Genomic DNA, 114,345 nt, shown 5'->3' with positions numbered 1-114,345 from the left:
TCAGCCATGCCAGTGGAAGAGCAGACGCACCTCATCTTGCTCTCACCGCCCTGCGAGGATGGAGGGCCTACACAGCACTGCTGGGAGACCAGTTCACAGGAGCCTTCCCAAATCCAAGCCATGGAAAAAACAGATTAGCTGAAGCCATCAGAATGGTTGATGTGAGCTAAGCTTGAGAATTTTGCACAACTCGGATGAGGGAACAAAACTCGCACAGCTTCCCCAGCAGATTGGGCAGGGCTGGGAACTTCCAACAAGGCAGCAGCGCCAGCGAGCTGGGGTAGCCATTTTTTCCATCAGTACAGCTACCTCTGCTCACCTGTGGAGGCTTGGGGCAAAGGCAACTGGCATCACCCCCAGACCAAAACCTGTTGGATGCCAATGCAGCCCACACCACTTGCAGCAGTGGCCTGCTGTGCCCAGCCCAACAGCAGTGAAGGGAAGGATGAGAGCTTCCATCATGTGCAGTGCCCAGCTCTCGAGCAAAGTAAGCTAAACCAAGTGGCACAAAGTATGGGACAATGACCCCACTGCCTGCCTCACCTAAGCCAAATCAGCTGGCTGCTGTGCTCAAGCAGGCAGAGGACTTGTAGGACATGTAGGACATGGACTTGTAGACATGCAGGACATGAGAAGAGGAATGCTTCCAATGGCAGTTGCTCCCCAGAGTCCTGGCGTAGCCTCAGTCCTTCATCCCCAAAGCAGTCGATCTTGCTGACATGGCTGAGAAGCCCTGAGATAGCGCTGAGTGCATAGAAATGCATTTTTTGAGTGCACTTTTTTACATGAGTAAAAAAGCATAAAGCAGTCGTGCTGCGTGGCCCTTTGTGTGGGCACGTCTCCCCAGGCAGAGCAGCAGAAGGCAGCCCAGGCTCAGGCAGTGGCCTGATGTGTACAGAGAGACACAGGCAGAGGTGGATTCCCACCTCACACGGACTGAACAGCACCACACAAATGCAACCCTCCTTCACACTGGGCTATGAGGCTGCTCCCCGCGCGTAAGCTCCTGAAGCTCTCTTGGTAAGGAAATGGATGTTAGGATCCAGAGACAGCGGACCTGGTTCAGGTCGCTTTCTCTAAATTCATTGGAAATTCATCACCCAGACCACAGGCAGCCCTGCTGTGACCACAGACAGCAAGTGTTTTGTGTAGCCTGATGACATTCAGCCTAGCAGAGCAGCACCTCTGGAAAAGAGTAGAGTGAATGGGTGTGGGATCAGGGAATGGTATCGGAGCCATGTTTCTCATAGCCTCCATACCCCATTCCCTTTGCCCTCTTACACCTTGGATATGTGCAATAAGGTTCAGATCAAGCCCAAAGTGAGAGAGGAGGGCTTGTCCCCACAAACCAGGTCTTCTACAGAACAACAAAGCACTTCTCTTTGCCGTGACCACAACAAAGGGAGAATAAGCAATGCTGTGATCTTTTGAGGAACATGGAGTGGGATGGGGATGAGGGACACAATGCACAAGACCATAGGACTGCTCTCACGGGGTGAGCTGAGCCTTTGGCTGACACACAGAAACCAGGATGCACTGATCGTTGCAGATTAGGGGGGCCATCACTGGCCAGCAATAGCCCAGCTTTCCTCTGCACACATAGGTATAGTGGGCAAGAGACCATGACTGTCCTCCTGCCTCCTATAACCTCCTGCCCTGGGAAATCCTGTGCCTAGACTGACCCCTGAGCAGCCCCAGGGCCTGGAGCTCGCTGGTGCAGTGCAAAGAGGACTGACAGTGCAGAGCAGCTACTGCCATCACGGCTACCAAAGCCAGCACCTCTGCTGCAGACAGGTCTTTGTCCCCTGTGGAGTGGCATGGCCCTCACAGAACCATCCTTTTTCCTCCTTTCCATGCTCCTCTCCGAGTGCCTGGTCTCTCCTCTGCTTCTTGGTGCAACGCAGCTCATGGTCCACTCCCTTGAGGGGTCCCAGAGAAGGATTCCTGCACTGAGCCCAGAGCAGACAGCAGGAGTGAGACCTCCAATGCCTGCAACAGGACGTGCAGTTTGTGGGTTCAAAACAGGAGAAATATATTCCTTCTACACTACTGGAAGCCAAACTTACTTCTGAGCTTGGCAAGCCAGAGATTCTATGCCATGGCAAGGTCTTGTTCTTAATATTTAAATATGAGTAACATCCCTTTGGCAAGTAAGTGCCTGTCTGTGGTAGAACAAAGAGGCTTTTTTGCCAATGCATCAAGCAGAAGCGGAATTTTACTTGCTTGCATCCCCAAGACGCACGGCACAAAATACGCTCCTGAACTTCAGGCAATATTTAAGTGTCAAAGTCAGTTCTCCGTAAGTGCAATTCTATTCCAGGCTTGTGGCATCTGCAGACTTACAAGCTACATGTCCCACAGGAAAGCACAAAGGAGGAGATGTTCATATAGGGGGAAATATATATTTACAATGCATCTGCGTTGTGCAGCTGTACTGTGTATCATTACACCAGTTTCTCATTTTTTTAAATCAGATCACTGCAGAAAGGAAAGAGCTCAGATGCGATGGTCTAATGGAATATCAAAATATGAAGGTTGTTTGCTTTAAGAAAAAAAGCATGAAAGCTGCTGGTAAATCCAACAAAATTGATTGGTGTATGAAATCATTCAAGTCAATAGATACAAAGGTGAAGGAAGTGGTGAGAAACAGCAGCTGAAGGTGCTCATAGATAGAATAAAAGAAGATAAAGAAGCAACTCAGCAGTGCTTCTCTCCTACCCGAGGGGCTGAACTAAGCTCCTTGCAGCCTTACGCTTCAGAGAAGTGGAACCCTAAGCCAAGCTGAATCCCGGGGCTGTCCTGGCTCTCATGAAAGCCCAGCCATGCCAGTTGCTGCTGGCTAGATCTCCTGCTGGGCTTATTTGGGGAACAGTTCCTCGTTATCTCCTTGGTGGATCTCGGTGCAAGGGGAATGGACCAAGACCGGTTGACACAGGTCAGTCTCTTCTGCTCACAGCCGTCCAGTCCCCCACCGCCCCCGTCGGGAAAGCAAATCAAACTTCTCCAAGAAAGTGAGGCACTGTGCAGTCCTGGTTTCCCCGGTTTTCATGCTACCAGCTGGTCTAATTTCTCTTGACATTTCTTCCGTAACAGCAACTGCAACGTGTCAGGATTAATTAAGCCAAACAGTGGGCGAGTCTCAAAGGAGAACACACATCTACCGTGATCTGCCCCCACCTAAAAGCCAAGGAGCCTTTCCTGGCATGAGGAGGGGAAAAGGGAGAAGGAAACAGGAATGGTGAGGCATCTTCCAGTGGAAGGAGCACAGTGAGCAGCATTGAGCTGGCAGGGTTCAGATGAACACCAGCACGGCTATGGCTCTCCAGCCTGACAGCAAGCGCCTTGCGCCTTGTTTATTTGGCCCTTCAGATAGACACCAGTAGTTTTCGCAAGGCATGCATTAGAGGTCTAGCAGGCAATTAAGGCCACTTCTCCCCAGATCTGAACATGGGACAGAGTTTCTTGGAAGATTCCCAGTGAGAGGGTCAGAGATCAATGCATGTCTGTGCTGCGGAGACAGGGTCGACCCTCCATGCAGAGCCCAAGCAATGGCCTAGTGCTGAGCAGCACAGCTATGCTCCCCAGTCTTAGGCTTGGAAGGAAAGCAGATTCCCAATATAATTAAGAACCAACACAGCCGGTGATGACAACATAAGACATTAAGTGTGTAGCAGCTACTTTTTGTGAAGTCACCTTTCCCCTTCCTGCCTGTGGCCAGGAGAGGGGTTTGCACAAGAGCACGTGCAACGGTAAAGGATGCTCATACTTCCTGACAGTTGCGATAGCCAAATGGTGGCACAGTATCCAGCCATTTCCCCGGGGCCCCCTTCCCAGCTAGAAGGTGAGACTTGGATCGGCCCCTCAGCGCAGGGGGTCTTGGTGGCACTCAGTGCAGAGGCACCTGCAGAAACACAGATCGAAACAGCAGAAAGGACATTGAGTGATCTCGCAGTATTTGGCCACGAACACAGGAAAATGACTGTTAGAAATGCCTGGGATGTTCTCACTTCCCCTTCTTTTTTTTAGTCGCTTCTCTCAATTCCAGCCCTGCTGCCAAACCTTTCATCCTTCCAGCAGTCAGACGAGGAGCCGTGGGTAGTCTCCTCTGTGCTTCCAGTTCAGCATTAATTCACACAAGTTGAACCCTGTCGCTTTCACCAAGGCGGCATGTGGCTCAGTAATACGAGAAATTCCCGCAATTGTTTTAACGCAGGAAAGGTATATTTTAGTAATAAAAAGAAGCTGTCTCAGTAACTGGTAATACATGTAGGATAGACATGTCATAACATCCTGTACAGACATAATTACCTAAATACTAGTATTGGTTGATTATCAAAAATCCTGATCCATGAATCAGCCTTCTGCTTGACTCACTCTGTGTGATGTCGATGTATGTCAGTATCTGGATAACCACAGAAATGCTAGGCTGAATGTCTTCTAATTTTAGCAAAGATTCACATTTGCCCAAAAGACTTCACCAACAGTGTATTTATTATCATGCTCTTAAAATTAATCCTCCCATCAGAGATCACAGAGAGAGACCGCTGCATAACCAAAGAGGCCAACTACAGACAGAACGACAAATAATTCACTGCAAAAACCTGTAACTTATTAGTCAAAACTGTTTATTAATAACTTTTGAGAAAATCTACTGGGAGAAAAACAGGATTGAGACACAATTCATGCACAGAAAAAAGAGCATTACTTAAGCACTGAGCGATTGAGCCCACTTTACTAGGTAGTAATACTAGAACAATAATCTCTAAGCTTTGTTGTACAGATGTTACAATACAGAGTGTTAAAGGGTTTGACCTTATCTGTCATACTCTGCGTTCTTCAAGTGCTAAGACAAAGTCTGAGAAGAGAGACCCAGCCATACTTCTGCTCCCTTTCTATCAAAATAAGTGTTGCTATTTGGCAGCAAGTATACCAATCAAGCCAGGCTGGGTACAGAAGAGGATGGAGGATGCTTACAAGTCTGTGGTTTTTTCTATACATGACGTTCTTGCAAACACCCAGAGTTGTGGATTCTCTCCCTGGCACAATCCTGATGTGCTGGTCCACGTATTATGCGTACAGATATTATAATGGTGTATTCAACTGATTACAGTAAATCTCTTGTGCTCAGACATCTCTAGATATACCTGGATCTTAAAATTCAAGCCTGACTCCAAATCCAAGTCCTTCCTTGCCCCACCACTGATGAAGAGCTCCATCTCTGTCAGGGTCCATAATGAAGAGGCACTATGTCTCCAGAGACACAGCATACAATTCTCAAGGACACTGTATGTCCTTAGGCATACTCCATCTGCATCCACACCCCACAGCTTATTGCACTTTAAGCCTGTCCACATGGTAAGTGGTTTTCTAATACCAGCCATAATTTTGCACCCAGTTGGCATGTGGAAGGCTATATTAAGCCCAGACGATTAATGCTGTCTTTGCTGAGAAGCAAGAAAATAGTCTCTGTGCTATTATACTCTGTCAGCTTTCCCAAACACTTCAGGCAACTAATTCTGAGGACTTTTTGACTGAATTGACATAAAATGCATCCTTCCCCTCTTGTTGCTTTTTAAATGCTTTAGGTTATTTTTATACTGCAGTCTCAGAGGTCGTTGGCAAGAGCATGTTCTGCCTCCCACCAGGCACTCGAGGAAATTTATGAAGACAGTCAGGTCCCATTTGTTCTGGTCACCTCGGTGGGTTTACATGTCAGCATAACATGAATGAGCATCAAATTGTTGTTTGTCATCAGAAGCCCCCTGGGTCTGTCCATGGGGAGGTGTTTTGGAACAGATACAGTGGTTACTGCTTTCAATAGATACAGGAGGAAAATGTGGTCATTGGAAGATGTGAAACTGCAGAGAAGCCACCTGGAAAGAATTAAGTTCTACGAGGTCCATCAGAGTAAAACCGGGAGAAGTCATCATTTATAAGATAGGCAAGGTGGGTTGAAAGGTTTGAGAGAAATACATATTTACGTATTTTTGACTTCTGGGACTGAATGTTTTGTTAACACACCATTCAGAATACATTCCAGCTCAGGATTCAGTTTCCAGATACTTTCTACATCCTCGTGGTGTGAAATGAAGTGGAAGGACTGGTCTTAAATACTAAGCTGATATTCCCAGAGAATGAGGGATTATGCTTTGGTAATCACTTTTTGCAGGAGCTTGCCATTGCTATTGACTGAGAAGGTGCACACCGTGGTGAGGTTTGCAGCTCCGGAGTGAGTTAAACTGTGTGCAGATACAGCCAGTGTGAGGTGTAGGTGTCTGGACTGTAGGTACCTACATGTGAACTAGGGGACAAACATCTGTTTACAGTCAACAAAAACCCAGTCAATGCAGGCTGCGGAGTCTGGAGAGCCATTCAGCCAACCAACTGTGTTTAGTTCAGCAAGAACAGCACAGCTCTCCAAACTGCACCACCTGCATTGACTAGATCTGTGCTGACTGCAACCCTATAACTTTCCACACACCCACATTTAAGCAACGGAGTTTGGAGCTAAATCCTGCTGTCAGTAAGAAGCTTGGGAAATTCCCTCACTGCCAGAGGCCAAGGTGAAACATGCTTCCATCGCTGCGTGTCCAGCTGGCCTTGCCTTACCATTGTGTCCTGTTTTTCTTGTAGGTTGCTCTGACTAAGATTAGGTATTTGCCTTCAGAGTGTCAATTGCAAACACAGTGTGCCCTGGTATCAAATACGTAGGTCATTCTTTTGCAGACTCAGGTTGCTTTATAACATCATAATCAGTACGACTTTAATTTCTCTGACTCATGTCATCCAGGTAATGGGGCTTCAGCAATTTTGAACAAAAATCAGTCTGAGGGCAATCAATCAGACCATTGATTTGTATGCACAAAATGAGATGCTGCTCAGCTGCAACATTTTGACATCCACTAAACAGGAGATACAGTGGTACAGAAGTGAGAACTGGATGTTTAAACTCCCCACTGTAGATAAATTGTCTCAGTAGCCTTTCTCCTGTCCACAGAGTTGCCATCCCTTAACCAAGAGGCACTTTCTATATGGATGCTGTATTTTGCTGGCTGCCTTGCCATGAGCTTTGTGAACAGGCAGTTCCAGTAGTGCAAGCTCCTCACTTGGAACAGAGAGGGTGTTGATGAAAGCTGCTTTCAAGTCAGTTCAATCCCTCTTGGATCAAATGATATTTGGGAGACAGAGGACCTTCTGTTGCAGCAGTTAGAACAAAGTTATTTGTCTTACTGTGGTTTACGATGTCAGCGCAGTCACGTGCAGAACACAGCCAACAAAAGGGCCTGTACCACTGCTGTTGTGCACCACCATTTCAGCGGGAATCCTAAAATCTGGGTCAGTTCCTTGGTGCCTGACCTTCAAAAAGGCCAAAGAATAGGGTGCTTAAATTTGATATCTCTGCGTCTGCTCCTAAGATGTTTTTCTTATGGAGAGAGCTAGCAGCATACTTTATACACCATCCAAGTGGCTAAATTTTCCAGTCCTGGGCAATGTAATTTCTGATAAGGCTAGGTTGCCCATGCAGAAAACAAGGACAGAGCAGTAAAGATATTATTCTCTTGCCATCCAAGATGTCCTAACATCAGAAGTAATCATGTACTCAGTCTTTCTCATTCCTGACAAATTCCCCACTTGCTGGATTGCAAGGCCACCCTCTCAGCTCAGGAGCTTTACTGGTGGAAGCTCCTGGGGGATTAGGTATTTTATGTCTGAAGACCATTGCCTTTACCATTCTCATAAATAACACAATAGAAACTTCAATATGATAGATTGCATCTTTTTTTTCAGGCAGAAGATCACACCCAGTTTCATGATTTATACAAATGCAGATTAGCCATTTGCCTTGTAAGACAGATGGACATTATGGAGATCTTTTCTCTCATGTTGTTGGAAAGCTGAAAGGCAGTCTATTACAAAATCGATACTGAGGCTTCAGCAAAGAGGGAGGAAATAATCTGTCCTCCATACCCTGGCTTATAGGACAATATACTGACAGGGTGGATAATGATAATGAAACACTGGAATAGTTGCTCAGTTTGGGGGTGCAGAGCTCTACAGCTTCAATGCTCTGAGCACAGGTTATACAGCTGGCAGGAAGGGCACCAGAGAAGCTGCTCCTGCCTTTTGGAGGGGGATTGATTAGGATAACTGCTCAAAGTCTGTTAAGGTCTACAGTTCAGTAAAAACTACAGGATCGGGTCAAGATCAAAGCCCACAAGCAAGCATCGGTAACCCAGGCCAGACTGGATGGTGGATGCATTAGTGTGAGACCTGCGTCCCGTGCTGCACTGACTTCTGCGTTCCAAAACACCTGCTGGAGACAGCAGTTCGAATTGTGGGAAAGCAGGACTGGTCCTTGATATTCAAACAGTGAGAAGCTCCTAGGATTTGGGCTGAAAAGAGCTCTCTGCCTCATGCAAAAACATTGCAAAACCCTTCACTTGAGTTACTTGATGCAAAATATCTCTGCTCATTGGTGCTGGAGCTGCTAAATTAAGTGTGTTACTTTCTATAAATCCTTCCTGTTGTCAGTGGGTTGCCTCTTACTTATGGTCATTGTCCCTTTTGTTGCTACCAAGGAAAGAAACATATCAGAGAGCTTTTGTTTAATGAGCCATCACATTTAAACATCATTTGTCTCAGTTGTTTTCCTTTTCTCATCTACCTTTGCTCATTAAACTCCACCCTGCTTGGCTGTTAACAGCATAATCATGGGGAGCAATAGCATCACGAGATTCCTTGTACCAGCGTGATGCTGCTACCCCCGCTGCTTTCCCCCTATTCACCAGCTCTTATGGGTCTGTGCTTGCCTAGCGTTAAAGCCAGGGTAGCAGCAGCTTCAGAGCCAGCTTACTCCGAAGGCTGAACAGCTGGAACTCTGCTTCCCCATATGGAGCAGGGTTTCGGATGGATTTTCTTGGTGCTGCCTGTGACGTTCACCTTGTCCTTTTGCACGTCTGTCGCAGCCAGTCATCAGCCTCTTGCCTCTGCAGAGGGTGGGGGGCGAGGGAAAGAGCCATCAGTCTGTTCTGTACAGATGGCATATCAGCTGTGGCAGCACTCAACGGGGACAGGGGACAAAAACAGAAGAAGTGACATAGAGGAGTGGTGTTTGTGCCCCTCTGCAGAGGTGCTGCAGGAGATCCTCCAGCATAAGGGTTCTCCTGTGCTTCCTTCCCTGGCCAGGAACTGCAGCAGTCCTAAGCCAGGCAACCAGGGGAAGCAGCAGCCTCACTAACAGGGCAAGGCTTTGGGATAAGGGAGCCGCTCACTCCGGCCACGCTAAGGCTGCAGATCCTAGCCAGAGCTACAGAGAACAAAGGCAGCTGTGATCTCCACAGTTCTCATCTTCATGTGTGTGCTCCAATCTGAGCCAAAAAATTACCCTTGCATCCCCGAACCTCTTGTTGAGTCAGTTTTGGGGAGGAAGGGTACACCCATTAACTCTTACCATGACTCATTTTTAGCATGAAGAACTATAATGAAAACTCAATCAGTGTCTGTTATCTACCTCTGTGGCTTAGGCTGCCCATCTCTTCTCAGCTGTCCAGCACAGGAACATTCAGGTCCTGATGGCTGGCACTTTTCACCTGTGAGGGCAGTGCTAGGACCAGGAAGCTGCAGCAGTATCCAGCAGTACCTGTTGCTTGCCGTGTTATCTGAGTGAAGGAACACGCGTGATGGATTTAGCCTGCGGTTCACAGCAGCTGAGTAAGTCAAGGCGCCGGTGGTGGGAGATGCTGACTCTGTCACTCTTCTGGCTCATGGGCAAACAGCTGAGTCTGGAATAGCCATGAGTGGGCCAGTAACCCTACAGTGCTAACAGGGGCCTTGTTAACCTTGTTAGAAAGGCAGGTCCTCAAAGGAAGCGGCCATGTCCTCCCAACCGCACCACCATTAGCTGTCTCTGTATGTTTCTCGCCTATACTAGTCAGATTGAGGGTTTGTGGGGGATCTCATCAGAGAATAAATCAAAGACCCTAAGTTCAATAAAACAGGGAAGACTGGCTGTGAGGAAGACAGTTCTGAGAACATACCGTAGCCTCAAATCCCTGTAAAGATGGTCAAATTTGAGGCTTCTTCCCAGACCACTAGGAATACTCAGCAGACACCATGACCTCCCATCAGTGGGGAGGTTCACATCAACCTCAGATAAAGTCCCTCTGGCATTTCTCCAGTTGTTCCACCTTCCTGTGAGCTGAAGGCAGCCAGGTCAGAAGATATGCACACGTTGGGGGTGTGCATATACCCACTTTTGCTAACCCGCTGTGTGGCAACTCTGCCTTGACCCATGGGTAACCCTGAGCATCTTTTCTTGGGATTTATTGGCCATCACAACTACAAGGCTCACAAGCAAAAGTATTCCTCTGGTAGAATGAGGAGCCAAGAAGCAGTACTTTTCTAACGGATGGCAAGTGTGCTGCTTTGTTACCACCCAAACCACCCCCCACACACACATGCACGCACAGCGCTGAGCCCGTTTTTCCCAAGGCAGACAGGCTGTGGCTACTTTCTGCAGACAGCTCAGCCTCAGAAAGTCAGAGCTGAACATCTGCTTCCTCAAGGCTTAACCCAGTGAGCTCTACGTATGGGGCTCAACCTCTTCCATAGTGCAACCCTACTCCTGTCTTACAGAGGGGCAGAAGAGTTGCAGCTCCCCCATACTCACTAGATGTTCCTGATCTTCATCTCCCCTTTTTCCACCCACTCAGGTTGGAAAACGCTCTTCCAGCCTTGTTAATTATTCTGTGTACCTTTCCTTCTGTCCTGGTTCCAGCTGGGAACTTTCTTCCCAGTAGCTTGGGGGGTGTGCTGTGTTTTGGGTTCGGTGTGAAAGGAGCGTTGATGGCCCGTTGATGCTTTGGCTGTTGCTGGGTGATGCTTGCACCGGGAGGGGGGAGCACAGCCGGGGTGGTGGACCCAGCTGCCCAATGGGGTATTCAATACCATGGGACATCATGCTCAGTATAAAAACCAGGTGTGGGGGGGGGCTCGCCCCCCGTTCGTGACACGCGGTCGGCGGTCGGTGAGCGGTTGCGTTGTGCATTGCCTGCTTTGTGTATTGCCTGCTTTGTGTATTCTGTTATTGTTGTTGTTCTCATTGTTATTATTACTGTTCTACTTAGTTTTATTTCAATTATTAAACTGTTTTTATCTCAACCCGGGACTTTCCTACTTGTGCCCTCCTGATTCTCCCATTCCACCGGGGGTGGGGGTGATCGAGCGGCTACGTGGCGTTTATTTTTGCTGGCTGGGGTTAAACCACGACACCTTCACAGGGAAAAAAGGCACTTTCATAACATCATGTCCAACACTGGCACAGCAGAGCTGATTCCTCTTTTATGAAGGGCTTGATCCAAAGCCAGGGAAGTCTCTCTTGCTTCTCTTTGACTCTTCTTGTCCAGATCCAACTTATTCTTTTAAAGCTATGCTCTTTATTCAGCAATACCCTCTAGATTTTGTCAGTGTGGGGACATTTTACCAGTGTAAACTAGGTTATGAGATTGAAAACTAAGTAGTTTTACTGGTGAATATATGGACAGAAATTCCTTTTCCCCTTTGTTTTAGTGATGTTTTGGAAGAGGCTTAAATTAAACCAAAAAGTCATTTATTCTAAAAGAATGCCTGCAGGGGACATAAACCAATAGCGCCTTAATTATGCTTGTATGCTCATTTTGATTGCGTTAATGTTTCTAATTACAGTGGTAACACTCCTCCCGTTTGACAAGCCGGGAAGACAATTTGGCTCAACCAAGGAAGCTGGAGCATGGGTTATGGGAGATGTACATCACCTTCCAAAATGGCTTTCTCCTGCCAGCTTGGAAAGAAAGGATACTCTCATTGGCATTCTGTTATTTCAGCCTGTTCTTCCTTTGGGGCACTGACGGGGTAGCGTTTTCAATGACAATGCAGTGGCAATGAAAATGCTGCTATTGCCACTTCTGGCAAGAAAACTTTGTGGGCATATGCAGAATCATAGCAAATAAAGTTGAAAGAAACCGCAAAGAATGATCTCTGCCTTCCTTCCGGGAGAAGACAAGATCATTCCAGTGTGTTCATCCAAACTTCTCTACAGGCAGAAGGCCCCGAGCCATTTATTCCTGTGCTTTATTACTGTACCATTAGTAAAGGCTTCTTAATGTTTAACCAGATCTTCCTTCTGTTTAAGCCAATTACACATTGTCCTATCCCCCAGGAGACACAGCACCAATTATTACTTCAAAGCAGGTTAAGGCCAATATAGATTTAACAGTAAACACTGGACTGTGAGTGAGGTATCTAAAGACTGCCACTTATGTACACCTGGATGGAAGCCACAGCCTGGACAATTTTTAAGGGGTCTCCATAGACAGTATAAAGCGCTAAAAAACTTCACTGCAGAAAATTTTAATCCAATTTGCTTAGATGGAAGAGAAGGACGGGAGCTTCTTCCTAATGCCTGCAAAAATGCGTTTCTCTCACATCCAGAAGAATGTTAATTCAGATCCCTTAATAACATAGTCTGAATTACAATTTAATTGGTAAGCAATAGATGATATTTATATCTTAGCAAATTTAATCCTAAGTATCTGACTCCATTTGAATGCTAGAAAGCTTTGAGTTCAGTGCTACCTAGCATCCTCTAGCGATATTCTGAGTAGCAGAATGACCTCTATTGGTATTTTTTTCCAGCACATCCTATGAAATGGTACCTCCGGTCTCCAAGGAAAAAGTCAGTGGGAAGAGGTTACTCCCAGAGCTAACAGCACACCAAGCTAAAATCTACTCCTAATTCAAGAGCTGGGCTGGGGCTAACAAACTAGAGTGTACTACTCCATGCCATTCATAGTGAAGCAGATGAGATCTTCCAAACAGTGACCCATTTCCAAAAGTCAGCCTCTGAAAAGCCAGCATCTCCTCCAGCTGACAATCCCATTTCTCCCTCTCTGTCCTCTATGCCACAGATACTGCTCCTCTGTATTTAAATTTGTGTATTTCATATGTCCCCACACACACTCCTCCCCATTACATTAATTCTACAGTGAGGACTGCAGAACTGTTTGTGCCTTTCAGGAACATGTATCTGGTGAAGAGCAGAACATGGCTGTACTTCCCTCCTATGCCCCCCCAGCCTCCACCAATTTGTGAGAAACAGCCTGAAACAGAGCGTGCGTCTTCATATTTAAAAAGACCTCAGTGGATTGTCTTCTAGCAATTGGGTGTGGGAAGAGTTTCTAGTCTCTCAGCTCCAAGAGAGCAGTGCCCAGGATTTAGGCACATCCTCATGGCCGGACAAGGATTTTGTCACTGTTAATCACTGCTAAGCCAAGACAGTCAGACACAACCAAAACCGCAACAAGGGCAAAAAAAGACAGAAGTCAACAGAGTGTATCATGGATAACTGTATCACTCTGTAATCAGCTCAACACCATTTTTAGTCTTAGACCCAGACCCTGTATGGGACCCTGGCTCAGGTCCAAACATAGAAACCTCTTTATTTCCTTCTGAAAACACTGAACCCATGTCTTTAAAGGTCAGTGGGCAAACTCCTCTGAAGTCAGTGCTCTCTTTTCCTGGTTCATTCTCTAATGCTCTCTTTGATCACCTCCCGAGAAACTTGCCAGTGTCCATCCTGCCTCCTTCCACCCACCACCTTAGAAGATCACCCCTCCCTAGCCACCAGCTCCCTCTGCTCCCAGGAAAGCACATCAGGTCTGATTTCTGTAGGCACCAGACGACTCCCGGTTCTGCAAAGAACAGTTAGTTATTCAGAGCCAGGCGGAACACACGCTTGTCCAAGCCGTGCAGGTTAGGACATTCATGAAAGTTAAGGTAAATTAACCAAAGATGTGAAATGAATGCACATGAATTAAAGCATGTTAAGCCCTGCGTGGACATTCGGGGATGAAGTGACCTTGCTTTGCTTTTGTTTAATTGTCACCATAGTGAACTGAGGCCATTTTCCTTCTGTATCAGAGCACCCACACAGAGGTTTAATGCACTTCGACTTCTGCGCATTAACTCACACCTCACACTAATTTGTCTTAACTCCCCATGTAAACACGCCCTGAGAGGACTGTTTTTTTCCTCTCTCATGTGACAGTTCACTTTATCACAAAGTGAAATGTGTTGGAGAAAACTATTTGCAGTGAATTTTCCCTCAGTTGTGCCTGCAGTGACATCTTTGTCGTGAATTGCTGCAGAACTTCTCCCTCCGCCTAAGCTTGTCTGCTTTTTCCCTCTTTAAAACAGCCATATTGGAACAGCTTATAATTAGTAAAGCAGCATCCCTCTGCCAGGCAGACAGGGAACTGTGGGCCTGGTCTACAGGTGGGGTATGGAGGTGATCCAGGGAGATTAACTGCTGGGCTCTGGATATCTGCAGGATATCTGCAGCTGAGCATAGAAATTGTCTAAACCCAGGCCTCTTTTGCCCCTGGAAATGTCTTGTCTCCTCCCCTCAGTGGATTTTTCCTCATTAGAAATAGTCAACGAGCTTCTTCAAACCTCAGTATCATGCCAGTTGTGTAGGAAAGAAAAAGCAAAAAATTACTGCAATCTGCACGACTCCTATGCAGGGACAAACCTTTCCCTCTCCCTCTCCTCCTTTTCCTCCATCCCCCCTTTTTACTTAAGGAGACCTTCACATTAAGATACTGAACCCATCACAGTTGGAACAGACAAAGCCAGAGTGAGGAGGGAGGTGATGGAGGCTGAGACAATATATTTTTAGTCATTTCGATGAATTATGGAGACATGAAGTTGATAATTTATTGAAGAAGGGAAACGGGGGACTCTATGTAAATGTTTTCAGATGAATAATTAATGTGGCTTTCTAGCATCAGGGGGTCTTTAATTAAAGCCTCTGTTAAACAAGGCAAGGCAGACAGGCCCAGCTCCTTGCAGCAGCTAATTGCACCTTTCTCATGTACAGCTACGATTCAGAGACGAAGCATCATCCGCATCAATAAAGAAGGACAGATCCTACCTAGGGTGAGTGGCGGGAGGCTGGGGAGACCAGCTCAGTGACCCCAGGGCTGAGATGGTTTGCATCACATTTTAAATTAGCTTGGCATACAGGCCAAATGAGGGGGGGTGGGGAAGCGAGGACAGAGGGTGCACTCTGGCTGCAAGGCTTTGAAGAATGCAGAAAGCCACTCAAAACTGTCTGCGGATTACAGCCTCTTCAAGAGGGCCCTACTGATAGGGTTATCCAGGGTCTTGCTGCCACTGTGTTATAGATTTGCCTTCCAAAAGCCTGTCCCATACCATGCCTGCCTCCTTGCTCCATGGCGAAATATGGGTTCACAGCAGCGGGGAGCACAGCAATAAAGCAGCATTCGCAGGATGGAGTGAAGAGGCAAGCCTGTGCCTTCCCACTACCCAGCTGCTATCCTTATCCCCATCATCCTCCACAAGCACCACAAGCACCATTCCCTCAGGTGAACGTCACGCCTGGACGACTCCTTCCTTCAGGGATTTCACAGCTGATGTGGAGGATGGGATGAAGGTTCGCTGTGGACATCAGAACAGAGCATCCGCTCCCTCTGGTGCCACGTGATGGTGAGACCAAACTGAAGCCTTCTCCCTCACAAGGACTAGGCCTTCCAGTAGGTCTAGGAATATATCCCAAGAAAATCTATAAAACCATGATAGTTTCAGGAATTAGAATGGGACAATTAAGGAATGACAGAAGATGCCCCAGCTAATACCGCTGAGGAGCTTCCAGTATAATCCCAAATTTGGCTTATTTACACTCCCAGGGAACAGCAGTAAGTTTCCAAACAGGGCAAAGTCTCGTTTTCCTGGAGAATGTTCTCTAAATTAGACACAGATTAATTAGTTTTGATACCTTGGTAAAGAAGCAGTGTCTCACATTTTTCATTAATTTTTATCACCAATAACATTCATGGTAACATTATAATGTGAGGAGAGAACAAGAAAGAGACAGAAAGAGTTTTAATAGAAAGAGTTAAATCTAAAATAGGCTAAACAGGTTCCCAAAGCAAATATTTCCGAATATGGAAGCTAATAACATGTTTCTTTCCTGCATTGCCAAAGATGGGGCTGACGGAGACCTCAAGGGGTTACCTAGTCCATGCCAGTCATCTGTGAAAGAGATTTGCTTAACCTGGTACAGGTATCTCTCCACTTTCTGAAGCCGTACTTGAGGCACTCCCTTTTGGCACTGAGCACAAGGACAACCTGGAGAGCATCCCCTCAAGAAAGGTCTCTGTTCTCCGCAAACACCTTGGTTTTCAGGAAAGCACTGAGTCTTCGGGATTGCAAGCATGCGTTTCCAGTTTGCCCATGCCAACGCTCTCGACAGGTCTGACATGTGCCTGCGAGCTCAGCGAAGGTTTACTGCTGTGTTTTCTGGAGGCAAGCACTGCAAGAAGGTCTTGGAGGATGTACTCGGAGCTCCTGCGAGCAGCCACGAGGCTCTGCTGCTCTCTGCTGGGAAACGTGGGCAGAGCCCAAGCAAGAGGCCGTACCGGGGGAAGAGCTAGGTTTGCCAGCGTGCTCTGGCTTGGTCTCTGCACACAAACACTCAGAGCCGCCTGTACAAAAGCAGACACCTGGGTGCAGTCTCCTCCTCAACGTCGCTGTCGGAAGCGGGCCCACACCAAAGGCTGCTGGTGCAAGTCAGCAGCCCCAGCCTGCCCCTCTTCCCCTCGCATCTCAGCCCTCTCCACCTCATGCAGGAGCCGGCTTTCTCCACATTGCTCTGTTGCACTTACACCTGCTCGCCTCCCAGCCTGTAATGCAGTTACTTTCTCAAAAACCCTCTGGATGGAGAGCAGCGCAGAGCAATTACCCCACCAGGCAGGTAAGCAACCAACAGGCGGGGCAACCGCGCAACCCACCCAGAGTCACAGGTCAGCACGTGGATGAGCAGAAATGTCTCTCCAAGGACCCCAGCCTCTTCCTCACAGACTGTGTGTTTGATCATTGCTCCGTGCCACAAAGCTGCCCTTCGCTCACCAGACCTCAGGAAGGCTTTAACTACGTCTGGCTGCAACTGTGCTAAACCACCGGTCAGAGAGTCTCGGAGCCACAGCATGTAGGGAAGCACGAGGACACAGCCTCGGGTATCGGCTGGGCTGCGGCAGCCTGGTGGATTGCGTAGCAGGTGAGTTTGCCACTCTGGCCAGCAACCTCAGTCTGGGAGAAAGCCCGAGCCCCAACAGCGGCTCCGGCACAAAGGAGGGGGATGAATTCCCCAGCCTGGTGCTGACTGGGGCCCTCTGCCCCTTTAAGCAATGACGTTTAATTTTCATCTCATTCATCCCATTATGATTTTCAAGTATCAGATGAGGTGACAGGAGTTTAAGATGGGCATTTTTAGGATTTGACTATTATATATATATTTACAGCTCAATAAAATAAGAAGAAATATTCAAAGTGAACAGACTGTGGAAAGTGATTTGTTCCAACTCTTCACTGCAGACTTGCAAGAAACCAATCAAAGAGGCTCAGGAGTGGTTTGAGTGTAATTTATTAACCCAAAAGGGGCCGCATTGTTAACCAACATTATTTATAGTGAACAGCTCAACCATCTCTACTGAACAACTGTGCGATACTGCAGGGACAACTGCAATGACTTACTACACAGATAGGACAAAACCAGCAGCAGATCTTTGTTACAGCTGTTAGAAAAAGTGTCCCCAGGAGACAGACACTGAATCTCTAATGGCTATCTTATTTCTCTGACAATTTATTTAAGTTTTAACTTAACAGCAGGAATGATAGCCACAGTTACATAGTGACGCCCAATAAAGGAGCGTATTGCTGATCTGCAGCTGGTGTTTTCTTATTTATTTCAAAGTCTTTAAGTTCCAGATTTAGCATATGGTGCCATATAAATAATGATATAATAATACGGTTTTGCTTTCCATGTGCCTGCATAGAAAAAAGCCATGTGATTTATGGTACATGAGCATTGTATTTAAGGCATTATTTTGCTCAGAATTTTTAATGCATTTAAAATGCATCTTCTACTTTTTGTAATCTGTTCTTTTGAAAGAATAAACAGAGCAGTGATGTTTATTTAATGGAGTCATTCATCTTACTTCCTTGTACAAAATCCTAGCTTTCCAGCCCCAGCAGCCAGATCCCTGCAGTAGGCAGTGCGGTTGGAAATGGAGAGATCTGCTGTTTACCAATGAGGCACAGATGAAAGGAAGACATGGGGCTCAAGATTTACCCACAGCAGGACGCTATTTGAAGCCAGCAGGCAGCTGAGAACTGCTTAGTCCCGTCCAGTAAAGGATGGAGAGGAGAAACCCATGGGAGAAGTTCTGCGGGGAGTCATGCTGTGGAGAAAACAGCACTGGGATGGCTCAGCACGCAACTACCCATACACACACAACTAAAAGCAGGTGCCTACTTCAGCTGAAACTGTAACTGTAGTTACTACAGCAAACACCGCCCCCCTGAAGCATGACAGGGATGTAACAGTTTACAGCTCTCCTTTCAGACCCTCGATAAACTAGCTCTGTGAGCATTACCGCTGTGCAGAAATACCTAGCTGCAGGGCAGGGAAGATCTCCTAACTCACACCTCAACTGTTTCTGGATGTTGCTGTCTTAGTTTCCAGACTGACTAGCAGCAAGACCTCATCAAGCAAAAACTTCTTCACAGCTACAAGGGTTGCAAATGTGAGTTTAAACATGCACAGATCACTGCAGAATAAACAGAGTATTTCTAAGGGATGTACAAGATAAACCAGTGAATATTCTCCTACGAACTTAAGCCCGCTCCATTGGTTCACAGCTCCTGGAGGAAGTCTGTCAGGGTCCACAAATCAAAGACTGACAATCCCAAGCACCAGGCAGTATACTGTACCTTTCCCATCATGTGAGGACAGGATAATCAGTGGAGGTTGAAGAAGTCAGATCCTGAAATCTCCCTGACAGTCCACCCCACCAACTGCCTAAGACCTCTTAACAACTTTACAGATTTTACCCAAGATCTTTCCAAGTGAACAGAGACCAAAAAAAGCCTATGCTCAAAAAGCCAGTAGTCCCATGCTGGCCGGGACCATTGCAGTCACATGGGAAAGTGGGAGAGGCAAGATGAGCTCAAAGGAGTTGAATAATGACCTGGTATCCCATGAGTGCAGACGGCAGTGCTCCAATACAAGATGATCCCAGTGGTCAGCGTGGCCGAGGATACGGACAACGCTGTCACGAGGTTAGTACTGGAACAGTGGGGAGGCTGTTTCTCTTAAAAGGTCAACAGGGTAACCTGAAAAACACACACAAACTGAGCTGCTCTAAATGGAAGTGACATCTGTTAGTTTAGCACAGGTTTTGAAGTCCTGCATCTCCCTCCCTCTCACCCCCCCATCAACCCCCATGGCAGTTTCAGCCACTCATGTTTCAATCCCAGCTCTTGTCACACTGGAGCATGAACCAGAGTATTTCAGAAGCTGGTTACTGTGGTAACCCAGCACAGCTTTTATCTTTATTCCTTTCATCTCCTCCTTGGGGGAAACTGGCAATCTGTTTATTTGCTTTTTCTGACAAAGTTTATCACGCAGCACACCAACTGTCAGGATTTGTGTAAAACTGAGCAGAGGAGAAAGTACCTCTCACATGAATGCGCATATAAATATTTCTCTCAGTGCTCTCCCACCCTACCTTGTTGCCCCATTTCTCTTTACGAGCTACTTGCCATGTCCTTTTCCATCTGACCCTCCGTGTACAGCTTGTCTCTGCCCTTCTCCTCCACGCCTCCTCACTATCATGGCCTCCTCACTAACAGGGCCAACAAGAGCAAATGGCTACGCTGGGCTTCCTTGCATCCTTTATAGGAGCATGGTAAGGCTGAAAGGCCACAGCCAGGCCACGTTTTGCCAAAAGGACACCGGAATTCACAGTGAAGTGACTCAGCTCCCCGCAAAACAAAAGGCCGGTGGCAGGCTGGGCTATGGGCGACCCCTCGCTTCCGGCCACAGGCAGCCGGCAGCCCCCACAGAGGCCTCGCTGGCTACTGACATGCACCAAGAGACCTCTGTAGCTGCTGTGGGGGAAAGAATAACGCAGGGCAGGGGGTCGCCGCCAGGACCAGGACCAGGACCAGGACCAGGCGCCGCCGCAGACCCCCGCAATCTCCTCACCCCCTGCCCGGCGCTTCCGCCCTAACCCATGATGGCCGCCCGGTACTCGCTGCCCACGTGACCCCGCCGGCACCGCCTACCGAGACAGAGGGGTGGCGGTTCCCCCGGCAACCGCTCCGGCGTTTTCCACCTCCTCTCCCGCCTACGGCGAGCGACGAGCGGCAGAAGAGGCCGCGCCGGTGGGAAGCGAAGCGCGCCCCTACCCCACCATGGAGAGTCGGGGGCTGGTGAGGGCGGGCGGCGGCGGCGGCGGCGGCGGCGGCGGCGGCGGCGGCGGCGGCGGCGGCGGCGGCGGCGGCGGCGGCGGCCCCGGGCCCGGAGACCTCTTCCCCCGCGCCCACTCAGCCCCGGGGATCGCCCCCACGCCCCCTCCCGCTGCACCAACCTGTGCTGCCCCCGAGCGCCCCATGCCGGCCTCCTGCATCCCCAGGCCCCCTGACCCCCGCGGTCTACTGCCCCCCCTGCCCAAATGAAGCGTCCTACCCACTTACTCCTACCCTCAGGCGCAGGCACAACACCCCTCTTCCCAGTTGCAGGGATGGGTGTGGGTCCTGCCCCCCCCCGCCGGCCTCCCCCCAGCACCCTGCTTCAGGCAACACAACTGCAACCGGGAACCCCAAAACCAGCGAGCAGCCGTCATGGCTTCCACCTCCTCTGCCCCAGGCGGTTTTGGGATGAGGGGGAGAAACCTGAACTCAGTCACAGGACTAGGAATGGGAGCGTAGGGCATGGATACAGCGTAGTCCACAGCCAGCTGCTCAAGGGGGAGATGGGTGAAGCCTACCCAGATTTCAGCTGCTTGCTATCAGGGAGCAAAACCAGGGCTGTGCCAAGCAGGAAGACAAGCCAGGAGCTGAAGGCAACCACAGCGCAGGCAGGGCAGTGCCCTTAACCATCAGGGCCCAGGCCCACAGCACTTGGGCAGGATGCTGATAAGAGGGCTCACCAACAGTCCCAGACAAGGCAAGGTAATGAGTCGGGTCTGGAATCCATCCAAGGGACTTCCATCCAGAGAAAAAACTACCTACAATATACACTTAGAGTCCCCCTAAGAAAACCAGTCAGTAGGTGAGGATCAGACACAGCTCCAGCTCTGGAGCTCTCAGCACAAGAAAGACATGGACCTGTTAGAGCGGGTCCAGAGGAGGGCCACGAAAATGATCAGGGGGGTGGAACACCTCTCCTATGAAGAAAGGCTGAGAGAGTCGGGGTTATTCAGCCTGGAAAACAGAAGGCTTCGGGGAGACCTTATTGCAGCCTTTCAGTACTTAAAAGGGGCTTATTAGAAAGATGGGGACAAACTTTTTAGCAGGGACTGTTGCGACAGGACGAGGGGTAATGTTTTTAAACTAAAAGAAGGTAGATTTAAACTAGATAAAAGGAAGAAATTTTTTACAATGAGGGTGGTGAAACACTGGAACAGGTTGCCCAGGGAGGTGGTAGATGCCCCATCCCTGGGAACATTCAAGGTCAGGTTGGACAGGGCTCTGAGCAACCTGATCTAGTTGAAGATGTCCCTGCCCATGGCAGGGGGGTTGGACTAGACGACCTGTAATGGTCCCTTCCAATCCAAACTATTCTATGATTCTATGATTCTAGGTACACCTGCTGCATAGCTCAGACCAGGTGTGAAGGCTTGGGCCTGAGCTTAAATGGAGTTCCGGTGCTCATGGGCAGAACTTGTGGGTGGGACGAGTCATAGAAATTACAGCCTTTTAGTGCGTGCTCTAAGAGGGGCTGCAACGTATTTGCAGAAGGATGCAGTAATGTGATGTATCTGGTCTGTGGGGCTACATGTTTAAAATATTCTTTGTTCTTTATTTGTTAAATATTTTAGCAAGAGCCCAATGATCATTCAGAATCTGAAGTGGAGGAATCTAGCATACCACCAGCTGCTGAACCATCTGAGGATCAGGTACCTATAGTTGAATGCCCACCGTCACTGGATGACTTACCTGGGGTTGAAACACCAGCATCTGCAGACCAGCGATCTGTAGTGGAATTGCCAGCATCTGCAGATCAGCTGGTTATTGAGAAAACACCAGGTTCTGAGAACCAGTTACCTGTCGTTGAATTTCCCGCATCCAGGGGAAACTCACATGAGACCAGATCACCTGTGGGTGAACTGCCAGGTTTCAAAGTCAAGATGTACGTGTCTGACCCCCCACAGGCTGGCGGTAAAACACCTGAGGCTGGGTCATTGGCAACTGTAGTAAAGCCAAGAGAGTCTACATGTGAAATATTGGAGCAGCCAATGGTGTATGAAGACCCCTTTGAAGTGTCCATTAAGTACATGGAGAAACATAATATTCTGCAGATATTTCAGGTAAAATATCTCTTTCCCTTTTCCCTCCAGAGGCTTGCTTGAGAAGCTGGGCCTAAAGTTAGCTTGGACCAAATTATCCCTTCCCTGGATCCCTCCTTTCTTAAGCATAACCTTAAGAAAAGCAGTAGAAAAGGATCCTTGATCATCTTTGGGGATTGAAAGAGATGCTTGCTTTTTAAAATGCAGCTAGTGTTGGAGTAGAAAGTGCAGCCACCCATCCACCAAGGATCAATACTTCTTTTCTTCTGTCTGTCTCTGTCTCAGGACATCACAGAAAAACTGGTGTACCAGAAGCCCGATGACCCTTTGCAGTTCATGTTGCTGCAGGTATGGTGTCTCGCTGGGACTCAGTGGGGACTGTCTGTTACGGCCAGAGCAGAAAGCCAGCTTTGCTGAGCACACCGGGAACATGGTCAACCCATGACTTTTTCTCTCGTTGTGTGTCTGGTGACTTGGGAGAAGGAGAAGCACAGGGCAGGAGCAGAGTGCCTGGGGTGCAAGGGACCACGTGTGCTCTAAAAGGAGAGGCAGGAGAGGTATGAGAGGTGGGTGTGTGGAAGAGCAGGGTGGGGGGGGACAACGGGGTGGATGTGCCCTGGAAGGCTGTTATCTGAGAGGTGATGGAAGCTTAGGGACAGAGATAGGGCTGCTCTGTGTCCCTGTGACCCTTCTCAAACTCCCTCTATCCCACACTGGGAGGGAACACTTTTCCTGCTCGCACTTCCCTGTTCAGGAGAGCTATCTCTGCTGATCCTGTAGGGCTTTAAAACAGGAAATTCAAAGTCAGTGGAATGAATGATAGTTTGGGAGTGAGTTAGAAGACGTGTGGGGAGCTCCCTGGGGAAAGGAGGAGGTTAGAGGAAAGAGAGCAGACAGATAAAGAGAGAGGGTCTTTTCCTTCACTGCCTCTAGTCAGTCAGGGGAAGCACCACCTTTGTGATTTGCTGCTGGATTCATGCCATACTGAATGCAGAACTTGCGGAGGAATGCCAAGGTCAGTTCTGGGCACCAGTGGTAAGAAAATAGGCTCCCAAATGGCCCTTTTTCTTTTGCCCAGGTGCAGTCTATGATAAATGCCAGACAGGCAGAAATGGAGGGAATATTGGATGAGAACGAAGATGCGGAGGTGCTTCTGGAAGAGGTCGTGTGCACGCCTTTTGACCCCTGCTGACCTTGCTATTGTGGTATTGCATGGGGCCTTCACAGCACCATGCTTTTGTAGTCAGTGGCAGTAACTTGGAACAGGTCTGCTTGCATCTCCTGATTTTTCTGATTTTTCTGTTTCCTGATTTTTCTGTTCTGTATGCTTGTGCTTCCCCTTGGGTTTAAATCCTGCAACCAAGTATTGGTTTGGACGGACAAACTCAAGCCTTAAAGTGGACCTGCATGCACATATGACATACCTTGAAGAGGCAGGTCTGCTGAACTCCTATGCGGTCTGTGCATACAAATGCATAAATCCCACATTTAGGCCACCCCTAGACTCTGCTTTTCTGTGCAGAGAAAACTCACAGCTCAGACAATGCAAGTACAAAAGCAAGTAGAATTAAAAAGCAACCCTGGACAACCCAGTCGTCTCTTCTTTCATGCTGCATTGGTGGCTTACTGTCTCCAGCTATGCAGCAGCACCAGTGCCCATCTAATACGTGGAGAGGCTGGGTCTGTGGCTTTCCCGCTGACCCCGGAGTTCCTGTGATGCAAGAAGCTGTCTCTCTGCCTCTGCCGCACACTGGGCGCAGCTGTCTCACCCTTAACCATCCCTGCTGAGTTCCAATCACTCTGCTTTTTGGGGTTGCCCTGCTTGTATCATTGCAAGTACGGTGTATATTTTGATAAACAGAACAGTAAAGCAAAAGTTGCATGCACTCTCGTGGTTTCAGAAGACATTTTTACTCAGGAATGTGGGAGGTGAATAAAACTAAACAAACAAAAACCAAGCACTGGTAGCCCAGGAAATTCAGAGTCAAGGTACACTTTGCAAACACATAATTTGAACTGCTTTTGATTCTCAAAACACTTAAAATCCTCATTTTCATACTATGCAAGTGTCTGTTTCCACCCTGTAAAGAAAGATTGTCTTTCTTTTCCTTGTCTCTTGCCTGAAGATTATTGAAAATGTGCAATAGAGCATACTGTTATTTTGGCTTCATTTCATGTGTATGTGCAGTAGGTGCCAGAAAGTTTTTTGTCACTACAGACTTTTCTCTTTTTTAGGCAAGTGCTCTAATTTCATGACGGATGGTAGCCTATTCCCAAATGACTGTCTCTATGGCTATGAAAAGAGCACCATAGAAACTTATCTTCCATCTATCTATTTTCAGCTAAAACTCTGATGATTAGGTTGTGTGATACTCCACAGCAGAGCTTGGGCCCAAAAAGCTTGGGAATAACAGAGGCAAGTATTTGGCATACAAATTCTGTGTCTGAGAAGAGTTGCCTTTCTACCCAAGGTTCTCGAAAAAGATCATGTGTTTCCAGGTTAAAGGCAGGTAAGCACCCCTGTCATTCATAGGGCAGGAAGGTTTTCAAGGTTATTGTGAGCCTAAAGATGGCTCAAGATTCAGATAAAACCTTCATGGGTTTTGTAAGAGGTTTGAATTAGGCATTTAGGTCCCACTAAAGCAGTAATGTGCTTTGAAAGCCCTACTTATCTTCAGCAACTGGAAGAATTGGACACTTAATGAAACAGAGAGAGTGATGGTTTTTCAGCCTGATATATTTTTGATCAAGAATTTATAAGTGACCCTGTGCATACATGCGCTGTGAATGTAAGGGAAGTGCTAATGCACTTCCTGAAACAGGAAATGCAGGGAAGATGAAGATACCAGCTGAAGCCTTTTCATCTCTATGGTCACTTGTCAGCATGTTTTCCCAAGAGATGGAGGGGTTGGCATGTCTTTGAATTTTGTCGTAGAATAGGATTAGGGTGCTTTCGGTTACATCTTTAGCTGTGAATTTCCTGTTTCTATCATTTGTGTATTGTATTTTGTTGTTCTCTTTTACTTATGAAAAACTTTTGAGTTGTAATATGTTCTCCGACTATAGGTGTATGCCCTCAACTTCATGTCAGCATTAAGGGAGTTATGCAAGGAAAGATCCTTAATTTCTCTTTCAGATAAGTTGAAGTGAGCTGGAACATGGTCTTCTTACAGATGACAAAAGTTTTGCAAGAGAGGTCCTACCCAGAGTTCCTCAGCAATAACAAGGCCAAAATTTTCCTTTGGTGGCCTGGCCACATTATCTCATGCTACCAAAGTTGCTGCATGGTAGCAAGAAGTCCTCCCCAGTACATGCAAGAGAGAGCAGCTGTCTTCTGTTTTTCAGGATCAAGGTCCCTCTCCTTTGAGGAGCAGCAGTTGTATAGAGATGAATGTGGCTGCACTCAGGACGGCTGTGTGGGGGCCTGCAATTGGCTTGTGTAGATGGCAAGAGACTGTGGAAGGCAGTAGGCCAAGGACAACCCTTCAGCTTTCACAGATTTAGGGTGGAGTTGATGAGCTCTGAGCAAGGGCTTTGACCGGAAATATTGGGGAACTCATCATGAGCTGTCTGAGGAGAAATGTCACTTCCTTCTCCTCAAGCCTCTCAGATGATTAGATTGTATTTTGAACTGCATTTATTGAAGAAAAAAAAATCCAGGAACTTAGTTTTATGAAAACAAAAAACCATCCTCTAGAAGGTGTGCAGATTATTGTATTTAGACTAATGCAACGTAGCTGTCCTTTTTGATTTGCTTCAGATTTTTGCTGAAAAATACATCTTAGCTGTAGAAAAATTCTACCTTACATTAAGGCACTAATGCACCACCTTTGTTTGTGTGTGTGAAGGCTTTTCTGTGGTGAAGAAAAGAAGAAAAGTTAGATTTAAAATGGAACATTTATTGTAGTCTTAATTCCAGAGTGACTGTCCCTTTTTCATAATTTCTTTCCCATTGGATCCATGTTTCTTCTTCATAAGTGGACATTTATCAACATGACATTAAACTGTTGTTAGATTTCTTGCCTTGGGTGCTCTGAAGGAATTAACATTGTGTGTAACTGAAACTATTCCATATAAGTCCTTATAGCACACTAGGCACAGTATATTTGAATGCGCTCCAGTAGTGTGCTAAGCAACGTGACTAACATCTGTTGTTTGTTCTTTCTCCTCTCCATGAGGGAGATGTCTGCGCACTGAAGTGCATTCTTTTTAAAAGAGTGTTTTGTTTTTTTACCCACACCTGTGTATTGCCGTGTGCTTCTAATGGATAGGGATAGGTCATGGAGTGGAAGGTGGGGAGGTTGGAGATAGTTTGTAATTCTGAGGGGTGTTTCCTCTGTAATTTGAGCTGGGCACTGAGAAAGCACATTTTCACAGATGAGGTTTTTTGGTTGATCCATTGACTGGTACAGAAGCATGACATCCAGTTCAGCTGCCAAATAGCATGGTCTTATGGTGCGCAGACCATTTCTGTTGTGAAACTCGTACTCCCCCAGAAGCAGGATGCAGAGGGGCCAACCAGAAGGAAAGTGTACTCACCGAGAAATAGGTGTCTTGGATCAAAACATGAGTTTCTTTTTCTGCCATCTCTGTACGGAACTTAAAATGACTCATATGCCCCAAGCAATACTAAAGTTGTCTCTGTACTGCCTTTGACCAGTTATAAAAAATAAATAATATTGTAACTGCTGATTACACAGTCTTTGAAAAGTTCACACAGACTCTGCTCTGCTTCTTAGGTGAAGGGCATAAGCAGGATAGCTCTTTAATGGCCAGCTACATATAGCATGAGACATTTCATTGTGACTCACTGGATATGAATCATTGCTACATAACACCAATTTTAAGCTAGTTTAATGCCATTGATTTCAAAGTTTCACAATCATGTGAAACTCAAAGTAGGCAGCAGCAACTATTCAGGGCTTGCATGTCTGAAAATGGAAAAAATTAACCTCTGGGTAAAGCCCGACAAAGAGCTTAGCTCAAGGAAGTGCTCAAGCTGAAGACTGGAGAATGTGGGAGTGCTTAGAAATGGAATATACCAGGGCAAATTGATCAAACCCTGCCTGACATGCCTTCAGGCTGTATTCAAGGGAAGGTTTCTCTTGACCATTCTTTTGGCCGGATGAAATGCAGAAGAAAAAGAAGAAACATTCCCTTAAGGTCAGGCATGAATATCCATGGCTGCATTCCTTTTTTGGGACTGCCTTCATGGACAACATTGTTGTAGCAGCAGCACCAAGAGCTCATGGCCATGCCTCAACATACAAAAATGGAAAGGGGAACTTTGAGTTGTCAAGGTGAACAGTCACTGGTCACCTTCTCCTGGGGAAAGGTCGTGGGCTGGAATGTCACAGCGGAACAGCTGAAGATAGGCAAAGCAATCCCAAGAGATTTCTATACACATAATTCAAGACTGGGAACTGACTGCAGACACTGTGGTACTTGGTCTGTATTAGAAATGCCTGGTATGAATTAATGAAGTGGCTCTCTCCCTCAAGGCTATCATCCCAGTTTGCCATGCAACTCCTCTCCCAGGTGGGAAGAGCTCACCCTCCTTTGCTGGTGTCATTTCATAAACTGCAGTGAAATAATACCAAGGAAGAAACAAACTATGACATGGACTCACTTGCTTTATTTGTTGTTACTTAACCTCTTGTTCATTAAAGTGGCAAGAGATGGAAGAACACAGGGCTGCACAGAGCTGGACTTACGAAGGTGCACAGCTATCTAGTACAGTTTGCAAAGTAAAAAGGTAGGCAGTGTAGCTAATGGAGTGCAACACCCAGCTTACACTGGCTGTGACAACTTCACTGTTAACTTACCGGCCTTTAAGGCAAATGTCTTATTTGGAATCACCTGCTCCAACACTCAGAAAAACTTCTTACAAACTAGGAGCCAGGATGCGTATTAGGATTAGGGAGTTTGTAAGAACAAGAGGTGACCTCTGTCCTTCCTCCTTCCCATCCCTCAGCTTACCTTCTAGTATAAAACAGGAAACCGTGGTGAATAAAACGTGGAATAGCACACCTGTTTGTTAATGGGAAAAATGCATGTCATACCAGCCCTTGAAGGAAAAAAGTTCCCACCTTGAGGAGCTTTTGGTGTTTGGACAGATGAGTAGACCTTAGGGAGGAGGTTATATTAAAATGCAAGCAAGTGGTCAGAGAGCCAAAGATTTTTAACAGTAACTCAAAGTTGCATAAACATCACGAACACCACAGGAGTCCCTTTGAAGAGCAGAGCGATGCCTGCTCTATCCCGCTGTTGTTTAAGCATCCCCTTGGGTCTAGCATAATATCCTGCCTCTTTGCAAGGAGATTCAGGGAAGTGTTGCCAGTTTGCTGAAACCCCACAGTACTGAAAGCAAGTACTGCTCATTGGAGAACCCAGCTTTTGGCCCTGTTGTTTGAATCCTTGGTAGCATAACTGAGCTATCTTGAGAGATTCCTTGACCATGGCATGATGCCATGTTCCTGATATATGCTTGACATGGCAGATAGGAGTGCATATGGGAGAAGCTCAGCCTGTTGTTGGGAGCAACAGCTCCCTACTTTTTGCCTATTAGATGTCTAAATGTTTCCAAATGAAGAGCAAAGCTCTTTAGAAAGGTAAGAGCTGGGCGGAGACCAGCACAACTATAGACAGAATTACTTTTCGTAGTTACCTTTCAGAGACCTCTTAGAAGTTGTTCATAAACCTTCCGGGCTTTTCAGAAATGGTGTGTTAAAAACCGGCGCTTGAGTAGTAGGTTAAAAAGCATCTTGAAAAAAACGAAGGGTGAAGCTTAACCTTCCTCTGTGTGCCCATGAGAGGGCAGCACAGACCGGCTGAGCCTTCGCTAAAGGCTGTTAAGAGGCGGGGAGACTAACTCAAGAGCTACGTCCAGCCGCCAAGTAGCTACAAGTAGAGGAGAAAAGGTCCACATAAAAGGGCTTGATGGCCCAAAGCACAGCTCCATCCATCGTCCACCTGAAACTAAAACCCAGGTAAATCTGGATACAGAGTTGACTTGGTCAAACCCCAGGTGCACGGCAGGGTCTGAACCTCACAGACTTCTCAGGGAAGTTAGTTACTGAAACCTTAATAGAGAGTTTCAGATGAAGAATATTGGACAGTGCCTACAGTTCTGTCAAAGCAATGAGTCAGTGTGAGACATCAACCACACCCTTGCCAAGGCAGAGGCTGTCACCCCAGGAGCGCTATAAACTCGCCAAAGGCATACATGCTGTTTATTTCTATCCCAATGCTCCTAAGCACCGCACCAGCCAACACCCCTCTGCTATTCTCCTTTCCTCCTGCTGCTGAGACTCTGGCCATGCAACTTTAACTTGACTGTCCTCCCTCCTTCTTTTAGGTGCTGCAGCCCTCTGGCAAGGTGGATGGTGGAGATGCTGAGATAAATCAGAGATATGCTTGCAGCACTTGACTTAAAGCCAGTGTGTTGGAAACTAGATAGTGACAGGCAACCGTGTGTAGATGGCAGTGCTCCACTGCTACAGCCTCCCAGATCAGAAGCAGCTAATGCAGAGGAGGCAGGTAGGATGGATTTGGGAGGAATGAAGTATCCCCAAACACCCTGCAATAATGAGCTGGAACAATTAATGTGAACAAATTTCTTTCGCCCCTTGCAAACAAGCAGTAAAGGTCCCCAAACAAGACCTCTTCTTTCTACCATGTTGTGGCTCGTTAACTGACACACGGGACTTTGGAGGAGAAGTTTTTTAACCATCAGCAAGAGCAATGCAGTCACTGGGTCCAGACAGAACAGCTTGTTCCCAGTCTGTTAGATGAAACTCAAATGAACCACCAGCACCAAAGGACCATCACGGTGCCAAGGTAATTTGGGACCTGGGACCACATCCTAATAGATATATCGACACTGGCATCTGCAGACTTTCAGAGGCCAGAAAGTCCTCAAATTCACAGCCAAGAGCAATACGGAGACACTTTCTAGCAGACCTTCCCTGGACATTGTCAGCCTTTTAAAGGAGCTATCTAAAACACAAGCAGAAAATTTCTGTCTTCTCAAAAGCCTTTTCTCCTGCTATGTATTTTGTAAGATCCCAGGCAATCCTTTTCCCAGGCACAGTGAGATTTCTAGCCTCTCTGTGGTCAGGCTGAGCTGGCCTGCCCTCATCTGAAGATGAGATTCAAGAGGAAGCCACGTCCCATTTACTGACCCTTTTACGCCATCAAGGGCGTTGGCTGGGGAGCGCCACTCTTGCAAGGCTTTGCTCCCAGTCCCCACCAGGAGAAACTCCTGCCGGTGGGAGGGGAGCCAGGGCAGAGCTTGACCTCGGGGCTCCCCCAGGCTCCTCCGTGCTTCTTTTATCTTCTGATCTCTGCATGTACAAAAATGTGACCTGTAGATTGCTGAAAGACCTAGGTGAGATCAGCAGCTCTGAGATGCAGATATTTTGGTCTGGGTTTTCCTTTGCAGAAATTAGCCTCAGGCCTGTGATGAGGCTCTCCTACCAGTTTCCTTAGTAGTCAGCAGAGAAAAAGAGGCATCCTTAGGGGGAGATTTAGGGCCCAAATCTCTCTGAAGGTGTACAAGAAGGCACCCCGAGGGTTGTCTTTATTAACAGTAGTAGCAGCCAATAGAGATTAGCCTTTATAAACATCCACTATTTCTCTAAGCTTTTGGGTTGAGACCACTGAGGAAGGGAGCCACAGCAGCTGGCCTAATTGTTAGCAGTGGGGTACCAATATTTAATTTTTTACTGCCTTTACCCACATGTTCAAATTTCACTATGAGCACTAGTCCAAAACTCCCTGGGAAAGCAGTTCCCAGCCTGAACCCATTTCTTTACCAGACAGAGCAGCTTCTTCCAAGTTGTTTGTCCTTTGTGCCTGCTCGCTTGTCGGAAGGAGAAGAAACGGTCTCTTCTGAAAGGCTGAAAGTACAGATTTTCATGCAATCACATGATTACAGTAGCTTGGTCTTTATGCAAACACCCAAAATTGCAAGTCTTAACAACACCAAAATACAGCCATGGTTATAAGCTCATGAATAAAACTACCCTACAAAATTAGAAAAATAAGGTGTGTTCCCCTCCTTCCCCAAAATATTAAGAAACCCCAATCCTTGAGAGTGTGCTTTATAGCACTCTTCTTAGGAATGAATGCAATATGCAATGCCATATTCATGGGTGGATTATGCATTGCCAAATGCAAAATACCAGGATTACCGGTGTCACAAAGATGCCTGTATCTGGGTTTTCTGTAACACTCTTCACCAAGGTATCTGAGGTTTTAGAAAGAAGTTACTTACTGCATTCCACATTATACTAAATATATACATACAGTTCTGCTTTTCAGTCTATATGTTTGCAGGCTTAGCTGGTGTGGCTAGCCCAGCAACCCAGTGGTTTATCCTAACCCACTATAATTAGCCCATGGTTGTTGCTAACGGTATGCCATTTGTCTCCCCACACTCAGCACTGTTTGGTAAACATTTTCAGGGACAAAGTTGCTCTCCCCTGATCTCCCTAGATGGTGTTCACTTATTTATTCTCCGCACCCCGCAGTTATTTCTCTATCTTGAGGTTGAGAGCTACATAAGTGGCAAAAAAAGGGCAAAAACGTTTGCAGAAAGGGGGAGGCAGCTGTAGCAAAAGCCACAACCCGGCTGGGGAGGGAGGAGGCAAGGCTGGCGCGGGGCCAGGCCAGCTGCAAACCCGAGGGGCGCAGTGGACATCTGTCCCCCAGGACCCACACCCTCGCTCCCCGCATGGATGCACCGAGACGCGAGAGGAGGCGGCCGTGAGGAATTCCCTTCTCCTCCAGGCAGGAGCTGGCTCCCGGCCACGGCACGTGGAGGGCTTGGGCGGCAGGCGCGAGCCTCAAACCCAAATCTGGCTGAGGGAAGGAAGGTCGAACTGCGGACCGGGAAGCAGCTGTTCGCAGCCCTCCCGGGAATGCGGGAGCAAAGCCGGATGGCAGGAATTGGGGCTGGGGCTGCTGGCAGCAGTGCTCCCCAGGGGGGAGGTCGCTGACCCGGCCGGTGAGGTGGGGACTCTGCCGGGAAAGGCGGCAGCCCCTCCGCTCACGGGCAGGGCCTTTGCAGCACGCTGCAGCAGGGATGCTCGGCCTCGCCCCCGGCAGTGCTGCTGCGCTCCGCTGCCCTGCGCTGGAGGGGTGCTCATCAAAAAAGTCCCCCTCTCTGGGACAAACACATGGTGCGTGTCAAGCTGAACCTGTGCACGGGGGCACGGGCTCGGCCAGCGCTGCAGCCACACTGCTAGGGATGTGGGATTTCCTGAGCCCTCTCCCTTAACTGTGAGATTTGATCTCCCTGTGCAACGTTGCAAATGCAGTTAGGAGCCTCCTGTTCATGGATGGGAGCAGTTCCTTTGTGATGCTGGCATGAGGTGGTCACAGAAATTATTCCTGGGACCCTGCTGCTTTGGCCATAACCTCCTTTTCCTCCCTGTGTGCTCTCTCCCTCTCTCCCTCCCTAATTCCTCCCTCTCGCATTCTGTCTTAAATCGCTATTTCCATGCTACGAAGAAAGGAAATTCAAAGGATGCAGGGATGTGAAGGCATTCTCAGAGGTTAGGAGCAAGGCCAGCCCATTGGAATTACCTACAGCATCTAATCAGCCCTCTTCAGCATCCTTGTTCTCTCTTTGGGCATCCTCCAGCATCTCTCCCATGCCAATTTTGAAAAGCCACGGCACACTTAGTGACAGATGTGTTCTCACATTGCCATGTCACCCATAGAGCATGTTGCCATAGTCAAGTGATAGATCTCCTGAAAAATTTCATTTTCCACCTCCATCTAAAAATGGGCCAGGCTGTGGCCTCAGCATCTGACTGCGTCTCCAGATGAAACCCCAAATTGCAGTGTGTCTTCACTCCCAAGGCAGCGCTTTGCCTTTAACCCACACACAACAGAGGTATGTGTGTATGTGGACCTATGTCTGGATACATGTGAGGAAAGCACACGCATGTGTGTGTTTGTACATGTGCATATACATGTATGCGTAGGTATGGCTCGTGAGCTTGTGAGTCTGTAGCTTTCGCAAGTGCAAGAGCTTGCACGAATGTATAGGTCTGGCTATAGAGCAGTGTGGGCACATTCTCATCTAAGTATGTCAGCACAGTCGCAGACCTACAGGGGAGGCTAAAGCAGCTGCAGGCCCCCCACTGGAAGTACCCATGGTGGCACCTGGGCTTCCCACCGCACGGTTTGTCAGCCCTACTGCACTCCCTTGCTCAGGCAAGGTCTCCCTCTGACCCTCTGCTCTGCAAACAAATTCATGCACACTCCCTGCCTTAATAACACACACCAAAAAAAGTGCAAACAAGCAAAAGCCCCATTCCAACTCTCTCCTTCGCAATACCAAATTTGTCTCCAGGTATCACCAGAAAATATTCTTACCCACTAAACCAGATCAACAACAAGCTGTTAGCAGCCAAATGGTGACAGCAGCTTGGGACTGAATACCACCCTCCCCGGCCTCACCCACTCGGCCAGCCCAAACGAGGATTCACGCTAATACCCGTTCGCAGCTTCCCAGACAGGGCTACGGAGCAGCAAGAGATCAGCCGCACCAGGGCTCTCTCCCAACAGCCGCTCTCAGTACTGGTGACTGGCAAGACCATGGACTTCGCTAAGAGCTTCCCCTCCCTTCTCTCCTCTTCCCTCATCTTCTTTTCCCAAAACAGCATTTTCACACTTGCTGCCCCTTTTCTCCTCCCAGCTGAGATGTGGTGGAGTGTCTCACCATGGCAGGGCTCGTGTCTAACTGCTGCCCCATGACTTGCCAGGCCATGATGCTCAGGAGATGCGCTGCTTATCCCCCACCGGTCGAAACGCGTGGTCACCCCAGCACTGCCGAAAGATGGGGCAGCGACTGCAGACTTCACATCTTGTAGGGAACACAAATAGTGGGCAAGTGGCTCCGAGTTATTTAGGTCTAGGCAAATCTGCATCCCTACTCTTTAGCACGCACATGACAAATTTCTTGCCCCCGTCTATTCTGTCAGGCGGGCTGCAATGGCTGGGTCTTCTTTTGCTTATCGCGGTCATACCTCAAGGAGCTGGAAATGCCAAAAGCACTCTCCCCTCTTCAGGGTGAAATCTCATGGAGATCTCATAGGACAGCTGGATCTCTCTTCAGTTGTCTCCAAGTACCAGGGGGATCCATAAAACGTTGAGCTATTGCAGTTCTCACTAATTTCCCACAACATATTTGCAAGGATGGCTACCAAGAAGATATATATATATTCTTTTGATGTTTGCTTTTGACTTGTAAAGGGTTCTAAAAACATGAAGCTCCCATTACCCTTATTCCCATTATTCATTTGGCTGGTTTTAGCACCAGCAGATGAAGAACACCAAGCCCAAGCACATGCGCTTTTGCCAGAGACTTGCTCAAGGTTCCAATAACAGGAATCATGACTTTTGGCAGACTTGTACTGAAATGGGTGAGGGAGAGGAAGGTGAGAGACATTCCTTTTCTGCTGCTCCTCAGTCTCAGCCCCTCTCAGTTCATCACAGGCCAATTAATATATATGTCTGTGCTCGACTTTGCTCAGTCTTAATAAGACTGAATGTGTTAAAAATCCAGAGGGCCCAAGGAAATGCAATAGTCTCCCCATTTTTCATGTTATCCACAGTGTCTTGCAGAGTAGCCAACACCTACACTTCTGTTTCCAAAACACATCCCAAGCTAAATAAAATTAAAATGGATCCAACCCAAACCACTGGATTTTCCCCATGCAACGTAATTAAATGAAAACATAAAAATTCATCTACTCTCTTTTTCTAGTCAGTACACTCTTCTTATATGCATGTTCAAACAGCAGTCCAACAATCCTAATATTTATATTTATGTCCTTCCAACTTGCTTATCCTCTTTAAAGTTCAAGTATCTCTTTACGAGTGAGTCATTCATCCACCCTTTCGAGGGTATAATAATAGAAATTCTTTAAAGCTTTGCGTTTTCAGCACAACGGCATTCCGATACGACCTAAGAATCCAGGAGACACCCTCTGGTCACACAGAGGACCGGGGAACAGGTTTGGCTAGAAAAAAAAGTTTTCCTCATGTGATGGGCAACCTACCAATCACACAGCACTTTCCTCAAGCAACCTGGGCTTTTTAAAGCCCAGCGGAGGTGGGAGACAGGGGCTTTTGCGGCTCTGCAGGTGGGTCGGGATTTCTGCTGGGAAGCATCACGAGAAGAGAGGGGTGAGTGCCTTGCTTTGGCCATCATCTTCCTCTTAATGAGGCACATGAGCGATAAATGTCTGTTAGGAGAAAAGGAAGCTTTTATGTTTAATGGTTTTTATTCTAGTCCCTGGACTGTGTTTAGTATGTGGGAGTCTGGTACCTGGATAAGGTTAACTGCAGAAGATTATTAAGTATTTCATTTTTCTTACCTCAGGCTGCATCTTCTCTATGGCTGTTTTAATTTGTTTCATATTTTTTCTCCTAAAGACTGGGGAGGAGGGAACGGGAAAATTAAATCTGTTGCAAATATATCTGAGTGTAAAAAAAAAAAAGAAAAATTGTTGCAGAGAAAGATGAATCCTGTAAGTCCCCCTCACAGGGAAATTAGGAAAGGCAAAAAAAGAAAAAATCCTCTTGTTTTGTCTGTGCTGAACTAATGAGGGAGAGAGGAAAAACCTACCTCCCAGCTCTATTTCCGAGGTAATTATGCCTGATGATGATTTACCAGCCACTCCACTGTTCACACAGGCTTCATTTCATAGCAATCTCTCTCGAAAGGAAACTTAATTAGTCTCTGACCCTGCTTGATGCTGAGCTTTGTTTTTGCTTTATTTTTTCTCCCATGGCAGCACAAAATAACTGGCTGGCTCTTCCTTTTCTGCGTGGGGTTGACTCCTGGCGCACACGCTGTTCTCTGTCAGAGGCGGCTGCATTTCGGGGCAGGTGGAGCGATGGGGAAAGTCCGGCGGGGCAGGAGGAGTGTGTGGTTTTGTGTGCGCTGGAGGTATTTGCTTTAAAATAAGTAAACGAATGATGAATTGACACTTGTAAAGCATTTGGCTTCTTACAGCAGAGTCCAAGCAACTGATCAATAGCATATTTAATTGCATCCTCTTAAAAACTGTGTAACTCTGAAGATGTCCCAAGCACTTGGAAACTACCTTCTTTTTAAGCCCCTTGGGGGCTAAATTTTCCACTAAAGCCAACTGAAAAAAAAAAGTAGGTTTATTGCTGTCTGGACCCTCACGCCTCAATGCGTCAGAGCCTGCAGCAGGTCAGGGTGTGGGCAGGTCTGTGGCCCGCGGAGGCTTCCCACGGCACCGGCACCAGCACCGGCACGGCACCTCCGGCAGCGGTTCCAGCCCGCTGGTTTCTCTCCGTCAGTGCCCCAGCCCCAGCCCAGGCATCTCGCTCCTGCCTGTAGAGACATGCTCTCCCGCCGGGGCCGGGTGAGTGCGAGGGGCAGGAGGTGTGGTGCCCAGGCTTCTGCATCGGAGGCGGTTACCGGCAAGGATGAGGTTTCTGCTGTTGCATGACTGAGTTTGTTTAGTTGTGCTTGAGTGGCTTCGAGCCCTTCGGCCAAGGCGCCTGGAGGCTGTAGAGCCCATGAGTAATAAAACAAATGCGTCCCTTGTCTCTGCCTCCTTACACCAGGGGATGAGAATGCAATGCCCTGTGCAGGGACGCTGAAGCAAAGTTGGGTAGCAAGAGGTGAGGTGAAGCCCCTGTAAGCCCTGCCGCCATGCTGAGAGACCTCTAAGGGCAGGGTGAAGAAACAAATGATGCTCGCAGGGGTATTTTTGGACATCCCTTGGTCACAGTGCCATGACTCCACCATGACAACTGGCACAAAACGCAAGGCAATCAAAACGGGACCCACTTCTGCATGGGGCAATGCCAAACCAATTCTTATCCGTTGGCTTGTTTTGGCTATAGATGGAGTAGGACTAGGCTAAGCAGGAGGCATTCGTCTGTAAGGTTACTGAAATCCTGTCCCAATCTATAGAAAGAGGGTGTGGAGGCTTCAGAAGATCAATCAGCCCAATGTGTGTGAGGGATGCACAACAGAGACTGAATCCTGCCTGTGAATCCAGGCACAGCTGTGAACAGGGCTTCCTTTGGAAGCCTGCATGGGGTTGGTCACCTAAAATACAAGGGCAGAAGCCAGCCTCTGCAGAAAGGAGCTTCCTTTTTGGCTGCCACACTCGTGCTGCAGGTCTTGCAGAGCCCCTGTGAGTAGAGGAAGGGAGGAGAGGTCAAGAAAGCTCTAAGGGTATGGAAATAACAGGTCTTTGGGCAATCTGTGGAGGGACGGGGGAGGCAGGGCTACCACTGCTCCTGTGCTCTGACAGGCTCAGCTGGACCCCCATGAATGGCAGGAGTGTTTTGGGGGTGTGGGGAGAGAGGAGAGGAGAGAAGTTGCAGTCTGGGTTGTGACCAGGGCTGAAGGATGTGCTTCAGGAGGGGTATAGGTTTTTGTGGTAAAATGGGAGCAACAGACACCTTTCCAAAGCTGCTTGGAGCATGGAGCAAAGTCCGTGGTAGTGATAACTGAATACCTGGGAACTCGACAGGTCACGGCTAAATTGCAAGGTGCCCGGGATGTGCTGAGGAACACCAGGTACATGGAAGCTCAAGGCTGAAATCCCAAGACCTGGCCACCTTCTTGTATGGAGGTTTTGGATAACGGTTGCAGCTGAAGCTCAGGTTTCCTCAGGAGTTTCCCTGAAGCCCCAGGAAACTGTATTTGGGTTGTAAAACTAACCTTAACCAGCCCACACAGAAGGCTCCTTTATCTCCAAACCGATTTGTGTCCACAGGCATGAGCTGCTGGCGCCTGTCTCTCTAGGGGCTGGGAAGAGGACTGCCTACCAGTGTCACACCCCATGGGTGGTTGTGAGTCATACTGGCATGCAGCTTGCTTCGGGCAAGCTGGCCAAGGTTTACCTTATACCTCTGTAGTCATGCACCTGCTCCAAGTGCTGTGCAAGTTGCTCTTGCTTAACGCGGCTTACCTCTGAGGCGTGAGGAGCCGGCAGCAGGTGGAAAGCCCCAGATCTCCCACGGCTTCTCCTCTGAGGCACATTGGAGGGTCAGCTCTCCAGCTGCCCAGGTGTTGTCACGGCCTTGGAGCACCTCCCCAGTCTCTCATCCGTGATGCCAATACTAGACCCTCTATGACAGAGAAGGGGCCAGACAAGGGATTGCCACATGTGGCATACGGGAACAAAGTAGACACCGAGAAATGGACTCCCTCAGTGCTAATCACTTGGAGGCAGAGGGAGAATTCAACTAATATGGCAACATCATGACACTTGTTCATTTATAGGTCTACAGTAAAGGTTCTTCCTTCCCTTTTCTTCTTCCCGGTCTCTCCGCTTCCCCCCACCCTGCAATCCCATTGGACTTAGGTAAGGTACTGGAGAGCCTTAAGTTGCCTAGAAGTTTGCCACTCCCCAGTGATATCTGTGTGGTGGTGACCGTGTCCAGCTTTCCTCTCAGCTACGGTATCCTTGGAGATGGGCTTGGCCCAAGAGAAGAGGCTTGCTTTCTCAGGCTGGCATGCCTGCAGTAATACCTGCCCAAGGAGAAGCAAAAGCAAGCTAGGTCCTGCCTACCAGGGAGGAGAAGAAAGCCAGCTTGTGGGGAGGCAAGCGCATGGGCTGGGTGGACAGCCCACATACAAGGTGTGAGTGCTGTCATTACACTGCAGGGGGGTCTGTAGGAGAAAAAGGGAAGGAGAAAGAGGTTCCTGAGATGTTAAGGAAAGGGTTGTGACTTTGTTAATCACGCGTGGTGTCATCTGTCATGCTAGCCACATGGCACACTCAACCCTGCTATCTACACGGCAACTGGAGCAGGCATGCTTTTCCATGTAGTAGTCAGAGTTCACGTGCCTGCATTTGAGCAGTAAAGATTTCCTTGCTTTTTGGACTGCCCCCTGACTTGTGATGTCTTTTAGCCGGCAATAACCAAAGACTTCGAAAATCTCCGGAGTTTGCAGCACGAAGATCCATGAGCCCAGCAGTGGTCTCTACAGCTTTCAGATGAGTAGAGGACCAGTGTTGGTCTCAGGTTTGGCAGACTCTGCAGTGTTGTATTACAGACCACATGTAGCCAAACATTGCCCAGACCCAGATTTGACCTGTGAGGCAGTTTTATGTGGCCCCCAGGCATGCTGGTTGGTCAACAAGTTTGGTAGGGGCAGAGCTTCAGGTTGACCTCATGAGCCTGCCATTTTCAAGTACAGAGCTGTACAGCTTCAGATGTATTGGGCTGGCCTCCAACAGCCTGGCTGGGAATAAAAATGGCTTCTTACCTTGGAAATAATGGCCATTCCCACTCACGCTATCATGCGAAAATACTTATGTGCTCTGCTGCTGGTATAATGGTGAAAGCACTGGAGACCCCTCCATGCCTAACCCTCAAACCACTGCAGAAATGATGGTAGGAAATTCTGGTTTTCTCTCTGTCACTGTTGGAAGTCCTGCCTACCCTAAAAGGGCAGCTGCTGAGGAGGCTGAAGGTGGCATTGTCAGAGAGGTCCCACAACGCTCTATTGCTCAAGAAACTCCCCTTCATTGACAGCTGTGTCTGCCCTTATTTTCCAACAGCTTCTTTGAAGAATCCCAGAGTCAGTAACCCCAGTGAGAGAAGGCACTGGTGCAGGTACTCTAGGAGAAGAGAGGTGTTCAAGCTGCTTTTCCTGTTTTCTGCTCAAGTTGGGCCCTCTTCAGCCTTTCTTTCACAGCTTGTATTTTCTTAACCACCCAGCAAATGCAGCTGTCTCGGGGTTGGGTGTTTTTTTCCCTCCCCCTCCCCATGCACACACGCGCTCCGTCCCTTTGAAAGAAGGGTTTCGTTGGTGCTGGCATCTGGGCTTGTTTCTCCAAGATGTCTCACACCTCTGACTAGTGCCTTTATGCCGCTCTCTCTGGAAGGGGATGAATTCAATGCGGGGCGCCTGGCCCCAGCCTGCAGGATATATCGCTCTCAGGAATTTGGTGGGAACGCTACTTGGCCCGGCTCCCGTGAGCCAGCTGCAGCCGGAGCAGCTCCCTCCCTCCTTCCCTCCCTCGCACCTGACTGGGAACGGGGGGCCCAGCTCCAGTTCCCAGCATGGAGGGGGAGATGGGGCTACTCTTAGCAAGGTGCTGCCAAGCCATGTGTGTGGCATACAGCTAAAGTGCCGTGGTTGCCAGTTCAGTTCCGTGGCAGTGGTGGCCGAGAGGAAAGGTCCAGTGGGGTGGATAGCGTACTCTGGGGTAAAGCTGACTCCTTTGGAAGAGGAGAGAGATGAGGGCACTGAACTTGTCCTCTGTCCATGCTTAAGCATGGTGCCTGTGTGAATGCTATGGACCTCTGGCAATTTACCCCCTTGCATGAGGCTGCTTCCAAGAACCGTGTAGAGGTCTGCTCCCTCCTGCTGAGTCATGGTGCGGATCCTACGTTAGTTAGGGGTAGCTGGTGTTTCTAGCCAGGTGGAAATGCAACACCATGAGCTGAGGTTTGCATGGGTACTGTTGTGATGATGAAAACCCTACCCAAAAGGGAGCTGAAGACACTGGCTGCCCCCAGAGTGGTCCCAATCTTCTGTAGCTCAAGTATTGGGGAGAGTTTGAGTTACCAGGTTCACACCTGGGGAAGTTTCTCCTCCGAAACTACTATGAAGCAAGGGGTGGGAGGTGTACAGACAGGCTGGCAGGTTCTGTCTATCCTTCTCCTCAGGGATAATTTCTACTTTTGAGTGAAGCCTATTATACTGGTCTAACTGAAGACTGTCTGGTTTTTCCCAGGTTACATGAAGAATTAAAGATGGCAAAAAGTGATGGTGGCATACGCATCTTGCAGGGTCTATTAGTCTTTGGGAATGTGGTCATTGGGGTAAGTAAGTGAAGTGGGACAAGTATGGGTGGAGGCTTCCTTCCAGTATGACACTTCTTAAAACAGCAGTTCCCAGCCATGAAATCCCTCTTCATGTGTGAAGTCCACATATAAATAGACCAGTAAAGCATGAGAGGAGGGGTAAAGGAGAGCTGTGCTAGCTGATCAGTTGGGTGGAGAGGGGACAGCAGGGGACAGCAGGGGCTGATCCACAAGACCAACATGAGTTCTAGCAGACGAGCCCTTGCTGCTGACCAACATCTTTCCAGCCACCTCCCTCCATATAGTGATGGGAAAGGTTCTGTTAGTTCTTTCTTAACATCCTCAAGTCCTAGGCCTGACCTCTCAGGTCTAGGCTGGGTGAGTCCTGCCTGCAGTTCTTCTGTGAAGGCACAATACAAGAGATTGTAGAGTTGGGCAGAGGAGGAGTTGAGTGCTCCTGTTTGGCAGCAAGTTGAATGAAAGGAAAGTGGTCTCCGTCTTTTTCTGTCTCTGCTATTTCTTTGGGGAAGCTTGATCTAATGGACTTTCCAAACTTGTGCTTCTCAGATGTGCGGCATTGCCCTCACAGCAGAGTGCATCTTCTTTGTGTCCGATCCCCATGGTCTCTACCCTCTGCTGGAAGCCACAGAAAATGATGACATCTACGCTGCTGCTTGGATCGGCATTTTTGTTGGCTTTGCACTCTTTGCTCTGTCTATCCTTGGCATCGTTGGAGTCATTAAATGCAACAGGACCTTGCTGCTGGTGGTAAGTATAGCAAAGTTTGCCCAGCCATTGCTGGCAAACTGAAAAAAGTGCTGCCTTAGTTTCCCTGCTCACCTTGGTAATCACCCACTGAGCAAAGACAGCTTTTATTAGCGATGAGGAGCCAAAGGTTCTTCTTGACCATGGCTGTGGTCACAAGGAGACCCCTGTGAGGACACATACAGGAGAATCTCCCGAACCAGGTTGAGGGAATTAATGGTGATAGCCACAGTGGAGGTTTAAGCTGACTGGCTTGACTCTGACCTTGCTCTGAAGCAATGCAGAAGCACTTGTACAATCAGATGTAGCTGGGATGTGGTTTAGATCCTTGTTTCTCCCCACCCCTTACTGCCTCTCAGCTGTCATGTACGATTCAGTTTAGGAGCTGATAAGGAATGACTTCTGTACAAGGCATCAGTATGTGTTACTATACCAAATATGGGTGCAGTTGAGAACATTAGACATCAGCAGGCAGGCAGAAATTACAGGGGTGGGGACGGAAAGCTTTGGATAAGCCAAGGACAATGTTAAGATGTGAACAAATCTCTGTACGATTTCTTACTTAGTCCTTCAGGTTGACGGTTGTGAAACTTAATTGGTGCTTGTATTAAAGATGAGTTGAACTGAAAACTCTGGAACTGGCTCTCTCTTGGATTAATATGGGATGGCAGGTGCCTGTTTTAAACAGCAGACACTTAGAGACCTGAACTCTTGTGCCACGGAATTCGCCATCAGACAGCTGATGGAAGAGAATTCCTTTAACTCTGAATTTTGGTGTCTTAGCTGAAACCCAAGGCTGTGGTATAGGAGAAAAGAGAGGGTACAAAGGGGCAGAAGCTGGGGTAAGAAGAAAACAAATGCCTTGAATCTGAGAAGAACATATAAAATGTGGGAGGAGAAATAGAGGCACAAGAACTCAAAGGGAATATGGGAAAGGTTAAAGGGATTGTGCTGAGAAGGAAAGAGAAACAGTGAAATAGACTATGAGAGGTGATCCTCAGGATCTGTTTTCATGAAGGATCTTTGCTCACAAAGTAGGAGTGCTGAGGAAATCTGACGATGCAAAATCAGGAGGATCTGAAAGACACCTTATATTGCACCTTCTGTTTCGCCAAAGTACAAGCTCTCCTGCTAGGAGTGGACAGCTTCTTGCTGAAAAGCTTGTAGCTGGCAAGCGGAAGTGGAAGGAGGAGACATGGAACAAGCATAAGCTGCCAGAGGGATGCAACAATGAAAAGGGCAAATGTTATTCTAGGACATATCACGCAAAGTATTTTACATAGAGGCAGGGTGGTATTAATGCCATGAGGTTCTGATGAAATCTTGTCTGAGAGATGGAGAACAATTGTGGTCATGCACCTTCAAGAAAGCAGACTGCAAACTGAAACAAGCACAGGGAAGGGCTACATGAATATTCAAGGGAATGGAGAGAACTGATGAGTCTAGGACAGCCTGGCCTCCTTTGCCTTGAGCAGGGTTTTGGGCTTCATCTTGAAAAACACAGAAGTGGAAGAAACTGTTTAACTGTTTCTCCAAGAGCTAACTTTGCTGTCTTTCTCCCACAGTATATTATTCTGATGCTGATCACTTATGCATTTGAAATGGCTTCTTGCATCACAGCAGCGACTCACCGAGACTTTGTGAGTATTGCTTTCCTGATGCTTTCTTGAAACTGCGCTGGGAAATGTTGCAGTCCTAGGGCATGTGGCTGTCCTGCTCAGTGTAGTAAATGGCCTGTGTGGTGGTACAGTGTAAGCTCAAAGGATTACTGCTGAGTTAAAGTAGCACCCCACAAGGAAAGTCTCCAACGTCATCATTCCAATCAAGGAAATAACTTTGTTCTTTTTAACACAGTTTTGTTATTTTTAACATTTTAATATGTTTACAACCTTGCAGTTAAGGAAATAATAGTGTGGGTTAGCTGGCTCATCAATACAGTGTTTAGTCTTTCACCTGCAGATTAATCTATCAATCACGTATGCAGAAGCCAAATCTTCAGCATTGCCCCAGGCAGTGTTACTTGTGAGGGAAAGATTACATGGGTTATTGAAGATATCGGCAGGGGGGGAAATGACTTGTGGTGCTTTAGTTCCAAGCAACATATCAAATGTAACCCATAGCTTCTGCACATCTCCTGTGATCTGACATCTGATAGGGCCTGCTTAAGAGTCGTGCTCAAGATCTTCGTCTTTGTTGCTCCTGCTCCTCAAATCCTGCTCTTTAGTCTCCTGTGCGTAAAACTGGGGGAGACGCAGCATTCCTGTTCTCTAGCAGGACACTGAAACAAGCAAACCAACCCACCCCAAATAACTCTATATTTGCTTTACATGGCCACTTATTTACATAGTTCCTGCATTCTTCTCTGTTTTTTTTTCTGTAGCTCACTCCGAATCTCTTCCTGAAGCAAATGCTGGAGAGGTATAACAAGTCAGATACAGTAAATAACAATGACAAATGGATGACTGAAGGGGTTACAAAGACATGGAATAAACTCATGCTTCAGGTAATAACAACACTGAAAACTCTCTCTAATTACTAAATGCTCTGCAGCCCTGGAATTTCAAGTCCTCCTTGGGGCAGCTTGGTAATAAAGAGGATAGCATCTGCCTTGAACCTTAGAGAAAGTCCTGCCACACTCATCATTTTGCTCGTTTATCAGATGGCAGACTGTCAAAGGCAGGCACTTCAAAAATCTCTCCCATAAATCTGTGGTTAATGCCTAACCAGCCATGTGCAGGGCTGTGACCTGGGACCATAAAGACCGTTCCTTTCTCTCACCCCGCAGAACCAGTGCTGTGGGGTGCAGGGCCCCTCCGACTGGCAGCAGTACATGTCCGCCTTCCGCACCACACACAGCGATGCCGACTTCCCTTGGCCGCGCAATTGCTGTGTCATGAATGACAAAGGGTCTCCCCTCAACCTCGATGGCTGCAAGCTTGGAGTCCCCGGCTACTATAACAGCAACGTAAGATCCTCTCTGCTTTTTCCAGTTAATATATGTTGGTCAAAAGCGCCTTGCTGGAAGGGGAGGAATAGCCAGTGAATAGCCTTCCTCCTCCACTGTAAACTACAGGTGTTCAAAAGTTTTCTGGAGGAGAAGCAATACCTGTAGGGTCCTAGCCCTGTTGCTGGACACGGAATAGATTGTAATAAAGGCTTTCCTGTTGGAGAGAGAGCTATTAAGAAAACTCTCCCAATGCCACCAGTAAGAAGTGACATCTCCAACATGTAGACGGACAGTAGCTAAATCAAACTTAGCCCAAAGATCAGTGCGTACAATATGAGTGAGCAAGTCAGCAGTTCTCCTCCTCAAGGTAAAACTTTTCAGTAGACCAGCTTGTCCTATTCAAACAGATTGCTGGGTCACGAGCATCAACTTCTGCACTAGCAAGCATTTCTAGAAGGCGTTCAAGCTTCCAAATTTGCCTGCAGCTTCTTGATTCTGAAGGTCAACTCTGTGTCGGCTGTGTTTGGTTATATATGTGTACTTGGCAAGTGAATGGCACAGGAAGTTGTCCTTGAAGTGTCTGAGATGGGTCTACTTTGTATTTGGTGCTAGAAACAGGTAAGCTATCTGCAAGTTGTCAATAAGCAGTGTAGCTCTGGCTTGTCTTCTTGAGACCCTATAAGCTACCCAAATTGCAATAGGAGAGGAGCATGCCACCTCAGTCTCTCTCAGAGGTGGATAAGCTTGTTGCCTTGCAGTACAAGCTCAAAGCTGGTGTTGATCCATTCACGGTTGTCTTCCAGGGTTGTTATGACGCTATTTCTGGGCCAATGAACACACATGCCTGGGGTGTTGCCTGGTTTGGTTTTGCCATCCTCTGCTGGACTGTGAGTACTTAAGATTTGCCTTTATTTCCGCTTCTCTTTTCTTGCTATTCCACACCCAGCTGGGTGGAGGTCGATGACAGGACTGACGCATTTAAAATGTCTTTAGATTATAGTTATTCATTCGTCACCAATCTGCCTGTAGCCTGTTCCACTAACAGGGCTACATTTACAAGTTCCCCTCCATTCTGGCTTCCACAGGCGAGGAGCTAGATGGTCTTCCAGCCTGCTGTGGCCTGCTGCCATCTCAGCAATACAACACAGCAAGCACAGCTTGCAGATACTTGTTTGTGAAGGGTATTGGATCATCTAAACAGTAATCATGACAGATAATTCAGTTTCTAGTTCGAAGACTTCGTATGAATGTTTTAAATACTCAGGGTTCAGCAGCTTCGTGACAGATAATCCCCAGTGAGCTGAGTGATCCAGTCAAATTGTTACGGCTGCACATACCTTCTTTCTTCACTGTGAAGCTTCTGTGCAGATAAAAAGCTTTAAGCTTCCTCTGCCTGAATGGACTTTGCTTATCAAGAACTTCTGTTGCTCTCTCCTACCAGTAGGACAAAATGGGGCTGGGGGAGAGGTGGGGAGAAGGAAATGGGGAGCAGAGAAACTTAGAAGTCTTGTCGTTTCAGTTCTGCGTCCTCCTTGGTACCATGTTCTACTGGAGCAGAACTGAATACTGAAGGCCCGGTGTCCTCAGCACTGTCCTGAAGCACCGCATGAAACGGCATTTGTTCGTCTTCCGCTCCATTCTCCTTGTGCCATGGACGATTTGAAGTTTTCCTACTACCTCTCCCATTTTTGCCCCTCCAAAAACTTGACACACAGAGCTGACGACTCCAGGAAAGAATCTTCTTGTCCCTTCTTTGCCCCTTGTTCTGCAGCCTTAATGCCTCTTGGCTGATGCACAATCCTTCTTTCACTGTGCAAGAAATCCTTGGAGCATAAGATAAGAAGTGATCTGGTTTGTTCTGTGATGACATCAGAAAGGAAAATGTCCATATACGCTTGCTCCAGAAAAATGTCTCTCTAAAACTAGGTTGAATGTAAATCATAATGCTAAAAGCTCCAGCAAGGGCTACGTGAGCAAAAGTGTAACCTGCTGTGACCAATAAAGACAAATGCAGCAAGGGAGAAGACTGCAGATCTCTCTAATATATTTTAGCATTCAACTTCTATTCCTGGTCTCTGTCACCCCTTGCCTTAGAATAAGGCAGATTCTCTCAGAGTTTAAGTGGGTCAGCATTAAAGGCATGTCACAGATAAAAAGTCTGTTGCTAGTCAAGCCCAATAAAAGGCTAGCTCACTCCTCAGCAATACGCTGCCTATATTCAAGCCTACCTCCTGTCACTGATGAAACTACTGCATGTGCTCCTACCTTCAGAAGTGCTAGTCCAGAAAAACCTCCTCTTGCTAACAAGCGACTCCTTCAAAAAGCTGTTATGTACTTCACACAAGATTTCACACATCTACGGGCTAGAATTTGTGCAGAACACAAAGGGTCCTGTGCTGTAGTTGGCTTTGTGAAAGCGGCTGTCCCACACCCCTAGATTACCATGCTTCTGGCTTCAGCTACCTGCATGTATATGGTCACGTCCCCTGTGTACTCCCCTTCCACATCCCCAGATCACATAGGACAAACGGCAAATAATGGCAACGAGTAGCTCTTGTGAAAAATGCAAGCAAGGAGCTTGCTGAACCAAATCCAGTCCTTGCATCAGCAGTTACGGTTCTCACTCAGTTCAACAGAGGGTGTTTACTTTGGCCCAGACTGATCTGGTGTCTTTCCTAGTGAACACTTCAGCAGTTACATGTGTTGTGTGAAATATGCTCCTGTACAGAGCGTTTTAAGGTGAAGCCTCTTCCAAATATGTACTGGTTCCGGTCCTGACACTTGCCAGCTGCCTTGATTCTTTGGTTTTGTATATTCACCAAAATACTAATTAAAAAGAAGTGGAAGTGAATTTTTTTTCTTGTTGAAGATTGTGTATTTGGGAAGGGGAAGTGATAAAGCTCTGTATCTGGGACATCTGGGGCAGTGCAAAGGCAGGCTTTCAAGTCCTGTAACCCCATCCTGAAGATCTGAGTGCAAAGCACCATGATGCACAGTGCTACAGAAACGCCGCAGCTGAATAGTCCCTTGCTAAGGTACTGGGAGAGAGAAAGAGGCAGCTATGAGGGTGAACAGCTTCAAGGAGAAACAGGTCCCTGCAACACAGAGGGGTTTTGCTGTATGAGTGTGCCTTCTAAAAGGAAAATATCCATGGATCAGCTGCTCCACTGGTTCAGTGGGGTGGTGACTGATTTGGAGAGCCTGAACTCTCAGCAATTTCCAAATTGGAAATTAATCTTCTGCACTTTTTTGTGAGACTCGAGGACATGGATAGACCATAGAGACTGTGTATGGTCTGGGTTTGGTTTTTAATTATTTGTGTGTGTGTGTGTGTCTGTACGTTGCTGAAAGCCACAATAATACCTAAATCTAAAGAAATATAAAGAGCAACAATGTCCGCCTAAGTTAGGCAGCAGTAGCAAATACTGGGTTCTCTGCTACTTGCTGTGAACTGCAAATGCCTGCCAACTGCAACAGGAGCGAGGAGAGAAATGGGGGAGGAGGGACAGTGCAGGCACACAGCCTCTGTCCTTGCTTGGCCAAATCCCTCCAATAACTCCTCAGTCGTGGCAGCCTTTGTGGATAGCTGCACACCTGTGTGAAGGTCTCTTGCTCGAGTTATTCCTGAAACTCAAGTAACCCTGCAAATGGGTGAAGCGACTGGCTACGGGACTTTCTAGAGACTAGCAATGCCTTCTGCACACAGATGTGGCTGGAGATATGGCCTGTAGAAAACTTTAGGACCATAGAAGCAGGTAATTTCAAATATTATTTTCCTCCTTTTTTGCTTCAGACCCAGACGTCTCTTCCTTCCTGCTACATCTAAATGTGGTGTGATTATAGCATTGCGCTCAATATAGAGAAAATGTTGCAGGATTTTGCAGAAGAAGAGGAACTGAGACTACTTTGAATAGACTATTGTAGTATTAACTGCTCCAACCAGTTGCAAATTATACCATAGACCTATTGCATAAATGGCAGCTTAAGCCAATTAAGTTTGGGTTCTTCAAATTTGCCTTCTGCTTCCTGAGCCTTTCCCTCACGTGGCACATTATGATTTATGTTTCACAAAAATAAAAGCTGTGATGAGCAAGTGATCTGGGCAATGGTGGATCTATGCAGAAGTGCCAAGCATGCAACAATGCAACCAGAAAAACCCAGCTTTATCCACCTGAACTAAGGAGGAAGAAGAAGACTGGACTGATGGCAGAATGATGTTGAGCAGGCTTGTGAAAAATCCTGCACAGCTTTTTCTGGTTTTTCAGCTTCTGAAGGGTGATTCCAATCTCTGCAAGTTCCCTACCTGGGATGTTAGGGGAGGGTGAGGAAGGGATGGAGTCCACGCCAGGAATGCTGGTGTTGGCTGAGGCTTGTAAAGATATCCTGTTTGTTCTTAGCTGTTTGGATTGCTGCCTGAAGGTATGGATGTAAGTGGACTTCAGAGCAGGCAATACGCAGAGATGCATAAAAACTGCTGGACTAAGACAGGATGAAGAAAAAAAATCTCCAGGTGGAAGCTGTGTGTTGTGTTTGCAGATTTGCTCTGTGTATTTCTTCTCTGTAGGTGTGAATATTCACAGTTCTTTCCTGGCAAAAAAAGCATGTTTCAATTCTCCGACAGATTTACCAACTGTATTTTCAGATTATTAATTTATTGTCATATTCCCAGCTCTGAGAAATCAGAGTCTCGCTGAGAAACATCCTCTGTTCATACTTGACAGAGCAGCGTGGCCTCCAAGCCAACAAGAATCCCAAATCCTCAGCTGCTCCCCTCCCGTACACACACAAATATAACCTGATGTCTTTCACATTCTTGAATGTTTGTGGCTGGCAGCACCGAAGGTCTCTGTTCCTTCAGGCAATGGGGCAATGTGGGCTGCCGTTGTGTACTCTGTGCCTTGCCCCCATTTTTCCAACAGGCTTTCCTACCCCTTCCTCCTTTCCCCTCACTACTTCTTCTGCATAAGATCTCTTTGCACAGACTCTCTCAGGCCCTATTTCTCCTTACCTTGATGGTTCATATATGACATACAATGCCCACTGTATGCCATGCTTGCATCTGGCTACCCACCTCACGGTGAAAACCAGCACCAGGCTGTCAGTGGCGTTCGCTGTCCCCTGGCTGATTTATTTCCCATCCTGCTCACTGCTTTGGCATCTTAGCTTTTCACATTCCTTACAACAGGGACTTGTGCCAAGCAAATGTTTATTGGGACCAAGTATGACCTAAAACTAGCTCATAAATGAAGCCGCCTTCTCCCACGCCTTGGCAGCCCTGCCCTCTTCAGCAACTGGGGAAAGCCTCTGCAACGTGTGGTATGCTGGGAACCTCCTGCAAGAACTCTCCTTTAATCTCAGGCATCTATCTTTAGGAGATCCTGCTGCGTGAGGAGTTGAGGATGACTGCTGAGGGTTTATCCTCAACAAGAAAAAAAGGTGAGGGTGTTTCTGGCTGTGTTAGCTTGCATGCGAGGTGAAATTCCAGCATAGACAAGGTCATCTGCAGTTCTTGCACAGTCACTAGTTGAGATAAACTCTGCAAGAGAGCTAAGTGATGAGCAGTGACCTGCTCTGACTACCCAGGGCTGTTACTGACTGTGCGTGAAGGCAGGATTGAAAACCTTCCCTCTCTAAGCAGATGTGCTTTGGGAGAAAACAGGTCCAGTTTTAAGACGTATCTGGACCCAAAGTGCATCACGTAATTCCTATGAATTTTCTAGGTTTGCAAAATGAAGTTCATCTTGCACTGCAGTTTGCAAATAAGACATGAGAAAATAGCTACCCTTTTTTATTAAGGACCAAACATTCTTGTTTTAACACTCATACTGTATCAAACTTTTGGGGGCATCAGGACTTGGCCAAGTCTGAGCTTCGCAGCTCCCATTAATTTCTAATCCTTAACTCTGAAACTGTTCATCCTTTACCCTTGTGGTGAGACATGTTCTTTGAAAAGTTTATCCTGCTCACACAGAAAATGAACTCAGAGATCTCACTGCCTTTCTCTATCTTGGCCATGATGATCCTGTTCTTTTTGCTGTTGTTGATGCCTTGTGCCAGCTTGGCCTAAGTCTCCCCCACTGGGCTAAATTTCCTTCCCTGCCCCGCCTGCCTTCCCTTTGCTGCCAGTCAACCTTAAGCTCCATCCAGTGGGATACCAGCTAGACGTGTCCTGTGTCCCACAGCTGCTGGGCTCCTGTGTTGCAAGGAGGATGCACGAGACACCTGTATCAAGTGCTCTGGCGCTGGGTTAGGTTGTTTCCTGGTTAACAGCCAGTTTGGGAACTTGCTTAATCCTGGTTTTGGCTCAGCTGAAACTATCCAAAATGTTATAGCTGGTGCTTCCAACACAACCTACACAGATGTTTGACCTGAGTCAGATTTTCAAACTCGTAGCGATGGGAAAGCAGGCAAAAGGAATTGACTGAAATTGTGTTCAAGCACTTCCACGTGTTTAAGCACCCTGATTTAGCGCACAGTCCTGAGTGGAGCGTGGCCAGGTCTGCAGTGTGCTTTTTGCTTGATTTTCATAACCATGGGAATGCTGGGGGACAGTTTGAGATTCTCCTCTTGTCTTATGGCCAAGTCATTGCTAGACTCTGTGGCACAAAGAATACAAAAATACTGTTTCTCGTACAGCATTAATAATTGGCTACGGCTAACAACAATTCCAGGTTGAACAGACACGGTTTTCTCTCTCACTTTGTGTGCTGGTTGCCATGGTAAGCAGGAAGCACAACCCAGGCATTTTCCTAAAGGGAAATTGAAGTCATGAAGGAGGTAGGAAAGGGAGTCAAGCTCTGAGTTCAGCTGCTGAGTAGGAAAAAAAGTATTTCATTTAACCTAATGATTCATCTGCTTTTTAAGAGGAACAAAGAGCAGGCTGAACTGCAGGTATGCCCACTGAGGCTACAACCACAAGAATCCCTCTCTTTTTTTTTCCAGGGTAGAATAACGGACAGATACTAATAATATTCATTTCCTCGCTACAGCTCAGAGGTTGAATCAGTGATGGCACTGCAAGAATCCAGAGAACCAGGAAACTTAATTTGTAATTTTTTAAAATTCTTGCTTGTCCTTTACAAATCAACAGAAGTGCACACACAATGCACCAGAGGCTTTACAGTTAATTGTCTTGTTCCAGCTTTGCTTCCCCTCTACAAGCACTGGGATCCCAAAGTATTTCCATACTCTATTCTGCGTTGCTCTACATTATCACAGGCAAGGCAGAGTTCTGCGGGAGATGTGCTAAATGGGAGGATGTGGTTGTGCATCACTGAAACTTCAGCCTGGTAGAACTAGAAATGTAAGAAAAAAGATGAATTTTACCCTTGGAAATTTTAAAGCATTTCAGATAATGGTAATTCTACAGAAGTCTCCAAGCCCCCACTTCATTTTCAGAGTTGCAGAGCAGCTGCAGCCCTCATAACCTCTAATCAGACAAGTGTATGATCAGGCCCTAACCTTCATCCCCACAGTCAAAACCCAGACAAACACAGCTTAGCACCCTGGCCACTCACACAACAAAAGAAGGGCTCAAATTCCATGTCAAAGGAAGACAAATGCATTTGCACCACATTCATAAACCAAATCCAGGAAAAAGAAAATGTTTCAAAACATCACAAGGGCACAGGTCTGTTTTTATAAAAACTCCAGTTTAATCTCATGGCTGAGACCTGGCAAAACATCTTTTTTTTTTGTGGCTGTTGTTTTTCTTTCTTTTTTTTAAAGCAATAAGGCACAAAGGCAGGCAAGTCCACACAGAGAACAAAGCTTAACAAAAATACAATCCATCAGAGCTAGCAGGAGAAATAATCACAAACCAGGGCCAGTGGGATGGGGACAGTCCTTTTCACAGTGTCTGACTTCCAGCCCTTCCCTTGACCTGGCAGCAAATAGTATTTCAAAGGGGACCAGTGCCTGCAAGAACAAGATCTAAGGTCTGGGCTGCTGCATGGAGCCCTCAGGAAGCACTTGCCTCCTGCCATCCTTCCTTTCCAGGGCTGTTAAAGTCCTGTTCCATCTCCAGTTGAACTCAGTGGCAAGCTTTCCATTCCTTGCTTGGAGCAGAATTAGTTATCAACAAGCCTTTATATTGATTAGGAGCAAGCAAAAGCTAAACCAAATTGGGATCAGCTACAGCTTTTCCCCCAGTTCTAGAGATTTTTTTTTTTTTTCTAGAGATGGAGAGAAGCAAAAGGGCCAACTGCAAAACCTGGGCATGCCTGAAAGCTAATATATGCTCCAGTAGATTGTTTGCATTTTCAAGGACTGGGAAGAAGCTTGCAGTGGAAAGCTAAATCAGTTCTTGCACTCTGGTCTCCCCTGGTCTCATCCCTCCTCTCCCAGGACATGATCTGGCTCAGGAAGGCAGATTCAGGCCTTCTGCCCACCACAGATTAGCCAGAACTAATTAGCTTCTCCTCTGTGGGCAAAAAGCCAATTCATCTCACACCCTCAGTGCCACAAAAGTTGCAGCAGAAAACAGTTCCATGCATCAGCCCAAGTTTCACAGGTGTGCAGGATTCTATTTAGGCAATTCCTTCATTTTAATTACATTTTCTTTTTAATATATTTATATAGAATGTTCTTTTTATATATATATATGTATAAATTTAACACAATATTCACCACTACAGGCATTTCAGAATTCATAAAGAAAGAAAAAAGACTTTGATTGCACCATTTGGACTCTGGATGAGGGAAAATGTTGCAGGGCTTTATGGATGCTCTCTAATGCAGACCTAAGTTCCTCTGAAGCTCTAAAGGTGAAAAGAAGAAGTGCTTCAGTCTTTCTGAAGTGATAGCATGGGATGGACAGCCCAGAGGAATGTGGTTTATAAGATAAAACACAATCCTCATTTCTGTTTACTCTCTTACCAATAAGGCAGCTCCCACATGAGCTAACATTATCCATGTCCCTCCTTTCCGTCAGGGGATTCCCATCTTTGCCAGCCCAACCATTTCACTCTGATCTACACTTAACAGAAGCTACACAAACCCCCTGACTATATGGGAAGAATAAGTGACATTTAGTCACTTGTCTCCCATCGGTAAAGGTGCACAAGCAATACATGTATCATGACTAAGACTGGGGCCATCTGCAAACTTAGGTAGTGGCCTTTACACTCTTCACACTCTCAAGGGACTCGAATGTATTGCAGGGTACCTGAAATGATCCTTGCAGAGCTGCAAATGATGTGACAGTCTATTTAGGAATGTCCTTTCCATAATGCCAAGAGCAACCGACTTAGCTTTCCCATATACAAAACTTCAAATTCTAGGCCAGACCCATCTCCCATAAATCTGATCTATCCGTCTCCATAACGCTTCACAGGAAAAACCAAAGAAACCCAAAACCAAGCAAAAACCCCAAAATCCTTTCTTAAAGTCTCTAGTGTTGCAGGGTTGTGCTGGAGGGCAGGAGTTTGGTACCCACAATGTACCACTGCAAACCCCTGAACTTCAGAAGAGCTTCCAATCTCAGGTTCAGTGTTCTGCTGCAGGGTGGCAGAGGACAACCTAAGGGCTCTGAAGCAAAGATGACATCGGGCCTGACCCTGAGGGTGACCCCAGGAATGGCTTAGTAAAGTTGGATCTCCGGAAGCTTCAACCACACAGTCAGCACCACTCAAGGGGAGATGGGTTCTGTTTTCTGAATCTACGCAACTATCAAGTCCTGGTCCTTGAAGCTGACTGCAACTATCAGTATCAACATGGATCCATCATCAAGCATTAGAAACTCTGCAGAAGTCTGGGTCTGGATTTGGGAGTGGTGATACCTGTGCAATGGTGCACCTGGCAACTAAGCAAGTACTCTCAGCTCTGCAGGGTCTGGGGCTTTATCTCAGCTCTCTTGACAGAAGCCCACTTGTGACCATAGAGCTATAGTGATGTGCCTGCATTAAGCCCACTGGCTAGGCTGTTGGAAGTTTGATACATCAGCTGAAGGTTGGACATGAAATTGTAGATAGAGATGGGTTTGAGCTACCCAAATAGAGATCTCATTACAGAATCCCTGCTTAATGAAAATCCAGGACCTGGATCTGAGTTCAAATTCTGAAACACCCTTAAAAAGTATGGTCTGTATACAGATTTTAGTTGAGGCTGATCTTTAATACTAAGTAAAGATTTCTAATAATTTTCTCTTGCAGGAGTTTCACCACTTATGCCAAAAGCGCTATTACTTACTGGAATGCTGTTGAGAGCTGAGACAGTGTATTGTGTACAAATTGCCAGACCTCATTTCTTGTTCATAGATCAGCTTATATGAGAACAAGGGGGGGGGGGGGGAGCGGAAGAACGGATTTAAGGTGCCAAGGTTTCATCACATGTTCTTTTTCTTTTGATACATTACTTCGTGAGCTTCGCTGGCTCTGTTCCACATGCCTTGGCAGTCAAAACTCCTAGGAACTGAGAGAATATAAATCCCTGCCCAAAGTAAACTATTTTGTTGATGCCAAAAAAACCTGGGCATCATCTTCACAACTTTTACTTTCTGTAAAGCCTTACCACAATACCTTGTGTCGCACCTTTCCAAGTCATTTGCCATTAACCCAGCCGGGGTGGTTAAAATCTTTCCCATGAGGCAGTAAAAAAGGCATTTGGGTGCCATGTAAATGCAGGACAGAGCTGTGCTAACTATGAGGAGCATGGAGGACTGGCAATCCCCTACTTTTAATGGGAGGCTGCACAGGCATCTTATGGTCTGGGGGGAGGATAATACAATCGTCATGAAGCTGCATATTCTGGACCTGCCGTCCATGGCTTGCCCAGGTAAAGCATAGGCTGACATCTGTGAGACAACATGGACACAAACAAGAACTCCAGGCTCTCATCTGGTTTAATATTCTCCCTCAACAAAACTGACAGCGCAGACTTAGTTCTCTGCTCTGTTCCCTCTTACATTGCGTTATGCACAAGAGTACAGTGGGGAGGATCAAAGACTGCAACTGACAAGGAAAAGCCCTCTTGTTTTTTCACGCTCCCTTTGGATATGGCAGGAGAAAATTCCTTGCGTTTGTGGGCACAGAACTTCTCAAAAGTACTCTGGCACCTTTAGCAATCAAAGAGTGCAGAGAAAGCACTGTACAGACTCTGGGCCCTCCAGCCGCAATGACACTAAATAAGTGACACATTCAGTACAGACCAAGAGCTCATGGGTTGAGTTTGCTAACAATTTGAAAATGCCAGCACTTCAGAAAAAAAGCCCTGAACGTACATCCATTGGGAAATTCTGACTGACACTCATTAACTATAGCACCTCCTACCAGATGCTCAGTTACTGCTTAAACTGTAGTCCATAATACTCATCCGAGGGCCTACAGACTTAGACATCTCCATGAATGATGGCCCCTGCAAGCACCATTACAGGGACAATCTCAGTGCTGGCAGCAACACCTGTGTTCCCATCTCTTCCATAGTCGCTAGTGACATTTAAATTGCAGAGACAACACGAGCTGTACCTGACTTTGCAATTGCCCACAGTCACATACCAGGCAATAGATGAGCCTGTGGTTAACATAGAGTTAGAGGCTTTGTAAAGGAAGCTTTAATTCTATTCCTGCGGCAGCTGTTGCTTATACAAATGTGTATTTGCCTGTAACAGTAACGGCCCTTCAGCAGAGAGTTTGATTCACTTCAAATCCCCCTCTCAGGATATTGTTCATGATCTGTTCTGCAGTCCCACAAATCATCCTCTTTACCATACTTTTAATCAACCTCAAAGCACTGAGGGCCAGGGAGGTGACAACCAGCCATGCTCTCAAAGAAACAATGTAAAATCACAAGGAGAGGAAGTTTAAAGGAGAAAGAAGCACCTGGGGACATGCCACACAGTGGCAATGAAAGACCAAGGGTCAAAGATATGTCAGTCAGGGTGCAAAAGGGCAATAGCCCAAGGACGTGCAGATCAGAAGATCCTCTTGCTTTTCTCAGCTGTTGGCAGTGTGGAGCACAGATGGAGATAGTTGCAGAGGTGTCATCTGGCTTTAAGCAATGATGAAAATATTTGATACTGGCCTTTGTTACAACCGTATCTTTGCCTTCATTGATACTAGCCTGAGAAGTCTCTACCGCTGGATAGTCAGCTACACACTCATTCCCAAGCCACACGGATGTTGTCTGCCCAAGGAAGGTGTGGCTGAGCACAACAAAACTCATGAGCAGGACTTGGAAGATTAAAAGAACATGTTCCCTGTCCAGCTACTTCCATTGCTTGCACATGCTGGAAAGAGCACATCTTTGATGCAAGGATAGAGCTGGAGGCAGCGCCTTCAGGTTGTATGTTTGTCACTGGAACATCCTTGGGTGTCTCACACTCTGTATGACTTGCTCATGCCAGCTTCACCTTCCTCTTCAGCTATTCCCAGTCTCCTTGCACTGTTCATTTACACTGTCTAAATCAGACAACAGAGATGGATAGGCATGGTCATTCACTGGTGGCTGGAAAATAATGGAAGGAGGTCCCAAACATCTGGACTTACCTCCTCAGCAGATGTTGTGCCCCTGCACCCTGGGCTGCAGTGCTTTGGAACAGTGTTTCCTCCCAGCCCTATTTTCTAATTATACCAAGACTTATTTTTCCTTTTTTCCATAGGGAGGATGAGACTTTCACAGGGCTTGTTAGACAATAAGTATGAGGAAATGCAAGTTCCCTGGGACTGGCTTACAAAAAAAAAGCAGACAGTGAGGGACTGGGCAGGGGTGAGAAAGGGAAGGAAAAGCAAGACAAAAAGACTATGACCCTCTGTAGCAAAATGCTTTGCAGGAAATCGTAAAGGATTCGGGTCCATCTTGCACAAAATAGTTATAACAACAGCAAAATGGCAACAGAGTTGGTCTTGGACACTCCCATCCCATCCACCACGGAAAAGGAATAAGAGAAGCAGTTGCTATTCAATCTGCCTCCCACTTCGTCCATCCAGAATCACAGAGCGCCTCTGGGGCTGGTAAAAGCAGCTAGTAGAGGTCTCCAGTCTCTGGCCATTCTTGGGGATGGTCATTTTGTTCCGCAGCGTCACCCCCTCAGGCGTTGTCCGCGAAGTCTCAGACAGATCACCACAAATGGGGCTTGAAGAGGTGGTCTGAGTGGGGCTCCTTATGGGTGATAACAACACCCTGGAGTCTGCTGAAGAGGAGGGATGGTCCATAATGGGGAAAGGGGGACTGAAGAGAATCAGACTCTGGGGCCTCCCAGGCCTAGATCTATAGGAAGGCTTGGAGAACCCTGATGGCCTCTCCATCTTCGAGGACTGAGGGTTATCTCCAGCTGTCTCCCCCTCAGAGGTGCGCTTTCGGCGCAGAACAGGGGCATCCAGAGCTGGGTGATGACTGGACTGAGATGGCTCCAGCGGAGAGCCAAGGCTGCTGTGCCAAGGACAGGCTGAGTCCTTTTGAGCTGGGTCACTGTTTTCTTTCTCTGCTTTGGCTTTCTTCTCTGTCAGTGGGCTCTTGGGGGCCTCCAGGTGGCTCCACGCAACCCGTTGAGTCTGCCTGACGGCCTGCTTAGTTTCTGCTTCCTTCTTCTCGGCCGGCGGAGCAGCGTTCTGAGCTTGCAGGGGCTGGGGGATCTGGGTGTACTGAATCTTTGGCGGTATTACGGGCACCGCTCTAGCCTGGCACATCTTAATCATGAAAGAGGTCCTGACCGCTGACACGCTGACAGGGGCAGAGTTACGACGGCCAGTGGTGGCGTGGGCCACTGCCAGGTAATCCAAGTCTAGATCCACGTGGGCATTGAAATGAGACGCCCAGGGTACGCCTTTACTGGCAGCAGGGCAGGCAGTCGGCAGGGATGGGACAGAATCACTGCTTTTTACTTCCTTCTGCCCACACAAGAAGTTCCCGGGGGCAGAGGGCATGGACAGGCTCTCGAATGTGAAGAAATCTGGGGCTGGAAGGAGTGAATCCAAGTTGAGGGACGATGGCCTAGTCTTCACTTTGCGAGGTGTTTCTTCACCTTTATTACTTAGCTGTGACTCAGTGGCAGAGCACAATGTTTTGGTAACCGTCTCTCCTCCCAGGGCAGTGTCCTGAGACATGGATAACTCCTCCTTTGTGTTCTTCACCTGTGAAGAACTGCCTGGGCTATTTTGGTATGATAAAGGCAGCTCAGGCTTTGAGCTCCAAGGGTGTTCTTTGCTCACATCCACTTTCTTTTCCTCTGGCTCTGAAAGAGGGATTCTGGAGGGTCCTTCTTTCTCAGCTGGTGCTTCCTCCCTGCTGAAGGGGTACCTCAGCTCCTCAGGTTTCGAAGGTTCTTCTGGAGGACTTGTGCTATTCTCATCTTGCTTAGCTTTGCCCAAATTAGAGGGGGAGATGCGTTGTGTTTTGGGAAGCTCACAAGTCACTGGCAGAATGTCACTGCATAGTTGCTGCTGGTCAGTGGCATCTATGGAAGAGAATGGGATAGTCCACAGACTCATCACTGTGTCTTTACTGTCCAGGGAGAGGCTACGACTGAATCGTGGTCTAAGAGAAAGGCCTGTCTCTGCTCTCTGGCTCTGTGGCTGAAACTCCTGTATCATCTTCTCCTGAATGTCCTTAAAGGTGGGGGAATGGAGTGGGCTTGTGACCCACTGGTGATCCTCCCATGGCTCCACAAGTTCTAAGCTCTGCACATTATCTGTCCAGGTATCCTCGTCATCCTGGTCACCAGCATCATGGGTTCTGCTAACAGCATTGCCCTCCTTCAGCTCCTGGATTCCAGCTCCACTCAGCGCCTTGGAGGAGAATGTGTCCCTTTCATCAGCAGTCATTATCTCAGGCTTCTCCTTCTGAGTCTGGACTCTGGTAAGACTTTCCTTTTCCCTCTGCAGCTGGCAAGTGCTATCTTTTTCTCTCCCTGACTCTGGACATGCTCCCTTAGAACAAGAAAATTCACGACTTGGGGCAACCTCATTAAATTCTGATTGACTATGAAGCTTCCAGTCCAGGGAAGGAGTGACACATTCACTCCTGCTGTCCACCACTGGGTGGTGGTTCTTTGGAGCGGCTGTGCCAGTCGGAAGAGTACCCAGTTTGGGTACAGCTGAAGCACAGCTCTGCTGTGCAACCACATCAGACTGGCAGTTGTGGACGTTTTCTTGTTGTTCCATACCGGCACCAAATAAAGGCACCTGAGTTGTTATCTGTGGTGTTCTGCTTGCAGATTTCTGCTCAGACAGTGTTGGACTCTGCCCTGGGCCAGAGGAAGAACTATCTGTTTGTACTGAAGAAGAGGATTCAGAAATTAGGCCCGTCTGGGGGACAACTGCTGGCAAGAGCAAGAGCTCCTCTTCAGGTTCAATAATTTTCAGTTCCTGCTGTATCTCTGGCCACAGCGGTTCTAGAAGGGCATTCGCAGGGTCCTCCTCAGTCTGAAAAACAGAAGAAATGCCGTGACCTGGCAGCTCACAACTTGCCAGTAAATACCCCTCCAATTTTCCTCAAACAGCCCTCTTAGAATAGACAGGCTCCTGGATGAGCACACTCATGGGTACAGAAACACAGACACGCATACTGCTACCAGTTCAAGGAAGGAAATAAGTTTATAAACAAGCGGGTTTATGGAGAAGATCTGAGGTGCAGCCAAAATGAGGCCTGGACAGATGTACTGAAAGAGTGAGGTGAATGAGTAGCTGGAATGTCTCAGCCTGTTTCTCAGCTCTTCCCATTCAGGCTCGCTTGGCCTTGCCAGAAGATCTGCGTTCCCAAATCGCACACGAACAGGCATGAATAATCTATTCAAGGAGCTATGCCAACGGATCTTTAAATAGCTGTCCAGAGATGAGTATCGCTGTAAGAAACTTGGTGAAAAAGCTCTGCTAGAGATACAGAGGAGGAAAAATAATAATAATTTTAAAAATAGTGTGTAGAGAATGGAAGAAAAAAGGACTGTTCCTCCCCAGGACAAATGGGACAGCAAAAATAGAAGGGGATTTCAGAGACCGTGGGTCAAAATGCTCAGATATCCGGATAGTCTCACATCTGAAGAGTCCCAGAGCAGACAGATTAAACTGACTGCAATTGTATAATTACAGGAAAAGAAGACCAAAAGAGGACAGTAGGTAGTTGTGTAAAGGTAAATCACCACATGGTGGTGTGCACAGAAGTTAAATCACTACATGGTCAATTCTTGACCCTGCTTAACCTAGGTCATAGACTGAGTTTTCATGACTACGGACACACAATGAAACTTTAAACAACCTCCCAGTCACCACCATGACATTGTCCCCCATCTTTTTTCTCATGCCTTCTTCCTTACCACATCTCGTAAGCGCGACCCTTCTTCCATCTTAGCCATCTCGATTTCCTGCTGGCCACAGCTGCCTTCTGAGGAGACATCCTTCATCTTGAGCTGTCCTTGCTCTACCTTGTCTGCAGGGAACGGCCGCGTATGAAACTCTGAGGCTGGTGTTTGTTCCAAGGTGGGACTCTGCTCTGAGGACTGCCGGGGGCTGCTGGTGCTGCTTGTGCAGCTGCTTTGCCCACATAACGTCTCCCGATTTTCTGCTGCTGGCTGTGGAGTTTCTAAGGTCTCGGGTTTCCTGGCTGCCACCAGCTCCTCAGGGTGAGAGCCTGGATCAAAACACAAATGAACGATGTAACTGCTTGTGACTGAAAACATGTGCCCTGAGACAAAGCGCTGCTGTTTCAACCCTATGTCAGCTAACAAAGCTAAAGAACTCCCTCTGGGCACAGTAGGACGTTGCTGGGAGGCCACCCACCTCCCCAGTCTCATTACTGCAACAAGCGCCAACCTGACCTGCTACCATCAACACCTTCCCTGCTACAGCTTGGTGTCTTTCCTGCCCGAGAGCAGGCTAGAGCAACCTCCACACCACCAAGCTGCAGGGCACCTCCAGTAGCCTGGCAGAGGCTCCACATCCCCCTACCTAACACACTTTTACCTCTGGATGCTTCCACTGGCAGGGTGGGCCCCGGCTGTTTCTCCTTCGGCTCCAGCACCTGCTCTGTCCTCGTGTGCGTTCCCGCTTCCAGGGCAGAGGGGCTCGTGTTCTCAGCCACCAGGGAAGACAGCTCCTCTAGGCTGGAGAGGGAAAGCTTCTCCTTGGCGGGCACACGGCAGGGGGTGCTGTTAGTGCTGATGACTGCGGATACCCGGAGGGGAACGGAGACAGCGAAGGGCTCTGAGATGTTCAGGGCTTTCCTCTGGTGACGAGGGGAGGCCTCCAAGGGAAAGAGGCTGCTTGGGAAGCCTGACTTGGCAGCTGTTTCGGAGGTGTAGAACATGCGGCCGCCTTTGGAGGAAGTCTGCTCGTTTTCGGCATCCTCTGCTGCCCGGAAGACCTTCAGCTGCTCAGGGGGTGACTTTGCCTGCGGTGTCCGGGGAGGACTTAGCTCTGAGCATCCTTTGGCCCCCATGGCAGATCCTTCCCGCTCCCACTCATTCTCCTTGCTGAGGTCATATGAGCTGCCTGTGCCACCTGTCCGTATCTTCATTACCGGAACAAAAAATCCTCCAGTAGTCACTGTCCGTTTGAATCTGCTCTTTTCATCCTCCCCTAGAGGTGGGAGATAGGAGGGAGTCAGTAGGAAGTAGCAACCTTCCTCTGTGAGGAGCCCTCCTCAGTCCCTCCAGGGATGAGTCCTGCCCTGGTGAATACCCATATTTCCCCAGAGAGATGGGGACAGCACTCACTGAAGACCTTCCAGCCTCCAGGCCTGGGGCCTCCTTCAAACTGGGCAGGCAGGGCTGGGTAGAATGCCGTGCAGTGGAAATCACTCAAGACACTTATTAGGGGCCCCTCTCAATCATATACAGCCAAGTCTAGGGCTAGCATGCATTGCCCACAAAGATCACAGCTCCAGGCTTTGTTGGCTTATTGCAAGCACTTTTCACTGCTTTATACTTTTCCTTATAAATGGGAATTTTGTGCCCAGAATAACCAAGAATGAAAACGAGGCAATCCCACTGCTAATAAAGATGCAGCTAGGCACAGCGGTAAATCTCAGGTGCATGCACCAACATAAAAGACACAGAAAAGGGTTAAAAATGCAGGCACACAAAGGTGGGGGCACATGTCAGCAGCCGTGGCACAAGCATACCAAGATACACGATACGGTGAGATAGGCAAAGAAACAGACCACCACATACATGCAGGCACAGGGGAAAGCTGAGAATGCAGAGGTGCAATCTTTTGCCCTTACGGTATAGGTTATTGATGTCTCACCTTCCACTGGCAGGGAACACAGCGAGTCCATGCTCTTCGCGGGCCGAATAGTTGCTTTTTCTGTGGAAAATGAGTTTTAGAAACAGGCTTCAGATCCTGTGGCTTTGCAGGTTTCAGCCCATAAGGACCAAAGGCTTACATAGACAGGCATGCCAGGCAGACATCAAAGTCATTTTCCATTTCCAAGTGTTACCCCTCTGTATCCACACCACGCGGCTTATTATCCACACCACTTGTCCACACAGCTGGGGATCTGCTAGCGCTAACAACAGCTTTGCACTTGCCGGACACGTGGAGAGCTATACTTAACCCAGCCAGTCAGCACCATCTCCAATGTGAAGCAGTCAAGCATCCCCAAAGCTGTTATGCGCCACTGCCCTCCCTGATCAAGTCAGGCTATTGGCTGTGGGGACTTTTTAACTAAACTGACATAAATGCCTTCTCACCTCTCATTCCTGATAGCAAATGTTGGGTTATTTTTATGGTGCACTCTCTTTCTCTGGCATGAGCATACCCTGCCTCCAGCAAGCACTCCAGGAAATTTATGAGGGCGGTAAGCAACATATTTTCCTGGTCATCCTCGCTGGACTTGCTTGTCCAGAAATAAGCTGCCGTTTGTCACCAGACACTCTACAGGTCTGTTCCTGAGAGGTTCTGGAGGCATGTAGCTGTTACCACTCTGAAAAGGGGAGATGGGGGGAATGTAGCTGGCAAGGAAGACAAGTTAGTCTCTGGCAGCCCAAAAAGAGTTCATGGAGCTCTGGAAAATGTCTGGGAGCAAAGTTTACTATTTACAAAGCTGCACAAAGTAGGTAAGGCAGAAAGTGAGCAAGCTTGTTGGACTTCATTTGTTTATATAATTAAGGCTTCTGGGACTGACTTTCACATGAGCATAGGAGAAAGTCCAGCTACTTTTTGCATTTATATGGAGTCCTGGCTACCTTTTACGTTCATATGGCATGATGTCTTGAGCACTGGCTCCGCTTTCCCAGAGGAACAGAATTTAAGCCATGGAGATGGCATTTTATGTGACTTGCAGACTCATGTGCATGGACACGCACTGTGTTAAAGCACGTGCTGAGTTTCAACAGCAAGTTCATCTGTTTCCTCACATTAGGCTGTAAGCAAAGAGCACCCAAAAATCCTACATGGCAGCGCTAAAGGACTGCTTCTCAAAAGCACTACTTCAGTGCCTAAATCTCTGTGCACGGTTGCGCATTTGTGTGTCCTGCTGGTGAAAATGTACAGCCTCCTGTCACTCAGTACTGCGCTTGGAACAAGGCTCAGCCCCCACGATCACTGGGCTCCAGTCATTGCTGGGCATCCTTGGATTAGCACTATTTTGGGACAGATTATTCCTTATCAAAGTGAGAAGGTGATCCCATGATCAAAATAGGATGGAGAGCTATTTTGAGGTCTGCCATGGGCACCCTATGCGAGGCCATCTGTACATGCAAAACATGGGGGAAGGCAGGGGTCCAAAAAGAGCTGGATCCAGCATTTGGCTTCACACTCAGTTCTGCTCCAAATACAGCCTCTTTATATGTGGTGGTAGGTAATGTTGCCAACATTAACTATTTTATTTTAAGTCTTGCAATGTTTGGTAGTGCTCCTCCAAACACCAGCTCCTGGAGTCATGAGATTAGAAAAAAAAAATTCCACCTTCATCTTCTTTTCAAAAAGTAAATTTCTTGACTTGGAGATACTAAAAAAATCTAGGACATATAAACCCGAAACACTTCTTTATAAACTCAGGTAAAAAAAAGGTATACTTTCCTTTTAAAAACTGTGATTACTTTTAAGTCAACTTCATGATTTTTAGAACTTGAGTCATCATTTCTGAACACTGGGAATTGGCACTGCCATGTGATTTTCTAGGAAGCAGAGTGTTTAAGAGATTGCAGCTCAGGAGGGGCTAGAACTTGGGATTACAGCCAGGAGAAAAGACAACTTCTCCCTTGTAAATTCTGCAAAAGTAATAGCTTCCCTGGAAGTGCTGAGAGCCAGGAGCCATAGGAACTCTGGCGCCTTATTTTTCACAAAGACACTGAACACAGTTGGTTCTTTAATGCCTTTTAGTGGAAGGACAGCCTAGAAGGGCAGCCATTCACCCAGTGCCATGTAAGGAACATTAGGAGCCAGAGGCTGGCTGGGCTGGAAGAGTGGACTAATCCAAACCTACATAGCATTTCCTAGTCCCCAAGCTTGACAGCTGGGCAACGTGAGCCTGTTTATCACATACCAAAACAGAATATTTACTGTAGCTGTCTAGCATATCATCCTAAAAGGGAGTTTCTTGCCATCACATGAAAACGAGATGTGCATGAAACCAGGCAACAAACAAGACCCCGTTAGACTATCTCAAGTCTAATGGTATTAGTGTCATGTGGATACAGGTGCCCCATGCAATCAGTATTGCAGGAGAAAGCTGCAGAGAGAAATACTTAACTGAAAAGTGTGTTCTTACCAGAAAGCTTCTGTGCCCTTACGAAGACACTCCCGTTTCGACTCAGTTTAGACTTTGATTCTGAGCCAGAACGGCCCAAGTTAAATATCGACTTCCATTTCTTGGACTTGGTAGATAATTTTCTCCTGGAAGGAAAAAGGGCTCAGGAGGTTACCAAATCCTAGAGACTTTTGTCTTTTTAATATCCCACAAAAGCCTCTGAGCTCTCTCCCCTCAACACTGTCCCTCTTTCCTTCTCACACCTCTTTTGATTCTAAGGCATGCAAGGCATAGCTACACAACCAACTCTTGCTTTTCTGTAAGTGATTTATCTGTATTGCTGATTTAACTGCGTCATGGATGGAAAGACACCTAAGCCGACTCTTCAGAGAGTTGGCTCTGGCATCATGCTACAGCAACAGTGATTGACTGAGCGACCAACCATGCTCGCATCCAGAAAGGAGAGGTTTCCGAGGCTAGAACTATCTTGCAATACAGTAAAGAAAAATTGCTTTTTTAATGGGTTTTAATGACGGAATGCAAGATAAATTCCAGAGGACTCATGGAACTGGTACTATCACTCAGTGCACAAAGCTATTCTTTAAAGTCCACATATCTTATAGTTTTTATGAATTTGCAAAAATAAAAGGATCCCTTAATACAAACTAGCTATTAACACTTCTCAGGCCAACATTAATTTAGTCATAGGTGTTATATGATCTTATGCAAGTATAATGTACTAACCAAAAAGGAGGAAGCTTAAGGGAATTAGATCAATTTCTCATAACTGTCAGAGGAAGTGGGACACCAGTTCCCTGTGTCTCTTCGGAAATCTCAGCTTTAAACAGAAAGAAGCTGCTACTCCTGAAGCCAGTTTTCTTCTACGCATATTACTACATGAAGCTCTGTTTCAGTTCCTTCACATACCCATTCTGACGACTCCTTCAATCTCCCCTCTTCCAGAGCAAGAACCCTCTTATCTCCCTGACTTGCTCTCCATAATGGGCTTTCTACCCACACAGTTCTGCTTTTCTTTCAGATCTGTACTCAGAAGAGCACAAATCAGTCCTACAAAGAGAATTAATACCTTGGGGATAGGACTGTTCTCTTCAAGTGAGAAAGGAAAAGGTACTCTAGAGGGGCAATACACCCTTTTGTCTTAAGCTGGTTATCCTCTTGCCAGTATTCTGTTATATGGCTCCTTTTTGCTTTAATATATCAGGTGCAAATATATCAGGTGCAAATATATCAGGTGCTCTGGTTCTTTATGGGTCAGTAGATTAATGAGCCTCCTGCTGCAGCGGCTATAATCTCTCAGAACCAGGCAGTACAGTGGCCATATATTAACAGATAGATAGACCAATAGATAAATACTTATGCTGGGCAGCAGTGCCAACAAATGCAGCAACGTCAGCTGAAATCAGACTCTTCTCCTGGCATAGGCATAGGTGGCATAGATGCCATTATGTAAATATCTCTCCAGGCTAGGAGTGAAAATTCGCCTTACTGCTTGGCTATGAGTGCAGAGGAACCTGGAGAACGATGAAGTTGAGCAGGTCAATGCCAACAGGCGCGCCATGGACCAGCCACCAGCAGGTGGAACTCGTAGGAGAGCTGTGTCCAGACCTGCTCCACGTTCAGCCCATATTTAGCCTAATCCTGAGCTAACACAAGGATGCAAAGACAGTTAATTCCTCCTGCAGGAGGTCTGCAAGATTCTGCCCCGCTGGAGGGATGAGGACTAGTGGAGCTATGAACCCAGCAACTGCAATTGCTTCTCAGGAGCAGCTGTGCCTCTTTTGAGAAGGGCACACAATTTTCTCCCAATGGTGGCTGTAGATTCATGCGTGCAGGTGTGGGGGTATCACACTAACAAAAGTCTCATTCCTGATCATGCTGGGGAACCTGCACTTTTTTGTTTGCACTTTACACTCCTCTTGGCTCTTACTTGCTGTCGGGGAGGTCAACAACTGTGTGGAAGAGGGACCCAGTTACAGGGACAATTTCAGGCAAGCTGTTCTCTCTTCTCTCCTTCCGAGCAGGGTGGGAGGCAGACAGACTCCGTGCCTGTGCTTCTTCCAGGCTCACCAGTTTCATCGGCAGGGAGGCTGAGGGGAGGGTCGGACTTTTCACAACCGATGCGCTCTCTGAAAAGCAAGAAAATACATTCCCGCCTGGGGTGAGGAGAGATGAGAGCAAGAACTTCATGTCTTTATTTGACTGGAACATCTCCTGCGGAGGGGGGAAAGGAGCAGCACGTGCAGGGAGAGAGGCTTTTTGTCAGATGAGTCTTCCATCTCCCCAGCAACCTTATCCATCTGAGTGCATTCCCAGCAGGGGCTACGCTCGCCAGCCAAAGGCTGTGTTGCCCAGACTTGCTGCCTCTGCTGTAGACGCTTCGGTGTGAACGAGGCGTCTCTGAAAACCACCAGGATTCACACATTCCCCTTTCCCCTCCCTCCTTACCTCCCTCCCTCCCCAGATTTTGGAGCAGTTCGGTCCCCGATCCAAACCTGGTGCCTAATTCTTTCTCTCACTTCCACATCTTTCTCCTCGTCTTGTTCCAGGAAGGGGGGCTGTTCTAAAAACCAGCATTACTTTACCTTCCTAATGCATTTCAGGGCTATGGAAAGGAGTGTGACCAACAGCCCTGGAAACTGAAGCTCTCTGTTTACATGTGCAGTGGCAAAGCCAACTTCCCATATGCCGCCCCACCAACAGCCCTGTCCTAAACAGACCTCCTCGACATGCATAAAGGAAGTGCAGTCTCCGTAGTCCATTATGTACTTAGCTGAAGCAGGGTGCAAGCTCCTGCTTGTGCAGGGGGGCTGGGTGAAGGGGCACTTTCCCACTAAGAAATCAACTGGGACCATCAGCATGTTCCTCTCCTGACTCCACACAGCTGTTAAAGGTCAGCAGTGTTCAGCACTTACAAAACTTGGGTCAGTTTTGGGCCAGTGACCTGCAGTACAACCAGAAGCCTTGGAATTTACTAGTCAATGTTTTGCTGCAATGCTTAAGGCAGTACAGAAGCACTTTTTTACTCTGTGCCTTCTGCCAGGGCATAAACAAGGGCATAGGAATGGCACCTGCACCAGCAGAGCAGGGATGCTACAGGTCGAGTAGGGCACTGCACTGGAACTGCGGGCTCCAAGAACAGACTAGCAGGGAATGCCACACGTTAAGGGAAAGGTAGATGGAACAAGATGACACAGGGCTGGAAAGCAGAAAGGTTACTCCCTCACTTCTGCAGGTATTATGAGTCTTCCCAGTGTGTAAAACAGAACAATGCGTATTTCTGAAATTATGTGAGGTCACTGTGGATCCAAGCCCTCTCACTTCCCAGGCTTAAAAGCATTTTGACAACAAACCTCTCACTAGCAAAAATCAGCATCTCCTAAGACTGTTGATGTCCCAGGAAAAAAAAATCTCTTTTTATAAAATGTCCCCAAGTACAAGACATAAGTTTTTAGAACACAGACTTAATTTTTATCTTGGGAGTGTGGCCTCTGACTTGGGTGGATATGGTGGCTGCAGGGCAGGTATCATCGGTATGAGGAATTATAACTGGGGGAGCCTGAGAGAAGAATTGAGACTGTGGCTGATGGGCTTAGAGAGAAAGTTTAGGCCAGCGTTGAGAAGCAATCAGGTGGTCTTCCTTTTGCAGAAAGGGCTAAGCCAAGTGAGATCATGCAAAAGATGAGCCATAGGGCAATCTGCAAGCACACTGAAGGAGGCTAGTGTTCAAAAAGAAAATATTGAGGATGGGGATGAAGACGACAAGAGTAATGAGGGATTGGGTTTAAGATGTGTTTGGGGGAGTCTGTGAGCCCGGTAAGGGTTGATGTGCTTGAAATATTAGTGAAAGGGGATACAGTTAGAGCTGGAGTACATGGCAAGTGACACGTAGAGTGGTTCAGGGAGGTTGTTACCAATGTTGTCCGCACAGCTGTCTTTTCTGTTGTTGTTGAAGATCTGATCCACGTGATTCAGGATGAACTCGATCACCAGCTGCTGCACTCGCACCTCCAGGAAAGCTGCATCCCCATTGCAGCCAACCGCCTCAATCTCCTTTGACCTGCACCAGGAAAGAGATATGCTAGTAGCCAGCATTGCCACACACAGCCCCTGGGAAGGAGAGATCAATTTTCTTCCTGCAAGACTTGGAACAGGGATTTTTTCCCCACTCTTGCTGCACCTTTTGCTCTCGTTCCCTCACAGCCCCTCATCCTCTCTGCCTTTTCACTCTTTTAAAAATTATTTTCCCTCTTTTGTCTGTCACCTCTGCTGCTTTCTTTCCTGCCTGTGTTATTTTCCCTACTTCACTTTTACATTCTTCAGCAGTAGATAAAACTGTGGCTCTCAAACTCCACTCTTCTCCCTCTATGCTCCTCTTTTAGCTATTTCGAAGTTGGGCCTGAAAGACAATGCAGGAGCCTTCAAACACTGCTTCCAGATCCCTACTCAATGCTTCAATCATCTTTCAGTGAAATCCCTTAGAACCCTGCTCAGGTCTTCCCCACACCAATTTTTTCAATGCTTTGCCGTGTGCCCTGTGCTTCTCTGCCCCCTTGCACTCCCACATTCTCACTCTTGCTCTCAGCAAAGAAACATTCCTTATCTTGACATGCCAAAGTGTTGCTGAAGAAATTATCTCTGGGCAATGGATCCTTTGTAAAGTTAATGACTGGTGTGTTAGATAATAGCTTGGGGCATTGCCAAGAGGATAACCCTGTAAGGAGACTGCAGTTGCATTGCTTGCTCCTTTCTTTTCCTCCCTGGGACTTGCACTTAGGAAAGATTGCAAAAGGAAACAGACTTCAGGTTTTTTGACAAGGACAGATGCTAGAATAAAAATGTCTCAGTAGTAAAGATCCACTTTGTGATATTCAATAGAGTCAACATTTGATTCATTTTCAGAACCTGCTCTGCCTGATTCGTGATCTAAAAGGGTGAGATAACTCTTTAGAGAACGCTTTTCAGGCCTGTACCTCTCTAGCCAATGTCCCTCGCTCCTGTCCTCTGCCAGCTCAGGACTCCCCCTGCCAGCTCTGCCAGCACCCCTCTCCTCCCCACCTGCAGTCCTGGACTCTCCCTGCATAGTTCATTCCTGTCAGTACATGGGTATGGGATGGACGGGGAAGGGAATTTCAACAAGATAGAAAATATTTCAATATTTTTTTTTCCAGGTGCTATTTTTTCTTGTTCTGCTTAGCTCTACAACATATCAGCCAAACCTCTGCCTGCATCTTATCCGGGCCTCTTCTCAGCAGAGTGACAGGCATAGCAAACATGACAAACTAGCTGGTGGTCTTGAGATCTGACACTAGGTGCCATCTTAAGCCCACCAACTCATCTCACTTATGCTCAAGCAGATCTGGGCACAGGCCTGTAGTATTATTGCCTTGTTGCCCTCCCTTCCAAGCCTTGCTGTCTCTCACCGCCCCACTGCAGAAGCACTGGCACTGTCAGAAATGTCATTTCCGTTCCACAGTGATGAGCTAACGCCTCATTTTTAAATCAATGTGCTCAACTTGCAAATAACAGCTTTTTTTTTATAAGAAACACTCAAAACCACAAGCTTCCTTGGGTGCTGGCAGTAAGACCTCAGATTATTCAACCTGGAAGAATTTTTTCTCCTTTTAAAAGCTGTTTGCTCTGCTCTACTGTTCCTTTTAGTTGTTCTGCTTTTCCCTGTTTTTGCATTTCCCTCAAGGGATGGGTCTCCAGGCTCAGGTGCTGGTGCTCCCCTTGGAGCTCAGCATTGGTCTCTGTATTAGGGGACTCTCTACTGTACCTGAGGAGATTGGGAGCCCACACCAAGGCCAGGTTTCTGGTGTGCATGTTGGTCATGTTGCTGAAGGAGGCCAGGTGAGTCAGGTGCTTGATCAGGTATTCCAGCGTTCTGCAGTAGTTTCATATGAAGAGAGAAAAGCGTCAAGTGACCGATGCCGGCCCACTGGGACAGCAAGGCTCAGACTCAGCCCTGGCCTCAGAGTTGTCCCCTCCTCAAGGAAGGTAGCGTCTGCAATGGCACCACAGGCACAACAACCCCATAGGACAGAGGGTTTACGGCGCCAGCATTTACACGGGATGGCAGTGAACACCTGAACAACTGTGCTCTGGGGTGGCCAAGGATGGGGCAGGAACCAAACAATCCTTAGCGCGATGGGTGCCTGGAAGATGGCAGATGGATGGGAGAAGGAGTGGGATGCTGCAAAGGCTGAGGGCTTAGCTCTTGCTCAAATGCCTCCAGCAGATCATCTTCTCCTCACACCCAGGACACTGGCCAAGGGTGCCACAGGGGTCGTACCTGGGGAAGGAGGATGATAGACTGCAGCAGGGAGAGCTTGTTCAATCTCTAACAATGGTTTGTTCAATGATATTTAAATGCCAGATAAATTGTCAGATTTGGAAATGGTGAGTCAGCTTTTGGGAATTAACTTCTGGAAATTAACTCCAGCGCTGTTTTGGGCAATATTCCCTGATGATGAGGGTCACCACACTGTTCCTCAGCACCTCGCTGGATACCTTCTCACCTGTAATGCGATGGGGGGAGCTCGTGGATGACATTTTGAATTCGTGCCAACTGCTCGTCCTCGGGGAAGCGTGATACTGCTTCCTGCGGAGATACAAAGAAACAGTCCACCCTGGCAATGGGCTCAGGGGAAAAGGAAGAGGGATAAGGAGGGTCACCCTGTGTCAGAGGGAATGCTCTCTTGTTACCTTACAGAGCTATTGGTAGAAGAAGTTGCTTTGTGTTCCTAGCGTAGCAGAGATTTGCTGCGCTGTTATTTTATGTCGCAGTACACACTTCCCACATGTTGGGACAGGGTGGTCAATGTTTGGGGGAGAGGGTGTTTAAGGACTAAGAGTTTCAATTGGGAGTTACATTTCTTTTCTTTTTTAGTTCTTTTTCTCTTTTTTAACTTGTGCAATGATGGGTGGAATAGAAAAAGAGGTAAAAAGAAAAGTTAAAATAATGAAAAAAAAAAAATAGTGACACCTCTCCCCCCCAAAAAGTGTTAAAAATAAAACAGATCTTTCAAGCCCTGTGTTATGAAAACAGCTGGGATATACATGTTCCATATTCATCAAAATAAGCAATATTTTTGGCTGTCATATGAAGATAGCTATAAGGAGTAGTTTGTGTGAGTTTGCATCTTTTATGATGGGAGAAGCCTTAGCAAAATCACTCTCCAGGTAGATTAATAAATTCTTATACTCAGGGTTAGACTAGGTTAGACAGTATCAAGGTTATACATCTTGGTCTTGAGCAAGTCTCTATGGACCAAGAGCTTAGAGAGCCACGATAAGCTTTTGTCTGCATTCCTAGGAGTTTACTGCATTGGTATTCATCTGTTCAACTATTCCCTTTCAATATTTGTGCTGGGGGAGGACAAACCACCAGCGCGTTCAAACAATGCATGACTGTCTGGGAACCTCCTGCCTACCCTACTGCCACTGGAGTTTGGAGTGAGTTCAAAGAAAGATGCTGGGACCCACGCTGCCAGCAGAAGCTTTGCCTACAGACAGACGTCAGCACTGCTAGGAAAGGAAAGGAAGGAAATAACCCGTCCCAAACCACCCGTCGCTTAAACATTATGGACCTGAAATTACCAGGCACAACTAGAAAAGCATCTTCCTGTAGCAATCACTACAACATCCACACTGATGATGCTGCCATCTCTCTTCTGGTCACTGTCCTTTTCCCAGCAGACCACTTTCTCATGGTCAACCACCAGCAAACTAAACATTGCCAGTTTCAAGTCCAGAGGTGAATATGAATCATGTTTTATTCCCTAACACTGGGAATTGAGATCTATGCCCTCTAGTTTGAACTTACTCACTGGTGTGATGGCAAAGAAAAACAAGTGAGCTCACTAGTTTGGTGTACATGGGATGTGGATGCACTTGTTTTGCCCAAATTAAAGGTAGGTTAACTCCTTTTAGTACTTTTTACCCATAAGTACTTTTTTTTTTTTTTAAAAAAAAAAAGCCTATTACCATTAGCCCAGAAATCCTAAGTATAAGAACTCTGTGATCTTCATACAAGGTTTCCAGTTGAATGGCCTTGTCCACAGATGAAGAGGAGAGAAATACAAACTTTCACTGGTGCATCTAAAACGCTATATTTCAGCTAGATTGTGCACAGTATTTTCTCCCCCAGTGTGATTTTCATTCCCATATTCAACTTCCAGGTCTCAAAGACCTAATGCTTAGCAAGTGAATACCAGCTTCTCTGAGGTCATGACCCATTCAAATCTCCAAGCCACATTTCTGACCCAGACGTGTTGTGCCTTTGAAATCTGAGGCCCCCTCCAAAACTCAGGATTACAGCAGCAGAATACAGAATTCAAGGAAGAACCAATAACTCCATTTATTACATGTCTGTTAATCATGGTACGAATTCACGTCATTTAGGATTTTTTTTTACTCCACTGGTGATTCTGGGAGTGCACAATTCACAAGCCCTGATTAACAAGTGGAATAGAGTCCGGAGAGAGAAGGTAGGCTTGGCCTCCTACAGTGGATTTGCTCTGAGGGAGTACTCAGACCCTCTATGCCCAGGCTAGAACAAGCCAAGCAGAGTCAAATTATCTGTCCTGTGAAACAAGCATCCATCACCAGAGTACAAGATGGCAAACTGGAGAGCACGAGAGGGCATCATTTTGCAAAAGTTGATAGACAGTGAGGTCATGACTGGGATGTTACATCCGTGAACTTGACATAGTGATGACCAAAAGGCCAACCCCTCTCTAGTCATTAAGAATTTGACTTTCCTTAGCCACAAATGTCTGAATCACTCTGGTGACTCAAAGTGGAGCCTATCCCATCTCTGAGAGCTCCGACTGAGTCAGGCTGGGATTAGTATGCATCCTTTACTCCTTCTAGCGCTCTTCTGCCGAGGCACAGCTGCCACCATTCCCTGTCCAGACACCCCATGCATACACATGCTCCTAGCGGTTTTTCTGCTCCTTGGGGAATTGGTCTTTTTTCTTTCTTTCCTCCTGGTATCTGACTGTGCTTCCTGTCAGCTGGGTTACCCATTATAAATCCTTACTGAGTAGACTTACATGAATAATGGATTTTGTGGCTGAGCGGACAAACTAAAAAGCCGGAGATTAAAAAAAAATCCCTTTTAGGTCAATCCAAAGTGATAACATTTTGGGGAGTTGGCACAAGATTTTAAAAAACAGTTGTTCAAGGTTGACCAAAGCATCACACTCAACCAAAAGTGAAAGAAATTATCATTTAAATTTGGGGCTGTTTAACCCTTTTCTGAAAGATGTTTTATTTACGAGTTTGATGTGTTGATTTAATGTTGAAACATTTCCTTTAGAAAGTATTTGTAAAAGAAACATTTAGACAGTTACAGAAGTGTTTTCCCTTTTGATTTTGAATAAAACTATTTACCAAATGTATCTAAGGAAAATCTGCAAGTCATCATCTCAAAACTGCACTTTTCAGCAAACATTGTTTCCTAAAAAAAGTTTCCATCTAAATCTTCGTGTTTCCTTTAGAGCATTTTTCTTTCATAAATCAGTACTGATAGCCACAAAGACAGCAGCCAAACAGCTTCAGCAAGAATGAGATTCATCAGTTACTGTGAATGGTTGAATAATACCCTATATTTTCAAGGTCCTATTCATCCTGACTGTCTCTAGTTTAGAGATCCTATCCTATATCCTTAGGATCCCTATATCCTGAGGATATAGGTCAATTTTTCAGATCTGCTCAGAACTTTGTCTGAAGTTTTGACTATACATCACCTTAAAACACAGACCAATGTTACTTAAAATTTGGTATCGAAACAGCAAGATAGCTAACACTATTGCATATCTGTCAGGCAGCACAGCGAGCCAATTCCCACCTCATGTTCCCCAGCTCATAGTTGTAGTCCCTAACAGCTACCTGACTTCTTATAGCATGTTGCAGCTTGGCTGGTCGCGTCTGGCTTTGCCCTACAGCAAGCCCCCTGGCACACAGCGGGCAACGGGGTGTCTTCGGTGAACATCTTCTTCTTGTGTGGACCCTGGAGGTCTCTCTCAGTGCCTCCTGTGCCATAACAGCGCTGCTTGGAAGTGCTTGATTCAGGACAGAGGCAATGCAGACAGCAACACCTGAAGCTAAGGTTGCTTGCCACTTCCCGTTTCATTTGGACGTGATTTTGCAAAACTCTTCTCTGCAACATCTGACATTTTGGTGATGTCTGTCCCCTCCACCTCCCAGCAAATGGGAAAGAGTAGGATGACAGAAATTCTTAACAAAGGACGGATGTTTCTAACACTGAGGAAACAATTCTTCCCATCCCCCCACCCCAGTGGTTTAAAGAAGCTAGTGAATGCTTTTAGCTGAAAATTCGTACCTCTGGCACGTAAGATTTCAGCCTGAATGACAGGATTTAAATTTGTTGGTGTCATAAACAACTGAAAGCGGATTTAGACCGGTAAGAAGCAGGCAACCTTAACAACAAGCATAGCTTGCTGTGCCACCTTTTAATAAAATATTATCTGTCATCAAAATGAGCCAACTCTCTTTGTGGTTTTATTTTTCTGCTCACCCACAGTCTGCTCCTAGGCTCCAACTGTATCCATGTATAATCTATGGTTGTTTTGCAGAATCGAGTTACTACTCTTTGAATTATAATCCTTTTAAACAAAATTAGAGATTTCTGCTTGGCCGGCTGCCACTTTCCTCTGCCATTTTTATTTATGACATGATCATGATAGCCCTGATATGCCATAGCTGGCATAACCTGTATCATCATTTGCGCTCTGACAAACTGTGTGAAAAATGCTACAGATGCAGAAAAGTTGGTGCTTTACACATGGGCTGAGCAATCAGTTTGTGCAGGTGTCAGGGACTGTTGGAGCGACGGGGAGGAGGAAACTGTACCCTTGTGATTATGATCACAAGCCCCAGGTGACCCAGAAGACTCTCAGTGACGGACAGTAATGAGGAAAAGAAAGAGAATCAGTAATTCTGGGAGGAGGTGCACAGTGGGGAGAAAGAGTAACAGCAGGGAAGCAACGCAATGAAAAAATGAGCAAGACGAAGGGGAAGAAATAGCAGAGAAACTGAGAGAAATAAACATGAAATGGGGGAAAGAAACAAAGACAGGGAAAGAGAGCCAGCACAAGATGAGAAGGGAAGAGCACTGAGAAGTGTTGATACAGATAGATGCACCAGAAGCCAGGACATTGGAGTGAATCCCAAACGGCTGTCATGGAGGAACCTGCAGCACATCCAGACTGCTGGAGAGGAATGAGAACAGCAAAGGGTCTCACCGTGAATTTCTTGTAGAGCTCATAAGTGAGGAGAGGGTTGGGCAGTTCCCTGAAGTACAGCTTGCAGAGCGACCCTACGCAATGGATGTCCTGGAGATAAACTTCCCTTGTCAGATCCGGGCATTGGTCAGAAACAAACTCTTGTCTGAAACAATATGGAGACATAACAATGTACGAAAATAAGAGCTGTAGCATCCCAGTACTCCACCCGAAGTACTCTTTTACAGCTAGAGGAAAAAACAAACTGGAAAGCAGAGATGTCTCTGCAGCCTGGCCCAGATTGTCTCCCGGGATCAGGCCCTGAGTTTTCAACTGGTCTCTGGTTTCCATAATATAGTCCCATGAGTGGACCTCAAACTGATATAAAAAGATTGCTTTGTCTTGAAGTGAGAGAGAACAACTCAGCATTTTTGCTGAGACCCTCCAGGCCTTTCCCATTAATAGATGCAGAGGGAGATATTTTTTTTCTTTGTCATGGACTAATCCCTGAAATGTTGCATTTCCCTGTTACCAGCTTCAAAGGCAGTTTCTCTTCTGCATCAATGTAGAGCTCTGTTGGCCTCAATCTATGCCTGAGGGACTAACAGCAAAAAGGTACCGAGCAGTGTCACTGAATCCCTCTAGCACTCAGATTGCCCTTACCTCAGCTTTTGTATGTTGGATGTCACTCCTGAGAGGCGGTAGATCCCATCCACAATGCCATGAGTCTCAATGAACTCCGCACAGCTCTTCAGCACGTACGGGACTAGGAAAGGAAAGCAAGTCAAGATGTCCAATGAATACACACCGAGAACTTCCACAAGTCACCACAGAGGAGACAGTTTCATGAAACAGCAGCAGAGGCTCTCTGCAGATGCAGGGAAGGATACAGCAATGGGAGAAATACAGGGCAAACCAAAAATAAACCCCACAAAGTGGCTGTAGCCAACTTGCAGAGAGAGGATATGGTATGGTTGGGCCATGCCACGCTCATTGCCATATGACAATGACTGAGCCTGAAGTCACAGAAACATCGTGGGAAGGTAGCGTTTCTCTCTCTCCCTTTTTCTTTTCTTTCCAGAAAAAGAGGCAATTTCATTCTAATTGAAAGCATGAGGTCCTGGGAACCTCCCCCTCCCCAAGATAGAGCTTCAGCCTCACTGAATCGTGCCAAAAGGTCTGATTGGCTTGGATAAAAATCAGAGAAGCATTTGCACTTCCATATAAGCCTACATACCCACAGTTTAGTGCTCATAAACTCCCACAGAGGGGGTATAAAGTTCAAATATTGACTAGATCTGCACACTGACAAAATCTGACATTGGCTTCAAAGAACTCCATCAACATAACCAGCCAAAGACTTAACCAGCCTTAAAGCTGAGAGGAGCCTGAGGCACAACATTTACATCCAGACCTGAACCCAAAGCGTATGTTTATTTTTTTCCCCATAATATAGGTATAGGAAACCCTCGTCCTCTTGGTGAGACCAAGCCTCCCTGTCCCCAGTACTATAACAACCCTAGCTATAACAATAACAGTAAGAGAGCCCTTCCTTATTAGGTGCTAGAAACTGCCGTGTATTTAATGCAATGCTTCACAAAGCCATAAGCACTAAAGTCAGTAAACGCAGAAATTAAAGTTCCCCACTGTAATGCTGACTCTGCTGCACTGCGCATTCAGAAAGCTGTATGGAAGAAAACAGACTAAGCCACACATTTGACTGAAAGGCCAGGCATAGAAATTGCTGCATCTTTGCAACACCACAGAGATAATGCCTCTGGCTGGACCTTCCCTGACTTCTTCTGCTTGAAGTTCAGGACAATAATGACATATTAACATGTGCTTCATCAGGCGGCATCCAAAGACAGCACTCCAAGGACAGCCTGAACAAAAACCAGCTGGTACCTTGTCGTATTTCTCATGGGTGTTGCTGAGTCCAGAGCCAGCTCATGGGTGGACTTGCCCCTACCAAGAAGCCCAGGGCACAGGCTCTGGTGAGGAGGGCTGGTCCCTACCTCAGTGACACACTATTACTGAGCCCAGTCAGTTAGGGAAGTGCTACCTTTCTGCCTCCCGACTCTTACCGAGGGAGGTAAAGAGGTCCTTCTTGTGTGTCCCTTCTCTCCTCTGTGTGGCCAACCCAGATGGAAGAATACACAAAGTGCCAGTGATTACTTGGAAGCCTGAATGATCCAAACAGACTAATTCTCCTTAGTTAAAGGAGCCTCTTCAGAGGCTTCAGGGAAAATTTGACTTTATGGTTTTTTGTGCAGTGACTCATAATGCAGGTACATTAGCCATGCTGTGTCACACTCAAAGCCTGATTTTTAAGACCCTCAAGTTGTTGGGCTAAGACTAACAGCTGAGCTTCTGGCAGGGGCCCTAGCCTACTACAACAACAACCTTCATGGGAAACCATGAAACTGCCAAGAGAACAAGTCTACAGAGTCAAAGCTTTGTCCACAGCAATCACAGAGCTATAGGATTCTCTCCTCAAGGACTTCTGAGGAGAAGGCACACCAGCATCTTCCAGAACGAACATGGGAAGCATTCCTTTCAGTGTCTACAACACCCACTTCCTAAGAGGACTAGATGATGTGGAAGAAGACAGAGCAAAAGAAAAGTATGAAATTTCCTCAAAATCCTGCCAAGAAAAGCCCGAGTGACACATCAAGAAAGAGGACCTTCCTATCTCTGAGTAAGATCTGATTATCTGTAACTGCAGTAGGGAACTCAGATCATATGATGATGAGCATGCTAGAAATAAAAAAAAAGGAAAGGCAAATGACTTCAGGCCTCGTCTTCATTTCTGTCTGGTCAGTCTGTACCGTCTTTGTGGCAGGAGCTATGCATACATGGCATATTAAAATTTCCTTCTTAGTAAGGGTCTCTGGGAATAAATCTAATGTAAACAGCAAAAATGAAAGTTAGGCAGATCCATGTTCACTTCAGATCCATTTGGGTGGGAGAATGGGTGAACCATTCCATGCCACCTGGAAAAAAAAGAATTAATTGAACAGAAAACCTGTTTGAGCAGGACAGTCACGTGACAAGGTTTGTTTAAAAATTAGTCTTTCGGATAGACAAACTTCACATGATGGTGCCTAGCTGCCCCACAAATGAGGTCCGTGCCCACAGCGCCCTTTATTAGATACTTTTTAAAACCTCAGTGTTAAGAATAAGCACACCAACTAAAAATGCATATACTGATGTTTGTTGAGACTAATTTGACCTCTTGAAAGTAAGACCATTTAAATCACACTTTTTTTTTTGCTGAGTTTTAAGTTTCCTTGCGATAAATTAGGTCAAGAGGCCTCAGGCAGGTAAGCAAACCTCTTATACAAAAACCAGAGAAGGCTAGATCCATCTGTTGAGGATGGGTAAGCAAAAAAAGAGGCCTGAAAGGAATAATCTGTAGCAAAAATATAAAATTCAACCCATTTTTAAAAGTGGGTGAAGACTCCACAGCAGAGACAACCTTATAGACTGCAGATGGACAATATGCACCAAGCTCTGCAGATATCTCTTACTCCAGCCCTGCAATCTTCCCTGCTTTTTCAGCCCTGGGCTTCTCACACATCTCTGCCAGTGCCCTTCACTCATCATGTGAGGCTCATCATAACAGGCGGCCCGGGGAAGTGGTTGAGTCACTGTCTCTGGAAGTATTTAAAAGACGTGTCGATGTGGCACTTAGGGACATGGTTTGGTGGGCATGGTGGTGTTGGGTTGATGGTTGGACTTGATGATCTTAGAGGTCTTTTCCAACCTTAATGATTCTATGATTCTGTGATTCTACGATTCTATGATCTATGTACACAATTTTCTGCCCTTCCAGATCTTTGGCTCTTATGAAGAGAAAGAGCCAGCTATGCCAAAATGTGTGGCGGCTTTGTGATGTCAAAAAAAATCCCACATAGGACACGTTTCACTCACAACCAAAAATTACAGACTTTGACCTCACATCCCTGGAGGTGAAGGGACTGCATCAGCTTCCTGCAAAGCAAGCCCCTAAATGCAGCGCTTGTATGAAACTGGAGCACAACAAATGTTTTCTTTGAGCAGAACCTGCAGCTCTGAAATTCCTGAGCAGCTCTGATCTCCTACAAAGCTGAGTCTTTCGGGCATTTGGGGGAGGTGAGGTTAGAGCGGCAGTGAGCAGCTGCCTCCCATTTCCAGCCATCTCTGAGGTGGTTTGATTATTTCAGACGTGGTTCCCGATGAACCAAAACAAAGGCTGTGATCAACCCTGAACGCGGGAAGATACAGACTCTAGCATGCGCTTTACAACGGGACTCCATTGGCGTTACAGGGCACACGTAAATCACAGAGCTGGGTCTTTCCTGAAGGAAGATCGGACGTGGATGAGGATTTGTAGCAGGGGCTGTGCGTGTGCGTGCAGGCACAGAAAAGGAGGGGGGAGGACCAATCTTGACACTTCTATAATTAAAACTGTGCTGGAGGCTTAGAAGTTGGAAGAGGCAGCTGGTGTCACACAGACCCCGCTTGTTCTGCCAGACAGCCAAACTGTCCTCATTTAAAACTACAATAGAAACCAGATGGAGGAGGAGAAGAGAGCATGGAGCAAGGCATCAGGCAGAAGGGAAATTGAGTTATAAACATACTGCACACAAAAGACAATACTTCTCTTCCCCTAGACAAAAATAAACCAGAAGGGCAGTCGCAGTAGTAACTCGTCCCACTCCTGCTGGATATCACCTCCGAGCTCAGCGTACACAGACATTCACGTTCACCAGGGTCTTTTCCGTAACCACAGCTCGTGCCACCTCCTTTACACGTGTGTGGGTCCTGCTAGGTCAGGTATCGTGCCTCCTCCACCTCCCCTCCCAATCCCACTGGCTTGCAGTGCCAGCGATGTGCACTGAGCCTCTCGTCTCCCAGCATTGCTGGGAAGGGGGCATCTCTCCCTTCTCCTGTCCCTTCCCAGCCATGGTGCTACCCCCCACCAAACCTCCCCACCAGCAAGCAAAGTGCTCACTCTGTGCCTGCCCAGCAAAGGCTTCATCTGGCAGAGGGCTGAGCATTTTGGATCAAAGCCAGGGAGACCTTTAAGCATGCACCTAACTAAATCACCAAGCTGCCCTAGTAGGAGGGAACACTACGAAGAGAGGGAGTCACCCCATCTAACGACTGGTGGGAGGATGGCCTCCTGGTCTCCCACCAAAGCCAGCAAACAAGAAAGACCCTAGTCCAACAGGAGATGCAAGCAATGCTCTGTAGCCTTCAGTGCCGCCTTCCAGAAGAAACTTTTAGTCTCCATAGACTACAGAAGGACCCTAGTGAGGAGATTGCTAAGTCAGCCACCCAAACCAGTCAAGGTGAATACTGTCGATATGACCGTGCTTAAAGTTAGCTAACCCGGACTGGGTTATATATTCAGGGTACACTCTACTGAACTGGACTGAATAGCAGCAGGCTTCATTTTTGTCTTTATCCTTCTGTTGTTCCCTCAGAGGTCTCCTTGCAAGGTCAAAAATTAGTGACAGAGCTACTCAGGTCCTCCTTAGTGGTTGGTTTATGCCACATGGAGGAGGTTTCACATCCTCTCTAATTTCATTTTAATTTTAGTTCAAGTAATGGGAGGATAAATGCAGACCTTTCATTTCACCTGAAAAATCAACTTTTGGATGTTTTACTTGCAGGAAATAGTTTGGGGTTTTTTTTTTAATTTCTCCCAAAAATGAATCCTGTGCCATAAAAAAAGTTGTGGGCATTTTTACTTCACCATTTTGGTTTTGTTACTTATTAGTATTTTTTTAAATTGTCTTCCATTGCCCTCAATAGTAGTGCATGGTTTCTATCATGCTATGTCAATAGCATGACAATAAAGGTCAAAATAGTCTCTTGTTTCAATTTAAATGACTAAATTAGGAAATATTTCCTCCTAAAAAATGTTTCAGTCTGTACTAAGCAAGAGCTGCTATTTTGTACAAACAAAAATAACAAAACAGTACACATTTTAGAACATACTAATATATTAACTTTGCCTCCTAATCACAGGAAAGGAACAGCATTGTATAAATGGCAACACACTTGAGAGTCAGTATCTCTGATGTGACATTTTTCTGCATTTCCTGATGCTTCCTACTTTAAATCACGAGCTTTAATGATGATTCACTAGATTTCTTTTTTTTTTTTTTTTTTTTTGCTGATCTTGTTTGATTTTTACTAGGTGTAAGGTTGGCTAAGAAACAGATTCCAGAGGAGATCAAACTGTGCTCTCCTCCCTGAAGCTCGCCCAAGCCCTGGTCCAGCACAGCAGTCACAATTCCAGTTCGCCTCCCAATGCATAGCACTAACCCATGACAGCTAAGCATAAATACTGCCTTGCCCCGAGGTATCATCTCCTTTGCCTTCCACGGTCCCCTTTTCAGTGGTAGCCAGGGATGGAAGGGATCATCCGGGAAGGGACCATTTCGGAAGCATCCGAAATCGCTCCAGAAGATCTCTCCTGCTCAGAGGTGAAGTTGGCAGAGCTGGGGATGGGGAGGGTTTGCCCTGCACCTAATTGCTACAAGGACAAACAGTCTCCAGGCTTCAGTCTCCAGGATGTCTATGCATACTTTTCACCAGCACTAAATTCCTTTTACAGAAGAAGAAAAACTGTCTCACCATCAAATTCCAGTGTTTAGTTTGGCTGTTAGCGCTGAGCTACCACAACCCCACCATGCACACACACACCTGTGTTTGAATAATGTGAGATAGCTAAACAACACCAAACAGGCTTAAAAACAAATCACCTTGTTAGAATCCTCCTAGCCTCTTCCCCCTTAGCTGCCATAAACACAGTTAAAAAAAGACGAATAGCTGGCGCCAAGGTGATCCTGTCTGCATGGACAGCACAACTGAATCACCATACAAGTCACACACTTCATTTTTTTCTTCTCCCTCTACTTCTGTGGGAAATGGCTCTGCAATGTCACGAAGGTTAGCACAACAGTGCCGTTCCCTGCGATGAAAGCACCGTCCCGAATGCAGTAGCGATTCTGCTGGGCAAAGACGTAGGAAAACCAGATCTCGAATCTGTCAGATGCTGCAAGCCATCACCCTCCATAGCCTGAGCGGGAAATGGAAACACTGAGCACTGTTTGGGATGTGGCACGCTGATTTCAAGCAAATGCATTTCAACGCAGCCTGCAGGCCCAGTGTGAGTTTGAATGAAGTCAATGGCACCACTATCAAGGGGTTTTTTCCCGTTGATATTATACCCAGCTTACATCTCACATATCTAAATAAGACATGTAGGAACACCTGATTTTCCAGAGCAGATCTGACAACTGTGATGTTCCAGGCAGAAATGAAAGAGCCTGCGGCAGACCTGGCCACCTCATCGACAACACACGTCAAAGAAAGCCTAAGAGAAAGCACTGCACAAGCAGGTCTTGAATGCTGACTCTCAACCCCGGCGGTCACCATGCCCCTCTGAAATGTGACTAGTACCTTGACATAGCTGGCAGATTCTGTCATGCAGGCACTTTTGAAAAGAGGTTGTACTAAATACTAGAATAATTTTGTTAAGAAAACATCCTGCTGTGGGTTTCCTGCAAAAAAAGACCAGATAACCAAACAGGATATCTCCACTCCTAATTTTTATGACTCTGTGGTACAGCCACCTTGGAAAACAGCAGCTTAGGTTCTGCAGGGCAGGTCAATGAGCTGTGCACATCCTCAGCTAGCCATCTGAATTTGAACAACTCTGACCCACAGCAGATTAGGGTGGATATTGTATAGCATTTTGTTCACCACAGCACAAGAAATTGGGGTAATTAATTCTGGAGGTAGGAGTAATAGGACAATTTATGCTGTCTCAGAAAGGGATAAGTACAGAAAAGGGTGTAAGTATAGATAAGGGTATAAGTATAGAAAAGATCAGAATAGTTTTGAAGCTGCATATAATGAATTGACCTCCGTCTCAGTAAATGCCTAGATACTGTGAGGATAAGCAGGCTGTGTGACAGGAATTCTGCCATTAACCTCGTTTCTGACAAAACATACTAAAAACACTACCAAATTCAAAGGCTGCGTCAGCGCTGATGGAGCGCAGGAGTGAGCAGGGCAATGCCGATGCTGCAGCTCAAGTGAGTGAGGAGAAGCAGCCTGCAAGGGAAGAGCGCAGGTAAGTGTTGAGCGCTGGGAGGGATGGTGATGTAGGCTGCATATGAAGTCTCTTCAGTGCCCGCTGTCTTTCATCCAGATCAATAAACAAGCTTATGGACTGCAGGTGTCACACTGTATCACGTTTTCCTTCCTTTCTCCGCTCTCTTCTTAAGCATGGACACCAATGTAAGCCATGCTAACCTACTGGCAATAAAGCAAGGAAAATATATGGACTTCATAGTTTTCCTCCTCTTGACAGATTTTGACCTCTCTGTTTCCATTTACAAGGACTTCAGAAGCAAGTTAGAAAACAAACAGTGCACAGTCTCCATCTTTTACCTCAGCCTGCTAGCTGATGCAGACCCAGTTTCTTACAGTCCCAAAACTCCTCTAGAGGTGACTTGTAAGCTATTACACCCATTTCTTGACTGTAAAAAAAGTGTAGAAACCAACATCTCCCTTGACATGTGGGAACTCTTACACAGGATTCTTAGGATCCCAGGATCTGGACAAAGGCAATTCAAGGGGATCAATGCATGCTCCCTACCTGGCTGTCAGTGTTACTTGGTTTCTTATTCCTTTTCAACTCGGACTTCAGTGTGCCAGGCAATAGGTATTCCAGGTTTCTCTTTATAAGGAAGCCTTTGGGACTGTTAGAAAGAAATTCTGGGTGCTTAGATCTTGACGTGCATCTGAAAAATACCAGCTACTAGTTAAACAGTTTTGAAGTCCTTTGTACTGTGCCATTCACAAACAACACCTCAATACACTGAAATCTATAGCAATCTCTGTAGGATATAGAATTTGTCTCTAGTTTCTGTGCTGTTCTGTCATGCTACCTCACTGTTAGACAGATCCTTAGTCCACTTTCGTAGTGACAGCATGCTGGTGACAAAGCAACCAATTCCCAAATAGATGCTCTTGAGAGGCTTCAGGAAAAATGATGCTGCTGTTATCCTGCTGGTGAAGAGACAGAGTGAAGCAAGGAGCTGGGCAGTTGTCTCATGAACTCCGGTGCTGCAGCAAGGTGAGCTTTTCCGCAGTTCTCTCTGCGGTTCTTTCCCAGGAAATTACTGTTGTCCCTTTGAATGTGCAAGGGTAGGCTGGAGGTCCATCAGCACTCATGGTTCTCCTTCCACGCTTGCCGCACAGCGCGTCATTTACAAGCGTATATGGCAGCCGTTCCCAAACTTTAAAGTGCACATCCAACTGTGCCAGCTAATGCAGAATGGCAGTGCCAATGAGCTCAGGTGTGAGAAAGGGAGAGCGGGGGCCAATCACCCCACTGAGAGCCCAGGTTAATGTTTGGTAGCAAGGTACAGAGTCACTGAGAAGCTGGTCCTGGACCAAGCTCTCAGGTGGATGAAAAATTGCATGGCTGAATCTCACAGCCCATATTTGTATCTTTTCTCTTCTTTTCATTTTGCCCTCTGTCACACTGATGGACTGATGCAGGCTGACACTAGATTATGCAGCAATGTTCTTTCACTCAGGCCTCTCGCTGATCTTGCCTCTAGGGCTCTCCTAGTGAAGAGTGGATACAGCAATTTCCAGAGGTTATTCCAAATGGGCTGTTTTACGGATAGTCAACAACTTAGGGCAAAGAGCAGGGAAAATTGCTGAGGATCGTTATATATCACAGACAGACAGATGAGGAGCCTAAATATAAACCCATAAAGGCTGCAAATGAGAAGTGAAAGGCAAATGAAAACAGACTTTTGAGAAAAAGTAAATAAGGTTTTATGATGTCAATCTGATTGAAAACAAACATGCGAAGGCACTAGCAGTAATCAGTCATTACGGTTTGAAGCCAAGCAGCACAAAATCCATTCCATCTTTGCTCAGTTGCTGAGCATATATTTAGATTGAGTGTTTTCATTGCAAGGCTGTCTGGGCCTGACCCAAAGAACCGCACTCATATAAAAAATCCCATTGAATTCAGGAGTATTTTCCACAAGAGAAAAAAAAAATCTGTTTGTTCTACTCTCTCTTACCTCTTACCATGGCATGCAAATACTAGCAAATGAGGTGAATGATAGAAGCATTTTCACCAGCTTTACAGAGCATAAAATGATGGTGTGAGGTTCAACACAGAGTGGAGAATTAAGACTGCTGCTGGCAGTGGAAGATCACCTAGAAAATGCTCCTCCCAGCCCTGCTCAGAGGAAGCTGAAAACAAGTCAGTCTTTATTTGAAGAGGATTAAGCTGTGGGTGACTCGGATTGCTGATGTTTGTTTGGTGAAATGAGGTGCTGTTCTACCCATCCTAAGTAATGCCCAGGGCATACGGTCGCCACAGCCTGCGGGCTCAGCTTCTGTGTCCAAGCAGCCTGGAGAAAATTCTGCCAGAAGCAGCAGCTGGTCAGACACACATACCTCTCTATACATAAATAAATTTTTATCTATGTGTATATCAACACATATATGTGTGTGCATACATATACATATACGCGTGTATTTTTACATATACAATTATATTCATTTATGTATGTATATATGCCTGTGTGAGAGGTTTCATGTGCATTACCAGGAAATTCTTCTGAGAGAAATAGCATTTTTTTAATAAGGTGTTAATCAAAGTCTAATACCTAAAGGTGGTATTTACAGAGTCAAAAGCTGCAAAAGTCTTGCTAGGCGGATGTCATAGGTATGGGGGATAGATCACTACACGCTGGTGCTCTTGCTTGTTGAAGCTTGCTCAGCCAGCCAGAGAATAAGCTATTGCCATAGACATTTTCCACACTCTCCTGTCCCAGGCAAAGTGCATTTAGCTAGTGCACTGCCCTGCATGTTGCTACTGTGCTGAAGGCCTTTCTGGGTGAAGTACTTACTCTCAGCCAAGTAAAGCTGTTGGTTTGGGGGTGGATTCCTTAAGCATGCATGGATTTCTACATCAGCAAGTCCAGAACCAGTCTCAGTGGATTGGTTTCACTCAGTAGCTTAGTTAAGAAGGGTAGCCCACGGGATGCGGGTCATTTTGGCTACACCTTTTCAGTTCCAGAGGCTGCAGTCCTCTAAAGTGTACCTTACAGCCTTGATTGCAAGGATCGTATTTTCCTTTCTATACACCAGGGAGGGTAAAGAAGAAGCTGCTCTAAAAGAAGCTGCTGAGCAGCTTGGCTTCAACATCTGGATGTGGTGCTGCACCTTCAGGGTTTCTTTCAGAGGCAGCAGGGAATACAGCACTGCTCCATCTGCCAGCCTTGTGGCAGATCAACACTGCACATATGTTGCAAGAGGGCAGCTCGCTTGCTCTCCAAAGCCTGGGAGAATCATCAAGGACAGCTGAGAAGGCAGAACAGCATTTGCAGATGGTGTCACACAGCCTCCCAGCCTTCTAGAGGCTGATGCTGGGCTGGGATTGTTTAGAAGAAAATATTTCCTGCCCTGCTGCTGGTGTCTACCTCCACCCCAGGATGTCGGCACATAACTACCGAAATGCACCCAGAGCGTACGGCATGGTTTCTCCAAGGCTGACCTGCAAGGACTGTACCTCTGCAACTGCCTGGCAGAGGGGTAAGGGTATCAGAAACAGAAATTAGTTCTATCAGAAGGTCGGTGATGAAAGGAGGCAAAATATGGCTTTTACAGGCCCTAATAAAAGAGGAAAAGAAACAAAGCTGAATAAAATATTACAGCATGATGCCATCTTCTTATTCCCCAAAGAGGCTTCTATCCCCTCACCTAGTAGGGACAAGTCAGGAGAGGTATCTATCTACATGCTACTCTTCTTTCCTGCCCCCAGCAGGAGCAGTTGTCCCCATGACTTTTCTCCCACACAGAAAATCCCCCCCGTTCCACATGGGATGCAAGCCTCCCCCTCCCTTCATCTCTCAATAAATGCGCATGCCAGGGGTTATCAAGCTGAGGGTCATTCTCAGTGCTAACAATGGAAAAAAAAGCAATATCCAGCTGTTACTAAAGTAGTAAATCTAGTCACTTTGCAATTGCACTCCTCAGTTTCCAAGCCCCCCAACGGATTCCTGATACATTCCATATTTTGCTCTTTATTTTGTTTTCCATTTGGCAAAGGACAGGCTCTGAACCGGTGTGAAGAAAAACAACCTTCCCCCCCCCCCTTTTTTTTTTTTTCGCTGCGCTATCTCTGCTCCAAGTCAGGCCAGGTAGTGCTTATCATTTCCTCTGCACTGCAAACACCAGTGTGCATGCGTTTCCTGCCGGCGAGTCCTAAACCGCAGGCCGACATTGTTTTCAAGGCCCCCCTCGCTTGGAGGCAGGAGCAGCTCTGCCGCACAGCGCTTCCTGTTGATGTCAGGCCCCTCTTCCTCCCCAAGCAAAGGGGCTTCCTGCCGGCATCTGTGTCCTTTTCCATGAGGACTAGCAGGAGCCATTTTCCTGCACAGCGGCCGGGGAGGGAAAAAATTTAATAAAAGGTGGTGGAGACAGGGATATAACGGGGAGGAGCAGGGGTGGATGCGTTTTTTTCCATGCGATGTTGAAGCACGTCTGGGGCCCCTCTCAAGAAGGAGGAGAGAGAAGAGATAAGAGGTCAAAACAATAGAGCTATGTCTCAGGGATGCCGGTATTTGCAAGTACCAGAGAAATCATTTATTAGCAGAGAACATCAGAGACTAATTACAGCTGCCGATTTCCCACTGCTAAGGAATGTAAGCTCACAAAAGAAAAGCTACAGCCATGGCCCCCGTGCTCCAGTGGCGCTGTCATAAGCTGTGGGAGATGCCAAGACCTTTACACCAGACCATTGCCTTCGTTTTTATTCTTTCAAATGGAGGAATCTCTACTGCTGCCAGCACTGTTTCATCAACAGTGGAGAAACTGGACGACAACTGCAGAACACGGCTTTTGCCAAGCTGAAGCACTTCAGCTCCGCAGACTGCCATTGCATGAGCCACTGCCCCAGCAGAGAAGGGAAAACCTAACCAGACACCATTTCGGGCCTCCCCACAGTCCATGGCATTCAAGGTTTGCATTTGTCCCATTAGAGAAGCTGATGGGCTTGCCCCAGCTCCCCCCAGGAGGTTATCAGTTTGCTGCACAGTGTAAGAAACACTGGAACGTGTGATTGCAGGCTCTGTCGTGGTGGGGACACACGACACAAGAGGCACGAGGAGCACAGCCAGCCATGGCAGCAGCGTTGCCTGCCCTCCGCAGCATTTCAGCCATGCGGCTCCCGTGGCCTCCAGCACAGGGCGAGGAGCTGGCTCGCATTAGGACACCTTCCCCTACCTAGGGAATGACTGGAGTCCCCCAGCATTTTCTATATCACACTTAAAACTATGGCCAAAATGCATGGAGTGCGGAGGGGGTTTACTAAGGGGTCCCTAGCAATGACCAAACAGGTTATTAGGACCCCTAGCAATTACCAAAGCAGGATCTGTCCCTTAGAGTCTCAACTACTGCTCCTAATGGTCCTCTGGAGATGAATTTCACGTGTATTTCAATATTGTTGTAATATGATTTTCTCCTTCTTTTCCTATCATCTGTTGCCTGGTCACCTTCCTGTGTCATTGTAGGAATGAAGCAATGGGTTACGCTTCCAATCTCTGGGTGTAAATTGCCACAGAGGCTGACAAAATTACTCCAGCTTTATGCAACTGTAGCCAGCAGCAGATGTGGCCCCAAGTCTGGCAGAGCCAGCGGAGTTGCAAGAGAGTGAACTGGGGCTTAGTTTTCCTCACAAGCAGAAATTCTTACTCAAGGTGCAATTGCAAAATCTTGATGGCTGGTGCGGGTGTAAGATGCAAAGGAAAAAAGCCCACCTACATTCTCACAGCAGAAGTTGGCCAGGGCCACTGAAATTCGCAGCGCTGACATTTAGGCAAGCATTCCCGGCCGCAGAAGATGCACTCTGCATAGCTAAACTCAGCTGGCGCTGTGCCGCTGCTCACACATGAGAGCAGGACGAGGGACCAGGAGAGGAGACCTCCCCGCGCTTTTGAGGGAGCTCCAACCTACACGGTGCCAGTGGCTTTTCTGGAAGGTGCCTAGCAGCTGGCAGAGGCAGCTAAAACCTGTGAGCGCTTTGCAGGATGGGGTCCCATTTCCAAAGTTGCTCTGGGAGCAAAACTGCACTTTGACGAAGGAGCGTGCAAGAGAAACAGGCTCCACCGAGCTCACATTTTCCTGTCGTGCTCTCCCTCTCTTTTAGTACGGCTTGCTATTCGTGAATGAATTACCTCAATCCCTCTTAAGCAATGTACTGACCAGGAAAAGGGTGTGGGGATTATTAATGGAAAAATCCTTGAATCTTTTAGCCCTGTAGCATGGCTACAGTTACAATGAAAACAGGATACCACACTGCATATGGGGAGGAGGAAGAGAAAAGGAGCAGAAACTCTAACGATCTACAGGGACTGACTCGCAAGGAAGAACAAAGTGGCGGTGGTGAATAGGCACAGCTGGCCCAAATTACCAGGAGAGAAACGAACGCGCACAATAGCAGTCTGCACGGCGTGCAAATACCACCGAGGGAAAGGGCTTGTTCTGGATGATCAAGGGGTTGTAACTAGGAGTGACTGAATGAAATTATGAGGGGAAATTTAGGTTGAATGGTAGGAAAAACCTCCTAAGAGTGAGACATAGTATCATGTTGTAGAATTGCCTTCTCAAGGGAGGGGGCGGGAGCCACGCTGCCTGGATATTTAAAAGTAGGCAGGAGATTACTCTGAAGGGAACAGTCCTGCACGGGCCGCTGTGACAAAGACAAAACAATCTTGCCGGCCTTCCCATGTCGTTATCAGCGATGCCTTTTAAGCCACAGCGAGATCCCCTGGAAGAGCTTGCTGTGTTGATTATAAAGGAAAGCATATAGTGCCAGCACTCACTACAAGGGACAACCGCAACCAGCAGCTGGAGTTTAAATTGGATACTAAAGCATGCGGGAAGAAAGGCTACTTGAAAATCTTCCAGCAGAATGATTTTCCAGGGAGAAAGTGTGCATTTCACAGAATCAAAATGTTTCACCAGAACACAGGGATTCAGTTCGATTTTTCAACCAAAGAAACACTCAAATATATTGTTTCTAGAAGATTAAATATGTTCACTTCCATATCATTATTGTCAACATAGTATAACCTTTTGGAAAATTTTTATTTAGGGGAAGTTTCTACTTTTTTATTCCGATTCCGGATGAAAGGAAATCTTGCGGTAGGGGAAGATGGAGCACAGTGCAAAACAGGAACCGGCTCTAATGGATATCAAGTGATATCATCAGTGGCTGGCTAGTGTTTGCTCCTCTCTGTACACTTCTGAGGACAGCAGCACCGTTCCTTGCAAGCTGAAGCCCAGAATATTATGTGTGTTTCTCGTCAATGAACAAGAGAAAAAGGAGGCAAGTGTCCTAGGGTTTGCTTTTCAACCCTCGGGATACAAAAAACCCTCATTTGAAATCTCGCTTGTATCTCACGTCCCCTATTGTGAGGATAAAACCCCAGCACAGTCTCACAGAATGTGCTTTGCTTCCGTCAGCAAAAATCTAACCCCTTGGCAAGGAGTCATGAATTAACAGAGGATAAGTATCGTTCTCATCCCATAGGTGCAAAAAATGAGAAACAGAAATGAGTTGGCAGCCTCAGGTCATGCAATGAGTTAGTAGAAGAGCTAAGGTTAGAGCCCACGGCTTTGATTCCCACTCTGTAACTAAACCACGCAGCCAGTTTTCTGGTACCTGAACTCCTGGTAAATAGAAACTTAACTGAAAAGTTTAGAAGTTGGTAAAGCATGCAGAGATTGCAACTGGCTTATCAGAATCACTGACCCAGAAAGCTGGGTTGGAAATCTCACACAGATGTGTTTTTCTGGGAGAGGCTCAATTCTTCCCAGGCTTCTACCAAACCAGAAAGACCCCCCCTACCCAAACTTCTAGCCAAAATCTGGACACACGGACTAAAACCTCAGAAGGAGGTTTGAGTCAGAGATCGCCGATCGGATTCTTGGAGCAACCTTCTGGGCTGGTTGTCCTAAAAGTTAGCCTTGTACCAAAAGACCAGACTTCAGTACCCCTGTGCCTGGGAATGTTTGGAACTGGATCCACGCTTTGTGGCTTGGTCTCACTTCCAATTCTTTTCTTTCTTTTCCTCTTGAGTGGTTCTCTCATAACTAAATACCACAATAATGGCAAGAAGCTACCCAGAGGCCATCTGGGGAGAAACTGCATTATTTCTGATCATTTCAGGGAAGGGAGGTTGGTGGGGGGTGGGAGGCGAGGCCTGAATTCACTGGAAAAGATGTCCTGTCTGTTCACAGATCAGTTATACTTCTTGCATTCCCTGTCTTCTGACTTCTTCCATCTCCTCAACTATCCATTGGTTTCCTTTCTTTACCTTTCATTTTCATTTCACAGGGCACTCTGTTTTCAGCATAATTTTCTTCCCGTGGAGACCAAACTCAAGCCCCACCTTTGAGACCTGGACCGAGGTTTAAAATCCCTCCCCAAGCAAAAAGGCTCTTGGATCTGGCATTTACAATTCAGGCCCATATCTTCCAAGTGCAGCTCTAAACTGGATCAAAGACTTTTGTTCCTAGCTTTTGTTCCCAGCTTTTGTTCCCTTCTCTGTTCCCTTGAAATGTCAGCAAACATGATGGCTTTGTTGATGCCATCAGGGTGGTCTGACCGCTTCCCACACTGGGCATGCAGATTGGGTAGCCGTGGAGCAGTCAGCAATTCACTGGGTGTCTCCTCTAGGATGTTGTTGTTCCTCACACCAAGGCAGTGGCCTGAAGCAGCAACACTACCATGAAATCAACAGAAAACAAATCCACCTCCAGCTGCCCTGGCTCGCATAGGGACACACAGACTGTTTGTTCCAAACCAGCAGCTGCCGATGCTGCCAGGAGGACAGGAAACCATGCTGGGAACTCAGGGCTTTCCTCGGATATTGGGATGGATATCCACCCCTTCAGACATTCCCCGCTTTGTCTGGAGGAAGACTCAAAATATATGCATTACTGCTGCCTCCTGAGCTGACAGACTGCAGGGCTGTCAGAACTCACAGCCCTCACGGCTGTTCTAGCTCTCTGCTGACTTCCAAGTGGAAATGGTTTCTCTCAAGCCCAAGTGGGGGGACATAGGCATGTCCTACCCCAGACACCTCCTGTCACCTCCCCAGACATCCCTGGGGCTGCTCTGAGATGACCTGGGACCTCCCTGGCTACTGGCTGTTCCTTGGTCAGCGCTGGCTGCACTGCGGCGTAGGGGCAGACAGCACTGCCGGCCACTCTGACCCGTCTCGTTCCCTGCGAGGTTATAGGAGAGCCCGTGCAGAGCCCAGCAGGCTCTGCCTGAGCCGTGGGAAGTACCCACAAAACGTGTCTGCCTGCTGCCACAGCATCACAGGGCGCTTCACAGGAAGGATGGGGAAAAAGATAGGCTATGAGTCAACTACCAGCCACAGGCCACAGTTCTCTGCCCCATCACAGGAACCACTTTTAGCCTGCACTGGCCAGTAAGGGTTGCCTTAGCATCACTCCTCTGCCCACCTGAAGTGTTTATACCACGGGGGATCCTCAGGGTTTCCAGGACGTTTGTGCTGCTCTCTCTGCTTTGCCTGCCAATATGCTGCAAAATACGAGCCCTGGCTTCTCAGCTGTTCTGAAATAATGTGCTCGGCTTCAGCCTGAAGAGCCTGAGTAGCGCGGCTCTACTGCACTTCCCTGGTAGCCATCATGTTAAGGATGTGATCATATTTAGGAATGAGCTGAGGCTCTTCCTGCTCTCTGCTCTGCACCTCTCCGGTTCAGTCAATCTCTTCCTACCACAGTGCTTTTTCCCACTGCTTATTACTAATTCATTTTCTCCAATTACAGCAGAAAAAGGCCCTGGCCAAAGAGGAATTTTGCAGCATGTCTCAAAAAAGATCATATTTGTCTGCAGCTTGGCTTCATTTAAGGAAGGTCATTCTGTGGTCAAGCACTCTCAAAACAGACAATGCCTTGTCTCCAGGTCTCCAGAACCTCCCATCCAGGCACTATCATCGAAGCTTTCAATTTGAGTGCTCCTCTGATACATATGCAGCCTCACCAATACTTTCTCAGCAGTCTGTCCCACAAGAGATTTAGGCCAACACAATCTACTTCTCTTGGAGCTGATACCACCACCATCTTCAATGCCAACTGCAGTCAATTACAACAGTGCGGTTGACAAATCCACCTAAAATTTGGTTCTTTTTTTTCACTCTTGACACCAGTTGTGTCCTGGTGCATTCCTTGGACTTCCCTGGAGCTAATTCATGGCTCACTCCAGTGGTAACAGAGAAAGTGTGGGTGTCGCAGAAGCACTTTGTCACAGGGGAGATTCGCAAGTACCCAAGTCACGTAGACATTCCTTTTGTTCTGCTGTTTCACCTACCTAAATCATAAGCCCCTTTACGGCTGGGAACACTTGCTGTATATGCAGATTTGAAGTACTGCCACACCAGTTGGCTGCAGCATCCCAGATTTATGCTAGTGTCACTGAGGTCAGAAGCTGGCCCAATGCCATGCAGCCTCTGCTTCTGGAGGAGCTCAACGGTAAAAGGCAGTATGCTGAAATGGAGGCAAGGTGTCAGAGTGCTGCAAGTTGCTTGAAAAACTTGTCAGAGCCACAGTAACAAAATGAAGACACCCTTTCGCTGCCAGCATGTGAATCCCTTATACTTCTTGTGTCCCACTGTGGGAGACCCCATGTGTGGAACACTTGAAAGGACACATGGGGTACCAAAAGCCACGTGCTAGGGAAGGCCTGTGGTATAAGGTGCAGCCAAGGAGAACGTTCCTAAATGGATCCCTTGGCTTATACTTGCACCATCCAACTTTGCCACACAGCCCTGCACCTTCCCTTCTACTCCATAGCTGCATACACCAGAGGACAGCTGGGCAGGGGATAGCCAGTCAGGCCAGCTGTGCCTCTGGCCCACCTGAGCAGAGCAGGAAAGGGGCTGCAGGGAAATACATCAATACGAATGCATGAAGTGCAGACACAGCTGTCATGGAGTATAGACCAATGCCCTGGTCCCCTGAGCACAGAAGGTCCCATGGAGAGTTAGAGCCCGGTTTCATTGCGTGCGCAGCAGAGACACCTTTGTGCACGGACACACATGCAGCATTTGAGCCATCCCAGGTTTTAGGATGGCTCTGGGTAGAGATGGGAGTCCGTTGTATGAATCACGCACAAAATGCACTACCCTTGATCTAAAACGCGGGGCACGATGGCATGATTTAGCAGCATAGGCTGGTTCATAACTTGGTTTTGCAGTATGCAAGCAGACATTTGGGTGGATGATGTCTTGTTGGACTCAGGTGGAAGGGGAGATGGCAAAGCGGGTGGGAATCACAGTCAGGTGTATATCAGCAAGCTTGTCCTGCTCAGAAGAAATAAAGGAAATGTTGCAAAAGGTAATGATGTTGAGAGGGAATCCACTTTTGAATCTGGCTTGCCTGGCTGCGACCTGAGACTCCTTTATAAATCGCATCAGGAAGGCAGCATTGGCCAACAAAACACAACAGCTAATCATAAAATCCAAAGAATATCCATTATGTGCTCAGCTAGTGACATTTTAAAGCCTATAATTTTTTGCATCTGTAGGCTCCTGGCCTGTAGTATTCACTCTCCCTTCCCTTGGAGCCAAGCTAGAGACAGACTCAGATAAAAACCCTGCAGCTGAACACCCCGGATTTCAGGGAAATTGTACTCAGGCGTCTGTACTTCAAATTCAACCCTGATCAGAGCAACCTGAGAAGAACCCGTCCAAAATGAGCTGGGCTCCAGACAGGCATCTTTGTCTCCCACTTCGGGGAGGAGACAGCAGAGGCCAGTGCCAGACCTCCAGAGTGTAATCCAAGCAGGCTCTTGAGATATGCAAAACTCAGGTGCAACTCAAGTCAGCTTTGTAGACTTGCAGACCTTTGCAGACAAGAGACACAAGGTCTTTTTTTTCTGATTTCAGGCTTTGTTGGGGAAATTTTTGAACTTCGATTTGGTAGCACTTGGGTAACTTCAGCCCTCTTTTACACAACAGCCTGGGCACTCCTGACAGGAATCTTTACAGAGGGTTTGAAAAAGAGAATTGGAAAAATATGAATTTGGGAAACAGGAATGTTATAACCTTGCTAGCGCAAAGGCAAAAGCCGTTGTGTGCACACAAATTTAGAAGCAGCAACAGCAAAATCCTCTGAAGGAAAACAGCAGCGATTTTTATTATTGCCTTATATGAGTTCAGAATGTTGCAAAGTTAAACAAAGCAATTATAAAGCTGGATTTTTAAAAATACTTAATGTTTCACAGTCTCCTTTGAGATGAATCAGGTATCCAAACATCTGGGGGCTGCAAAATCCATCAGGAAACACAGACAGATGAGACACATCAAGACAGGAAGATTCAGGGCTGCCATCGGAGAGACAAGGAACAGCAGGAGATTCCCGCAGCTTCTTTTGGGTAAGAAATGTTAGTACTACATGGATGTGTACACTAAACAAAAAGAGGAAGAAAAAGAGAGGGCTAAAAAAGGTTTTTGCAAGTCTCCTGCTGTTCTGTGTCTTTCTCACTTTGCTCTGATCTCTCTGTACGTGTCACTGGCTGGCAGGATGACTGCTTCCTGCTTCATGATTTCATATTTAATTCTTTCTATATAAAAGGAATTTAAAGGAAATTATTACAAACGGTTTGGCCACGCTGCATCAAGTCTTGGAAACTATTTCATTACCCCTGACGTTTTCTCTTTTTTTTCCTCCTTCTTTTTTTCTCCTTTAAGAGAAAAGTTAGACGCTTTCCTAAACGCTTTCCAGACTTGAGCTATTCACAGATTGCATGTGGAAGACAAACACAGCCCAGGCCTGGAAGAAAGAGGCTCTCACACTGGACACTCCAGTAGCTTGGGGCGTTGCAGGCGGTGTCCTCGGCAGCGTTTCCTTTCAGAAAGCCGTTGCTGCATGAAAATGCTTTGGGTGTAGCAATCCTGTGCTCATCCCACAGGCGCTTCATGAAAGAGGCAACTGTTCCATGTTGGGAATTCAGAGAAACCTCTGGCCAGCAGCGGCTGCTGGAGGCGCCCTGATTAAAGCCCCATTGTTTTGCCCTCTCCAGCAGTCCTGCTAAACCGCTCCCTGATGAAGCTCCTGTCTGTCCAGTGGCTTGGGAAGAGGCAAATAAGTAAATACGGTCGTTGCTGGGAATAACAAAGATTGGGGGAAACAAGGAAAGAGGAAGCAACAAAAAAAATCCTCTAATACACTACATTTCTTCAAAGGCAAATGCCAAGGGGTTGGGTTTCTGGGCTGTGTTTCTTTTGTCAGAAAGGCTCCTGGATCTTGCTGTACTAAGGGCTTTGAGATACTAACAAATACACTGCAAACACAAGAAGGGGTGTTGCAGGAAAAGGGCGTTGAGATCATACTTAATCAAACTTCCTTACATTTTGATAGCTACAGTACTGCCGTGTAAGTCAATCATCTCTTTGCCTTTGCAGTTCTCTGCAGCCAACACAGCTGAGCCACACACTTCAGGCCAAGACCTGTATCCTGATGTTAGTACATGGCAGATGGGTTTCAGAGGAAAAAAATGCCAGGCTAAGTTCATCTCCTTGTGCAGGTCTATCTCAAAGGGGGACAAACTGCATGATCTAAAAGCAGGAATTTACTGGAGACTGTAAAATCAGAGAAGTTTTGATTCACAGCACAGGCTTCCAAAGCAAAGGAAGCTGAGGCACTGTATGCCCTCAGCAGGCAATGAAGCTGAGCACATTTAAACGTTAAGTATTGCAAGCTTATCCAAGCGAGACAAAGCTGCTCTTGCTCACGCCCATAGACTCTGGAACTGATCAGAGACTGAAGCTCATTTTAATGTCAGTTAGGCACCAAAGGGGGAATGAAAAAGTGTAGTTAGCTGATGAAAAAATGCATCACTCGCAATGCAGTAACTCAATGGCATCTCCTTGCACTTTCCAAAACCAAGCTTATTTCAAGGGCTGAAAGGAGCCAGAAATAATTCCCTCACCTCTCGCCCTGGCTCAGTTTTGGATAAGAATCTGGAAGAGGAGTTTTGGATAACAAAGGTTGTTGGCACTGCGAGCATCTTCCTTTACTGTCCACTGTTTCTGATGAACCCTATTCCTGTCTATCCTCCAGCTGTCTGTACACAGAAAAGCATCTCTTCATCTGTTCTACCCCTACTACCAAAACTGCCAGGATTTTGAATTTTCCTCCCACTTATAGCCCTCTCTCTTCTACCACCCATTGGCAGTCTCCAGTTGTTCCAATACGGTCAGTTTTGCTCTCAGACTACTTTTTCCAACCTTTCCCTCTTCCGTTTCAAGCATATTGGGATTTCCTCACATGCTTTCTCCACTCCACCTTTGCCCTTATTCCCTTTCCCTATTCATTCCCTCTGGTCTCCTTTTTAATTTCTCTGCCACACTTCTTCCCTCCCAGCTGTTTCTTTGGATGCATTACCATTAGCTTCTATCAATAACTTAAGGTTGGGCCTGGTCCCAAAACCAGAATCAATTGAAATTGCTGTCGGTGACTTGTAAGGGGCAGTCCTTTCCATGAGCCAGTAATGAACCATGTCCCATGGCGTGCAAAGAGAAAACTGTGTTATTGCATATTCTCCCCTCTAAATCAGAGACTATAAAATGAAGATTGCAGTCTTGCAGAAAGTCTTTGTAGCACTTTTGTTCCTTTTTTTTCTTGTTATTTTTGCAAGATTAGCAGAACTAAAGACAGCATTCTGGCCAAATTCCAGTTTAGGGTAATCTCTTCTGCTATTTCAGATAGATGCTGCATTGTTTTTCCATTTCCTAGACACAGAGGTTAGTTGGTAAATGGCTATCATGTTCTCTTCAAAGCTAAAACATCACATATCAGGGCAGAGGCCTCACTAACTCAGAAGGATGCACTAGCAACCTTCCTCTCTAGGTATGTAATGCCACCCTGGTGTTCCTCACATCTCCCTCTGAGGCCCTTGGTACGGGGCCTGCCTGAGACAGGCAAGCTGGGCGAACGCCATCCTTTTCTGCCCTCGCTGTCATCCAGTGTGGCACTCCCCACAGCTGCAAGAGCCCACTTCTCAGTACTGGGTGATGAAAACAGCTGAGAACCTTCAAATTTAATAATGATAATAAAAGCAATTAAAATACTGAGAACTGAGAACTTTGTACCAAAAAAAAAAACGATACCAGCATCATTTAACCACGAAGGGAGTAGGATGTGGAAAAAGGAGTGGCCTAAGGTCTCCCACTGAGTCAAGCAGTGGCAGGGGCAGAGCTTGCCATAGCCTGTGGCATGCCACCGGTGTGACTCCTACCACCTCCTTTGCTCTACGCAATTCAAACTCCAATCTGAGAAACTCAGCCTTCATTCATGTACAAACAGAGGAATTTAAAGAGAAAAGCAAAAGGTGTGCTTTTAAGCTGCTTACATCTCCGCCAGGTCACCAAACCAGATGTGGGATAAAGGAAGCCAAACGGGGAGTGCAAAAATCTCATTTCACATGTGAACGTTCACATTCCCTTTCAGCCACTGCCTCGGCATAGGGCATGGAGCGGACAGCACTGCCCGGGGCGCACGTGGACATCTTCCCAATATTTTAGACAACTGGTAGCTCGCAAAAGTGCTCAGCCAAAACCGCTGACACGTGTCAAATCCCCCAAGCAGTGTTACTGGCCTGGCCAAGTGAATTCGAGGAGCCATCTGGCCAGGGATGCGGAGCCCACGTGCTGGGGGCCGGCCTCTTGCTCCCCAGGCCAGGATAATTGGACATTGTTTGACCGCTGAATCGCCGCTCTGTCAAGCTGAGGGCTTGCCTCGTAGGGACGTGCTAATTACCATGCAAACTGCCACGGGAAGGAGAGGGTCAGAGATGGCCCTCACCCCTTCCTCTCCCCCATAATAAACAGGAGGTTTGTGTGCAACCACAACGCCCCAACGCAGGGAGGGGAGAATGTGTGGGGAAGGGGAGGGGAAGGGAGAAGCTCCTTGAATACTTCCCATTCAAACCCAAATACGGGACCCCTCGTCAAACATGGGAGAGGATTTTCCTGCCGTACCCAGGTTTTTGTTTGCAGTCGGTTCCCTGTGAACTTGGGAGCAGCGCCCGAAGCTGCCCAGAGATCTCAGCGGCGTGCAGTGCCACGCTTGCTGCCTCCTTTCCCTTGTTCCGTATCGTCCAAGGCCTCGCTTTTCACCACCGCAGCCCAACCAAGGAGCTGAAACCACTGCGGAGACAGGACTGCACTGAATGTCCCAATCTCCGCACTGCTGCCGCCATGAGGTAAAGCAAGTAGCACTATTGCTATCAGCCTCTTCTCAAGGAGGCAGAAGTGGGGAAAGGGATAGAAACAAGGCACTTGACAAGCTAAAATATCTTTCCTTAAGCACAAGAGTTGATGTCAGGTGCACCTGCACTGTCCCCTGAATCACAACTATACAAAATCTTTTCATATCCTGCAAACATTCTCTGTCAAGAGGCAGGAACACATTTTTCTGATTTTTCCCATTCTCCCAAAGAAAACACACATGCCTTTTTTGCCTTTTTCTACCAATGCTAACTTAAATTTCCTTCATAGGTATATAATGTTGCAAAGAAAAGCCTTGCTGTCACCCTTTGTCCATCTGCTAAATCCTTCCACCATCCTGCAGTGAGTTCAAATCTGTAGTAAGAAATGCACGAAAAATCTCAAGTAGGGAACCTTTATTAGGACAGGGATGAGCCTCCAAAGCCCTTAGGATCCAGAGCTGCAGTTCACTTCTGTCTTCAACGGCCAAGGGCTAACATCAATAATTTAATGAGTGCCTTACATCCTGAAATATTTCACGAACTGCAAAAACAAGACTTACTCCACCCACCTCTAGGCTGGGAGGTGGCAGCTGTTGAGCTGGGCAGCGCAACGCTACGTGACAGTTTAGGACATGGAGTTAAAAAAACAAATCATGGTTCCAGCTGAAATTGCTTCTGGAAAGGGAAAGACGCAGCACAGCATGTACATGTGTAAAAAAGTCCCTATCCCCTAGAAACAAAAGATAAACAAGAACTTTTTTAAAAGGATTAGGGCCCTTGTTTTACACTGTGCCCAAATGGCAACATTTCCCTAAATGATGCCAAGTCAACAACTTAACTGAACTGATGCTACGCTTGCCATCTTCTGAATCACCCACCCCATTCCTGCAGCAGATTTTCTTGGGCAACTCCCATGCAAGCGCTAACCCGACATAAACCTGCTTAGGGAGTAATTGCTGCAAGCACGGCTTAAGGCTGAACAGCAGCACGCTTATTGAGCTGCCATGTTTAGGGGCCTAAGTAGTATCCAGTTAATCTTCTCAAATCTCATTATTGCAGCAGAGTGACAGATGGGTATTTTAGCAGGCTGGAAATGAGGACTAATTAGGACTCCTAGCCCTTCTTTGTATTTATCACACTGGTTCCTTCCCCGCCTCTGTAGCATGTTTACAAGCAGCGCCGGGGGGGGGGGGGCTGCCTCCACCACCGTGCTCTGCCTGCCACCCCGAGGACAGCAGGTACTGGGTCACGGGCACCTGGCTGATCTAGAGACGGGGCTGCAGGAGGATGTGACTCCTCATCCGGGTTCTGGGGGACCCCAAATCGATGCTGTTGAGATCTGGAACTGAATTTCCTGACTCAGATCCCTTTTGTGGCTTTACACAGCAAACCTTGGGCAGCAGTATGTGACTGGTGCTCGCTACTGAGCCAGGAAGGAAGCAAAATGGACTCAATAGATCACAACCAGCTCTTCCCATTTACCACTCTTAAGCCAGCCTTAGGCACAGATGCTTGATGTATTGACTTTGGCAACATGTGCATACTGCCATCCTGGCAATAAAGTTATCGAAATAGAGGAGGGGAAAAAAAAAAAACACCAAAAAAACCCCACCACCCAACTACGTAAGGGGAACCGAAAACACTTGAGAAAAGGGAGAATCCCCCACGCCCCCTTTGTAACCCTGAGCTGTTGCCTTAGGCCAAACCCCCACGCTCCTTTTAGAGGTTCCAGGACATTTGTTTTAACTTTTTTTGCTGCATTCTTCTACCTTGTTGTACTTCTGGTTTCCAGCCAGGACTGGAAGGGAGAGAACAGGATTATAGAAGGAAGTCTGTTGCTCTATTTTTCTGGCTTGATTAGAAGCAGAAGATGCAATAAATCTCACAAGAGAGTTTGTTCTCATTTAGCCTCTCGTGTATCTGAAACTACCTGACCAGAGCAAGGGTAAGGAAAATGCAATACCAAGTGGAGCACACTAGGAAGATAAAAAGAGAAAGAGCAAAATGGTGAAGCTGTTCCCCTCTCTGATTTTGTATAAGGAAGGAAAGCAATTCAGTCCCACTGACAGCTTATTTATTTCACACAAATTGCAGCGCAGACGCAAGGGATCTGGAAGGAGGCTCACCCTGCCTGATTACACCTCGGAATCTCCCGAGGTGTGACTGCCATCACTACCCACAGCACCATAATCACAGACGAACAGAAAAACAAGCATTAGTTGCACATGGAGCAAAGGGTTTTCCGCATGCTGGTTGGCTCTGTTGTGCTGCCAAGCTGCCTGTCTGCAACAGGATTGACAGTCACATTCACTGCTGAGATGGCAAATACAGAATACTAACAGTATCAAAAATATCCCAGCTGAAATATTCAGATCCAGATAAACAAACCCCTCCCTTTTCTCCCAGTGTTCTGGGTTTGCTAAATCAGCATTTTTTGATGCGCCAGTGAATATAGACGGTGAGATCAGGCACGGATCTAGCCTGGATTCTCAGCCCTGCATTCCACATGTAGAGAAAGTTTGTGAGCACGTCAGCACCTTTCAGAAAAAAAGGCAGTACCGATGCTGCTGTGAAAACCACAGTGGTATCCTTTAAATGAAGTTGGTACTGGAGAATCTGACCTGTTCTCCTGTCTAACACTCAGTAGGAAACAAGTTACACAACTTAGTTACAGCAGGAATGACTCCTGGCCCTTTGGATGTTCAATCCTTATTTTAGAGATGCAGGTATATCTCCTCTAATCATTTCACCATGTGACAGTATTTAATCATGTTACAAAACCAAATGCACATACATTCCCAGATGGGAGAAAGCAAAGGAAGGACACGAGATGTAAAGAGAGCTTTGCATTTGGTTTGGGGTTTAGTTTTTGTTCTTTCTTTAACTGTTCTGTGCTTTACAGAACTAAACAAAGCTTCCTGTTCCAGATTATAAATCTTCAAGCTGCTCCTGGCCCCAGAGAGCACAGGAGATAATAGCATTTCCAAAGGCATTTAGTTAGCTGAGCCTTGAGTGTAGAAGAGGGCAGAGAGAGGAGCTGGAGATAAATGGCTATGAACCCAGCTCAGCTGCTCAGGGCATTTTTCTGAGAGCAGCAGCCACAGCTGAGAATCCTGCACGGGGATGCACGTTTCTGCTCCCCTTGCCCGGTCCCTGTGCTGGAGAAGGGCATGTAACACAGCACCCCGAAAGGAAGAATTCCGGCCACAAGCCCCTGGTTCGGTGCACAGTGCCGTTGGGGGAGCTGTACAACCACCACCTGAGAAAGGTGTGCTGCTTCACAGCATTATTTGTAGGCTTTCTATTAAGCTAGAGATTAGGCTCTGCAAAGCTTTCATCAGATGCAGCATATCAGCCTATTATGTAAAGCATACGTTAATTTGTTTGAGCTGGTCAGCAGCAAGACTGCAGAAACTATTAAAGAACAGCAGCCCTTTATGAAAAGACAATTCATTTTCAGCATTAACCAGGGCAGAAAGGATCCTTAACACTGTCACAATTGCATGTTAGTTATTGACTGAAATTGTCAGCCTAGGCTGGGAGACCAAAGCCAATTTCCAATCGAAACTGTATAAATTACTAGGAACATCAGAAGAATTAGGAAGAGTGTTGCCAGCAGGTCGAGTGATGTGATCCTTCCCCTCTGCTCAGCACTGGTGAGCCCACACCTGGAGTCCTATGTCCAGCTCCGGGCTTCCCAGTACAAGAACAATACAGACTTACTGGAGCAAGCCCAGCTCAGGGCCACAATGATTAAGGGACTGGACCATCTTTCATATAAGGAGAGGCTGAGAGCTGGGACTGTTCAGCCTGGAGAAGAGAAGGATCAGGAGGGATCTTGTTGATGTGTACAAATACCTGATGGGAAGGAATGAAGAAAAGGGAGCCAGGATCTTCTCAGTGGTGCCCATTGACAGGACAAGAGGCACAAATTAAAAAACGTGAGATTCCATCTGAACACAACACTTTTTCACTGTGACAGTAATCAAAGACTGAATCAGGTTGGCCAGAGAGGTTGTGGAGTCTCCGACTGTGGAGATATTCAAAACTCAGCTGGACACAGCTGTAGCTGACCTTGCTTGAGCAGGGAGTTGGTCTAAATAGTCTCCAGAGGTCCCTGCTCATTTCAATTCTGTGATTCTGTAACATTTTCTGCCTCTGTTAAGGTAACTCTTCCCATACGCACATTAAATTACCTAAGTCCAAGTGGCCATCCAGTCAACCCAGCATTGCTTGGAACTGGGGCTGTCACACACAGCATCAGCTGCTGGCACCAGGACGGAGGCAGGCTGGTTTGAGCCTAGGCCAGGATGCTGCTCCCAAATGAGAGTACAGCAACCGGGGCGGAGGAGCTGAAGGCAAGTGCAAAAAACGTGGGTTTTGCTCTATCCCTTTTGGTGCACTGTTAAGATCAAAAGTGCCTGCACCGGGCTGAAAATGGGGAATCTATTCCAGCTGCAGGGTCATGTTCAAGGCAGGAGACAGAAGAGGAGTGAGACTTCCCTGTCCGCTTAAGCGGTGTTTCCAAAAGACTTGTAGCATTAGGGACTGAACTCCTCACTCTCACACACAATGATAGCATTGATCTGGCACTTGAGTGAGGGTGAAGTTTAGTACTGGTGTCTATAACTTCATTATACGCAAGGGCCTAGACATCTGACAACAAGCTAGGTCTCAAGCCCATGTTACTTTCATATCTGTAATCACAGTGGTGCATAAGACCAGAAAGTCTGCTTGTGGTTTCAGATAAATATAGAAAACAGAGGGTTACATTATTGAATTAAGTATGAAAGTTAATAATACAGTCAGCACAGTTGCCCCACGTTATTTAATTTAACACTAAATTCAATTTATGTTACACTGTTCTCTGTCTGTGTCCATTGTAAACATGCCGCAGATTTTTTTTGTTGACAATGCAAAACACATTCACCGAAGTTATCAGCAAAGAAGCTGAAGGCTCTGGCATACAAACAAAGGACAGCTGGGGCTTGAGGCTCTGGGAACATATGGAAAGTAGACACTAGTAGGCAACTAGCAACGCTATTTGCCCTTAAAACAACCAGCAGTGGAGCCAATTAGCAGCCTTTGTATTGCAATAAGGTATCTGTAGGTTTCCATTGTCAAAGCTCTAAGTGCATCTGGCACCCTGTTGGGTGGTTCAGGACTGGAGGCAGACGCTGGTGGCTCTCCATCCTTTAATCACCCTCTGTATTTCACACTTAGGAAAACTGCATCCAGTGCAGATCAGAGATCCAGTCCAAGCCGTGATGTGGGCAGTCAATCTGACAGCCGCCCCACCCCATGCCCTTCAGAGCAGGACTGGGTATACCATTACTGACAGGTTGTTTTCATTTTCCGTATTACCGTTAAAGGAGAAACACTGGAACATAAATCTTTGGCACAACCCTGACTGCCAGCAAATGTTGCTGCTGTAGAACTGCATCACATATGCAAAGCCCGAGTTACAGATGCAAGCTTTCTAGTATTTTGTTTGTGTCATGAGCTCTCCAAAGTAGAACCAGGTCTACACCAAAACTTTGAATCCAAGCACTGCAGACAACTGGGGATCTCCCAGCCTACTTGTTCACCACGTCTGCATCAGCCTATGTCGTACATCCACCCTGTGCAGTGCCAGCATTTCATCCACGGCAGTTATTTCCTTGAACCTTTGAGAGCTGTGATACCACAAGCAGTGAAGTCCTTGGTTTCCCAAGTTCAGATGAAATCAGCTGTTACCAACCAAGAGAAAACATTTGCCAAATCAAAATACGTTTTCTAATCTAGAATCTGCAGGCAAGACATGTGATTCATGCTGTTCGCAGAGGGTGGGGAGAAGGCAGGATCAAAGTGGGGCTTAGTGCATGCAAACGACACGTATGCCTCCTGCAGTGCTTGGTAAGGGAAATGTAAAGCAGGAGGCAGCATGGAAGAGCTCTCTGCTAATCACACAGCACCAGCAATGGAAAGTCAATACAGAACAAGGAGCTGAGCTCGCAACATGAATGTTTAACTGCAGTAACACTGTGCCACAGAGACACAAAAATCCATCTCCCAGGAACCAGAAACAGATTGAGGAAGTAACACAAACATCATCCAAAACAAGGAGGAGCAGCGGAGTAACAGAAGCAGACAGATGGCTTCTGCTCCCGTTGTTCCCAGTGTCTTGTTGCTCTCACTTTGTTGCCATAGAGGCTGATATCTGGGACTTATAATGTGATGCTCTGCTTGCGAGAGCGGGTGGAGAAAAAGCAACCTTTACGTTATTAATAATTTCCCCCACACTATCCATTTTGGCAGCAGAGTTTCTCACTCCTGTGTCCGCTGGACATACCTTGGCAGACTCTGAAAGGCCAAGGAGCTGTTTTCCCTCCAAGCGCAGCTCAGCTCCTCCACCTGCCAATTCATGTACTCAGTCCTTGGGGCCCCTCTGCCACAACTCTCCTCTACTGTACAATAATACAGTCCCCCTTCTTTTGCCCCCAAACTTCAGAGCCCTACTGTCCCTTTTGCTCCCGTCCCAAAAATGAGGGGACACAGCCTTAAATATCCACACGGGTTGCATAACTACAGCCAGGGATAGACCCCCCAGAGCGCGGGTCATGGGACTGCTTAGTGTATCAGCAGTGTGAAGATGTAGAGCAGACTGCAGCAGCACATCAGATAAAAAAAGAGGACCAATGCATTTCAAGCCAGCCCAAGAGACTGTTCTTGTCCCCTTCTCCTCAAGCCCCTGCTGCTTCCTTCCTTGCTGGGAGACAAGTGTTTGCATAGCCTCAGAGTGAGGTAGGTCAGGGAAGAGATCTGGATTGAAAGCAACCTGGCCACAAAGAGACAAAAAGGTTTCTTTTCAGCTCGATCAGTTCTTGAGACAGAAATCCCCAGTGCCACAGTTTCTAATTTTGAGAGCGGGATGAACGCAGCTCTCTTCATTCTTCTGCAGCAGATTAAATGAGCATGTGGCATTTTCATTTTTCCAAGGGGACTTTGAAAAGTCCTCATCTTTTTCCTCCACATTGCCATTAATGATCCTTCAGCAGTTTTCCCAGGACTTCTGCATGCGTCGCTAACCAAAAGCACCTACCCAAAAGCATGGGCATGCATCCACTTCAAAACATCAGTGCAGGAAAAGCAGCTTAAAAAAAATACACTAAGTGGACACAAATGCATCTTTGTGTGGTACACACTTACATGCGCTATGGACTTGCATGCACCCTCACGCACATCCCTGCATGCTCTTATCCCACAAACACATGCAGCTGCACATGCAAGTGTGACGAAGGAAAGCCACACAACCCAGTAAAAGCTGCTTCACATCTGGGTAGCAGCTTTAACGATTTGCTCCGAAGGGAGCCTGTTCTCGAAGCAAACCACTTTCTTCCTGAGTGACAGGTCTCCTCATCCATCTGAGCACAGACGAGGCAGCTTCACAATGAAACACACGGCATCAAAATCAGGCAGAAGGTAGCGTGCTAAGGGTCTGTACCAAAACAGCCAGAGTATCCAAGGCCACCTTTCCTTTGTACAAAGCATATTACCACTGAATTATTGTTATTGTTTTCCCTCAGAAATGCTTGCCTATCCTACAGTAAAGTCTTGACCTACTGCAGCTCTCAAAAGTGGTTAAGATCCTGCTTGGGGGGTCAGTGCAAGCCAGAACTCCCATGTTTTTATGAGACCACTAACACTAAAAGAAATCTTTCCTTACTCTTTCATTCAAATGCAGTTCTGACAAAGCAGAAGCAGTCATTGCACAGCCACACGGCGTAGAAGAATATCATGTGGGTTACCCATATTATTGTCTCCTTCCCCATATTACAATCCAGGGGCTTGTAAGGGTTTCCTCACCCGTCTCCCTGTGCAACATTTGCAGACAACAGCTCCCTTTCCCTTCCCGGTCTCAGGGAGTGCTGCTGGCCGGCCCTGCTCTCTGCCATGGCAAAAAGGAGACTCAAGTGGAGAGCACAAGGGGGTTGGTGGCTTCAAAGCACCTCCAACGAAGAAGCTCTATTTCTACAGCAAATAACAAACAAAGCCAATAAGCATTAGACAAATGCTTTGGGTGCCACAGGCTCAGGATGAGAGGCATTGAGGGAGCTGTGGGGAGTTTGGGAGGGGGTTAAGGCGAAAAGCTGATCTCATTGCATCCCAACCAGACAACATCAGGCAGGAAACAGATGTGCAAGAAACCACAGAAGGGTACAGCAACAGCAGAATTAACTGTCCAGCAAATAAGGGAAGCTAGGACACACAGAGCTGACTTGCACCCTGAGAACAAGACGTCTAATCTGAGATTTGGCTTTTTGCAGTCCTGGTAGCACCTCCTATCCCAACATCTAGGCATCATCCTACTAAAAATGAAGGAAACAATTCATCCTTTCTCCAAGTCCTACCTGGCTCTAAGTAAATGAAGCAAAGGTAGGTCTGAATCAGTACCGGTTCCTATGCAAAAGACTGGATTATCTTTTACCAGCACAATCAAATTTTTATAGATGCTGTGTCTATTTCCATTTTGAAAAATGGAAGTTGTACCTGATTGTGGACCTGAAATCCCAGTCTGAATCTCCCACAGTTAGAAGTACCGAGAATATTAAACTCCATTTTGACATAGCCCCTCTCACTTTAACAGCTTTGACTTTTTCAGCCCCCTCTTACAACACTTCTGTGATATAACCTGAAGCAAGACTACTCTTTGTGACTGTTTTCTTAGGCAGTTCAGATTGTCCTGCCCCAACTAAGGTTTGTGCACAACCTTGAGTCTTGTCTTCTCTGCTGGCCCATCCATCACTAGAAAATTATACTGTTGTTATTACAGGAACTGGGGGCCTGACATTCAGCTGCTATTGACTTCAGTAGAGGCACTATGTGCTTTTCTCCTCTGGAAACCAGGCTGGTTATCAAGAGGCCAAAATATGGCTCTAATGTTAATCCTTCAGGCCTAATATCTGTTAGCTCCATTGCACCCACACAACACTTTATTAAAGTTTGACACAGGAAAATGTTTTAGTAGAGGAAATTAGAGCTAACTTCCTCCTGCATGGGTGCCTATCCATGACCAAAGCCTGACACTGCTTTCCAGTGAAGCTCTGACACTCCAGAAGATCACGTTCCTCCGTGTGTGGATTCAGTGCTGGCAGCGACAGAAGAGGGACTGTGTGAAATCAGACAACTTTTACTCATTGGTATTGCCAGCCACCATCCTTTTGTGTCTTATGTGAGCTTTTCCTCAAATCCACTGCAATTAAAGTCATTGTTTGAGAATTTTAGTGGGAAGGAGGAAAAGCCAATTTTTCCCCAAGTTTCTAGCCCTCTTGCCAGTAGAAAGACTTGAAAACATAACTCAGATGCACACTGAAGTTTCAGAAAACAGAAAGCAGAAGAAGAACCCAGCACTGATTTTTATTTTATCTCATGATTTTTGTGGCCTGAGTCATGATTTTAAATGCTTGGGAGCACTGATAGCAGTCTGCCCCCATAAGGAGCATGACCAGTCTCTGTATAGAGACTGCCAGCAGGAAAAGGCCAAATAGGGTCAAATGCGGTAGTGACAGGAACTGACTTGAAATACACTAAATTCAACACATCTGACCTACAAACCAGCCACCAGACAGCAACATCTGTCCATCACCACTGACCTGGGTCAGGTCTGAAAAATCAACTTAGAGCTAAAGGCTTTGTATCACATTTTTAGTCTCCTGAGCTACCCCACTATGCCTGCTAAAGTCTTTCCATTTACACAGCTCTTAAATACTTTGTGGTTCTGCTGCAGCTTTTATTGTATTATCATAAAGCTCTTTATAACAGAGCCTTAGGTACATCTGTCTGGTAAGGGAGACAGCAGGATCTTTTCACCCTTCACTGAAATGCAGCCGTCTCTGAAGCGGACCATAGCAAGTTATCAAAGAGTTAAATGACAGGAGAGGAAATGCTGATACCTTAAGCAGAATATAATTCTCTCCACTGGAATTTGGCAACGACACAGGGACTAAGGTCCCTGCAGAAAGCACAAGCTGCTCTTCAACAACCGCAAGCATGTAGGGACTCAAGTTGTGCATCTCCTCCACAAAGCACCACACAAGTAGTGCAGCACCCCCTAACTGTAATGGCCGTGTACTAATCCGGAGGGAAAAAAGCCAAACTGAATTATCTACACTAGCCTTGGACGTCCCCCGTGCTCCCTTTGCCATCCCCAGCACCAGCAAAGCAGGTCTCGGCTTCTCTTCGCCTGGGCGAGTGTGCAGGACCAGTCACACAAAGCAGCACTGCGGGATGCATAAAGCAGACCTGAGCATGAAAGCACAACCAATCTGACTTATGTCCTGCCTGTTCTATAGCCTCTTCTGTTCCAGTTAACCCTTCTGGGTGCATTTTAAAACCTGCTTTCAGAAAGGTCCACAACAAAATGTTTTCTGGACAGCAGCTGAAGTGCTCTCCCCCTCCTCATCACTCCCAGATACCATGAACAGTCTTACATCTTCAATGCTTCCAAGTAGGAAACAACCAGAGCCTGCATCCCACCAGTTAAACACATAGTACTATCTAAAGCAGAGCAGAAGTTATTGCTTTACGTCTCTACCAAAGCCCCTGCTTGCAGGAGCACTGGCTTGTCACTGGAAATAATTCTTAGCAGGACAATTCAACTATCCCCAAATCAACCATCTCCCATACCCTAAATGCTCTTCTAATTTTGTTTTATAGTTACAGGTTGCAAGTTTGTGATGTCCTGACGTTCTTGTCTGAACCGTCATTTCTTCCCAAGACATCACTTTGGCATACTTGGTCACTTTCCTATTGATCCTGAGAGCCCTACCAGCAAAAAAAATTAGCATCTCTAATTCTCTTACTTCTTCTCTCCCTGTCCCAACAAATTGAATTGTACCAATCTAACTTACACCCTTCTCAATAAACCTATAACAATTGAGTCTTTCATTTCTGGATCCCACGGCACTGGGCAATGGGATGTGCTATTCAGCAAATAGCAGTACTGCATAAAGGGAAACGAACTTCATATTTCCCCCCACTGCTCCTCAGCACAGAGAGATAAGTAGGTTGGAACTGTGAACCATCCCACAAATGAGACTTGAGACAATGTCCTTCTTTCTTGTGCCCAAAAAAACAGTTTAAAAAACTATGAGATTTTGGGTAATAGATTTAGCTGTTCTCGCCTAATTTCAACTGCAATAACTATGTTTTTCCCTTTAAAATCCCCCTTGCTGCTTCAACCGAATATACTGCCTGTGCCTGCCTTCCCTGCGTTGTTTTTCAGTGTTCCTGTAAACAGCTGTAAATTGTTCCTCCACCACAGCAGCTCATGTTAGCACTGGATGGTATTTATCTATCTGTACCTCGCGCTGGCAAAGTGGTATCAGTTCATTAAGTCTGTTATTTTTGCTATTTCAATTCAATTGCTGTTAAGGGCTATATAAGTTAAAAGATACATTAATTGTTACGGACGACTCGAAATGAAATTGAATGACTGGTTTTCCCCCATACCTAAATAAATGCACATATATAACATTTTAGCTTAGTGATATATGTACTGCCCTCTTCACTGTGCAATGGAAAGGACTACTGTTATGTAGTCCATCCCTCTGCCAGTGCAGTTCCACACTATACTTCCTCAGCCATGCTCATCAGCAAATGAAAGACCTGATTGTACAGCCCTCCCCGTACAAAGCTGACATTGCTGCTAGAAGCTTTTTTTGCTCAGAGTAGCCTGATGTTGGTAAAAGTTATTTAATTCAAACTGGAACATAATGCTAAACCTGGAACATAATGCTCACATCAGGGATGTAACAGGCATGTATTTATTTTTCCTCTTGCTAAACTGCAGGTCTTTCTGTATGCCAAACCCTCAACTGCATCTCTCGTCATCCAAACCTCTCTAAGAAAAATCATTCTGCTCCTTCCCTCATCCAGGACTGACCATTTCAAGCTCAGGACCCTCTGATCTTACTGGAGTTACCTCTTGTCCGAGCTACCATATTCCCATCTGATATCTGGGGGCATGGAGGTCAGGGGGAGGAGGAGAGAAAGATAACAGGCAGGGTAGTGAAAATATTAGCTCAGCTGCCCCCTACACCTCACACCCATCCCTACTTCACCCCACTCCCCCAGTCTCCATCCTGTCTCCATCCTGCAGTGAAAGGACAATATGGGAACTGTAGCGGAGTCCAGGAGAGGCAGGTTGGACATTCCCAGTTCCTCCCTACAGCCTTGCAACACTCTAGTCTTGTGAACTTCAGGAGGATTTCCAAGTCCGGGAGGAGGCAACGCTAAGCACAGTTCTGATTTTCGAACCTAGCTCCCCAGAAGCCTGCTACCCCCTTACACGACCAGGCGGATGGGAGAGGGCATCACAGGGTACAGCTGGCCGCCTCTGTCCACACTTAGGCAGCCCGAGAGCCCTAGCCCAGTCCTTTCCCCACACGCAGCACTACTCATGCAAGGATCATGCAGACGCGTCACCAAAGCAATCTTCCGATTGTTCATTCATTGTGAGCAACTGGGCAGTGACTCCACTTCCCGGGGATAAACCAGCTCCAGGTTGTCTAACCCTCAGCCTTGGGAAAGGTCCGGTTTGCAGTCCTACCGGTAAAAAAAGGGGGGACGCGCGCTCTGCTCCTCCGCTACCAGAGTGAAAATAAAGAGGCATTTACCATCCTGCCCAGAGCTCTCCAGATACTCCGTGAGGTCGCAGCCGAACGCGCTCGCGGCTCCCTTCCTCTTGAGTTTCTGCTTGGCTCCCTTGTTCTTCATGAGGTTAGTCCCAAAAGAGGTTTGCCCCCCTCCTGCCTTGCCCCCCTCCCCCCGGCCTCACGCTGGGCGACAAAAATCTTGCTCTTCTTAGACCACCGCCCGTGTCCCGCTCCCAGGGAGTAACATCGGGGGTCCCGTACAGCGTCCAGCTGGAGAAGTAAACATTAATCCCCACCAGATGTTGGGCTGCTCCTGTGGCAGAGGAAGGTCAGGGTGAGAGAAGGCTCTCCAGCCGGCAGCAGCAGCAATCATAGCCCGAGCCCAGAAGGGTTCTCATCAGAGGGAAGCGGGTGGTGGATGGGTGCCCGCATCAGAGCTGGCAAGTTGGGGGCAGGCGATGGTGGGGGGGACGTCTTTCCCTCAGCACGGTCCCGGGACCCTCCACGGCCACCTTCTGGGTTTCAT

At 46.9% G+C, this 114,345-nt stretch overlaps 3 protein-coding genes across 3 annotated transcripts; 2 read left to right on the top strand and 1 right to left on the bottom strand.

Annotated features, from left to right (window-relative positions):
- The first annotated feature begins 20,189 nt into the window (after window positions 1–20,189).
- On the top strand, window positions 20,190–27,103 carry TEX55 (testis expressed 55). The gene is made up of 4 exons (XM_075166862.1): window positions 20,190–20,331; window positions 21,942–22,430; window positions 22,695–22,757; window positions 23,488–27,103. The coding sequence occupies exons 1-4, from the start codon at window positions 20,314–20,316 to the stop codon at window positions 23,599–23,601; spliced, it is 684 nt and encodes a 227-aa protein (XP_075022963.1). The 5' UTR covers window positions 20,190–20,313; the 3' UTR covers window positions 23,602–27,103.
- A 14,073-nt stretch (window positions 27,104–41,176) lies between these two features.
- Window positions 41,177–47,801, top strand: UPK1B (uroplakin 1B). The gene is made up of 7 exons (XM_075170670.1): window positions 41,177–41,258; window positions 41,808–42,008; window positions 43,571–43,645; window positions 44,386–44,508; window positions 44,791–44,970; window positions 45,756–45,839; window positions 46,472–47,801. The coding sequence occupies exons 1-7, from the start codon at window positions 41,190–41,192 to the stop codon at window positions 46,520–46,522; spliced, it is 783 nt and encodes a 260-aa protein (XP_075026771.1). The 5' UTR covers window positions 41,177–41,189; the 3' UTR covers window positions 46,523–47,801.
- Window positions 47,802–52,585: 4,784 nt separating this feature from the next.
- Window positions 52,586–113,961, bottom strand: ARHGAP31 (Rho GTPase activating protein 31). Its single transcript, XM_075166849.1, has 12 exons — window positions 113,841–113,961; window positions 77,505–77,607; window positions 76,863–77,007; window positions 72,111–72,193; window positions 71,369–71,476; window positions 69,504–69,649; window positions 67,520–67,718; window positions 65,593–65,717; window positions 63,126–63,185; window positions 61,842–62,456; window positions 61,196–61,509; window positions 52,586–60,308 (listed from the first exon to the last, which is right to left on the bottom strand). Exons 1-12 carry the CDS (start codon window positions 113,938–113,940, stop codon window positions 57,843–57,845), a joined length of 4,464 nt encoding a protein of 1,487 aa, XP_075022950.1. The 5' UTR covers window positions 113,941–113,961; the 3' UTR covers window positions 52,586–57,842.
- Between the last annotated feature and the right edge of the window lie 384 nt (window positions 113,962–114,345).

The sequence above is a fragment of the Calonectris borealis genome, chromosome 1 (genome assembly GCF_964195595.1).
Source record: "Calonectris borealis chromosome 1, bCalBor7.hap1.2, whole genome shotgun sequence".
NCBI classification, from domain to species: Eukaryota; Metazoa; Chordata; class Aves; order Procellariiformes; family Procellariidae; genus Calonectris; species Calonectris borealis.
Note: the sequence above shows the minus strand (reverse complement) of the source record. Positions and strands in the feature narration are given on the sequence as shown.

Excerpts from the sequence above, each read along its gene's own strand:
- TEX55 (XM_075166862.1), top strand. Across the intron at positions 22,431-22,694 it reads ATATTCTGCAGATATTTCAG|GACATCACAGAAAAACTGGT; the intron begins GTAAAATATCTC and ends TCTCTGTCTCAG. Across the intron at positions 22,758-23,487 it reads TGCAGTTCATGTTGCTGCAG|GTGCAGTCTATGATAAATGC; the intron begins GTATGGTGTCTC and ends TCTTTTGCCCAG.
- UPK1B (XM_075170670.1), top strand. The coding sequence starts at position 41,190 with ATGGCAAAAAGTGATGGTGGCATACGCATCTTGCAGGGTCTATTAGTC. Across the intron at positions 44,509-44,790 it reads GGAATAAACTCATGCTTCAG|AACCAGTGCTGTGGGGTGCA; the intron begins GTAATAACAACA and ends CTCACCCCGCAG. Across the intron at positions 44,971-45,755 it reads CCGGCTACTATAACAGCAAC|GGTTGTTATGACGCTATTTC; the intron begins GTAAGATCCTCT and ends GTTGTCTTCCAG.
- ARHGAP31 (XM_075166849.1), bottom strand. The coding sequence starts at position 113,940 with ATGAAGAACAAGGGAGCCAAGCAGAAACTCAAGAGGAAGGGAGCCGCG. Across the intron at positions 72,194-76,862 it reads AGCTCTACAAGAAATTCACG|GAAGCAGTATCACGCTTCCC; the intron begins GTGAGACCCTTT and ends GTATCTCCGCAG. Across the intron at positions 60,309-61,195 it reads GGTCGCGCTTACGAGATGTG|ACTGAGGAGGACCCTGCGAA; the intron begins GTAAGGAAGAAG and ends TCTGTTTTTCAG.